This window comes from Hyperolius riggenbachi, chromosome 1, assembly GCF_040937935.1.
Source record: "Hyperolius riggenbachi isolate aHypRig1 chromosome 1, aHypRig1.pri, whole genome shotgun sequence".
Lineage (NCBI taxonomy): Eukaryota > Metazoa > Chordata > Amphibia > Anura > Hyperoliidae > Hyperolius > Hyperolius riggenbachi.
The window spans coordinates 609915984-610023483 of NC_090646.1; the positions used below are offsets into that span (position 1 = coordinate 609915984).

General features: G+C 47.2%; 1 protein-coding gene and 3 pseudogenes across 1 annotated transcript; all 4 read right to left on the bottom strand.

The window, feature by feature from the left end:
* Positions 1-28103: 28103 nt before the first annotated feature.
* CD180 (CD180 molecule) lies at positions 28104-63753 on the bottom strand. Its single transcript, XM_068271791.1, has 3 exons — positions 63676-63753; positions 38423-38589; positions 28104-30481 (listed from the first exon to the last, which is right to left on the bottom strand). Exons 1-3 carry the CDS (start codon positions 63742-63744, stop codon positions 28744-28746), a joined length of 1974 nt encoding a protein of 657 aa, XP_068127892.1. The 5' UTR covers positions 63745-63753; the 3' UTR covers positions 28104-28743.
* Positions 63754-68179: 4426 nt separating this feature from the next.
* LOC137533124 (5S ribosomal RNA) lies at positions 68180-68299 on the bottom strand (annotated as a pseudogene).
* Positions 68300-79029: 10730 nt separating this feature from the next.
* LOC137533017 (5S ribosomal RNA) lies at positions 79030-79148 on the bottom strand (annotated as a pseudogene).
* Positions 79149-79913: 765 nt separating this feature from the next.
* Positions 79914-80032, bottom strand: LOC137533069 (5S ribosomal RNA; annotated as a pseudogene).
* Positions 80033-107500: the final 27468 nt, after the last annotated feature.

Here is a 107500-nt window from a genome sequence, read left to right on the forward strand (position 1 = left end):
TGTCCTGGCATTTTGGGGGGTGCCTAATTGTAAGCACCCCTGTAAAGCCTAAAGATGCTCATTGGACTTTTGGCCCCTTAGCGCAGTTAGGCTGCAAAAAAGTGCCACACATGTGGTATTGCCGTACTCAGGAGAAGTAGTATAATGTGTTTTGGGGTGTATTTTTACACATACCCATGCTGGGTGGGAGAAATATCTCCGTAAATGACAATTGTTTTATTTTTTTTTACACACAATTGTCTACTTATAGAGATATTTCTCCCACTCAGCATGGGTATGTGGAAAAATACACCCCAAAACACATTATACTACTTCTCCTGAGTACGGCGATACCACATGTGTGGCACTTTTTTGCACCCTAACTGCGCTAAGGGGCCCAAAGTTCAATGAGTACCTTTAGGATTTCACAGGTCATTTTGAGAAATTTCGTTTCAAGACTACTCCTCACGGTTTAGGGCCCCCCAAAATGCCAGGGCAGTATAGGAACCCCACAAATGACCCCATTTTAGAAAGAAGACACCCTAAGGTATTCTGTTAGGAGTATGGTGAGTTCATAGAAGATTTTTTTTTGTCACAAGTTAGCGAAAAATGACACTTTGTGAAAAAAAAAACAATACATATCAATTTCCGCTAACTTGTGACAAAAAATAAAATCTTCTATGAACTCATCATACACCTAACAGAATACCTTGGGGTGTCTTCTTTCTAAAATGGGGTCACTTGTGGGGTTCCTATACTGCCCTGGCATTTTAGGGGCCCTAAACCGTGAGGAGTAGTCTTGAACCCAAATGTCTCAAAATGACCTGTGAAATCCTAAAGGTACTCATTGGACTTTGGGCCCCTTAGCACAGTTAGGCTGCAAAAAAGTGTCACACATGTGGTATCGCCGTACTCAGAAGAAGTAGTATAATGTGTTTTGTGGTGTATTTTTACATATAACCATGCTGGGTGGGAGAAATATCTCTGTAAATGACACATTTTTGATTTTTTTTACACACAATTGTCCATTTACAGAGAGATTTCTCCCACCCAGCATGGGTATGTGTAAAAATACACCACAAAACACATTATACTACTTCTCCTGAGTATGGCGATACCACATGTGACACTTTTTTGCAGCCTAGGTGCGCTAAGGGGCCCAACGTCCTATTCACAGGTCATTTTGAGGCATTTGTTTTCTAGACTACTCCTCACGGTTTAGGGCCCCTAAAATGCCAGGGCAGTATAGGAACCCCACAAGTGACCCCATTTTAGAGGGAAGACACCCGTTAGGGGTATGGTGAGTTCATAGAAGATTTTATTTTTTGTCACAAGTTAGTGAAAAATGACACTTTGTGAAAAAAACAATAAAAATCCAATTTCCGCTAACTTTTGACAAAAAATAAAATCTTCTATGAACTCATCATACACCTAACAGAATACCTTGGGGTGTCTTCTTTCTAAAATGGGGTCACTTGTGGGGTTCCTATACTGCCCTGGCATTTTACGGGCCCGAAACTGTGAGTAGTCTGGAAACCAAATTTCTCAAAATGACTGTTCAGGGGTATAAGCATCTGCAAATTTTGATGACAGGTGGTCTATGAGGGGGCAAATTTTGTGGAACCGGTCATAAGCAGGGTGGCCTCTTAGATGACAGGATGTTTTGGGCCTGATCTGATGGATAGGAGTGCTAGGGGGGTGACAGGAGGTGATTGATGGGTGTCTCAGGGGGCGGTTAGAGGGGAAAATAGATGCAATCAATGCACTGGGGAGGTGATCGGAAGGGGGTCTGAGGGGGATCTGAGGGTTTGGCCGAGTGATCAGGAGCCCACACAGGGCAAATTAGGGCCTGATCTGATGGGTAGGTGTGCTAGGGGGTGACAGGAGGTGATTGATGGGTGTCTCAAGGTGTGATTAGAGGGGGGAAATAGATGCAAGCAATGCACTAGCGAGGTGATCAGGGCTGGGGTCTGAGGACGTTCTGAGGTGTGGGCGGGTGATTGGGTGCCCGCAAGGGGCAGATTAGGGTCTAATCTGATGGGTAACCGTGACAGGTGGTGATGGGGGGTGATTGATGGGTAATTAGTGGGTGTTTAGAGGAGAGAAGAGATGTAAACACTGCACTTGGGAGGTGATCTGATGTCGGATCTGCGGACGATCTATTGATGTGGGTGGGTGATCAGATTGCCCGCAAGGGGCAGGTTAGGGGCTGATTGATGGGTGGCAGTGACAGGGGGTGATTGATGAGTGGCAGTGACAGGGGGTGATTGATAGGTGATCAGTGGGTTATTACAGGGAATAACAGATGTAAATATTGCACTGGCGAATTGATAAGGGGGGGTCTGAGGGCAATCTGAGCGTGTGGGCGGGTGATTGGGTGCCCGCAAGGGGCAGATTAGGGTCTAATCTGATGGGTAACAGTGACAGGTGGTGATAGGGGGTGATTGATGGGTAATTAGTGGGTGTTTAGAGGAGAGAAGAGATGTAAACACTGCACTTGGGAGGTGATCTGATGTCGGATCTGCGGGCGATCTATTGGTGTGGGTGGGTGATCAGATTGCCCGCAAGGGGCAGGTTAGGGGCTGATTGATGGGTGGCAGTGACAGGGGGTGATTGATGGGTGGCAGTGACAGGGGGTGATTGATAGGTGATTGACAGGTGATCAGTGGGTTATTACAGGGAATAACAGATGTAAATATTGCACTGGCGAATTGATAAGGGGGGGTCTGAGGGCAATCTGAGCGTGTGGGCGGGTGATTGGGTGCCCGCAAGGGGCAGATTAGGGTCTAATCTGATGGGTAACAGTGACAGGTGGTGATAGGGGGTGATTGATGGGTAATTAGTGGGTGTTTAGAGGAGAGAAGAGATGTATACACTGCACTTGGGAGGTGATCTGATGTCGGATCTGCGGGCGATCTATTGGTGTGGGTGGGTGATCAGATTGCCCGCAAGGGGCATGTTAGGGGCTGATTGATTGGTGGAAGTGACAGGGGGTGATTGATGGGTGGCAGTGACAGGGGGTGATTGATAGGTGATTGACAGGTGATCAGTGGGTTATTACAGGGAATAACAGATGTAAATATTGCACTGGCGAATTGATAAGAGGGGGTCTGAGGGCAATCTGAGCGTGTGGGCGGGTGATTGGGTGCCCGCAAGGGGTAGATTAGGGTCTAATCTGATGGGTAACAGTGACAGGTGGTGATAGGGGGTGATTGATGGGTAATTAGTGGGTGTTTAGAGGAGAGAAGAGATGTAAACACTGCACTTGGGAGGTGATCTGATGTCGGATCTGCGGGCGATCTATTGGTGTGGGTGGGTGATCAGATTGCCCGCAAGGGGCAGGTTAGGGGCTGATTGATGGGCAGCAGTGACAGGGGGTGATTGACGGGTGATTGACAGGTGATCAGGGGGGATAGATGCATACAGTACACGGGGGGGGGGGGGTCTGGGGAGAATCTGAGGGGTGGGGGGGTGATCAGGAGGGGGCGGGGGGGGGATAAAAAAAAAATCGCGTTGACAGATAGTGACAGGGAGTGATTGATGGGTGATTAGGGGGGTGACTGGGTGCAAACAGTGGTCTGGGGGGTGGGCAGGGGGGGGGGTCTGAGGGGTGCTGTGGGCGATCAGGGGGCAGGGGGGGGGGAAATCAGTGTGTTTGGGTGCAGACTAGGGTGGCTGCAGCCTGCCCTGGTGGTCCCTCGGACACTGGGACCACCAGGGCAGGAGGCAGCCAGTATAATAGGCTTTGTATACATTACAAAGCCTATTATACATATGTGCAGTGGCGATCCGGGTGCTAGTAACCCGCCGGCGCTTCCGAACGGCCGGCGGGTTACTACGAGCGGTGGGCGGAGCGAGTCCCCGGCGGCTGATCGTGTCACGAATGACGCGATCGCCGCATAGCCACTCCCGCAGCCGCCCCCGCCGATGGGCGTATTGCGGTCGTTTGGGCCCGGACTTTGCCGCCGCCCATCGGCTGGGGGCGGTCCTCAAGTGGTTAAGCATGTAGAATGAAAGAAGCATATGATGGTGTATCTGCAATTATCTTGTCACTTGTGAATATCTGATTTTAAACAAAAAGTGTAACCTTATTAAAATTGCGGAAAAGTCTTGAATATCAGTGATGGCATTTATTAGCTGATGCAACACATTAAACATGGGCCATCTTTGGACTCCCATCCAGAAGACAAAAAAAACCCTTACATATATAAATACATTATATACACACACGCACCCCCCCCCCCCCCCCCACACACACACACACACACACACACCACCACCACCACCTTGCAGGGCTGTTTCAATGCACTGGTAGACCAGTGCCCAATACAAAAGGGCGCTATTTGTGGCAGTTAAAACTCCTGTGGCATGGCCCCTTTAAAGCTGCAGGAGCTAAGCCAGCACACCTGGCTGCCGCCTCTCTTACCTGCACAGCTGGGCAATAAATAATGTACCTATGTACTCACATGTACCCCTCTGCTCGATGAAGATGGAGAGTGGTGCTGGTTGGAGAAAGGATGAGGGCGGGAACCAGACACAATGCTTGTGTGATCCTGCAGCTGGCCCACTCCTCATGGGACAGAGTTCCTGCCTATCTACCCACCACCACCAGGGATTAGGTAAGAGTCTGCCTGCCACTTCTGTCCTCTTGTATCGTCTATCTGTCACTTTTCATCACTTGATCCTATTATCATCTGCAGTCACTTCTGGTTACCCACCAGATGTACTCCTAATCTATTTGTCATTATTCTTCACCCACAAGCTGTCACTTCTTATCACCTTCTGTCATTATTAATCACCCACCTGGCTGTCACTTTTTATTCTCTTCTGTAAATAAGTCACTTCTTGTCCACTGTCATCTCTCTAAATCCACATGTCCCTTATCTGGTATCTGTGACTTTCATCAGCTGCCACTTGTGGTCAGTCATCACCTGCTGTCTTTAACTGCAAATAACCCTCTTTCACTTCTCATCATCCCCTGTCTCTCACTACTTGTCACCTGCTATCTGTCACTATCTTCTGTCCGTCACTGCTCATCTCTCATGTGTGAAGAGAGATGACACAGGTTACCTTGTCTGGTGCTTCACATTGGTCATAAATGTCTCTAGCATCTTAGCAAATAATCCTGGTAGTTGTGGCTGAATCTTGGTTGGCCAGTGGAATCAGACCAGAGTCAAAGGATCAGAATGAGGCAGAGCTTCAGCACAGAAGTTGGGCAACTGGCATTGTATATCAGAGAATAAGGATAGCAGCCTCTGTATACCCAAATCCCCCCCCCCCCTCCCGACTTCCACTAAAGATCCAGCTTGCCATATCTCTAGTAACATCTGACACAATCAACCCAGAACATTATTTGCATACTGTCCCACTGGAAGCCCCTCTTTCATTCACTATGCATTGTCTCAACACCCCTTTTCATAACAACAGACGTGTCCCTAGCCTCTAGGCTACTGAAGCATATGTACAGGGTTTGGCCCCAAACTGGAGGCCTGCATGGATCCAATTTTTCGTACCCAACCTGCAGCCCTGCTACCCTCACCCTACCTGCAATCCGCTTTCAGGTGAATTTGATACTCGCAGCCCCGCTACCTGACACACAACTCGCTTTTTTCTTCTGAAGTACACATTTAAAGCAACAGTGGGGAGCTGTAAAGTAAATAAAATCTTTTTTTCATACACAAACCAAAGCCAAGGAAGTGTTAAAGATTTTTTTTTTCTTTTATTTAAAGGGGCACTACAGTGAAAAACTGGAGAAAATGTACTTATATGTATATGTTTGCACAGATTTAAAATTTTACAGAGTAAAATGAGCAATAAATTACTTTTCTCCTATGTTGCTGTCACTTACAGTAGGTGTTAGAAATCTCACAGAAGTGACAGGTTTTGGACTAGTCCATCTCTTCATAGGGGATTCTCAGCAAGGCTTTTATTCTTTATAAAGATATTCCCTAAAAGGATTTAAACAATGATGCTGTCCAGCTTCCCTGCTTCCTACACAGTTTTTTGGCAGTTGAACAGGCTATGGGTAGGGAATCTATGGCTCGGGAGCCAGAGGTGGCTCTTTTGATGGCTACATCTGGCTCACATACAAATCAATAGGAGTTGATGCACTAAGCTACACTTCTCAAGCAGCACAGATTAGTGTGGCAGCGCAAGTAAAATTTTCAAAGTAGAGCACGCTACTCCTGTAGCATGCACTACTAACTTACACGCACTACCCCAAAACTAATGGCTGCTCCAATTGTCCCACTTTGGACCCCGTCAGGTCCAGTGACTTTGTAGAACGAAATCCCTGCAGTTTGATTGGCCCAACAGGCTGTCTGTCACTTGACCAGGCATCCTATTGGGCCAAAGTGCGGGGATCTCATCCTACAAAGTGGATCAACCTCCAAGTCAGCTACCATAATTGTACAAGCTATTAGTCGTTATTTCTCCTGTCTGGCTCTCAGGTAAATCACTGATGTTGCTGAAGACATGTCTGACACTTCCGCTGCCCGGCGGATCAACTATATACTATATATACCATGGCAACAGGGATGTGAGCCCTACTGTCCCAGTTTGAAACGTATTGTATGGCTCTCAATGAATTATATTTTAAAATATGTGGCGTTTATAGCTCTCTCAGCCAAAAAGGTTCCTGACCCCTGCTGTAGGCTGCTTCCTATCTAAACTAAATCTACTGGAGGTGTCCCCCCCCCCCCCCCCCCCAGACACTGCAATGCACACTGGGAGACGTAGTACATTAATGTACCGTCCTCAAGTGGTTAAATAAGTAAAATACTAATTTGGTAGTGTTGATTATGTTGAATTTATTTGACTTATTTTCAAAAGCTCTAAATTTGCTATACGTAATCACCTTTATGAAGCCTGAGTACCCCCTGGACCCACCAGAAGTACCCCATGGGGTACGCATACCACACACTGGTGCTATAATAGTGGGGCAAAAGATGTGTAGAAGCCTCATTGAGAGCTGCAAAAATTGTTTGTTTACGGTTATTGCCCCTAAAGGTTGTACAAATAATAAATATACAGTATATACTGGGTTAAGAGTTCCATCATTTTTTTGTTTCACAATTTCATTATATAACATTTGAAAGATTCTATTGAATCAGAATTCTAAAACAAAGTCTGACTTTTGTCACTCAGCACTCTAACCCACTAGAATGTGTTATTTCCACTTCTCCAACTGGGTTCCCAGTTCCTCTTTTTCACCTTTGTGAATTACACATCACACTATTTGAAATAACCTTGCATCCGTGCCATGTCTGCAATTGTATCATCATTAGGGAACTTCTGACCTTTAACAGAAATCTCAACTCATGTTAAAATAGCTGTATCATAACGTTAAAGAGGAACCCCAGTGAAAATAATGTCATAAAAAAGTGCTTCATTTTTACAATACTTATATATAAATGATTAGTGTCTGTCCATTGTAAAATGTTTCCTCTTCTTGATTTACATTCTGACATTTATCACATGGTGACAGTTTTACTGTTGGCAGATGATGTCAGTAGAAGGAGATGCTGCTTGCTTTTTTTGGCAGTTGTAAGCAGCTGTTATTTCCCACAATGCAACAAGGCTTCCACAGTGTGATGTCATAAGCATGGTCCTGACATTACACTATGGGAGGGGGTTTCACAACAATATCAGCCATACAGAGCCCCCTGACGATCCGTTTGTGAGAAGGAAAAGATTTCTCATTGGAAAGTGGGTATCAGCAACTGATTGGGAAGAAGTTCAATTCTTGGTTACGGTTCCTTTTTAAAGCAGCAGGGACAGCCATACTATCCCAGGAAAAAAAATACTTGTTCTACTTACATGGTATGTATTATACTGTCCATGTTTTTTCAGTTAATTTAATATAGTAAATAAAGAGAAAATTGTTCCAGGCATTTTCCATATTTACTGCCTCTGACAGGAGCAAATCCTGATGTAATTTCCTCCCTTACTCTTTTTTTTGTTTTTCCCCCACCTAGAAACTGCACTGTTATATCTAGCGTGCTTTATAAACATATGTGAGCACAGAATAGATTGTATTTCAGCAGCTTCTGCAGAGGGGAAAGGTGCATTTCCCTTCTCGGCCTTATGTCACACTGAACTGCCCAGCGCCTATCAGTGAGGAGAAGGAATGTGGAAGGGGAGATAACAAGCAATAACAAACAATGTTGCCAGAAAGGAGTAAGGCTGACTTAGATAAGATTCATTACAACAGAAACAGTTATGATTATATTTGGAATGCCTGCAATGCAGGGTCAGGATGTAGACTACATAATAAACACAGAGCAGTGGGTAAAAGGAATTTGATTTTGTGGCTGACAGTCCCACTTTAAAGTGGATCTAAATTCAAAACCCCTGCTATAAAAGGTTAGCAACAGCATGATAACCTTTATGGGAATAAAATCCTTCATTACAATTTATGTAAATCCTAAAGAATACCTGAAGTTTTTACTTGGAATAACTTTCCAGGGAGCACAGGAAGGGTTAAGCTTCAATCGTTCCTGTAGCTGCAGAAAGCCACAGCCTTATTCACAGCTGCTAAGAGCTACTTTGACACAGCTGCAGCTAAACAAACACACACAGCAATGAATTTCTACAACAACTATATGTGTAATAAAGACTTTTCATTGTGCTGTACAAGAGTTTGGGTCCCCTTCACTCGGCTTTGTTGTCTTAAACTACCTTCTGCTTTAGATGCAGCCACTTATGATTTCCTAAAACCACATACAATTCAATTTATGCTGCCTTCCATGGAAAACATTAAGTGTATATAAACAGTATCAGGACCAACTAATCAGCTTCAGAAGCCAATAATGAGTTGATTAGGGTCCAACTGTGTGTAAGTAAAGTTTCACATGATGACAGTGTAAAAAGACCTGTCCACTATTCCAGGAACGTGAAGACCAAGGAACACTCAAGATGCAAAATTGTGTCGAAGTATAGATTAACCAGTTCCTGATTTCTGTCATGTATCTATGTGCCCCTGAAAACTTCACTTGCTGATCAGCACACCATATATTCCACCGTTGCGCACGTTCCCGTCGCTGTCCTGCTGAGAAATGATCAGTGAATGGGAACATGTGTTCCTAAAGCCAACCAAAGTGCCTGTAATGAATGAACATCGGCACCTGCAAGATGCCTGCGGTAATTCGTTAAGTGAAAGTAAAAAACACATACATGATGTGGTGACATCTAGTGGACATAAAGTAAAAAAAACCCTTACATTTCTCTAACATACAAAAAAAAAAAAATCTCCCATTAGTTATTAACCCCTTATACCCCCACCCCATTGTTACCTGTAATGAATAGCGGAGATGCCGCCGCGCGGTCTAGCGGCAGGGTGGTTGTCTCCGCATTCAGGCCGGCGGTTTCCGCGCAGCAACGTGTCTAGTTTGCCTGGGCCTTCTAGTGCACACAGATGGAGAGCAGAAGACAGGACCTTTATGCCAGCAGGAGGGGTATCAGCTGATCCCAGCTGGACTTCTGAGTGGCTGGGGTGGCACTGCAGGGCGCCGTAAGTATATATAGACCAAGGACCTCACACCCTAGTATAGGATACTGTGTTATACTTTAGACTAGTTCCCGGGTGTCCAGACCAAGGACCTCACACCTCAGACTAGGATTGTGCTTATTGATATTTGTTATGACCTCTGGCTCTGTTGACCTCTCTCTTGCTTTCTGATTCGGTACCTCCGCCCATCTGTCTACCAGTTGCCAGCCTTGCCTGTACCCGGTTACCGAATCAGCCTTCTGTCTCTGTACCTTTATCTGCTCGTGTGTTGCCGACCTGGCCTGTCTGACCCTTCTGGCTGTCACTCATCCCTCGAGTGATCTGTCTTACTATACTACTCGTGACACTAACCCTCCAGGTATCAATTAGCTGCAAGGGCTACCTGCTTCTCAGGAAGTCCTTCTTGCAGTTCAGTCAGGGGGCTCTACCCCATAGGAGTCCACTGTGCGCAGTACAGTCTGATTCCCAATCCATTAGGGAATCCTTGGCTGCAGTACAGTCTGATTCCCAATCCATCAAGGAATCCTTGGCTGCAGTACAGTCTGTCTCTCCTCCGCTTCAGGAGGTCAGCTTGAGTACAGCCAGTGGCCACCTGCACCTCAGGGGTCCACTGGCTGCAATAGAGTCTGTATCTCCCGCTCCTCGGGATATAACCTTTCTTACTGTTGCACCAAACACTTTACCACATTAGGTGTCCTGTGTGAAGCTATACTGGTATTATTTGTGATTCTGCAGATCACACATAATTGGGTATAGCGTCTGTATTATTGGTAATACTGCAGATCATCAATAATCAGAAATCCTCTGTGTGCTGACACCAATCGTTACAGAACGGCAGACCCAAAAAACAATATGGACGCACGCCGAATTGATGGACTAACCACCTCGGTGGAGAATTTCATCAGGGTGTTGGATGGCCAACAGACCCAGATCCATACAAGTCCTCCAAACGGCTGTGAATGCAGTGCGATCCCCTCCAGTTACAGACTTGCGAATGTCTGTACCCGAAAAGTTTTCTGGGCATAGATCTGACTTTCAGAACTTTAGAAATCGAGTATTGTCTTATTTTTGAGTTAAGACCTAATTTGTCGGGAACTGAGACACAGAGAATTACGTTTATAAAGACCCTTTTGTCAGGGGATTCGCAAACATGGGCATATAGTCTCCATGCATGGCATGAGGCTTTATCATCAGTTCAGGAATTTCTTAAGGCTATGGCCATAATATATGATGATCCGGACATTGCTTCCACCGCTGAGCGGAAGCTTAAGACTTTGCGTCAGGGTAAAGATCCGGTAGAAGTTTACGCAGCTGAATTCAGGAAGTGGGCTGTGTCAGCTAGGTGGGGAACATTTGCACTGTTAGACTGCTTTTTATCAGGTTTATCAGATGCAGTTTCTGATTTGATGTTGGGACATCCTGAACCTAAATCCATTGATGAGGCAATCTCCTTAGCAGTACGGGTCGATCACCGTTTACACTATCAAAAACAGACCCGGGGTAAGAATACTGTAAGATATGTCTCCTACGCCTCTTCCCCACCTGTGTCGCCTCCGCCTGAGCCAATGCAAATTGAACATTCAAGATTGACACAGGTGGAAAAGAATCGCAGGAAAACAGAAAAACTCTGTTTGTACTGTGCAGAGGAGGGTCACAAGGTACAGAATTGTCCTAAAAAGTCGGGAAACACTGCCGCCTAGGTGTAGTCAGGGGTAATACCCTAGGCGCGCAGTCATTACCTCTAAACGTTAATCGTCTGCTCCTACCCTGTTCTGTCACTTGGGGGGGGGGGGGTCAGACTGTTCCCACTGAAGCCTTTATAGACTCTGGTTCAGCGGCTAACTTTATAGATTACGAGTTTGCATAAAATTTGGGGATTCCCTTACTCCCGTTGGACCAATAGCTTTTGGTCACTGCAGTAGATGACTCTCCTCTGCAAAGTAGACAACCCCTTTCTCGGACCCCTGAGTTGGTGTGTAATGTTGGGGTGCTACACAAAGAGAGTTTACAATTTCTGGTCCTGCGTATGACAACCTCCACCATTATTCTTGGTATGCCATGGTTACAACTTCACTCCCCTCAGATTGACTGGGCTTCAGGTCAGCTAACGAGCTGGTCCACCCATTGTCATCATCACTGTTTGGCGAAAGTAACCGTAGAAAACACCAAGATTCAGGTTAAAGGTGTGCCAACTCAGTACGCAGAATTTGCTGAGGTGTTCTGTCCTAAATCGGCAGATAAACTCCCCCCTCAACGTACCTTCGATTGTCCCATTGATTTAAGATCTGGTTGTATGCCTCCAAGGGGTCATCTCTATAATCTATCTGGGCCTGAGAAAATAGCAATGCAGGAGTACATCAAAGAGAACTTGGCCAAGGGTTTCATCCGTCCCTCTCGTTCACCAGCAGGAGCAGGATTCTTTTTTTAAAAAAAAAAAGATGGAGGCCTTCGTCCCTGCATTGATTATCGAGGGTTGAACAAAATTACAGTGAAAAATCGTTATCCGTTGCCCTTGATTGACGATTTGTTCACTCAGGTTACCAACGCCAAGATTTTCTCTAAACTGGATTTAAGTGGCGCATACAACCTAGTTCGAATTAGAGATGGTGACGAATGGAAGACGGCCTTCAACACACCCGACGGGCACTACGAATATCTGGTGATGCCCTTTGGGTTGTGTAACGCTCCTGCCGTCTTCCAGGAGTTAATAAATGAGGTATTCAGGGAGGTGCTGGGGAAATTCATCTTAGTATATCTGGACGACATACTGATCTTCTCTTTCAATCTGTTGGAACATTGAAAACATGTCAAGTTTGTGTTAAAGAAATTAAGACAGAATTCGCTTTATGCTAAACTGGAAAAATGCCTCTTCGAGGTAACATCCGTTGCCTTCTTGGGGTATATTATCTCTACGTCCGGCCTCTCCATGGATCCATGAAAAGACTTTGCTGTATGGAGTGGCCTCAGCCTGTGGGATTGAAGGCACTCCAAAGATTTTTGGGCCTTGCCAACTACTACAGGAGATTTATCAAGGGGTACTTCTCAGTGGTCTCACCTCTCACCAGTCTCACCAAGAAGGGTGCTGATACTTACCACTGGTCAGCAGAGGCACATTCTGCTTTCTCTACTCTGAAAAAACTGTTCTGTTCTGCACCAATTTTAAGACATGTGGATGTCACCTTCCCCTTTATTGTGGAGGTCGATGCCTCGGAGGTTGGGGTGGGGGCTGTATTGTCTCAGCGCTCTGGTTTGCAGGGCAAACTTCACCCATGTGCTTACTTTTCCTGTAGGTTTTCACCCGCAGAGAAAAACTATGATATTGGCAACCGGGAGCTTTTGGCTATTAAATTAGCTTTTGAAGAGTGGCGACATTGGCTGGAAGGGGCAGAGCATACTATCACAGTTTATACAGATCATAAAAACCTGGAGTACATAGAGGGCGCCAAGAGACTTAGTCCTCGTCAGGCCCGGTGGTCTTTGTTCTTTTCAAGATTCAGGTTTGTTATAACGTATACCCCAGTAGTAAAAACATCAAAGCTGACGCCTTGTCCAGGTGTTTAGAGCCCGAGACAGTACAGCCCTCAGCCCCTGAGACCATTCTACCTCAGAGGGTAGTCCTGGCAGCTACTGAGACCTGGAAAGATTGGACGGTCACTCTGAGCCCTTACTAACAGGATGTTCCAGAGGGGAAGCCCAAGAGGGTGATGTTAGGTACCACTACCTTTTCGTCTGCAACTCTTACATCTGTTTCATTCCCAGGTCATCCTGGGGCCACCAGAACTCAGGATTTGTTGGACAGATGTGCTTGGTGGCCTACATTAGCAACAGATTGTAAGGAGTTTGTGAGGGAATGTGCTAGACGTAAGCCCTCTCGCCAGGCACCTGTGGGTACTTTACAATCTTTACCAGTGCCAAGTGAGCCATGGACTCATTTGTCCATGGATTTTGTAGGAGAACTCCCCAGGTCTGAGTACAAAACAGTCATTTGGGTGGTAGTGGATAGATTCAGTAAGATGGCCCATTTTGTGGGGAGGACTCCCCTCGGCCCAGGAGTTGGCTGATCTCTTCATCCAGCACGTTTTCCGGCTGCATTGCATTCCGGAGAATGTGGTGTCAGATCGGGGAGTCCAATTTGTATCAAAGTTTTGGAAAGCCTTTTGCCATCAGCTGGATATGGACCTTGCATTTTCATCAGGCTACCACCCACAGACCAATGGCCAAACCGAGAGAGTTAACCAGTCCCTGGATCAATTTCTCAGATGTTATGTCTCAGATGCTCAGTCCGATTGCGTAAAATTTTTACCATTTGCGGAATTTTCGCACAACAATCTGAAGAGTTCCTCTTCAGGATTTTCCCCATTTCAGGTATTTTTGGGAAGATCACCCAAGTTTGCCCCGTTGCCTGTGGCGTCTACACCATTCCCGGCCTTGGAGGATTGGCAGAGAGCATTGAGGGAGATTTGGGGAACTTGGGGAAAGCTTTTTAGACCCAGAAGAAACCGGCAGATAAAAGGCGGTCTGTAGAATGGAAGTTTTCTCCGGGAGACATGGTATGGGTATCCACTCGGCATTTGGCCTTGATGCAACCGTCACCCAAACTGGGACCTAGATTCATAGGACCACTCCCAGTGACCAGAAAGATTAATGTCACTTATGCGATTGATCTCCCAGCCAGTATGAGAGGTGTGAGATCATTCCATGTCTCTGTTGAATCCGGCAGTGCACGTGGATTCCTCCCCCCCCCCCCTGTGATGGTTGATGACCAACCTGAATATGAGATCGAAAAGATTCTGGACTCTCGCTTAGTGCAAAATTCTGTGCAGTATCTGGTCCACTGGAAAGGCTATGGTGTGGAGGAAAGAACTTGGGTGCCGGATTGTCGCATGCATGCAAAATAATTAAAGAAATAGTTTCATGACTCACATCCTGGGAAGCCGGGTGGGAAGTGTCCAGAGTCCACTCCTCAGGAGGGGGGGACCTGTAATGAATAGCGGAGATGCTGCCGCGCGGTCTAGAGGCAGGGCGGCTGTCTCTGCGTTCAGGCCGGCGGTTTCCACGCAGCAACATGTGTCTAGTTTGCCTGGGCCTTCTAGTGCACACAGATGGAGAGCTGCGCGTGCCAGAAGACAGGACCTTTATGCCAGATGGAGGGGTATCAGCTGATCAGGCCGATCAGCTGATCCCAGCTGGACTTCTGATTGGCGGAGTGGCTGGGGCGGCGCTGCGGAGCGCTGTAAGTATGTATAGTACTTGTTTGGCAGTTGCCGGTTGTCTGTCATTGCGAATACTAACGTGTGAGCACTCAGACCTCAGTCATATCCTACAGTGTGTTAGAACCAGTTGGAACTGGGAATTCACACTTAGCCAGATTCCGCTCTTGAAGTTTACTGTGTCATTACAGTGTTATACTTTAGACCAGTTCCAGGGTGTTGAGACCAAGGACCTCAAACCCAAGTATAGGATTACTGTGTCATTGCTGTGTTATACTTTAGACCAGTTCCCAGGTGTTGAGACCAAGGACCTCACACACTAGTATAGGATACTGTGTTATACTTTAGACTAGTTCCTGGGTGTCCAGACCAAGGACCTCACACCTCAGACTAGGATTGTGCTTATTGATATTTGTTATGACCTCTGGCTCTGTTGACCTTTCTCTTGCTTTCTGATTCGGTACCTCCGCCCATCTGTCTACCAGTTGCCAACCTTGCCTGTACCCGATTACTGAATCAGCCTTCTGTCTCTGTACCTTATCAGCTCGTGTGTTGCCGACCTGGCCTGTCTGACCCTTCTGGCTGTCACTCATCCCTCGAGTGATCAGTCTTACTGTACTACTCGTGACACTAACCCTCCAGGTGTCAATTAGCTGCAAGGGGTACCTGCTTCTCAGGAAGTCCTTCTTGTCCACTGTGTGCAATACAGTCTGATTCCCAATCCATTAGGGAATCCTTGGCTGCAGTACAGTCTGATTCCCAATGCATCAAGGAATCCTTGGCTGCAGTACAGTCTGTCTCTCCTCCGCTTCAGGAGGTCAGCTTGAGTACAGCCAGTGGCCACCTGCACCTCAGCGGTCCACTGGCTGCAATAGAGTCTGTATCTCCCTCTCCTCGGGAGGTAACCTTTCTTACTGTTGCACCAAACACTTTACCACATTAGGTGTCCTGTGTGAAGCTATACTGGTATTATTGGTGATTCTGCAGATCACCAATAATCAGAAATCCTCTGTGTGCTGACACCAATCGTTACATTACCAAAATAAAACACTTGTTTAAAAAAAAAAAGTCTTGTCTATCTGTAACAGGGGTGCCCATACTTTGTCGGCTCGTGAGCTACTTTTTAACCTGCAGAGTCCACGAGATCTACCTGCCCCCCTCCCCCCCCCCCCCCCCCCAAGCATTCATAAGGATTCTTGTCACACCCAAAGCCTAGCGAATAGTAGCAGCAGGAGCCTTCTCCCCTACATGTCCTGAACCTCCCCTCCTTATTCCAGAAGTACAATCCTCCCCCCTTCAAATGTAGCAGATAGCTTCAGAATCCTTCTGAAGCTATTTGTCCAGTGTTCTCACTTGCCTGGCAGCCTGGAGGGGAGGAGACCTGTCTCTTTATTTTCTCTTCTTAGCAGCGCAGTCAGCTGCTTTCCTGTATGCCAAAAGTTTCTGCTGTCTCCACTCAAGAAGATAAAATGTCAACAAAACACTTTTCAAGCCATGTGTCACTGACATCTGTACGGATTAGATTCGGCCGGGAAAGAGAACATACTGTGCACAGAATACACCGATCTCTACAGTGCTGTGAGCCCAGAGAACTGTCTACTACGTCTTTATGTTTTACATCGTAGGTGGCAGGGGAGATGAAACCGCAACAGCTTGGTGCACGTGGCTGAACTGTGTCATATAAATGATCTGATAATGTCCATGCCTTATAAACGTATCTTTGCATACCTTCTCAGTATTTGCAGCCTGAAGTGGAGGAGACGCTGTGTGAGTCACACTGCATGGAGGGGAGGAGACCTGTCTCCTTATTCGCTCCTCTCCCCTTTTTTTCCATGCCCCCCTTTAGCCGCACCTCTCACCTCTTCTACGTGAAACAGCTAAGGCAGCAAAATCTGACAGCCACGGCTGCGTGGCTTCAGATTATGACAGGACGCGGCCAAGCTGCCGCGATCTACTCAGCAGGTGGTCGACCTATTGGGCAGCCCTGATCTATAATATCTATTTATAATATCTATAAATATTGAATAATAATAATTTAATCACTATTAATATCTGTCATGAGGGTATAATAATGTTATTTTTGCTAACAAGGGCTTGTAATTATTGATATTATATAAAGAAACATAGCACCAAAAATACACCTTTATTTTTAAATAAGATATTGTTACCTAATAACAAAAAAAAAATCTTTCACCTTGCCAGCAGTACAGATGTGGGTGCGGGCATCACTGATGAATTTAAAATTCTAAATCGAGGAGAGGTGATATTTTACAATGGCCAAACATTAACCAGATAATGTATAAATTAATATTGTAAAAAAAGTAAGCAGTTTTATTAATTAAAGAGACTCTGTAACAAAAATGTCATCCTGTTTTCTACCATTCTACAAGTTCCTAAACCTATTCTAATGTGCTCTGGCTTACTGCAGTACTTTCTACTATCACCGTCTCTGTAATAAATCAGCTTATCTTTCCCTTGTCGGACTTGTCGCCCTGTGTCTGGAATGCTGCCAACTCTTCAGTGTTGATCTGCTATGCACGCCCCCCTCCAGGCCCCTCTATGCACACTCCTGCATGTGTGTGTTATTTACATTAGCCAGCTTTTCTCTGCTCTCTTATCTTTTACAAGCTGGATAAATCCTCTGTTGTGAAAGGAGTCACATGCTGAGGAATTACAGACACGGGCAGAGCTGTCTGCAGGAAGAAACAATCGGCCTGTAACTCTTCAGTGGGTGAGAGCTGCAGGGGGAAAGAAACACACAAATGATCTCTTGAGATTCAAAAGGAAAGCTGTATACAGCCTGCTTGAGTATGGATGTATTTTCTGTGTGGACATACTGTACATCAACCTACTTCCTGTTTTAGTGGTCATTTTGTTTGTTTATAAACAAACTTTTTAAAACTGTTTTTGACTACTTTTAATGCGGCGGGGAGCGGCGAAATTGTGACAGAGGGGAATAGGAGATGTCCCCTAACGCACTGGTATGTTTACTTTTGTGCGATTTTTAACAATACAGATTCTCTTTAAGTTGTATGTTACATGTTTTTTTTGGTTTAAAAAAAAAAGATATACGTCCATCAAGTTCAACCAGAAAATAAAGTACAACACCAGCCTGTACCCTCACATATCCCTTTTGATCCAGAGGAAGGCAAAAAACCCTACAAGGCATGGTGCAATTAGCCCCAAAAGGGAACTTTTTTTTTCCAGACTCCAGATGGCAATAGGATAAAATCCTTGGATCAACACCACTGGACATTACCTAGTAATTATAGCCATGAATGTCTTTCAATGCAAGGAAAGCATCTAAGCTCCCTTTAAACGCAGATATAGAATTTGACATAACTACTTTCTGGGGCAATGCATTCCACATTTTGGTGTATGGTGTTTCAAAAACAGGATGTGGTAGACTCCACAAACTTATTAACCACTTCGGGACCACAGTCTTTTCGCCCCTTAAGGACCAGAGCCTTTTTCTCCATTCAGACCACTGCAGCTTTCACGGTTTATTGCTCGGTCATAAAACCTACCACCTAAATGAATTTTACCTCCTTTTCTTGTCACTAATACAGCTTTCTTTTGATGCTATTTGATTGCTGCTGCGAGTTTTACTTTTTATTATATTCATCAAAAAAGACATGAATTTTGTCAAAAAAATGACTTTTTTAACTTTCTGTGCTGACATTTTTCAAATAAAGTAAAATTTCCTATACATTTGAGCGCGAAAGTTATTCTGCTACATGTCTTTGATAAAAAAAAAAACATTCAGTGTATATTTATTGGATTGGGTAAAAGTTATAGCGTTTACAAACTATGGTGCCAAAAGTGAATTTTCCCATTTTCAAGCATCTCTGACTTTTCTGCGCACCTGTCATGTTTCATGAGGGGCTAAAATTCCAGGATAGTACAAATACCCCCCAAATGACCCCATTTTGGAAAGAAGACATCCCAAAGTATTCAGTGAGAGGCATGGTGAGTTCATAGAAGATTTTATTTTTTGTCACAAGTTAGCGGAAAATGACAGTTTGTGACAAAAAAAAAAAAAAAAAAAAGTTTCCATTTCTTCTAACTTGCGACAAAAAAAAATGAAATCTGCCACGGACTCACTATGCTCCTCTCTGAATACCTTGAAGTGTCTACTTTCCAGAATGGGGTCATTTGTGGGGTGTGTTTACTGTCCTGGCATTTGGGGGGTGCCTAATTGTAAGCACCCCTGTAAAGCCTAAAGATGCTCATTGGACTTTGGGCCCCTTAGCGCAGTTAGGCCGCAAAAAAGTGCCACACATGTGGTATTGCCGTACTCAGGAAAAGTAGTATAATGTGTTTTGGGGTGTATTTTTACACATACACATGCTGGGTGGGAGAAATATCTCCGTAAATGACAATTTTTTTATTTTTTTTACACACAATTGTCTATTTATAGAGATATTTCTCCCACTCAGCATGGGTATGTGGAAAAATACACCCCAAAACACATTATACTACTTCTCCTGAGTACGGCGATACCACATGTGTGGCACTTTTTTGCACCCTAACTGCGCTAAGGGGCCCAAAGTCCAATGAGTACCTTTAGGATTTCACAGGTCATTTTGAGAAATTTCGTTTCAAGACTACTCCTCACGGTTTAGGGCCCCTAAAATGCCAGGACAGTATAGGAACCCCACAAATTACCCCATTTTAGAAAGAAGACACCCCAAGGTATTCCGTTAGATGTATGGTGAGTTCATAGAAGATTTTTTTTTTTTGTCACAAGTTAGCGGAAATTGATTGTAATTGTTTTTTTTCACAAAGTGTCATTTTCCGCTAACTTGTGACAAAAAATAAAATCTTCTATGAACTCGCCATTCTCCTAACGGAATACCTTGGGGTGTCTTCTTTCTAAAATGGAGTCATTTGTGGGGTTCCTATACTGCCCTGGCATTTTAGGGGCCCTAAACCGTGAGGAGTAGTCTTGAAACCAAATGTGGCAAAATGACCTGTGAAATCCTAAAGGTACTCATTGGACTTTGGGCCCCTTAGCGCACTTAGGGTGCAAAAAAGTGCCACACATGTGGTACCGCCGTACTCAGGAGAAGTAGTATAATGTGTTTTGGGGTGTATTTTTACACATACCCATGCTGGGTGGGAGAAATATCTCTGTAAATGACAATTATTTGATTTTTTTTACACACAATTGTCCATTTACAGAGAGATTTCTCCCACCCAGCATGGGTATGTATAAAAATACACCCCAAAACACATTATACTACTTCTTCTGAGTACGGCGATACCACATGTGTGACACTTTTTTGCAACCTAGGTGCGCTAAGGGGCCTAACGTCCTATTCACAGGTCATTTTGAGGCATTTGGATTCTAGACTACTCCTCACGGTTTAGGGCCCCTAAAATGCCAGGGCAGTATAGGAACCCCACAAGTGACCCCATTTTAGAAAGAAGACACCCCAAGGTATTCTGTTAGGAGTATGGTGAGTTCATAGAAGATTTTTTTTTTGTCACAAGTTAGCGGAAAATGACACTTTGTGAAAAAAAAAACAATACATATCAATTTCCGCTAACTTGTGACAAAAAATAAAATCTTCTATGAACTCATCATACACCTAAAAGAATACCTTGGGGTGTCTTCTTTCTAAAATGGGGTCACTTGTGGGGTTCCTATACTGCCCTGGCATTTTAGGGGCCCTAAACCGTGAGGAGTAGTCTTGAACCCAAATGTCTCAAAATGACCTGTGAAATCCTAAAGGTACTCATTGGACTTTGGGCCCCTTAGCACAGTTAGGCTGCAAAAAAGTGTCACACATGTGGTATCGCCGTACTCAGAAGAAGTAGTATAATGTGTTTTGTGGTGTATTTTTACATATAACCATGCTGGGTGGGAGAAATATCTCTGTAAATGACACATTTTTGATTTTTTTTACACACAATTGTCCATTTACAGAGAGATTTCTCCCACCCAGCATGGGTATGTGTAAAAATACACCACAAAACACATTATACTACTTCGCCTGAGTATGGCGATACCACATGTGTGACACTTTTTTGCAGCCTAGGTGCGCTAAGGGGCCCAACGTCCTATTCACAGGTCATTTTGAGGCATTTGTTTTCTAGACTACTCCTCACGGTTTAGGGCCCCTAAAATGCCAGGGCAGTATAGGAACCCCACAAGTGACCCCATTTTAGAAAGAAGACACCCCAAGGTATTCCGTTAGGGGTATGGTGAGTTCATAGAAGATTTTATTTTTTCTCACAAGTTAGTGAAAAATGACACTTTGTGAAAAAAACAATAACAATCCAATTTCCGCTAACTTTTGACAAAAAATAAAATATTCTATGAACTCATCATACACCTAACAGAATACCTTGGGGTGTCTTCTTTCTAAAATGGGGTCACTTGTGGGGTTCCTATACTGCCCTGGCATTTTACGGGCCCAAAACTGTGAGTAGTCTGGAAACCAAATTTCTCAAAATGACTGTTCAGGGGTATAAGCATCTGCAAATTTTGATGACAGGTGGTCTATGAGGGGGCAAATTTTGTGGAATCGGTCATAAGCAGGGTGGCCTCTTAGATGACAGGATGTATTGGGCCTGATCTGATGGATAGGAGTGCTAGGGGGGTGACAGGAGGTGATTGATGGGTGTCTCAGGGGGCGGTTAGAGGGGAAAATAGATGCAATCAATGCACTGGGGAGGTGATCGGAAGGGGGTCTGAGGGGGATCTGAGGGTTTGGCCGAGTGATCAGGAGCCCACACGGGGCAAATTAGGGCCTGATCTGATGGGTAGGTGTGCTAGGGGGTGACAGGAGGTGATTGATGGGTGTCTCAAGGTGTGATTAGAGGGGGGAAATAGATGCAAGCAATGCACTGGCGAGGTGATCAGGGCTGGGGTCTGAGGGCGTTCTGAGGTGTGGGCGGGTGATTGGGTGCCCGCAAGGGGCAGATTAGGGTCTAATCTGATGGGTAACAGTGACAGGTGGTGATAGGGGGTGATTGATGGGTAATTAGTGGGTGTTTAGAGGAGAGAATAGATGTAAACAATGGATTTGGGAGGTGATCTGATGTCGGATCTGCGGGCGATCTATTGGTGTGGGTGGGTGATCAGATTGCCCGCAAGGGGCAGGTTAGGGGCTGATTGATGGGTGGCAGTGACAGGGGGTGATTGATGGGTGGCAGTGACAGGGGGTGATTGATGGGTGATTGACAGGTAATCAGTGGGTTATTACAGGGGAGAACAGATGTAAATATTGCACGGGCGAATTGATAAGGGGGGGGTCTGAGGGCAATCTGAGCGTGTGGGCAGGTGATTGGGTGCCCGCAAGGGGCAGATTAGGGTCTAATCTGATGGGTAACAGTGACAGGTGGTGATAGGGGGTGATTGATGGGTAATTAGTGGGTGTTTAGAGGAGAGAATAGATGTAAACAATGGATTTGGGAGGTGATCTGATGTCGGATCTGCGGGCGATCTATTGGTGTGGGTGGGTGATCAGATTGCCCGCAAGGGGCAGGTTAGGGGCTGATTGATGGGTGGCAGTGACAGGGGGTGATTGATGGGTGGCAGTGACAGGGGGTGATTGATGGGTGATTGACAGGTAATCAGTGGGTTATTACAGGGGAGAACAGATGTAAATATTGCACGGGCGAATTGATAAGGGGGGGGTCTGAGGGCAATCTGAGCGTGTGGGCAGGTGATTGGGTGCCCGCAAGGGGCAGATTAGGGTCTAATCTGATGGGTAACAGTGACAGGTGGTGATAGGGGGTGATTGATGGGTAATTAGTGGGTGTTTAGAGGAGAGAATAGATGTAAACAATGGATTTGGGAGGTGATCTGATGTCGGATCTGCGGGCGATCTATTGGTGTGGGGGGGTGATCAGATTGCCCGCAAGGGGCAGATCAGGGGCTGATTGATGGGTGGCAGTGACAGGGGGTGATTGACGGGTGATTGACAGGTGATTGACAGGTGATTGACAGGTGATTGACAGGTGATCAGGGGGGATAGATGCATACAGTACACGGGGGGGGGGGGGTCTGGGGGGGGTCTGGGGAGAATCTGAGGGGTGGGGGGGTGATCAGGAGGGAGTAGGGGGCAGATTAGGGACTTAAAAAAAAAATAGCGTTGACAGATAGTGACAGGGAGTGATTGATGGGTGATTAGGAGGGTGACTGGGTGCAAACAGTGGTCTGGGGGGTGGGCAGGGGGGGGTCTGAGGGGTGCTGTGGGCGATCAGGGGGCAGGGGGGGGGGAAATCAGTGTGTTTGGTGCAGACTAGGGTGGCTGCAGCCTGCCCTGGTGGTCCCTCGGACACTGGGACCACCAGGGCAGGAGGCAGCCAGTATAATAGGCTTTGTATACATTACAAAGCCTATTATACACTGTTGCAGCGGCGATCCGGATGCCAGTAACCCGCCGGCGCTTCCGAACGGCCGGCGGGTTACGGCGAACGGGGGGCGGAGCCAGTCCCCGGCGGCTGATCGCGTCACGAATGACGCGATCGCCGCATAGCCACTCCCGCAGCCGCCCCCGCCGATGGGCGTATTGCGGTCGTTTGGGCCCAGACTTTGCCGCCGCCCATCGGCTGGGGGCGGTCGTTATGTGGTTAAAGAAGGTTCTTTGAGTATGTGATACAAAAACTAAACCTATGTGTGGTATAAACTCAAACTTCACATCACCCTGAGTAGGGTTGAGTTTGGGATCGGAACAGTTCCGAAGTTCCGCAACGGAATTCGGCCTTTTCGAGTAAAATCATGAAACTCGGAATTTACACTGTACTGTGTTATGTTCTAAAAATTGGCTTCAGAATTTTCAGCAAACAGCATTAACATGGTGAAAATTGGCTTCCAAAACAAGATTTATTTTTTTTTAGCCCATATTGATGTAAACAAAATTTGCCACCTGGGATTTCCTGGTCCCCGAAGGCCACACTAAAGTGGAAGAATGACCCTGGAAAGTACCCTGATCCATGTGCAAAACTGCTCGTTCTGCTACTCTGTGGCCTCCGGGGATTACCTGGCGGCCATTTTGTTGGTGTCAGCGTTTGCCAAAAATTATTGTTTCAGAAAACAATTTTCGTGTTGCCAGCAAAATGCCTTCGGAACACAATCGGGACTCGAAATTCAGAATTTGTCTGCGGAACACGGAATTCCAATGAAATCGGAATTTGGCTGTTCCAATCAACCTTAGGATATGTACGCTTGAGTGGTTTGAAAGTATACAGATAAATGCCTTAGAATGGTATATTCAAAGTCCAGACCACAATCTAGTTGAGAATCCGTGGCATGACTTGAAGATTGCGGTATACAAATACAACCCATGCACTTAAAGGGGTCGGTGCTTTTTCTCCTTTACGAGTGGGTGAAAAACAGTGTCTGTACGTGGTAAGCTAATAGAGAGATACCTCAAGAGACATGCATCTGCAATTACCACAAAATGTGGCTCTACAAAATATTGACTTCTGGGGTTGAATACTTGTGTACACACAATTTTTATTTATTTAGTTTTTTTGTAACTTTAAGAGGAACTGCAACAAAAAATCAAAACCTGGAGGGTATTTACCTCAGGAGGGGGAAACCCCTGGACATCCTCTAAGCCTTAGGGATCCAGCACTGGCAGCCCCCCGAAAAGTAGAACGGACCCGATCGGGCTCGGCTATTTCCATCAGAGCCCATCAGAAAGCCGGTAATGAGCCTGCGCTGGAGCCGGGGAGGTAAATATTTACATCGCCGCTGTTCGGGGGCTGATTGCGATGGATCCCGGAATGTAGAGAGGATGGGGGAATCAATAGGATCCAGAGGCTTCCACCTCCCAAGGTAAGTACCCTCCAGCGGAAGTTTTCTTTATTACAGATCCTCTTTAATTATTTTATGTGACACAGTGTAACACAATTTGCTCTCTCAAAGTGGGTAAGCATGTTATGTAAGTTAATTCTTGTTAGCCCCCTAAAGTCCATTTTCATCCTATACTGTAATGCAATGAAACAGAACACTTTTCACAGGCATGATAGGTTATTAAAACAGATGATGGTGACCATACAAATGGCTATGGAAGTACAGAAAGGCTTAACCATGTAGGGTTTGCTGGTCGTTTCGGCTGTAAACAAGTCTCCCGCTGATGCAAAATAGCTGTTAGCTGCTGCCTTCATCCTCGAGCACCTACCTCACTCTCACCCCACTTGTTGCATAAATCTCGTTTTGGATTGCTTGATGCACGTTTAATGTGAATCAAGCACATTAAACGTGCTATTATGTTCAGAATAGCTGTGTAGACAGTTGATCGGGTTAGGAGGACCACATACATAGTTAGGAAAGTTGAATGAACACATATAGGGCTGTAACTGAAGGTATGGCAGACAGGAGAGACTGTAGAGCACACTCTGAGAGGGGTAAAAAGATTGGGATGAGCCAGGTAGCGGGTGCTGTAGGACAGGAAAGCAATGTTTGAGGGGAGCACATGCTGGTGGTATATCAGGCATGAAGGAGTAGAAAACTGTGGGGCTTGTAGGAAACATAAGGTAAAGAACAAAGAATGTTGAGTGAGCTGGATGCGGTCTATGGAGCAGATAGGGGTATCTGTATTTATACGGTATGAAATTTAGTCTCAGTGGCATTGGTTGGTATCAGTACTATGATGCCTGTGCATGTCAAACTGGTGGGATAGTACAGTTGGTAGGACAGATTGCAGGCAAGCAACAATAAAAATGGATATTAGGTGAATATAGGTGAAAATCGATCAAAATTAAGATCAGACATGTTGGAAAAAATCGATCTGGCAGGTAAATCCAATGCTCCGTACACACGATACAACTTTCTGGCAGTGTAACAACAGAGAGAGAGAAAAGCCAGCACTGCAATTGGGGTTGTTGCTGGATGCGGTCTATGGAGCTGATAGGGGTATCTGTATTTATACGGTATGAAATTTAGTCTCAGTGGCATTGGTTGGTATCAGTACTATGATGCCTGTGCATGTCAAACTGGTGGGATAGTACGGTTGGTAGGACAGATTGCAGGCAAGCAACAATAAAAATGGATATTAGGTGAATATAGGTGTGTTTAAAATGACTTGATAGGAGAGGCATCTTCCATAGTGCCTTACAGAGTATATAATCTTGTCACTAACTGTCACTCAGAGGAGCTCACAATATAATCCCTACCTCAGTCATATGGTAGGCTACGGCCAAATTTTTGGGAAAGCCAACGAAAGCAACCAGAGCAGTGTTGTTGTTTTTTTTCTTAAAAAAAAAAAACGAACCTCCACATAAGAGAAGTTTGTAATAGTATCTGCCATTGAGGGTGTGAGGGTTGGGGAAGCTCCATTACTTACCTACCGGGTGCTGCCCCTCTGGTCCCGGGCTCGTATTACAAGTGCCTTCTTCTCTGCTGACCTCTGTCTTTGCCGGGACTTGAAGTTCCTGGTGGGTATCACATGTGCACGCAGTAATGTATGCCAGCAGAGGTGAGTACAGCACTGTACTTGCATCTCCTGGCGTACATCACACGGGAACATCAAATCCTGGAAGAAACTGCGGTCAGCTTGAGAAGATGGTGCATGCCGTATGGGCCGGGGGCCAGAAAGGCTGTACCCTGTAGGTAAATAATAGTGCACCCCCAATGGCACACCATCAGGAATCTTCCTTAATAAAAAGAGAAAAAAAACACTGCTAGGTAGCTTTAATTTATCTGTATGTTTTTGGGATGTGGGAGGAAACTGGAGTGCCCAGAGGATAGACATGGGGAGAACATACTATACATACTCTGTGCACATAGTGCCCAGGCTGGGATCCAAACCAGGGACCCAATGCAAATGCATTTTGTGTCAATTTTCATTGGCCCAATTCTACCCTTTGTCCGTTGCAGCTGTCAAATGAACAAAAAAAGGCTGTTTCTTTAAACCCCATCCCTCCCTCCCTCCCTCCCCACAGCCAGCCAATTACGGTGATCGGCTGTCATAGGCTTCTGCCTATGAGAGCTGATCGCTCTCTTGTCCCCAGTGCAGCGCTGCTGCTAATCGCAGCGCTGCACAGGCTAAATAGACGGCGACCACGCCGTCTAACAGTCTCCCGAGCGGCGATAGGCGCTTGGAGACTGAAGGCAGGGCGGAACTCTGCCCCCCAAGCAGGAGATGCGTGCGCAGCCTGCGCACGATCTCCTGCAAAACAGAGCCCCAGGACTTCACGCCAATCGGCGTTAGGCGGTCCTGGGGCTGCCGCCGCGGCCATGCCCATTGGCGTGATGCGGGCGGCAAGAGGTTAAGCACATAATTTCTGGAGTAAAGGTATTTTTTAGAATACCCAAGCACAACACCCTTTATGAAAGGAAAGTATGCATAAAGAAAGTCCGCACACTGCAGTTTCAGGAACCGTGCTTTATTGTTCCTTCAACAATCACCACATCATCGATGAAGGTTATGCCATAATAGTCAGACGATATGGTGATTGGTGAAGGAACAATAAATCTTTATGCATGCAAGGGTTACAGCTGGCTATGGGTCCTGCACTTGCCTCTGCATTCATCTATGGTGAGCTATCTTTACAACCTGATTCATGAATGCAACACGTTCTACCCCGCAGCAGCGGGAGAGAGCAGGTATAGCTCTACAACTCTCCTTCCTCAATCCCAGCCTCTAATTTCTTCCTGTCCTGGCATCTGTCGCATTGGTAAGAGCGCCCCCTGTGAGGACATGAGGTCATGTCATCACAGGGGGTCACTTTTACCAATGCGACAGGCGCAAGGACAGGAAGAAGATAGAGGCTGTGTGCAGGGATTGAGGAATGTGTGCACAATACCCGCTCTCCTCCGCCGCTGCACCCCTCTACCTCAGGGCAGTCGCACTGTCCGCACGGGCTTGGAATTGGGCCTAGTAAAAATCTGTGCCCTGCAGGGCCGTATTATTTCTGCTGTTGGGGAAGTGGCAGCGCAGGAAGCTGACATATTTACCTGTCTTGATCCACTTCACCTCTTCATCCACCCATGGCATTGCACTCCCGACATCCTCTTCTGTGTTCCCGATCACACGATAAGATGTGATCGTAACCCAGAGGGTGACGCCTGTTGCAGCTCTGCCATCACCCCACTTCCACCACCAGTCATTGCTGCAACAGTGACACCATCCCCCGGGTTACGATCCCGTCATAGCATGTGATCAGAACTCAGAAGAGCATGTCAGGATTTCAGCACCGCGGGTGGAAAAGAGGAGAAGCCGATCCAGCTGCCCAGAATAGGTAAACTAAAAAACACTCCCTGCGAGATCTGCATGGCTGTATTAGGCCGAAAAATGAAATGTCAGCTGAGTATGCCCTGGCATCCATTATCTTATAAAGGGATGTTAGTCTATTTTACTCTTAAACCACTATTTGAAGTATTTATGGAAGAGAGTCATAATACTTAAAAAACAAACAAAAAAAAACACTCCCCACAAATGGCATTGAATGTTTTTGGGGTTTTTTTTGGTAAGTTTTACATAACTAATACAAAATTAAATCAGTGTTTCACAACCTCATCATTGCAACATCAACTGACTCGAGAGGGATATGGAGGCTGCCATATTTATTTTCTTTGTAACAATACCAGTTTCCTGTCAGCCCTGCTGGTCTGTTTGGCTGCAGTAGTGTTTGAATAACGCCAGAAACAAGCATGCAGCCAATCTTGTCAGATCTGACAATGTCCGAAACGCCTGATCTGCTGCGAGCTTGTTCAGGGTCTATGTGGCTAGAAGTATTAGAGGCAGAAGATCAGCAGGACAGCCAGTCAACTGGTATTGCTTAAAAGCAAATAAATATGGCAGCCTCCTTATACCTCTAATTTCATTTAACAAGCACCACCACCAGCTTGCAAACTAACAGGATATAAGCCCGACGAAGGTTGCAAGGCCGAAAGCTTGCTTATTTTTATTCATTTTTAGTTAGCCAATAAATGGTATCATCCTGGTTTTAAACTTCTTGCTTTCATTTAACAAGCAACTCAATAATTACACACAAAGTGGTTTAAAAACATATCCTGAAGCTAAAAAAACAAACCGTTCTTATTCTGCAACTTATATGGAAAATAACCGCTACATCTAATCTCTAAATGGAAGAATAGAATCTTTTCCTGGAAAGTCTTGCAAAGACTATTATTAGAGTAATGGTTATCAATATACCGGCAATGATTACTACGATACGTAATGCAGAGCTTACACAGTATAAAGTCACCTTAGATAGCTCTGTACCTTCCAATGAAGATGGGGTTCCACACACTGTGTTTTGCCTGTCTAAAAACAACTGGGTATGAACTTTATACCAGGATAGAAAATCAATATTCGCGCAAGAACAGTCTATGGGGTTGTGACTTAAATCAATGATCATATCAGGTGGAATATGTTCCACCAATTCAATTGGTATGATTGTGATGGAATTATGGGCATAATTTAAGAATGCATATGTCAAGTTCACAAACAATCTTGGATTAAACACTGTTAGATTATTGAAACTTAGATCCACATGTTTCAGCTGTCTCAGCTGTTGAAATGACTGATCCTCTATGCCACTTAACTTGCTTTGAGATAGTATAAGGGTTTCAAGTTGTAATGTTTTTAGAAATAGGTTGTCGTTTTTGAGAATGCCATTTTCAAACGAACTACCTGCCATATTTAAGACTGAAAGATTCTCAAGACCTTCAAGAATTCCTGTATTGCTGGTATTCATGTAACTTCTAGACACGTTGAGAACTTTTAAAGCTACTAAATTGCTGAAAGGACTGAATGCTTCTCCAGTCTTTAAACGACCATGTGACAAGTCGAGTACCTCTATCTTGCTGTTGTGTGGAAATGCTGGGCTACTTAAAGTCAGGTCACTGCCATAGCTTAGGTTCAAGGAGACGAGACTGTTTAGTCCACTGAAATGAGAGCTACAGCATGTGGGCAGTACAAACAGATTGTGGCTTAGGTCCAGGTACTGAAGGTTAGATAGACTTTTTAAGCATCCATCTCCAAAATCTAACGGGTCACTGTTCCCAACAATATGAAGAAGAGTGACCAGCCGGTAAGTATCCACGCTTGGGCTGCAAAGCGTCTTCAACTTATTATGGCTTAATATGAGTTCCTTTAGCTTGTTTTCTGTGCCAAACTCGGGAAGACTATAAAGATCCGTAGAGGTGAAATCCAGTTTCTGTGTCTTACTCAGACAAGGAAATGATTTAGATGATTGATAATCAAACGCTCTGAACTGCAGACTCAGCTCATTGATTGAAATGTTACAAAGACAATCTATGGTTGAGGGGAATGTATCCATCTGAACATCCATATCAGCATAAGTGCCAATACCTAGAGTTTCAGTGGTTAGGCCATGCAGGCCTTTTAAGATGGATGATAGATCTGTTTCCCTGGCGCAACCAGTCAAATCTAAAGAGTAGAAGTTGCTTATGTTGAAAGAGTTTGGTTCAATGTACTCAATGTCGTTTCCTCTCAAAATTAGGGTTAAATTGTTGATCTGCTTGAGAACCTTGGCATCTTCTGCTGATATTCTTCTTATAGAATTTAATTCAAAATTCAAGGTCTTCAGTTTAGTGACAGCAATGTTATCAGGGAGTTCTATAGAGGAGATGAAGTTGCTTCCCAAATGCAAAGTTTCCAAATTAGACAAACTTTTCACAGGCAAAAGCCCTAAGTCGGAGACAGATGTTTCCTGCAAGTAAAGGTGGCGAAGGGACGTTGCTCCTAAAAATGCTGTTTCGTCAATGTACAGGATACTGTTTCCAGTAAGTATGACTGTATTTAGCTTGGAATGGTTACTGAAAGCATCACTGTATAGCCAGGCAATACCACACCTGTGGAAAAATGGGGAAACTGTTACTGTACAATGCAACATTATCTGCAAAAATTCTATCAACGGAACAGTCTCATGCTTCTGAGTGGTGGAAGTGCAAACAGAGCATCCTGTGATGTCTTTGTCTGCTATCTACAATAGGACAGGGGTGGGGCTAAAATCGCTAAAATACACAGAAATTACTCACAGATTGTGGTAAAGATATTTGATTATGGGGCCTTCTTAGTGTAAATGCCAAAGCCATATAAATAGTAATAACGATAACTTCTTCACTGAGAACAGGGCACATTGGCTGTAAAGATTTTGGTACAACCTCTACATGTGAGGCTAGTAGCATAGACCACAGGTACCACCTCCCAGCCTCTGTTGTGTCTCAGATGTCTGGGATTTCAGCAGGAGAAAAATGAGTTAAAAGGGTGCAATATTATGCTTTAGTCCTTAAAGGGACACTTAAGTCAAACAAAAAAAATGAGTTTTACTCACCTAGGGCTTCCAATAGCCCCCTGCAGCTGTCCGGTGCCCTCGCAGTCTCCCTCCGATCCTCCTGGCCCCGCCGGCAGCCACTTCCTGTTTCGGTGACAGGAGCTGACAGGCTGGGGACGTGAGTGATTCTTCGCGTTCCCAGACACATTAGCACCCTCTATGCTGCTATATGGTATATGATATATGCTATAGCAGCATAGATGGCGCTATTGTGGCCAGGAACGCGAAGAATCACTCGCGTCCCCAGCCTGTCAGCTCCTGTCACCGAAACAGGAAGTGGCTGCCGGCGGGGCCAAGAGGACCGGAGGGAGACGGCGAGGGCACCGGAGAGCTGAAGGGGGCTATTGGAAGCCCCAGGTGAGTAAAACTCATTTTTTTTTGTTTGACTTAAGTGTCCCTTTAAGCTGAGTTAAACTGGAAGTGAATAGGGAGAAGTGGGGCCCAGAGGAAAGAAAACACTTTAACTGTTGTTAAAATGTAAATTGGCAGGTGGCTTACCTCAAGGACAACATTGGTAAAAAAAACCAAAACATTTGTTTGCACTAGGCAATCAGTTTCATAAACTTGTATATAAGCTAACTTCATCATAACAGTGATGGTCTAAAGCTAGAGCCTGGCATTGAGTGCCTCTAATGCTAAGTACACACAATACAGTTTTCTGTTACATTTACCTGCCAGATCGATTTTTTTACATGATGTCCGATCTTAATTTCGTTCGATTTTCTGATCGATTTCCATAGAAATGAATGGAAGTCGATCTGAAAATCGATCAAAATTAAGATCGGACATGTTGGAAAAAAATCAATCTGCCAGGTAAATCTAATGTTCCGTACACACGATACAACTTTCTGGCAGACTTGCCTAACCAAATCGATTTTCTTCCAACATGTCCGATCTGAATTTTGATTGATTACCCGATTTCCGTTCACTTTTATGGAAATCGATTAGACGATTAATCAGAAAATTTATCAAATTTCAGATCGGACATGTTGGAAAAAATCGACCTGACAGGTAAATCTGCCAGGAAATTGTATTGTGTGTTACCTAGCTTAGAGCTAGCCGAGCACTTTGCTGAAAGCACTGAAGAACGAGGTTAACAATACCACTGATGTGTTCCTGTTAAGGACCAGAAATGCACAGTCATATTTATGCTCCTAGTAATAACAATAAGCTAAAAAAAATTAAATACACAATGTATGGCACACATATTTGGGATGCACATATGTTGATAAATCTACATATAAAAGTGATAGCTACCCACAATTAAACACACGTAAATCATTTTTAGGGAGGTTGTATTTTTACAAGCCCTACTACATAGAGCCAAATGAATCCATGCCATGCACTGATGAGGATCAAACAATCCGAAACAGTCTGTATGCATGTTGGATTATTCTGGCTCTGTACAAATTAACAAGCTGACACATCATTGCATTCCAGCGGTTCTGGAGGTGTGTTTAGCTTCTAAGGGTAACAATGGTTAATTTGCATATATTCAGCAGTGATGCACTGGGAGACATCTCAAGCTCACTCTAACCTGAATTATCGCAAATTCTTTCTGTTTAAAAAAGCAAACTTTTGTTTTCCTTAGTATTTTTATGATTAGGGCTCTTTCACACCAGAGCCCACTTCTGGCGTTTTAACGCAAAGTCTATACTTTGCGTTAACCAAGGTAAAAGGAAAGTCCTTTTACCTTTCACACCCGACGCTGCGTTTCGATACGTTGCGGTACGACGCGTCCCGGCGCATTTTATCGTCGGGAATCGCCGTTTCCCCTTCGGGGTAATTAACTACCACCGCCGCTACTCAGCGTCGCACCAGAGTTTCCCGACGACACGCCGCAACATGTGCAGGAGCCGTTCTCCTGCACGCTTTTGGTGTGTAACGAGCCTTAGGGAATTGGTTAAGATTTTAGTATTTGACCCTTTATTTACAGTTTGCCTAATCTTTGATTTTTAACCTCTTTGAAAAATGTGATGTTTGAAATCTAGACACATTTGCTATCATTTAACTCACCACAGTTTTCTCATTTAGGGGCTTTTGAAGATCACTCTGTGCCTGCGTCCAATCGTGAGTTTAGCATCTTTATTGGGAATATCATTTATCAAATACTTTTAACTTTTATAGATCCTCTATCTTTAATAAAAATATATTTTAGGAGGGGATTTTTTAGAAACTTTTAACAGTTTAATGTAAAAATTATTATACAGTAACCATATAGAAAATGCTGGTGTCAAGTGACATTTGTCAACCTTTAGGACTCTGGACTTTAGCGGTTTTAATCTGACATGAGGGTTTTGTTTGTTCAAACTTGACCTAACAGCTACGTTTTTCAAGCAAAGTAAGGGCAAGTTCCCGCTGGGCGCTTTGGTAGCGTTTTGCTGATTGCCGGCGATCAGCAAAAAGCTGTTTTTTCACTGTACAGGAGAGCGATTTAGGAGTAATTGCGTTTTGTGATTCTGTAACATTGAAATGCAGTCGCTCCAAAATCGCTGTATGCACCATCAGCAAATCGCTAATCACTGGCGATCGCTACAGTGTGACCATGGCATTAGCAGCATTATTTTGCTGATCGCCAGTGATCAGCAAATCGCTGAAATGTCGCCCTGTGTGAACTAGTCCTTATATACTGTAAGGAGCGATTTTTCTGAGCGTTTTGCAATCTGAAAAGCTCTTGCTAATGTAATGCTATAGGTGTGATCCCACTTGAGCTAAGTGATTTTATAAAAATCCCCCATAGCATTGCACTAGCAAGAGCTTTTTCAAATCACCTAGTTGTTGCTCCTAGTTGTTTTTTGGCCTAAATCTGCCCTAGCCCATTCTAGTTGGTTACTGAACTATCACTGCTATCCACTAACAATGCATGAATCGGGTAATTCTAACTCATTTGCAGCTTACCAGTGCCCCACTATCTTCTGTGTCCAGCCCTTATCTCATTGCATGGTAAGCTTGTATGAGAGGAGAACCCTCTCCTATTGTATCTTGGTATTGCTGTATTTGCTTACTGAATAATTTATATTTACTTTAAAAAAAAAAGTTACATAGTTACATAGTTATTTTGGTTGAAAAAAGACATACGTCCATCAAGTTCAACCAGTACAAAGTACAACTCTAGCCCGTCCCCCACATACCCCTGTTGATCCAGAGGAAGGCAAAAAAAACCCCACAAGGCATGGTCCAATTAGCCCCAAAAGGGAAAAATTCCTTCCTGACTCCAGATGGCAATCAGATAAAATCCCTGGATCAACATCATTAGGCATAACCTAGTAATTGTAGCCATGGATGTCTTTCAACGCAAGGAAAGCATCTAAGCCCCCTTTAAATGCAGGTATAGAGTTTGCCATAACGACTTCCTGTGGCAATGCATTCCACATCTTAATCACTCTTACTGTAAAGAACCCTTTCCTAAATAAATGGCTAAAACGTTTTTCCTCCATGCGCAGATCATGTCCTCTAGTCCTTTGAGAAGGCCTAGGGACAAAAACTCATCCGCCAAGCTATTATATTGCCCTCTGATGTATTTATACATGTTAATTAGATCTCCTCTAAGGCGTCTTTTCTCTAGACTAAATAAACCCAGTTTATCTAACCTTTCTTGGTAAGCTAGACCTTCCATCCCACGTATCAATTTTGTAGCTCGTCTCTGCACCTGCTCTAAAACTGCAATATCTTTTTTGTAATGTGGTGCCCAGAACTGAATTCCATATTCCAGATGTGGCCTTACTATAGAGTTAAACAAGGGCAATATTATGCTAGCATCTCGAGTTTTTATTTCCCTTTTAATGCATCCCAAAATTTTGTTCGCTTTAGCTGCAGTGGCTTGGCATTGAGTACGATTATTTAACTTGTTGTCGATGAGTACTCCAATGTCCTTCTCCAAGTTTGATGTCCCCAACTGTATCCCATTTATTTTGTATGGTGCTAGTCCATTGGTACGACCAAAATGCATGACTTTACATTTGTCAACATTGAACTTCATCTGCCATGTATGTGCCCATATAGCCATCCTATCCAGATCCTGTTGCAATATGACACTATCTTCCTGAGAGTTGATGATTCTGCACAATTTTGTATCATCTGCAAAAATAGCAACTTTGCTCACTACTGCATCTACTAGGTCATTAATAAATAAATTGAAGAGCACTGGACCCAGTACAGACCCCTGTGGGACCCCACTGCTAACAGTCTCCCATTTTGAGTACGAACCATTGACCACAACTCTTTGTTTTCTGTCCATTAGCCAGTTCCCTATCCATGCACACAAACTCTTCCCCAGTCCTTGCATCCTCAACTTTTGCACCAGACTTCTGTGGGGAACAGTGTCGAAGGCCTTTGCAAAGTCCAAGTATATCACATCTACAGCATTCCCATATTAGCATTCACTACCTCATAAAAGCTGAGCATGTTAGTCAAACAGGACCTGTCTTTAGTAAACCCATGTTGATGCTGAGAAATAAGATTATTTTCTACTATGAAGTCATGTATAGTATCTCTTAGTAACCCCTCAAATAGTTTGCATACAACTGATGTTAAGCTTACAGGTCTATAATTTCCTGGATCAGATTTTTTGCCCTTCTTAAATAATGGGAAAACGTGGGCTGTACGCCAATCCACTGGGACTCTGCCAGTTGCAAGAGAGTCACAAAAGATAAGATAAAGGGGCTTAGCTATAACTGAACTTAATTCCCTTAGGACCCGAGGATGCATGCCATCCGGGCCAGGTGCCTTGTCTATTTTTAATTTATTTAGTCTTGCCTTTTACTTCTTCCTGCGTTAAGTATTTAATATTACAGTTAGAAGATTGAGACTCTTCTGCCTCTGTAATTTGCAACAGTGCTGTTTCCTTTGTGAAGACAGAAGCAAAGAAAGCATTTAATAACTCTGCCTTACCTTGGTCATCCACCATTGAGTTCCCACCCTCATCCTTTAGGAGTCCTAAACAGTCAACCTTTCTTTTTTTTAGAGTTGATGTACTTGTAAAACTTTTTTGGGTTAGATTTGATATCCCTAGCGATTTTGATTTTCAGCTTCGATCTTTGCCAGCCTAATTTCTTTTTTACAATTTTTATTGCACTCCTTATAATTGCTTAGTGCAGCCTCGGTCCCCTCCTGTTTTAGGACCTTATAGGCATTCCTTTTCCTCTTCATTTTATCCCTAACCTTTCTATTCATCCATAGAGGCCTTTTTTTATTCCTAGACATTTTGTTTCCATATGGGATATACATACTACAATATTGATTGAGAATAAGTTTAAAAGCTTGCCATTTCCCTTCAGTGTCCTCCCCTTGTAGTACATTATCCCAGTTCACCAAACTTAGTGCCTGCCTAATTTGAATAAACTTTGCTTTTCTAAAATTCATAGTTTTAGTGGTCCCGCTGCCCCGTGGCCTATCAGTCACCAGATCAAACGTTATCATGTTGTGATCACTATTTCCCAAATGTTCTTGAACCTGCACATTTGATACATTATCTGGTCTATTAGAAATGATCATATCCAGTAACGCATTCCCCCTAGTTGGTTCCGTTACCATTTGAGTCAAGTAATTGTCCTGTAGTGCTGCCAGAAATCTACTGCTTTTACCAGAATGGGTAGCCTCAATACCCCAGTCAATGTCTGGAAAGTTGAAGTCGCCCATAATTATGACCTCATTTTTACTTGCAGCTTTTTCAATCTGCTGTAGTAATCGCAGTTCTGCAGCTTCATTAATAAGAGGTGGTCTGTAGCATACCCCAATAAGCAATTGGCAACTTTTATTTCCACCATGAATATTTACCCAAACGGACTCCACATCTTCGCAATCTTCCTCCATCTCATCGTTGAGGACAGCTGTAAAAGAATTCTTAACAAAGAGACAAACCCCTCCATCTTTTTTCCCTGTTCTATCCCTTCTAAACACATTGTATCCTTTTAAATTAGCTATCCAGTCATGGCTTTCATCCATCCATGTCTCGGTTATTCCCACAATGTCATAGCCTTTGTCATTCAGAATGAACTCGTTTTTCTATTTTATTTGCAAGGCTCCGAGCATTGGTTACCATGCACTTTATATTTTTACCAACACATTTACCAATTTTGTTTACACGAAATGGGCTACTTGAAGTTTTACCAACCTCCTTAATCTTTACACTGTCCCCACCCCCCTCTCCACCCCCATAATGTTAGGCTCCCACTGTCTTTTTACCTTATCTTGTCTACATATTAAGACTTTATCCTCCCGCCTCCCCCCAGATCCTAGTTTAAAATCTCCTCCAACCGTTTAGCCATCTTCTCCCCCAATGCAGCTGCACCCTCCCCATTAAGGTGCAGCCCCTCCCTGCTGTAGAACCTGTAGCCGACTGCAAAGTCTGCCCAGTTCTCCAGGAACCCAAACCCTTCCTTCCTACACCAATTTCTCAGCCACTTATTTAACTCCCTAAGCTCCCTCTGTCTCTCAGATGTAGCGTGTGGCACTGGCAGTATTTCAGAGAACACCACCTTGGAGGTCCTTGCTTTAAGTTTATCTCCAAGTACCTGAAAATTATTTTTGAGGACCTTCCATCTCCCACTAACTTTGTCATTGGTGCCAATGTGTACCATGACAGCTGGGTCTTCCCCAGTCCCACCCAATAATCTGTCAATTCTTTCCGCTACATGCCGAACCCGAGCACCCGGGAGGCAACAGACTGTACGGCATTCACGGTTTCTTCGACAGATTACCCTATCTGTGCGCCTAATAATTGAAGTGCTATAACAAAGCAGTGACAAGAGTGCCAGTGGCCGCCTGGTAAAAAATTGTGCTGTAAAATGTATTCGTTGTACATTTATCCCAGAGTACAATGCATTATCAATTCCCCTTTTCCTATGTAGCTGTGTCAGCAGCTGCTAAAAAATCTGACAAGTTTTGGATTTTGACTAGTCCATCTCTTCATGGGGGATTCTCAGTACTTTATTTCTTCTTTTCAAAAGCACTTCTTAGAAGGGACTTTTACAATGGGGCTTAAAAGCTAGTCTCCTCCTACGCACACTATTATGGCAGTTGGAGTGTACCACTGACATATGGGGTAGCACTTTTGAAAATAAAGGAATTCCTGAGAATTGCCTGTGATGAGATGGATCAGTACAAAATCTGTCAGATCTGTCACATTACTACTGCCTACTGTAAGTGACAGGAACATAAGAAAAACAAAATTATAGTGCATCTTACTCTGTGACGATGTACAACTAATACACGTGTAACACTCGCACTGGGGCCCTTGGCTCTGTAGCTATGCTGTGTAGTGGCTAAAAATGAGGCAGGGCTGGTTCTATTAACAATGGGGTCCCTGGGCAAAATTAGGAGGCCTTAACAGACACCTTGGGGGGCCCCTACAGGCTCTGGGGCCCCTTTTGCCTTTATGGTAGCGCCAGCCCAGAAATGAATCGCAGTGGAATAGTGACACATTTTGTCTGGTCAGGCACAGTAATACAGCTAGTCATACCTTGCTAGGTCTAAATATTCCAGTTTCTCGAGTCTGCTGAAAGTGAAGTGGTAAACTGCCAGCAGAAAGTTAAAGCTGAAGTCCAGAATCTCAGTGGTGTTGGGAACGCTGTCAGGAACTTCCTGTAGTCCCAGCCCCTCGCAGTCATAACTCCTGCTAACTGTCACCTGCAAATACAACACAGATATTAATACATACAACCGGCACAGCCTGCATCTTGCTCTTATCACAATTTACATTAGTTATTGGAAATATGCCACTTTTCCATTTGCAGCTTCACAATCCACATGCAGCCTCTCTTTTCATGACCAGGTACTCCCTTGGGCTGCAGCCACCCAATGCCCGGGCCTTTGTGACCTGTGATTTACCAGCGACCAATACAAACAACAGGTCTCTCCGAAATTGTAAATTGTAAACAATAAGTTCATTTGAATACAGCGTAGAAAGCAAACATGCGAACATTCTTTAGAACTATTTCCTTTAAATGACATTGTACACACATGGCCAACTGCATGATATCTGCCCAACAGTCATCGTCGTTGCAATCATTTGGCTACATTTTTTTTTTTTAAAGTTATAGACGAATGAATGGAAGGAGGTGAAAATTGCTCTGGTGCTCAAGGGGTAAAACCCCTCAGTGGTGAAGTGGTTAAAGGACATTGGAGGTGAAAATAAACAAATGAAATAAACAATTATATCTATCCTCATCCTCCTCAAAAATGACTTTTTAAGATATTTCACAGTTTTGTTTTGTATTTAAATCTACTTTTTTTAAAAGTTTTTTTGTTTTATTGTTTTTGCTCAATGACGCATTCGTTGAAGTATGCCAGAGCTAAAATCTATGAACAATTGACAATATTTATATCTTTCCTGCTCCCAGAGGCCATTTTCTCCTAGGAAAGTGTTTTATATTTGTAATCTCTTATCAGTGAGGGTCTCACTAAAGTCTGACCCAGTCCTGGCTCAGACAGGAACTGCCACTTACACACCTGATATTTAACTCTTTCAGGCAGAAAAATAAAAATAAAGGAACACAGCATAGTTATTTGTGTGCTTGGCACTGTACATACACATGTCTATCTCATCATGTCACATGTCACCTCGGGTATCCTTTAAATTACCTTGCATGACAGATAAAAGCAAATGTCTGTTACATTTTGGATGACCCTCATATTATCCATACTACTAGCCTGTATTCTGTTACTTGAAATACTTGCATTTATTCTCAGTTACAGAATGTTTTCCAGTGTCAACTTCTTATTGTAACATATTGAAAACGGAAGGACAGTGTAATCAAATGAGTCCAACCCAATTAATTCCTGTTTGCATCAGTGTTACAGAGAAAGCAGTATTAGACTTGATTATTAGAAACACAGCCTGCTATGTGTTATAAAGTACAATCTGTAAATTAGACAACTTAAAAAAAAAAAACCCTAATTAAAATGTACTTACAATGTTCTTTTAAAGTGAAGTGATAGTGTATTAGGATGTACAGTAATGGTAGCCATACATCTAGTCATGATGGGCAGATTTGGTCAAGAGACAAATCTCTCTCTTATCTGAATCTGATAGAGAGATCTGTCAGCTGCCCATACACCACAGGCCAATTCCAGATCAATTTGAGTGTCAAATCTCTTGGGAATCGGCCTTGTGCGTTGCATACGTCTGCCTCACCACCCCGATGCCGTCCCCTAATGTCAATGCCCCCCCCAGCGCCTGCAGGGCCGGTTTAAGCAACAATGGAGCCCCAGGGCAAAATAAACCTGGGGTGCCCCCCAACAAATACCCTGGAACAAAAATCGGCATTAAGGGACCTTTTTTGCAGCTGGTATAGTCAGGGTGTGAAGCCCCAATCGGTCGGAGCTCCACATTCTGGCTACCCCAGCCTGCATGGGGGACAAGGGGTTTAAAAGTTTCAGGAGGGGGGACCCCACATAATTTTTTTTAAAAATTCCCACACTCTAAACATAAAATAAAAATTGGGAAAATATGAAAAAATGCCAGGGATCTTCGTACAGCCATATTGCGGCTATATAGCGATCCCTGGCCAACGCTGCGGCTGCGTATGGACCCTCTGGAAACCCCGTCAGGAAAATTATTGCTCTTTCTTTTTGATGCATGCAAAATTACACTACCGTTAGGTTTGCTACTAAAAGTGACATTTACCGCATTTAAAAGTATATGTTTTTCCTTCGAAACTTTAAAATGGAACTTTTTGGCCAAAATGCAAAACGCTATGTGTGGCAGAAAACTAACACTGCACATCACTCTGAACACACCATCCCCACTGTCAAATATGGTGGTGGCAGCATCATGCTCGGGGGGTGCATCTCTTCAGCAGGGACAGGGAAGCTGGTCAGAGTTGATGGGAAGATGGATGGAGCCAAATACAGGGCCAACTTGGAAGAAAACCTCTTGGAGACTGCAAAAGACTTGAGACTGGGGCAGAGGTTCACCTTCCAGCAGGACAATGACCCTAAACATAAAGCCAGGGCAACAATGGAATGGTTTAAAACAAAACATATCTATGTGTTAGAATGGCCCAGTCAAAGTCCAGATCTAAATCCAATCGAGAATCTGTGGCAAGATCTGAAAACTGCTGTTCACAAACGCTGTCTATCTAATCTGACTGAGCTGGAGCTGTTTTGCAAAGAAGAATGGGCAAAGATTTCAGTCTCTAGATGTGCAAAGCTGGTAGAGACATACCCTAAAAGACTGGCAGCTGTAATTGCAGCAAAAGGTGGTTCCATAAAGTATTGACTCAGGGGGCTGAATAATTACGCACACCCCACTTTGCAGTTATTTATTTGTAAAAAATGTTTGGAATGATGTATGATTTTCGATCCACTTCTCACATGTACACCACTTTGTATTGGTCTTTCACGTGGAATTCCAATTAAATTGATGCATGTTTGTGGCAGTAATGTGACAAAATGTGGAAAACTTCAAGGGGGCCGAATACTTTTGCAACCCACTGTATAGATATATGTGTGTATATATATAATGGAAACAAAAATAGGTGATCACAAAAATTATAGGGCAATAAATCACTAAGAGTGTCAAAAATGTGAATATTTTTTTTTTAAAGGGACTCCGAAGAGTGCCCGTATTTTAAAGAAAACACTTACCTGGGGCTTCTTCCAGGTCACCTTAGGCGTCGAGGTCCCACGGCATCGTCCTGGCTCTTCTCGTTCAGCCTCCGCCGGCCCTCCGTTATCGGCAACACCTGGGCCTGCTGTCGGCCGGCTCTTCCTGGTTATTGACGCATTGCGTCATTATGGTGGCCGGCGTGACAGGTCTGCACATGCGCGGAAAACCCTAGCATGCGCAGACCTGTCACGCCTGCCGCCGTGATGACGCGAAGTGGCCTGCGTGATGACGCATTGCGTCAATAACCAGAAAGAGCCGGGTGACGCCGATAACGGGGGCCCGGCAGAGGCTGAACGAGAAGAGCCAGGAGGACGCCGTGGTACCTCGCCACCTACGGTGAGCTGGAAGAAGCCCCAAGTAAGTGCATTGTTTACATCTGTTCTCCCCTCTAATCACCCATCAATCACCCATCCATCACCCCCTGTCACTGCTACCCATCAGATCAGACCCTAATCTTCCCCTTGCGGGCACCCAATTACCCGCCTACCCCCTCAGATTGCCCTCAGACCCCCCCCCCCCACCCTGATCACCTTTCCAGTGCATTATTTACATCTGTTCTCCACTCTAATCACCCACTGATCACCCACCATTTACCCCCTGTCACCACCTGTCACTGCTACCCATCTTACCCATCAGATCAGACCCTCATCTGCCCCTTGCGGGCACCCAGTCACCCGCCCACACCCTCAGATCACCCTCAGACCCCTCCCCCCGATCACCTTGCCAGTGCATTGCTTGCATCTATTCTCCCCTCTAATCACACCCTGAGACACCCATCAATCACCCTGTCACCCCCTGTCACTGCTACCCATCAGATCAGACCCTAACCTGCCCCTTGTGGGCACCCAAACACCCGATCACCCCCCCCTCCCTGATCACCTCCCCAGTGCATTATTTACATCTGTTCTCCCCTCTAATCACCCACTTATCACCCATCAATCACCCCCTGTCCCCACCTGTCACTGCTACCCATCATATCCATCAGATCAGACCCTCATCTGCCCCTTGCGGGCACCCAATCACCCGCCCACACCCTCAGATCGCCCTCAGACCCCCTTCCGATCACCTCCCCAGTACATTGATTGCATCTATTCTCCCCTCTAATCACCCCCTGAGACACCCATCAATCACCTGTCACCACCTGTCACCCCCTAGCACTCCTATCCATCAGATCAGGCCCTAATCTGCCCCCTGTGGGCTTCTGATCACCCAGCCAAACCCTAACCCGCCCTACCACAGTGACAGAATTTTTTTTCTGATCGCTGCTGGTCTCTACGACTTAATTGTGGCTGAGACCAACCGTTATGACACACAATACGCAACCGCCAATCCAAGAAGCTACCATGCCCAGCCTTTTCGGTGGAAACCACTCCAAGTTTCCGAACGTAACATTCTTTGTAGCCTTCTCCTTAACATGAGTCTAGTCAAAAAGAATGTATTGCTGTCTTATTGGTCTACGCACCCAATACATCACGTGCCCATGTTCTCTGCTGCCATGTCCAGGTCACGATTTGAGAACATCCTGCGCTTCCTGCACTTCAGTGCCAATATAACCTGTCATCTAAGAGGCCATCCTGCTTATGACCGGTTCCACAAAATTCCTCCCCTCATAGACCACCTGTCATCAAACTTTGCAGATGCTTACAGGTCCTTCTAAAGAAATTAGCATATTGTGATTAAGTTCATTAATTTCTGTAATTTACTGATAAATATTAGACTTTCATATTGTCACAGGAGCCCTGGTGGTCAGATCGCGAAATGCCTTCCAAACGGTGGCAGCGCATGGACCGTGCGAACTCTGGTCGCAGTCAATGCGTAGGAACCGTTGGGAATTGGCCGCAGACAAACCAGAAGGGAGCCTGTGAGGTACGGTAATTACAACTTTACACACTATTTCAGGGTATAACTGCCACCACCTCTGTTTTCTGAGACAGAGGAACTCACTAACTGGTTTCTTGACCTGCAAATAAAAACGGTTAAACACACTCTATTCTGTCTAGAAATCAACAATAGTAACATCTCTTCATAAGTCTGGTTCAGTTGTGCGGCTGATAAGCAGGGTAGCGGAACAGTGAATGACTTTGATGAAGTCTTTCATTCACGGCAATATAAATAATTGATATATACAGAAAATTATTAAAATCAACAATTATTGAGACATGAGATAACACAGTAGGAAAATAAAGAAAGGGAGGAAAAATACTTAGTTTCTGGAAATATGTCCTTTAGTGGGAAGAATCATCAAGTCCTTGGTTTCAAGTTCCGCAAAGTTCTTTGTTCCAGAGCTAAATTCAAAGTTCAGCAAGATGGCCGCCAACCATGTGTCCTCTGGCTGGCAGTGTGCTTTCGTGAAGGTGGAATTTGGAGGACTGAGAGCCCGCCTGCCAGCCATGTGGTTTTGATGAAGCTGGTTTGGGGGTGTGGCAATGCTGGCCCCCTCTGAGTTACCCACCAATGACAGTTCATTCCGTCTGAGAGATTTTAGGTTTTGAACTTACAAACTGCCGTACCTCACAAACGATACACGTTATATTTAGGAGGATAACAGATTCATACTTGTCGGAAAATACAGATTAATATGACATCAGACATGGCTAGGGCAGCGGGTCCAGTTCTTGAGAAGGGTCATACCTCAATAACCGGACGGACTATCACAATGAATTTCATATCAGCACGATGGCCAGATTTTACCGAACAAGACGATAGGAATGTTATAGCTGTGCGAGGTATGGTTGCCATATAATCGTCAAGAAGCCATACCCCACATGCATTCATATCTGGCCTGGTCGGAGCCACTTCGGCTGGCTTTCTATGGCGCCCCTGTGGAGCCAGCTTCCTAGTTCTTTTCATGGGGACATCTGGCTGTAGGGGGAATGAGCTAGTCCCTGCAGGGAATCTGGCCACGTGCGACATTCCTGAGGGGTGAGGGGAACAGATCTCTGGATTAAAAATACCACAAAAGTGTTGTTTTCTAGGTTCACCTGCGTTTCTCACGGCTGTTCCGTGACACCTCCCTTTCCTGATGCTGTGAAGGGGGTTTTCAGCAAGACATCCTCCGTAGCAGCCATTGGCGCTGTTGGGTCTAGTTCCCCCTGACACCGGGACAGCCCATCGGCGTTTTGGTGTCGGCTGCCTGCTTTGTGTTGGATCGTAAAGTTGTACTGTTGCAATGACAGGCTCCACCGTAGAAGCTTGCCATTGGTCCCAGCCGTACGGTTTAGCCAACTGAGGGGGTTATGGTCGGTAATGATCGTGAAGGAGCGGCCGTACAGATACGATTGTAGTTTCTGTAGGGCCCACACAATCGCTAGGCACTCCTTTTCAGTTGTGGAGTAGGCTACCTCTCGGGGCAGGAGCTTCCGGCTCAGGTAGAGGATAGGGTGTTCATCTCCCCTTCCATCCACCTGGCTGAGGACTGCGCCGAGACCGTAGTCAGAGGCATCGGTTTGCACAACAAACCGACGACTGAAATCTGGGGATTGAAGCACAGGGGCGCTTGCAAGTGCCTGCTTCAAGGCTTGGAAGGCATTCTCACAAGCGGGGGTCCAACAACCTTGGGGTGTTTCTTGCTAGTGGCATCGGTCAGGGGCTTCGCTAGGGTACTATAGGCTGGAACAAATTTCCTATAGTAGCCGGCGGTCCCCAGGAACGCCTGGACCTGCTTTTTTGTGAAAGGCCGAGGCCATGCCAGGATGGCGTCCACCTTTCCCGTGTCAGGTTTCATGGTGTTACCCCCCACCCGGTGACCTAAGTACTGCACCTCGGTCATGCCAATCTGACACTTACTCGGCTTAACTGTCAGATTGGCTGCGGCCAGCCTCTCTAGTACCTGGGACAGGTGTTTGAGGTGTTCCTCCCAGGTGGGGCTGAACACCGCAATGTCATCCAAGTACGCTACAGCGAACCCTTGCAGTCCCTCCAGCAGGTCGTTTGCGGCCCGCTGAAACGTGGCAGGAGCGTTCTTCATCCCAAAGGGCATCATCGTGAACTCGAAGAGGCCAAAAGGGGTGATGAAGGCCGACTTTTGCCTCGCGTCAGGTGCAAGTGGTATCTGCCAGTACCCCCGGCTCAGATCCATGATTGATGGGTACCTGGCGGACGCCAGCGTATCCAACAACTCATCGATGCGAGGCATGGGGTAGGCATCTGTAGTGGTGATGGCACTCAACTTCCTGTAGTCTACGCAGAACCGAGTTGTCTGGTCCTTCTTGGGGACCAGGACAACAGGGGCTGCCCAGGCACTACAGGACTTTTGAACCACCCCTAGCTCCAGCATCTCCCTCACCTCTTTCTGCATGTCCGCTTGCACCTCTGGGGAGACGCGGTAAGCGGATTGCCTGATGGATGCCCGTATCTACCCTATGCACTGCCAGACTGGTCCGCCCCGGGACACCGGAAAAGGTGTGCTGGTACAGACCCAGCACCTCCTGCAACTGCTTTTGCTGGGACGAGGAGAGTTGTGGGTTGACGCTTAGGTCGCTGTCCACATCTCATATGTCAGCCAGCAGGTCTAACAGGGGGTCTGCCTCTCCCTGCTCTAACCGGCTGCACACTGGCAGCACATACTTGGTCCTGTCATGGTAGGCCTTCAGCATGTTGACATGAAAGCTTTTCGGTTTCCTGCCTCCCATGTTCACCAGATATGTCAGAGGGTTTAACCGTTGCACTATAGTGTAGGGTCCCTCCCAGGCCGCTTGCAGCTTGTACTGCCTCACTGGAAGAAGGGCATACACTTTGTCACCTACTTCAAATGACCTCTCTCCAGCAGTGCGGTCATACCAGAGTTTTTGTTTGGCCTGAGCCTGGGCCATGTTTTCCGTTACCATTTCCGTGAGGGACTCCATCTTGTCCCTGAACTTGAGAACATAATCAACTACAGAGACATCTGTGGGGTCCCCCTTGCCCTCCCACGTCTCCCGCATCAATTGTAGGGGTCCTTGGACATTCATATCATACAGGAGCTCGAACGGGGAGAACCCGGTAGATTCCTGCGGCACCTCCCTGTATGCAAACAGATGAGGCAGATATCGTTCCCAGTCCCCACCTTGCGACTCAACAAACGTGGTCAGCATTTGCTTCAGCAACCCGTTAAACCTTTCACGCAGTCCATTGGTCTGCGGGTGGTAGGGACTGGAGACAATGTGCGTCATCTGTATCTTTTTGCACAGGGCCTCCATGAGTCCGGACATAAACTGGGTTCCCTGATCAGAGAGCATCTCCGCAGGGAACCCGACTCGGGAGAAAATGTTAAGTAGCGCGTCGGCTACCTTGTCCGCCCTCAGGGAGGAAAGTGCCATGGCATCAGGATAGCGGGTGACGTAATCCACCACCGTCAGGATGTACCGTTTGCCACTGCTGCTGGGAGTGGGCAACGGTCCAATTATGTCGACTGCCACTCTGTGAAAGGGCTCACCTATGATTGGCAGTGGACACAAGGGAGCTTTGCGGGGATTTCCAGCCCTCTTTACCTTTTGGCAAACGGTACATGAGCGGCAGTAGTTCGTAACATCTATCCGCATTCGAGGCCAGTAGAAATGTCTCTGGATACGATCAAGCGTCCTGTGGATCCCCAAATGCCCGGCCAGGGGAATGTCATGTGCGGACTTCAGCACATGCCCCCGGAAGGCACTAGGTACCACAAGCAACTTGGTACCCATCCTCATTTCACCTTCGGTGGGGTGTACAGGCTCACTGTACAACTTCCCACCTTCCCAGTATACCTTGAATGTAGCCTTGTCTGTGAGAGGCTCAGAAGCCTGTCTTGTGAGGGCCTCAAGGCTAGGGTAAGTCTGGAGTGCTTGCACAAACGCAGCACTCTCACTCTCAGCCAGCTGGCCCATGGCATATGAGGTTAGTGGCTGGAGGGTACCATCCCTGTGGTCAGAGGAGGGGGAGGAGGCCGGCACCTCCTCCACCTGTTCTGAGCTCAGGTTCTGAGCAGTACGGCTGCAAATTACCGCTAGCACACGTATACCTTCAGAATGGCACATATTGGCATTACCTACATCATTGTTACAAGCATTAATAACAGTAACAGGAATATTTTCATCACAGACAGTTTGTACATCAAACACAGGTACCCTTGAACTGGGCATGTTCAACCCACCTCCTCCCTGTTCTTGCCCCTGGGTGCAAAGTACCTGGGTGTGAGCAGAGAGCCCATCTCCGTCCTTGCATTCCACAGGGCTTGGTGCAGGTTCATAGTACGACACCAGCGTGCCCAAGTCGGTCCCCAGCAAAACAGGGACCGGCAGTTGGTCCAGGATCCCAACAACCTTCTCTTAAACTCCCACCCCCCAGTCGATGGACACCCGAGCTTGGGGAATGTGAGAAAGAGTGCCCCCCACTCCAGTAAGGGTGAGGTACTTGTCAGGAATGATGGCCTCTGCGGGGACAAGGTGTGCACGCACCAGTGTGACATCTGCTCCGGTGTCACGGAAACCAGTGACAAGCTGGTCATTCACAGTAACCAGCTGGTGATTGCTTGTGATGAGGGAGTTCCCTGCCCCCTTGGCAAACATCATGTTGGATGCGGCTCCTGGTTGGGGTACACTGGCGGGTGATGTATACCGCGGGCGAGATGCAGGTGGTCCAGGTGTTGGGGTGGTCTGCCTCCGCTCCGGACAGGTGAACTTCATGTGTCCCGTCTTGTGGCAGTAGTGACAGGTGACCTCTCCAGGGGCTGCAGGCCTTGGTGCAGCAGCTGCGCTGGGTGGCCTTGGTGGCTGACGGCACACAGAGGCAGGAGAGTCTGCCGGGGTATTGGGCTGACCTCCTCTCCAGCTGGATGGGACAGTTCTGCGTGTATCAGACACCCGGGTAGTGGTAAAGTCTCAGCGAGGTCTGCAGCGACAGTTGCTGACGCAGGCTTGCGCTCTAGCACAAACTGTCGTACATCAGCAGGGCAAATGTTCAGAAATTGTTCTAGGACTATCAAGTCCTCCAGGACATCATAAGACCTTTTGGTGAGGCCTAGAGTCCACATCTCGATCAGAATCAGAAGACTTTTTCTGCCAGGCCCTGAACTGTTTGCGATAGGCTTCTGGCGTCAGCTGGTATTTGGTAATGATAGCGTCTTTTATAGCGGCATAATCATTATCTTTCTCCGCAGGCAACTCTGCGAAAGCATCAAGCGCTTTGTAGCGCAGCAAAGGTGTCAGATGTCTGGCCCACTGGTCTTGGGACAGACGATACTGACGACCTGCTTTTTCAAAAGATCGCAAAAACAAGTCAATGTCTGTGTCTTTTTCAATATTAGCAAATTTAAATTTTGCACTTACGAGTGATGCAGCTCCTTCAGCAGGGAGGCTGGGCGGCGAACTCCGGCTGGCCTGTTGAACTTTTGCCAGGTTCAGCCCATGCTGTCGTTGGAGCTCCCGCTCTGTAGCAGCCGCTCGCTGCTCCCGTTCCTCTCGTGCTTCTGCAGCCATGCGTTTGGCAGATTGGCGCTCCTCACGCATGTACAGCAGGTACTTGTCCAGGTCAGTCTCCATCAGCTGTCGTAATGCCTGCTGCATTAGCGGATCAGTACATACGGACAGTCCAGTACTGGCCGTTTCCGGGTGAGTACTTCCAGAAACTCTGGGATTGGGGACCACACTGACAGCCTCCTGTGTAACTGTTTTCGCATTGCCCGCAGGTTGCTCAACCTCTGTACGCCTAGGATCTTCAGTCTCTGGTTCCCCTCGATTTGAGTTAGATGGGCTGGTATCCACTTCAGCGGACACTCCCGACTCCCGCAGTTGCTGGGTATCCCATTGAAACAAGTCCGTTACCAGGTCCTGGTGTTTCTTGCGGCCGACTTCAATGCCTTTCGCTTGGCAAAGAGTTTGCAGGTCTGCCACGCACATTTGCTGGTAGTTCCCGGACATTTCCACGCCAAATAAAATAAAACTTTTGGGGAGGGGTACTGGCTACACAGTCTCTCTGTATATATAAAAAAATATATTGCCTTCCAGCCAGAGCCGGGACAAGGTCCTCCAGCACCCAAGGCTGAGACACCAAAGTGCGCCCCTCCATCCCTCCCACCCCAGCCGTCACACACTGATTGCTATTAGACTAAGAGGCGCCACAGGGCCCACAACCTCCCCAACACCTTAATATCTAGTTATATGGCTTGCAGTCACTGCCATGTATCCCCTTTTCTTATTTCTTTCTGCTTCAAACACAATTAGGAATGACAGCTGAATGAATTCTGCGCCCCCTCCTACACTGCGCCCTGAGGCTGGAGCCTCTCCAGCCTATGCCTCGGCCCGGCCCTGCTTCCAGCTACACCAATGAATTAGTTTGTTTCTGGATAGCGCTAGCGCTATCTTAGATACTTTCAGCACAACACAGGTCCCAACCGCTGACAACAATGTCACAGGAGCCCTGGTGGTCAGACCGCGAAATGCCTTCCAAACGGTGCCAGCACACGGATCATGCGAACTCTGGTCGCAGTCAATGCGTAGGAACCGTTGGGAATTGGCCACAGACAAACCAGAAGGGAGCTGTAATGATCCGCTCAGCTGGATGCACTGGCAGACAGCTGTTTGACCATTCCTCTAGTCTGTGGGCTGCAGGTCTCTGCAATAGAGACCTGTCTTTCCAATACAAGTTTCTGGTCTGTTCTGCTGCTGAGGAATTTGCTTACACTCGTTATGCAAATCCCCTACCTGCCTCCTTTGATGACTGGCAGTATAAAGAGCTGTGTTTCCCAGAGTCCTTTGGTGGTCATAAGGGTTAGTCCTGTGGAACACTCCCGGAGTGTCAACCTTGCTCATTGTTTGAAGATTATCTTAGAGTAATTCCTGGAACTGCACTAGGCAGTTTCCCTAGTGCAGTTAGGATTGCATATCTGTTTTGTTTGTCTGTTGCGATTGTTCTGTCCCAGCGGTGGTCGTCAGGAAGTCATTCTGATCTTTGTTCTTGGAGTATAGCTGGAGCAGCGGTTGCTACCAGCTATCTCCTCTAATTTGTCTCGCCTGGAACGCACTCGCTTTGCGCTAGTGCTGTGGATCCGTCTCTCTCACTTATTCCTGTTTTCGTGTATCTGTCTTGTCTGCTACGAACGCTTGCTGGAGGCCCAGTGAGGTAACCGTTAAGCAAGCGCTCGCGTCCTCTGTTTCATGTTTGTCTGTCAGTGGTTAGTTAGGCGTGCTTGTCTCTGTTGTGCTTAACACGCGGAGACCGTGCATAAACGCGTGCACTGTTGCGAATGAGTGCGGTGTTCGCGTTTAACTAGCGTTTGTTATTTTCCTTTTCTCATTGTATCATTTGCTGTGCTTTTGCTACTCTCGTGCTCTGCCTTGCTGTAGCCTTGTGTCACCTCGGGCAATCGCATCTCTCGCGATTGCGTTCCTACTTCATATCTTCTGTTGTGTATGCACCGTCGCGGGTTTGCGACTAGTTTGGTGCACACACATACAATACATACAATCTGTCCCTGTGCTCATTCTCTTTCGCAATCGCAATCTTGCGATTGCGTTCTCACTTGGTTTCCCTTGTTGTGTGTCCGCCGTCGCAGGGTGGCGGCTAGATTGGTGGACATACATACATTCCTCATCTGTGCTTGTTCGGTCTTGTGTCGCTGTTAGCAATCGCCATCTCTGGCGATTGCCTTCTCACTTTGTCTTCATGGTTGTGTGTTCATCGTCGCAGGGTGGCGACTAGTTTGGTGGACACACATACCCTCTGTCGCTTTGATCTCTCTCTTTCAGGGCTATCTTGGCCTGCGTTTCTTCCCCTCGTGCAATTCCTGTCTGGCGTGTGTGGCAGGGCAGAGGAGCTGTTCCTCTGCACTCCACAGCTCCACCTGTCGACAGGAATTTCCCTCTACTGGTGCATTGCTCCTTTTGCTGGGTTCCCTCAAATTACACGCTTGTGGAGGATTTCCGCAGTGTCAGCGCACGTCTTGTGCGCTGATCACGGAGAGAATTCCACAATCGTTACAGGAGCCTGTGAGGTATGGTAATTACAACTTTACACACTATTTCAGGGTATAACTGCCACCACCTCTGTTTTCTGAGACAGAGGAACTCACTAACTGGTTATTTCTCGACCTGCAAATAAAAACGGTTAAACACACTCTATTCTGTCTAGATATCAACAATAGTAGCGTCTCTTCAGAAGTCTGGTTCAGTTGTGCGGCTGATAAGCAGGGTAGTGGAACAGTGAATGACTTTGATGAAGTCTTTTATTCACGGCAATATAAATAATTAATATATACAGAAAATTATTAAAATCAACAATTATTGAGACATGAGATAACACAGTAAGAAAATAAAGAAAGGGAGAAAAAATACTTAGTTTCTGGAAAGATGTCCTTTAGTGGGAAGAATCATCAAGTCCTTGGTTTCAAGTTTCGCAAAGTTCTTTGTTCCAGAGCTAAATTCAAAGTTCAGCAAGATGGCCGCCAACCATGTGTCCTCTGGCTGGCAGTGTGCTTTCGTGAAGGTGGAATTTGGAGGACTGAGAGCCCGCCTGCCAGCCATGTGGTTTTGATGAAGCTGGTTTGGGGGTGTGGCAATGCCGGCCCCCTCTGAGTTACCCACCAGTGACAGTTCATTCCCTCTGAGAGATTTTAGGTTTTAAACTTACAAACTGTCGTACCTCACAAACGATACACGTTATATTTAGGGGGATAACAGATTCATATTTGTCAGAAAATACAGATTAATATGACATCAGACATGGCTAGGGCAGCGGGTCCAGTTCTTGAGAAGGGTCATACCTCAATAACCGGACGGACTATCACAATGAATTTCATATCAGCACGACAGCCAGATTTTCCTGAACAAGACGATATGAATTTTATAGCTGTGCGAGGCACGGTTGCCATATAATCGTCAAGAAACCATACCCTACATGCATTCATATCTGGCCTGGTCAGAGCCGCTTCGGCTGGCTTTCTATGGACCTCCTGTGGAGCCAGCTTCCTAGTTCTTATCATGGGGACATCTGGCTGTAGGGGGAATGAGCTAGTCCCTGCAGGGAATCTGGCCACGTGCGACATTCCTGAGGGGTGAAGGGAACAGATCTCTGGATTAAAAAAACACAAAAGTGTCGTTTTCTAGGTTCACCTGCGTTTCTCACGGCTGTGCCGTGACACATATATTTTAGATTTATTATACACAACTGAAGTAGTTTAAGCCTTTTATTGTTTTAATATTGATGATTTTGGCACACAGCTCATGAAAACCCAAAATTCCTATCTCAAAAAATTAGCATATTTCATCCGACCAATAAAAGAAAAGTGTTTTTAAAACAAAAAAAGTCAACCTTCAAATAATTATGTTCAGTTATGCACTCAATACTTGGTTGGGAATCCTTTTGCAGAAATGACTGCTTCAATGCGACGTGGCATGGAGGCAATCAGCCTGTGGCACTGCTCAGGTGTTATGGAGGCCCAGGATGCTTCGGTAGCGGCCTTAAGCTCATCCAGAGTGTTGGGTCTTTCATCTCTCAACTTTCTCTTCACAATATCCCACAGATTCTCTATGGGGTTCAGGTCAGGAGAGTTGGCAGACCAATTGAGCACAGTAATACCATGATCCGTAAACCATTTACCAGTGGTTTTGGCACTGTGAGCAGGTGCCAGGTCGTGCTGAAAAATGAAATCTTCATCTCCATAAAGCTTTTCAGCAGATGGAAGCATGAAGTGCTCCAAAATCTCCTGATAGCTAGCTGCATTGAACCTGCCCTTGATAAAACACAGTGGACCAACACCAGCAGCTGACATGGCACCCCAGACCATCACTGACTGTGGGTACTTGACACTGGACTTCAGGCATTTGGCATTTCCCTCTCCCCAGTATTCCTCCAGACTCTGGCACCTTGATTTCCGAATGACATGTAAAAGTTGCTTTCATCCGAAAAAAGTACTTTGGACCACTGAGCAACAGTCCAGAGCTGCTTCTCTGTAGCCCAGGTCAGGCGCTTCTGCCGCTGTTTCTGGTTCAAAAGTGGCTTGACCTGGGGAATGCAGCACCTGTAGCCCATTTCCTGCACACGCCTCTACACTGTGGCTCTGGATGTTTCTACTCCAGACTCAGTCCACTGCTTCTGCAGGTCCCCCAAGGTCTGGAATCGGTCCTTCTCCACAATCTTCCTCAGGGTCCGGTCACCTCTTCTCGTTATGCAGCGTTTTCTGACACACAGCACTCTGGGAACAGCCTATTCGTTCAGAAATTTCTTTCTGTGTCTTACCCTCTTGCTTGAGGGTGTCAATGATGACCTTCTGGACAGCAGTCAGATCGGCAGTCTTACCCATGATTGCGGTTTTGAGTAATGAACCAGGCTGAGAGTTTATAAAAGCCCCAGGAATCTTTTGCAGGTGTTTAGAGTTAATTAGTTGATTCAGATGATTAGGTTAATAACTCGTTTAGAGAACCTTTTCATAATATGTTAATTTTTTTGAGATAGGAATTTTGGGTTTTCATGAGCTGTATGCCAAAATCATCAATATTAAAACAATAAAAGAGCTTGAACTACTTCAGTTGTGTGTAATTAATCTAAAATATATGAAAGTCTAATGTTTATCAGTACATTACAGAAAATAATGAACTTTATCCCAATATGCTAATTTTTTTTAGAAGGACCTGTATACCCCTGAACAGTCATTTTGAGGCATTTGTGTAATACTCGGGGCAGCTGCGCCGCCACAGCCGCCCCCATTTGCGCATCCGTCGGTGCGGCGTCTTGGACGCCGAGAACGGAGCGTTCTTATGTGCAGGGGGTCGCTGTAGTGCGCGGGCGCGCGCACAGACGGGACCTTTATGCGGCGAGGAAGGCTGTCAGCTGACCTGCGGGTCGGCTGACGTCAGAGGAGACCTTAGCCGCTCCTCATTGGCTCAGAGGAGTGGGCGTGCCAGTGGGGTCTCCTCTGCTTCTTAAGCCTATGGGCTTCATTTTATGACTGTCTGTTGTCATGAATGCTTGCGTGTTAGCGCTCAGACCTTAGGCTAGTTCCCTGGTGTTGATGCTACTGATTTCACACCAAGACTAGGAGATTATCTGTTTATTGTTATTTGTTTAGACTAGTTCCCTGGTGTTGAGGCTACGGATTTCACACCAAGACTAGGATATTGCTTACTGTTTGATCTCCTGTGTATGACTCTTAGCTATTTCCTCTGACTCTGATCCTGTCTTCTGATCCTGTACCTTCGCCTATCTGCCGATCTGTTGCTGAACCCCTGCCTGATTACCGTTTACCCTCTTGTCTCACGATTCTGTACCGATACGTACCTTCCTGTTGCTGAACCTCTGTCTGTTTACCGTTTACTCTCTTGTCTCACGATTCTGTACCGATACTTAACCTTTCTGTTGCCGTACCTTGCCTGTCTGACTATTCTACTCGCCAGTGGGCCCTCGCCACTGGTGAGGTGTTACTGCGCTAGCTCTGCTGGTTCAGCAACTCTATTAGGCTATAGTTTAGCCTTAAGGACCTGCAGTATAGTCTGAATCACCCGCTCCTCGGGAGATTCAGCCTCTTCAGTTTTGTCTCTCCAGCTTGCTTGAGGTTATACGTTAGTACACGCTCAGTGTACTGTTTATACCTCACCAGCCCCTCTGGTGAGGTCTCATTACCATTAAAAGTTATGGTTGCACCCAAACACTTACACTTTATTAGGTGTCCAGAGGTTAGCCATACTTGTATTATTGGTGATTCTGCAGATCACTAATAATCAGGTATACATCTGTATTGTTGGCGATACTGCAGATCATCAATAATCAGATACTCTCTGTGTGCTGACACCAACCATTTCAGAACAACAGACCAGTAAAGTATAATGGAGGTACTCTGCCAACGGGTCGACGTGTTAACCACCACCGTTAATGAACTCATCAATACGGTGAACACTCAACAGACTCAGATTAACCAGCTAAGTGAGTCAGTTAACTGTTTATTGGACCCTAATACTCGAGTGTCTTCCCCTTCTGTGATTGAGCCAAGGGTGCCCCCACCTGAAAAATTCTCGGGGCATCGCTCGGATTTTAGTAATTTTAAGCATAGATGCTTGTCATATTTTGAATTACGACCCGTTTCTTCTGGTACAGAAGCTCAACGGGTCACATCCATTAAGACGCTATTGTCTGGAGACTCCCAGTCTTGGGCCTACAGTCTCCCTACGGGGCATGAGGCCTTGGTCTCAGTAGAGGAGTTCTTTAAAGCCATGGCCATAATTTATGACGACCCTGATTTGGCAGGAACTTCTGAAAGGAAGTTAAAGACCCTCAGGCAGGGTCAAAGTTCTGTCGAGGTTTATGCTGCCGAGTTTAGGAGGTGGGCAGTATCAGCCAGGTGGGAGCAATTCGAGCTTATGGACTGTTTTTTGACAGGTTTGTCTGACGCGGTGGCTAACCTTATGTTGGGTCATCCAGAACCCAAGACTCTGGGTGGGGCCATTTCCCTGGCCATTAAAATTCATAGGCGGATTTGTTATCAAGAACAAACTCGGCCTAGAGCATTAGCAGTTCCTACACCTTCCTCTTCCCCCACTGACAAGCCCATGCAAATTGGCCATACTGAGTTCTCAGAGGTCAAGGAAGACAGGAAGCAGATTGAGAATTCAGACTCTCTACAGCAGACTGATCAACTGTACCGCACTATGTTGGTTGGTAGCACCACGGTGGGGGATTCAGCCATTCCTGTAGCAGAGGACAGACTTCTATTGCCCTGTCTGATCGGTTGGCGAGACACAGTCCTGGACACTCAGGCATTTTTGGACTCAGGCTCAGCCGCCAACTTTATGAATTATGATTTTGCACTTCAGCTTGGGCTTCCTCTTTAACCTTTAGGTCAGCATTTGGTAATTACCGCAGTAGATAGCTCACCATTACAGAATAAACAATCTCCTTTACAGACCCCAGTACTATCATGTCAGATCGGGGCCCTCCATAAGGAGAATATCCAGTTCTATGTGATTAAGATGATCACCACCTCAGTGATCCTGGGGATGCCATGGATGGAGAAGCATTCTCCTCGGATTGACTAGGCTTCGGGGCAGTTGTTGAGTTGGTCCTCTTATTGTCAGGACCATTGTTTAACTAAAGTCACACTTGGTACCACCAAACTTCAAGTAGAAGGGTTACCCAGTCAATATTCTGAGTTTGCAGATGTATTTTGTCCTCGGGCAGCTGATAAACTGCCACCACATCGGAGCTTTGATTGCTCCACAGAATTAAGGTCAGGTTGTGTGCCCCCTAGAGGACATTTGTACAATTTGTCAAGACCAGAGAAACTGGCTATGAAGGAGTACATTGCGGATAATTTGGCTAAGGGCTTTATCAGGCCATCCAAGTACCCGGCCGGGGCTGGTTTCTTTTTTGTTAAAAAGGATGGGGGCCTTAGACCATGGGCTTGATTTACAAAAGCGTGCTGACTGTTAGCACGGGCGCTTTCGCGTGAATTTTCGCATTGCGCGCGATCGCGAATTTTCGCGCGACACGATAACGTTTTCGCGCAAAAATTCGCGTTTGCGCGCAAAAACGTTATAATTTAGCGCGAGAATTCGCAATGCGAAAATTCACGCGAAACCGGCCGTGCTAACAGTTAGCACTCTTTTGTGAATCAAGCCCCATGTATCGATTATAGGGGTTTGAATAAGATTACAGTGAAAAATCGTTATCCATTGCCCCTAATCGACGATTTGTTCTCTCAAATCACAGATGCGACTGTGTTCACCAAACTTGATCTTAGGGGGGCTTACAACCTAATACGTATAAGGGAAGGTGACGAGTGGATGACGGCGTTTAACACGCCTGACGGGCATTACGAATACCTCGTGATGCCCTTCGGGCTATGTAATGCCCCAGCCGTCTTCCAAGATCTGATCAACAAGGTTTTCAGAGAAGTGTTGGGGCAATTCGTCCTAGTTTACTTGGACGACATCCTCATTTTCTCCCGAACTTTGGCTGAGCATAGGGATCATGTAAAATTTGTTCTGAATAATTTACGGCAAAATTCTCTCTTTGCCAAGATTGAGAAATGCCTCTTTGAGCTTCCCCGGGTTCCTTTTCTTGGGTTCATAATCTCCACTGAAGGGTTAGAGATGGACCCCGATAAGCTATCTGCTGTTTTGGAGTGGCCTCGCCCTGTGGGGTTGAAGGCACTCCAATGATTTTTAGGCTTTGCCAATTACTATAGACGGTTTATAAAGGGGTTTTCCTCTGTAATCGCACCTCTTACAGATCTTACCAAAAGGGGGGAGGACACCCACAACTGGTCAACAGATGCACTGGCTGCATTCGCCTCACTCAAACAGTTGTTTTGTTCTACCCCCATCTTGAGGCATGTAGATGTGTCTTTTCCGTTCATAGTAGAGGTGGATGCCTCCGAGATTGGGGTGGGGGCTGTGCTGTCCCAGCGCTCTGGCCTACAGGGCAAATTGCACCCGTGTGCATATTTTTCTAAGAAGTTCTCCCCAGCTGAGAGAAACTATGATATAGGGAATCGGAAGCTATTGGCCATCAAACTTGCATTCGAGGAATGGCGCCACTGGCTTGAGGGGGCTCAGCACACTATCACGGTCTTCACTGATCATAAGAACTTACAGTATATCGAAGGTGCCAAGCGGCTCACACCAAGACAGGCCCGGTGGTCCCTATTTTTTGCCCGGTTTAATTTCATTATTACGTATAGACCAGGCAATAAGAATGTTAACCACTTGAGGACCTAGCCTCTACCCCCCCCCCCCCCCCCTTAAGGACCAGCGCTGTTTTTTCAGATCTGTGCTGGGTGGGCTCTACAGCCCCCAGCACAGATCAAATGACAGGCAGAGCGACCAGATCGCCCCCCTTTTTTCCCCACTAGGGGGATGATGTGCTGGGGGGGTCTGATCGCTCCTGCATGCTGTGGGTGGCAGGGGGGGGCACCTCAAAGCCCCCTCCACCACAAGATTCCCCCTCTCCCTCTTCTCCCTCCCTGCCCGAGAGATCGGAGGCTGCACAGGAACGGATCTGTCCTGTGCAGCCTCTAACAGGCTCCCCGCTGTCATGTGACAGCGATCCCCGGCCGCTGATTGGCCGGGGATCGCTGATCTACTACAACGCTGCTACTGTAGCAGCGTTGTAAACATGTAAACAAAGCGGATTATTTCCGCTTGTGTTTACATTTAGCCTACGAGCTGCGATCGGCAGCCCGCAGGCTATTCACGGAGCCCCCCGCCGTGAAATGACAGGAAACAGCCGCTCGCACGAGCGGCTGTTTCCTGATTAATTAGCCTGCAGCCGGCGACGCAGATCTGCGTCGCTGGTCCTGCAGCTACCACTTTGCCGACGCGCGTTATGAGTGCGCGGTCGGCAAGTGGTTAAAGCAGATGCTCTCTCGAGATGCTTTGAGCCAGAATCTATGCAGTCTCTTAACCCTGTCAGCATCCTCCCTGATAATATAGTCATTGCTACTTTGGGACTTCGGGGTGAGCAACTTACCCGTGCAGGAGTTCCAGGGGTGGATGGTAAAGTGCAGGAGATGGATTGGAAAGTTGTTCCAACAGACGGACTTTGGGCTCTCCCAATCAGGTCCAGGAGATTAAGATCTTTCTCGCAGGGATATTCCCCTCCCTCCCACCCTATGATGGCTGAGGGAAACAAGGTGATGGAGAAAATTCAGGAAGCATGTCCGGAGTCCACGCCTAGAGGGGGGGTACTGTAATACTCGAGGCAGCTGTGGTGAGCAGCTTCGCCGCCGCAGCCGCCCCCATGTGCGCTGCCGTCCGTGCGGCGTCTAGGACACCGAGGACGGAGCGTTCTTATGTGCAGGGGGTCACCGTAGTGCGCGGGCGCGCGCACAGACGGGACCTTTATGCGGCGAGGAAGGCTGTCAGCTGACCTGCGGGTCGGCTGACGTCAGAGGAGACCTCCTCATTGGCTCAGAGGAGTGGGCGTGCCAGTGGGGTCTCCTCTGCTTCTTAAGCCTGCGGATTTCATTTTATGACTGTCTGTTGTCGTGAATGCTTGCGAGTTAGCGCCCATACCTTAGGCTAGTTCCCTGGTGTTGATGCTACGGATTTCACACCAAGACTAGGAGATTATCTGTTTATTGTTATTTGTTTAGACTAGTTCCCTGGTGTTGATGCTATGGATTTCACACCAAGACTAGGATATTGCTTACTGTTTGATCTCCTGTGTATGACTCTTTTTATTTATTTATTTATTTATTGTATTTATAAAGCGCCAACATATTACACAGCGCTGAACATTAATTTAGGTTACAGACAATATTTAGGGGTGACATACAGCAATATGACAATACAGGAATAATAGAAAACCAGATCACACGGCACAGTATGAGTGCCAGGTAATGCTTAGTCATTGGATTGAGCATGTAGATTAGGCAAGTTAGGTTCACTCAGATGCATAGCATGGGTTCACAGTAATGGAGGTGCATGATCAGGTAGGACACAAAAGGAGGAGGACCCTGCCCAAAGGCTTACAATCTAGAGGGAGAGGTAAGGACACGAACGGTAGGGGACCAGAGTTCAGCTGTAGGTTTAGAGCACTTGTGAGGGGTATTAGGCCAGAGTGAAAAGGTGAGTTTTGAGGGCTTTCTTCAAGATGTTGAAGGAGGGGGCTGCCCTAATGGGTGGAGGTAGGGAGTTTCATAGTGTTGGAGCAGCTCTTGAGAAATCCTGGAGGCGTGCATGGGACTGGGTGATGCGGGGGACGGTTAGGCGAAGTTCATTGGAAGAGCGGAGTGAGCGGCTAGGTGTGTACCTCTGAGTAAGATCGGAAATGTAGGTTGGACAAGTTTTGTGGACAGATTTGTAGGTCAGACACAGTATCTTGAATCTGATTCTGGACTGGATAGGAAGCCAGTGGAGGGATTCTAGAAGGGGATCTGCCGTGGTGGAGCGATGGGAACAGTGGATAATTCTGGCTGCCGCATTCATGATGGACTGCAGTGGGGCTGGGTCATAGGGAGACCAGACAGCAGGGCATTGCAGTAGTCAAGGCGGGAAATTATGAGGGCATGGATGAGGAGTTTGGTGGTGGCAGAGGTCAGGAAAGGGCGAATCTTACAGATGTTACAAAGGTGGAAGTTGCAGGACTTTGTGAGGTTTTGGATGTGGGAAGTGAAGGAGAGTGCGGAGTCCAGGGTGACACCCGGACAACGGGCTTGGGAGGTATGGCGAATGGTAGTGTGGTTAACAGTGACATGCACATCTGGGAGGTTCGTGGATGGCCGGGGTGGGAAGATCATAAATTCTGTTTTGTCTAGATTTAGTTTCAGGAACCTAGCGGACATCCAAGAGGAGATGGCTGATAGGCAGGAGGAGACCTTGTCCATGGTAGTGGTGGATATGTCAGGGGTGTGGAGGTAGGGTGTCATCTGCATACAGACTCTTAGCTATTCCCTCTGACTCTGATCCTGTTTTCTGATCCTGTACCTTCGCCTATCTGCCTACCTGTTGCTGAACCCCTGCCTGATTACCATTTACTCTCTTGTCTCACGATTCTGTACTGATACGTACCTTCCTGTAGCTGAACCTCTGCCTGTTTACCGTTTACTCTCGTCTCACGATTCTGTACCGATACTTACCTCTCTGTTGCCGTACCTTGCCTGTCTGACCATTCTACTCGCCAGTGGGCCCTCGCCAGTCGCCACTGGTGAGGTGTTACTGCGCTAGCTCCGCTGGTTCAGCAACTCTATTAGGCTATAGTTTAGCCTTAATGACCTGCAGTATAGTCTGAATAACCCGCTCCTCGGAAGATTCAGCCTCTTCAGTTTTGTCTCTCCAGCTTGCTGGACGTTAGACGTTAGTACACGCTCAGTGTACTGTTTATACCTCACCAGCCCCTCTGGTGAGGTCTCATTACCATTAAAAATTACGGTTGCACCCAAACACTTACACTTTATTAGGTGTCCAGAGGTTAGCCATACTTGTATTATTGGTGATTCTGCAGATCACTAATAATCAGGTATACATCTGTATTGTTGGTGATACTGCAGATCATCAATAATCAGATACTCTCTGTGTGCTGACACCAACCATTACAATTTGGTTTCTAGACTACTCCTCACAGTTTTGGACCCCTAAAATGCCAGGGCAGTATAGGAACCTCACAAGTGACCCCATTTTAGAAAGAAGACACCCCAAGGTATTCCGTTAGGTGTATGATGAGTTCATAGAAGATTTTATTTTTTGTCACAAGTTAGTGGAAAATTACACTTTGTGAAAAAAAAACAATAAAAATCAATTTCCGCTAACTTGTGACAAACAATAAAATCTTCTATGAACTCACCATACTCCTAAAGGAATACCTTGGGGTGTCTTCTTTCTAAAATGGGGTCAATTGTGGGGTTCCTAAACTGACCTGGCATTTTAGGGGCCCTAAACCGTGAGGAGTAGTCTGGAAACCAAATGCCTCAAAATGACCTGTGAAATCCTAAAGGTACTCATAGGACTTTGGGCCCCTTAGCGCACCTAGGCTGCAAAAAAGTGTCACACATGTGGTATTGCCGTACTCAGGAGAAGTAGTATAATGTGTTTTGGGGTGTATTTTTACACATACCCATGCTGGGTGGGAGAAATATCTCTGTAAATGGACAAATGTGTGTAAAAAAATAAAAAAAAAGATATTTCTCCCACCCAGCATGGGTATGTGTAAAAATACAACCCCAAAACATATTATACTATTTCTCCTGAGTACGGCGATACCACGTGTGACATTTTTTTGCAGTCTAGGTGCGCTAAGGGGCCCAAAGTCCTGTGAGCACCTTTAGGTTTTACAGGGGTGCTTACAATTTAGCACCCCCCAAAATGCCAGGACAGTAAACACACCCCACAAATAACCCCATTTTGGAAAGTAGACACCCCAAAATATTCAGAGAGGGGCATGGTGAGTCCGTGGCAGATTTCATTATTTTGGTTACAAGTTAGCAAAAATGGAAGCTGCTTCTTTTTTTTTTTTTTTTTTTTTTTGTCACAAAGTGTCATTTTCCGCTAACTTGTGACAAAAAAATAAAATCTTCTATGAACTCACCATGCCTCTCAATGAATAATGTGGGATGTCTCCTTTCCAAAATAAGGGTCATTTGGGGGGTATTTATACTATCCTGGAATTTTAGCACCTCATGAAACATGACAGGTGCTCAGAAAAGTCAGAGATGCTTCAAAATGGGAAAATTCACTTTTTGGCACCATAATTTGTAAACACTATAACTTTTACCCAAACCTATAAATATACACTGATTGGATTTTTTGTTATCAAAGACATGTAGCACAATAAATTTGGACAAAAATGTATATAAAAATTTTACTTTAATTGAAAATATGTCAGCACAGAAAGTTAAAAAAAAATCTTTTTTTTGACAAAATTCATGTCTTTTTTGATGAATGTAATAAAAACTCAGTCACAGCAGCAATCAAATAGCACCAAAAGAAAGCTGTATTAGTGACAAGAAAAGGGAGGTAAATTTATTTAGAATAGTAGGTTGTATGACCGAGCAATAAACCGTTAAAGCTGCAGTGGTCTAAATGGAAAAAAGTGTCTGTTCCTTAAGGGGTTTTAAGACTGCAGTCCTTAAGTGGTTAAAATTGCCTGGTCCTTAAGGGGGTTAGGCAGCCGGTCCCCAAAGGGTTAAAGGATACCTGTGGTCAGAAAACAATTGTAGATACTTATCGTACCTCAGTAGGGGGAAGCCTCTGGATGGTCTTTCCGTACCCTGTTCCTCTCAGGCAACCCTTAATACAATATTCCATGTATTGCTGCACTGCGCCGGGGCAAAGTACAACCCGTGCCTCACACAACGCAGCTCATGCACAGCATTTTCCTCCATGCATGAGTTGATCCATGTTACTGCACTGGTGTGAACACTACTGGCACCTCTGCATAGCAGGAAATCTCACATAAGGGAGAGCGCGGCTGCAAAGATGAAGAGGGGACCGGCCGGCAGTGGAGGGGTTGTAAAGGATCAGGGAAGTGATAAGTATACAGTCTACAGTGGTAATCAGGGGCGTAGCTAGAAGAGAGCAGCCCCTGTAAACTCAGATGGGCGATGAGCTGTAACGGATTCCCAACTACTACGTCACTCCCTCTGATTTCAGGTTTGCTTCAAGAAATACCTGAAGCCTTGTAAAAGAAGTTATAGCTACCATAGCTTATAGAGAAAGTAATATTACCTCTATGCACGGAGTCCCTTCCGTGCCATGAAAGATCCGGCAGAGCAGAGGATATAACAGGAGCAGCATCGCAATGTGCGGAGCCATCAGTGGTGCACAGACTAGCACAGCTGCACACAGCCCGGCCACTCTCTGTAAGGGGAAGTGATAGTGCAGAACCGGTATACAGACTTTTCTTCTTCTTCTCTAAAGAACAGAATTGCAAAACAGTTCCTCGGAGCAGAATACTCAGAACACGCGAACTAGAGAAATCTCTGCTTCTACTGCTGTCTATGGCAACAGCTTATTTACAGTGGCAGTTTTACTGAGAATTAACACTTCCCCCCCCCCCCCCCCCAAAAAAAAAAAACCATGTATTGGAGTAAAGGCAAAAAAATGTCTTTAGCTTTGAGAGGTTATGGGTAGATCACTCGGGCTACAGCAGAGCAGGGTGATCCACCAGGCAACCTAGGCAGGTGCCTGGGGCCTAGTGGGTGTCAAGGGGCCCACCTGCCACGTTTGGTGACCTCTCCACTTCAGCTTACCAAAAGGACCATATGGGGCCCCCAAATCTACTGCCTTGCCTAGGGCCCCATTACATCTTAATCCATTTCTGAGCTACCGTATATGCCAAGCAGGCACTGCACTGAACCTGCAGGTTAAGAGAATAACAGTGAATCTGTCATTACAATGGCATCTGCTAAGGGGTGGAGTGTAATAGTTATTAGAGGTGATGTTTTGGAAGCAGGAACAATGGGCAAGTGTAAGGATCTCAAGTATTTGAACAAGTGTCCAATTGTGATGGCCGACTACTGAACTAGTGCAGCTAGGAAACCGGACTTGTTGGTTGTTTCTGGTGTGAAGTGGTTAGTAATGGCCAGTGAACTGGTGACGGGGTCATCGGGACCCAAGTCTCATGGATGCCCAAGGATAGCCAAGGTCAGCCAATCGGGTCTAATTCCACCGTCCTGCTTCTGTAGCACAAACTGCTGAACAACTTAGTGCTGGCTGTGAAAGAGAGCAGTGAGATTGTCCGTCTGCTGCCCGCTGGGCTGGCCGGGAGTTTGAGGAACCACGTGGGGAGGCGGGCATCATTTACTGGCAAGTCGCCCAGACTTAAGGGGCCCATACACTCAGCCGATTTTCTGGCCGATCGATCGATTGCAAATCGGTTGCCCAATCAATCGATCGACGCCCAAGTTCAATCGATTTTGATGGATTTCCATCGAACTGGCAGGGTGGAAAATTTAGGTCGATCTGTTGAGATTGCTTATCATTTTGCATTGGCCCTAATGGAAATCTGATGGCAAAAAAATGCCATCAGATCGTTTTTCAATAGATTTCAAACTGAAATCTATTGGAATTCTATTCTAGTAAAAAATGTTCCTTTTACACATCAGATAGATAAGAATTCCATCTGATGATCTATCTGCTGCTAATCTGACGAGTGAATGGGTACCTTTAGCCTGCCTGCGCCAGTGCGCCCAGAGCCTGATAGAGAGGGAATCGGGGATAAAGAGGAGAGGGATTCAAGCGGCACAGCACAGGTAGGTTGCAGGCAAAAAGGTCCTCCCCTGACCCCCACTCCTGTACTAAAGCAGCCAACCAGCATGGCTGCAGTAATGGTAGCCAGGCAGTCTCCGTGCTCCACACATCGGTGGAAAGGCTGAAAAAGCATGTGAACACCTGCTGCTTCCTAAAAGCCAACCTATGCTGCAGTGTCACAGTCTGCCGATAGCACCGCCACCGAGTTCCTAAAGCAGTAAGAGGAGGACAGACCAGCTCAGCTGCAGTGCCTGATGGGAGGTCACCAAGCAGCAGTAAAGCTACAACGTCAAGGTGACCCCTGTTCCTTATCCTCCTAATTTTCTGGTTTCTCTCCTCCTCCTCCTCCTGTTTCCCTGCTCTCTCCTCCTCCTCCTCCTGTTTCCCTGCTCTCTCCTCCTCATCCTCCTGTTTCCCTGCTCTCTCCTCCTCCTCCTCCTGTTTCCCTGCTCTCTCCTCCTCATCCTCCTGTTTCCCTGCTCTGTCCTCCCCACTCCCCATCCTCCTGTTTCCTTGCTCTGTCCTCCCCATCCTCCTGTTTCCCTGCTCTGTCCTCCCCATCCTCCTGTTTCCTTGCTCTCTCCTCCTCATCCTCCTGTTTCCCTGCTGTCTCCTCCCCATCCTCCTGTTTCCCTGCTCTGTCCTCCCCATCCTCCTGTTTCCCTGCTCTGTGTTCCTCATCCTCCTGTTTCCTTGCTCTGTCCTCCCCATCCTCCTGTTTCCCTGCTCTGTCCTCCCCATCCTCCTGCTTCCCTGCTCTGTCCTCCCCATCCTCCTGCTTCCCTGCTCTGCCCTCACCATCCTGCTGCTTCCCTGCTCTGTCCTCCCCATCCTCCCGCTTCCCTGCTCTGTCCTCCCCATCCTCCCGCTTCCCTGCTCTGTCCTCCCCATCCTCCCGCTTCCCTGCTCTGTCCTCCCCATCCTCCCGCTTCCCTGCTCTGTCCTCCCCATCCCCCCGCTTCCCTGCTCTGTCCTCCCCATCCTGCTTCCCTGCTCTGCCCTCACCATCCTTCTGCTTCCCTGCTCTGTCCTCCCCATCCTCCCGCTTCCCTGCTCTGTCCTCCCCATCCTCCCGTTTCCCTGCTCTGTCCTCCCCATCCTCCTGCTTCCCTGCTCTGTCCTCCCCATCCTCCTGCTTCCCTGCTCTGTCCTCCCCATCCTCCTGCTTCCCTGCTCTGCCCTCCCCATCCTCCTGCTTCCCTGCTCTGTCCTCCCCATCCTCCCGCTTCCCTGCTCTGTCCTCCCTATCCACCCGTTTCCCTGCTCTGTCCTCCCCGTCCTCCCGTTTCCCTGCTCTGTCCTCCCCATCCTCCCGTTTCCCTGCTCTGTCCTCCCCATCCTCCTGTTTCCCTGCTCTGTCCTCTTATTTCCCTGCTCTGTCCTTCCCATTCTCCTGCTTCCCTTCTCTGTCCTCCCCGTCCTCCTGTTTCCCTGCTCTGTCCTCCCAATCCTCCTGTTTTAATGGACTGTCTTCCAAATCCTCCTGTTTCACTGCTCTTTCCTCCCCATCCCCCAACTTCGCTGCTCTGTCCTCCCCACACCCCCAACTTTAATTTTCTTTCCTTCTCATCCCCAACGTCACTGGTCAGTCCTCATCCCCCAACTGCAATGCTCTGTCCTCCTCATCCCCCATCTTCACTGCTCTTTAATCTTCATCCTTCACTGCTCTGACCTCTGTCCCTGCCTCTCATCACTCTCATGATCTTACAGTCTAATCTCTGCCTAATATCACTGACCTCCAGCATTTTACACCCTAATCCTTAAAGAAAATATTCTAAACTCTAATCCCTGTGTCATGTCACTAACTGCCCTCAGGATCTTATACTCTAATCACTGGTTAATGGCATAATTAGTGACATGACACAGTGATTAGCGTGTAAAAACCTAAGGAAAGTTAGTGATGACGCAGGGATTAGAGTTTAGAATATTTTTACTTGGAGGTGTGGTCTGTGTTCAGGGGCAGGGTTTAGGGTGCCAAAGCAGCTGTAGCTACAGGCTCATCAGTGGTAAATCCGGCCCTGATTAGATGCCTCTGTATAGTGAGGCTTCCCATGTGCTCATAGCCATTGGAAAAAAAAAGCCTGCAGCACCTGGGGTTCACAGCCGGTCTCCCACGCAACTACTAACCAGGCCTTAAGCCAATTAGTTTCTGCGAATGACGAGAGCGGGTGCTTTCAGCTTAGTGTGGCCGCATGCAAAATCCAAAGCGCCGGTCCAGCATCTCGAAGGTGAGGCTACCCACGTGCTTATAGAATAAAAGAAAAAAAAAAAGGTTGCGGCACCTGGGGTTCACAGCCAGTCTCCCACGCAGCTACTAACCAGGCCTGAAGCCGCAAGGCGCTGGTCCGGCGTCTTGAAGGTGAGGCTTCCCACGTGCTCATAGCCATTGGGAGAAAAAAAATCCTGCAGCACCTGGGGTTCACAGGCGGTCTCCCAAGCAGCTGGTCTCTCCAATCGTGGCAACCTGCACAGTACGACGTTGGGGCATATTTAACATTTTTTAAATATGCCGCCTAATATGGCCTCCTCCTCCCCTACAGCCATGCAAATCCTCGCCAATTGTGGCAACCTGCAGAGTACCACACTGGGGCATATTTAAAATTTAAATATGCCGCCCAAGTATGGCCTCCTCCTCCCCTACAGCCATGCCAATCCTCGCCAATCATGGCAACCTGCAGTGTACCACGCCGGGGCATATTTAAAATGATTTAAATATGCCGCCTAAGTATGTCCTCCTCCCCCATGTGTTTTTTGCTTAGTGTGGCCGCAGGCAAAATCCAAAGCGTCGGTCCAGTGTCTTGAAGGTGAGGCTTCCCACGTGCTTATAGCCATAAAAAAAAAAAAAAAAAAAAAAAAAAGCCTGCAGCACCTGGGGTTCACAGTCTGTCTTCTACGCAGCTACTAACCAGGCCTGAAGCTGCAAGGCGCCGGTCAAGCGTCTTGAAGGTGAGGCTTCCCACGTGCTCATTGGAAAAAAAAAAGCCTGCAGCACCTGGGGTGCACTACCGGTCTCCCAACGCAGCTACTAACCAGGCCTTAAGGCGCTTAGCTTCCACGATCTGATGAGAGCGGGCACTTTCAGCTTAGTGTAGCTGCAGGCAAAATCCAAGGCACCGGTCCGGCATCTTGAAGGTGAGGTTTCCCAGGTGCTCATAGCCATTGGAAAAAAAAAAAAGCCTGCAGCACCTGGGGTTCACAGCCAGTCTCCCACGCAGCTACTAACCAGGCCTGAAGCTGCAAGGCGCCGGTCCAGCGTCTTGAAGGTGAGGCTTCCCACGTACTCGTAGCCATTGGAAATAAAAAAGCCTGCAGCACCTGGGGTTCACAGCCGGTCTCCCACCCAGCCGGTCTCTCCAATCGTGGCAGCCTGCACAGTACTACGTCGGGGCGTATTTAAATTTTTTTAAAATCTGCCACCTAATTATGGCCTCCTCCTCCCCTACAGCCATGTCAATCCTCGCCAATCATGGCAACCTGCAGTGTACCACGCCGGGGCATATTTAAAATGATTTAAATATGCCGCCCAAGTTATGTCCTCCTCCTCCTCCCCCATGTGCTTTTGGCTTAGTGTGGCCGCAGGCGATAGCCAAAGCGCTGGTCCAGCGTGTTGAAGGCGAGGCTTCCCAAGTGCTCATAGCCATTGAAAAAAAAAAACCCCTTCAGCACCTGGGGTTCACAGCCAGTCATCCACGCAGGTACTAACCAGGCCTGAAGCCAGAAAGCGCCGGTCCAGTATCTTGAAGGTGAGGCTTCCCACGTGCTCATAGCCATTGGAAAAGAGAAAAGCCTGCAGCACCTGCAGCCGGTCTCCCACGCAGCTACTAACCAGGCCTTAAAAAAAGGCGCCGGTCCAGCGTCTTAAAGGTGAGGCTTCCCACTTGCTCATGGCCATTGAAAAAAAAAGCGTGCAGCACCTGGGGTTCACAGCCGGTCTCTGACGCAGCTACTAACCAGGCCTGAAGCTGCAAGGCGCCGGTTCAGCGTCTTAAACTTGAGGCTTCCCACATGCTCATAGCCATTGAAAAAAAAAACCTGCAGCACCTGGGGTTCACAGCCAGTCTCCCATGCAGGTACTAACCAGGCCTGAAGCTGCAAGGCGCCGGTTCAGCATCTTGAAGGCAAGGCTTCCCACGTGCTCATAGCCATTGGAAAAAAAAACCTGCAGCACCTGGGGTTCACAGCCGGTCTCCGACACAGCTACTAACCAGGCCTCAAGCCGCAAGGCGCCAGAACAGCGTCTTGAAGGTGAGGCTTCCCACATGCTCATAGCCATTGAAAAAAAAAGCCTGCAGCACCTGGGGTTCACAGCCGGTCTCCCACACAGCTACTAACCAGGCCTGAAGCCGCAAGGCGCCAGAACAGCATCTTGAAGGTGAGGCTTCCCACATGCTCATAGCCATTGGAAAAAAAAAGCCTGCAGCACCTGGGGTTCACAGCCGGTCTCCCATGCAGCTACTAACCAGGCCTAAAGCCGCAAGGCGCTGGTTCAGCGGCTTGAAAGTGAGGCTTCCCACGTGTTCATAGCCATTGGAAAAAAAAAAAAGCCTTCAGCACCTGGGGTTCACAGCCGGTCTCCGACGCAGCTACTAACCAGGCCTGAAGCCGCAAGGCGCCAGAACAGCGTCTTGAAGGTGAGGCTTCCCACGTGCTCATAGCCATTGGAAAAAAAAAGCCTGCAGCACCTGGTGTTCACAGCCGGTCTCCCACGCAGCTACTAACCAGGCCTAAAAAAAAGGCACCGGTCCAGCGTCTTAAAGGTGAGGCTCCCCACTTGCTCATGGCCATTGAAAAAAAAAAAGCGTGCAGCACCTGGGGTTCACAGCCGGTCTCTGACGCAGCTACTAACCAGGCCTGAAGCTGCAAGGCGCCGGTTCAGCGTCTTGAACTTGAGGCTTCCCACATGCTCATAGCCATTGGAAAAAAAAGCCTGCAGCACCTGGGGTTCACAGCCGGTCTCCCACGCAGCTACTAACCAGGACTGAAGCCGCAAGGCGCTGGTCCAGCAGCTTAAACATGAGGCTTCCCACGTGCTCATAGCCATTAGAAAAAAAAAAAGCCTGCAGCACCTGGGGTTCACAGCCGGTCTCCGACGCAGCTACTAACCAGGCCTGAAGCCGCAAGGCGCCAGAAAAGTGTCTTGAAGGGGAGGCTTCCCACGTGCTCATCATAGCCATTGGAAAAAAAAAAGCCTGCAGCACCTGGGGTTCACAGCCGGTCTCCCATGCAGCTACTAACCAGGCCTAAAGCCGCAAGGCACCAGTCCAGCGTCTTGAAGGTGAGGCTTCCCACCTGCTCATAGCCATTGGAAAAAAAAATCCTGCAGCACCTGGGGTTCACAGCCGGTCTCCCATGCAGCTACTAACCAGGCCTAAAGCCGCAAGGCGCTGGTTCAGCGGCTTGAAAGTGAGGCTTCCCACGTGTTCATAGCCATTGGAAAAAAAAAGCCTTCAGCACCTGGGGTTCACAGCCGGTCTCCGACGCAGCTACTAACCAGGACTGAAGCCGCAAGGCGCCAGAACAGCGTCTTGAAGGTGAGGCTTCCCACATGCTCATAGCCATTGAAAAAAAAAAAAAGCCTGCAGCACCTGGGGTTCACAGCCGGTCTCCCACACAGCTACTAACCAGGCCTGAAGCCGCAAGGCGCCAGAACAGCATCTTGAAGGTGAGGCTTCCCACATGCTCATAGCCATTGGAAAAAAAAAGCCTGCAGCACCTGGGGTTCACAGCCGGTCTCCCACGCAGCTACTAACCAGGACTGAAGCAGCAAGGCGCCGGTCCAGCGTCTTGAAGGTGAGGCTTCCCACGTGCTCATAGCCATTGGAAAAGAAAAAAGCCTGCAGCACCTGGTGTTCACAGCCGGTCTCCCACGCAGCTACTAACCAGGCCTGAAGCCACAAGGCGCCAGAACAGCATCTTGAAGGTGAGGCTTCCCACATGCTCATAGCCATTGGAAAAAATAAGCCTGCAGCACCTGGGGTTCACAGCCGGTCTCCCATGCAGCTACTAACCAGGCCTAAAGCCGCAAGGCGCTGGTTCAGCAGCTTGAAAGTGAGGCTTCCCACGTGTTCATAGCCATTGGAAAAAAAAAAAGCCTTCAGCACCTGGGGTTCACAGCCAGTCTCTGACGCAGCTACTAACCAGGCCTAAAGCCGCAAGGCGCCAAAACAGCGTCTTGAAGGTGAGGCTTCCCACATGCTCATAGCCATTGGAAAAAAAAAGCCTGCAGCACCTGGGGTTCACAGCCGGTCTCCCACGCAGCTACTAACCAGGCCTAAAAAAAAGGCGCCGGTCCAGCGTCTTAAAGGTGAGGCTCCCCACTTGCTCATGGCCATTGAAAAAAAAAAAGCGTGCAGCACCTGGGGTTCACAGCCGGTCTCTGACGCAGCTACTAACCAGGCCTGAAGCTGCAAGGCGCCGGTTCAGCGTCTTGAACTTGAGGCTTCCCACATGCTCATAGCCATTGGAAATAAAAAGCCTGCAGCACCTGGGGTTCACAGCCGGTCTCCCACGCAGCTACTAACCAGGACTGAAGCCGCAAAGCGCCGGTCCAGCGTCTTGAAGGTGAGGCTTCCCACGTGCTCATAGCCATTGGAAAAGAAAAAAGCCTGCAGCACCTGGTGTTCACAGCCGGTCTCCCACACAGCTACTAACCAGGCCTAAAAAAAGGTGCCGGTCCAGCGTTTTAAAGGTGAGGCTTCCGACTTGCTCATGGCCATTGAAAAAAAAAAGCGTGCAGCACCTGGGGTTCACAGCCGGTCTCAGACGCAGCTACTAACCAGGCCTGAAGCTGCAAGGCGCCGGTTCAGCATCTTGAACTTGAGGCTTCCCACATGCTCATAGCCATTGAAAAAAAAAAAACCTGCAGCACCTGGGGTTCAGAGCCGGTCTCCCATGCAGCTACTAACCAGGCCTGAAGCTGCAAGGCGCCGGTTCAGCGTCTTGAAGGCGAGGCTTCCCACGTGCTCATAGCCATTCGAAAAAAAACCTGCAGCACCTGGGGTTCACAGCCGGTCTCCGACGCAGCTACTAACCAGGCCTGAAGCCGCAAGGCGCCAGAACAGCGTCTTGAAGGTGAGGCTTTCCACATGCTCATAGCCATTGGAAAAAAAAAAGCCTGCAGCACCTGGGGTTCACAGCCGGTCTCCCACGCAGCTACTAACCAGGCCTGACGACCCAAGGCGCCGGTCTAGCGTCTTTAAGGGGAGGCTTCCCACGTGCTCATAGCCATTGGAAAAAAAAAGCCAGCAGCACTAGAGATGTCCCGAACGGTTCCAGGCGAACTTTGGGTGGTTCGCGGTCGCCTTTGTAGCCAATCAGGTTACACTCAGTCCTGGAGCCACTCCCCCCCCCCTTATATTAGGCAGGCTCCGCCGGCCATTACACTCACTCCTGTGCCAGCAATAATTAATGAAGGGACAGCTGCATCAGTCTCTCTCATAGGGAAAGATTAGTTAGGCTCTTTGCTTGTTAGCTTGCTCCTGGCTGATTGTTATTGCTAAAATAGCACCCCTTAACAGATCTTTTGAGAGCTAATGTTCTCCTGATGTGTTTTTTTTTTTTTTTTTGTGTTGCTCACTGACACTGACATTATACAGCCCTATCAGTTGCAGCTGGACCTTGGTAATTGTTATTATTGTGCCAGCCAGGCCCTGCCTATTTATCTATACTGGGGCACCTACCTATGCCTAGCTAACTACTGAGGCACCTACCTATGCCTTTCTACCTATACTGGGATACCTACCTATGCCTACCTACCTATACTGGGACACCTACTTATGCCTACCTATACTGGGAAACCTACCTATGCCTACCTACCTATACTGGGTCCCCTACCTATGCCTAGCTAACTACAGAGGCATCTACCTATGCCTATCTACCTATACTGGGACACCTACCTATGCCTACCTACCTATACTGGGACACCTACCTATGCCTACCTACCTATACTGGGTCTCCTACCTATGCCTAGATAACTACTGAGGCACCTACCTATGCCTATCTACCTATACTGGGACACCTACCTATGCCTACCTACCTATACTGGGACACCTACCTATGCCTACCTACCTATACTGGGACATCTACCTATGGCTACCTACCTATACTGGGTCTCCTACCTATGCCTAGCTAACTACTGAGGTACCTACCTATGCCTATCTACCTATACTGGGACACCTACCTATGCCTACCTACCTATACTGGGACACCTACCTACCTATACTGGGACTCCTACCTATGCTTACCTACATACAAGAAGATAATAAGGTCATTGCTTCATTGTGGACAGAGCAAATTTGTTAAGCTGGACAGCCACTGTTGTTATATCATTGTGCTACCACAGCCCTGCGACCATATGGGCTGGAAAACCGCCACGGCCTGCACTCTGGCCATGTTGCGCACCAGTCCAGCACTGCCGTCACTACGCAAACAGCTGTTTGCGGTGCATTACACAGTGAGTTTGGTGTGTCAGTGTGAAGCAGTACTCCAATTACACTCCCTGATTGATGTATACACATGCAAGATGTTTGAAAGCACTTTAGGCCTGCAATTTAGCATTCAATGTGATTTCTGCCATTAAAAAGCTGCTTTGCGTCAAATCCAGAGTTTTCCCTGGGACTTTTGGTGTCTATCCCACTCCGCCACCTGGGGGTCCAGGTGTTAGACCCCTTGAAACATGTTTTCCATCACTTTTCTGGCCAGCATAAGTGTTTCTACTTTTCAAAGTTCGTCTCCCCATTGAAGTCTATTGCGGTTCGCGGACTTTTGCGCGAACCGAACCTTCTGCGGAAGTTCACGAACCGAAAATCGGAGGTTTGCAACATCTCTATGCAGCACCTGGGATTCACTGTAAAGTCCAAGAGTTTTGCCGCTGATTACCTCGAACTGCAGCCCGTGTGCTGGCTCACGCACACCACTTATCAGCTTGATAAGCTTTCCAGTCCGCATCTACTCCGCTTGTTTCGCTGTGGAATTTCTTGAGAACTTCGGCCCCTGGCCCTTGTCTGCCTGTTTCATTAGACAGTGAAGGGTTTAACGGCACCACTGTTATAAATCACCTTTTTGCTTCGACACCAGCAACTTCTTAGAGTTGCACCTCACAGACTGTGAGATAACTTGACTCTCAACACAGCAAGCATTATTGAAGATAGACCGTTCTCAGGCATCTTCAAAGTACATGGAGTTTATTCAGTAAACAGATATACACATACAGTTCGTCATATCTTAGCAAAGCCGATTCTTGCGTTGCGTTACAGCTTCGTGATTACCTTCCTGTTGAAGGTAATCAAGTCATCTTTGTGAGAAAACGCGGAAAAGCCGCCGGGTGTGCTCAGAACAAGGCGGCTGATTCCGCATCCAACGCGGCGGTTTGCATGCGTAGGCCTACATCTGCCAGTATGGCTGAACGCGGAGAAACCGCCGCATGCCTTGATAGCGGTGCGGCTGGCTCTGCGTCCAGCGCGGCGGGTGGTACGCAAGACATGTCTGGTGTGGCTGGGACTGATAGTCCACACACGTTTAGAAGAACGGCAGACCAAAAAATGCAAATGGACGCACTCACCAGCCGTCTGGGCACACTTACCACTTCTGTGGAAAACATCAATATAGTGCTGGGCAGCCACCAGACGGTAATGGACGCTTTGTCTGGATCTTTACAAACCCTCCAGACGGCTGTGAAGGATGTGCAATCCCCTTTTAGCACAGACATACGTATGCCTGTACCTGAAAAATTTTCTGGTCACAGATCTGACTTCCGTAATTTTAGAAGTAGAGTGTTATCATACTTTGAGTTAAGACCTAATTCTTCAGGAACTGTGGCCCAAAGGGTTACCTTTATTAAAACCTTGTTATCTGGCGATTCTCAGACCTGGGCGTATAGCCTTCCCTCCAGTCACCAGGCCCTAACCTCTGTAGAGGAATTTTTTAAAGCTATGGCTATAATTTCCAACGATCCAGACATTGCCTCGACTTCTGAGCGGAAGCTCAAACTTTTACGTCAAGGCAAGAGTCCGGTAGAAGATTATGCTGCTGAATTTAGGAGATGGTCAGTATCGGCCAGGTGGGACACATTTGCCCTATTAGATTGTTTTTTATCAGGGTTGTCAGACGAGGTTTCCGATCTTATGTTAAGTCAGCCGGAACCTAAGTCCATCGATGAAGCCATTTCATCGGCCATCAGGATAGATCGCCGGCTGCGATATCAGAGACAGACCCGGGGTAAAAGCCATGTGAGAATGGTGTCCCACGCTGCACCCCCAGTGACTCCACTTCCACCCGCTTCACCTCCACCGGAGCCAATGCAGATTGGTCGGTCAAAGTTGTCTCAAGTGGAGCGGAAACGCAGAATCTCAGAGCGTCTCTGTCTTTATTGTGCAGAGGGGGGTCATAGAGTACAGAATTGCCCTAAAAAGTCGGGAAACGCTACTGCCTAGGTGTAGTCGGGGGTAATACCCTAGGCATGCAATTTTTACCCCTAGATGATAAACGTTTGCTTCTTCCCTGTACTATTTCATGGGAGGATAGGTCTGAAGTCACTGAAGCCTTCATTGACTCGGGCTCAGCGGCTAATTTTATGGATTTTGAATTTGCAAAAAAATTGGGTATTCCGGTCACCCCGGTAAAACCACAGATACAGGTTACTGCAGTAGATGATTCCCCTCTCTGTAAGGGGAAGTGATAGTGCAGAACCGGTATACAGACTTTTCTTCTTCTCTAAAGAACGGAATTGCAAAACAGTTCCTCGGAGCTGAACACTCAGAACACGCGAACTAGAGAAATCTCTGCTTCTACTGCTGTCTATGGCAACATCTTATTTACAGTGGCAGTTTTACTGAGAATTAACATTCCCCCCCCCCCCCAAAAAAAAAAACATGTATTGGAGTAAAGGCAAAAAAATGTCTTTAGCTTTGAGAGGTTATGGGTAGATCACTCGGGCTACAGCAGAGCAGGGTGATCCACCAGGCAACCTAGGCAGGTGCCTGGGGCCTAGTGGGTGTCAAGGGGCCCACCTGCCACCTTTGGTGACCTCTCCACTTCAGCTTACCAAAAGGACCATATGGGGGCCCCAAATCTACTGCCTTGCCTAGGGCCCCATTACATATTAATCCATTTCTGAGCTACCGTATATGCCAAGCAGGCACTGCACTGAGAATAACCGTGAATCTGTCATTACAATGGCATCTGCTAAGGGGTGGAGTGTAATAGTTATTAGAGGTGATGTTTTGGAAGCAGGAACAATGGGCAAGTGTAAGGATCTCAAGTATTTGAACAAGTGTCCAATTGTGATGGCCGACTACTGAACTAGTGCAACTAGGAAACCGAACTTGTTGTTTTTTACTGGTGTGAAGTGGTTAGTAATGGCCAGTGAACTGGTGACGGGGTCATCGGGACCCAAGGCTCATGGATGCCCAAGGGTAGCCAAGGTCAGCCAATCGGGTCTAATTCCACCGTCCTGCTTCTGTAGCACAAACTGCTGAACAACTTAGTGCTGGCTGTGAAAGAGAGCAGTGAGATTGTCCGTCTGCTGCCCGCTGGGCTGGCCGGGAGTTTGAGGAACCACGTGGGGAGGCGGGCATCATTTACTGGCAAGTCGCACAGACTTAAGGGGCCCATACACTCAGCCGATTTTCTGGCCGTTCGATTGCAAATTGGCCCTAATGGAAATCTGATGGCAAAAAAATGCCATCAGATCTTTTTTTAATAGATTTCAAACTGAAATCTATTGGAATTCTATTCTAGTAAAAAATGACCCTTTTACACATCAGATAGATAAGAATTCCATCTGATGATCTATCTGCTGCTAATCTGACGAGTGTATGGGTACCTTTAGCCTGCCTGCGCCAGTGCGCCCAGAGCCTGATAGAGAGGGAATCGGGGATAAAGAGGAGAGGGATTCAAGCGGCACAGCACAGGTAGGCTGCAGGCAAAAAGGTCCTCCCTGCCCCCCACTCCTGTACTAAAGCAGCCAACCAGCATGGCTGCAGTAATGGTAGCCAGGCAGTCTCCGTGCTCCACACATCGGTGGAAAGGCTGAAAAAGCATGTGAACACCTGCTGCTTCCTAAAAGCCAACCTATGCTGCAGTGTCACAGTCTGCCGATAGCACCGCCGCCGAGTTCCTAAAGCAGTAAGAGGAGGACAGACCAGCTCAGCTGCAGTGCCTGATGGGAGGTCACCAAGCAGCAGTAAAGCTACAACGTCAAGGTGACCCCTGTTCCTCATCCTCCTACTTTTCTGGTTTCTCTCCTCCTCCTCCTCCTGTTTCCCTGCTCTCTCCTCCTCCTCCTCCTGTTTCCCTGCTCTGTCCTCCCCATCCTCCTGTTTCCTTTCTCTGTCCTCCCCATCCTCCTGTTTCCTTGCTCTCTCCTCCTCATCCTTCTGTTTCCCTGCTCTCTCCTCCCCATCCTCCTGTTTCCCTGCTCTGTCCTCCCCATCCTCCTGATTCCCTGCTCTGTGTTCCTCATCCTCCTGTTTCCTTGCTCTGTCCTCCCCATCCTCCTGTTTCCCTGCTCTGTCCTCCCCATCCTCCTGCTTCCCTGCTCTGCCCTCACCATCCTGCTGCTTCCCTGCTCTGTCCACCCCATCCTCCCGCTTCCCTGCTCTGTCCTCCCCATCCTCCTGCTTCCCTGCTCTGTCCTCCCCATCCTCCTGCTTCCCTGCTCTGTCCTCCCTATCCTCCTGCTTCCCTGATCTGCCCTCACCATCCTCCTGCCTCCCTGCTCTGTCCTCCCCATCCTCCCGCTTCCCTGCTCTGTCCTCCCCATCCTCCCGTTTACCTGCTCTGTCCTCCTCATCCTCCTGCTTCCCTGCTCTGTCCTCCCCATCCTCCTGCTTCCCTGCTCTGCCCTCCCCATCCTCCTGTTTCCCTGCTCTGTCCTCCCCATCCACCCGTTTCCCTGCTCTGTCCTCCCCATCCACCCGTTTCCCTGCTCTGTCCTCCCCGTCCTCCCGTTTCCCTGCTCTGTACTCCCCATCCTCCCGTTTCCCTGCTCTGTCCTCCCATTTCCCTGCTCTGTCCTTCCCATTCTCCTGCTTCCCTGCTCTGCCCTCCCCATCCTCCTGCTTTCCTGCTCTGTCCTCCCCATCCTCCCGCTTCCCTGCTCTGTCCTCCCTATCCACCCGTTTCCCTGCTCTGTCCTCCCTATCCACCCGTTTCCCTGCTCTGTCCTCCCCATCCACCCGTTTCCCTGCTCTGTCCTCCCAATCCTCCTGTTTTAATGGACTGTCTTCCAAATCCTCCTGTTTCACTGCTCTTTCCTCCCCATCCCCCAACTTCGCTGCTCTGTCCTCCCCACACCCCCAACTTTACTTTTCTTTCCTTCTCATCCCCAACGTCACTGGTCAGTCCTCATCCCCCAACTTCAATGCTCTGTCCTCCTCATTCCCCATCTTCACTGCTCTTTAATCTTCATCCTTCACTGCTCTGACCTCTGTCCTTGCCTCTCATCACTCTCATGATCTTACAGTCTAATCCCTGCCTAATATTACTGACCTCCAGCATTTTACACCCTAATCCTTAAAGAAAATATTCTAAACTCTAATCCCTGTGTCATGTCACTAACTGCCCTTAGGATCTTACACTCTAATCACTGGTTAATGGCATAATTAGTGACATGACACAGTGATTAGCGTGTAAAAACCTAAGGAAAGTTAGTGATGACGCAGGGATTAGAGTTTAGAATATTTTTACTTGGAGGTGTGGTCTGTGTTCAGGGGCGGGGTTTAGGGTGCCAAAGCACCTGTGGCTACAGGCTCATCAGTGGTAAATCCGGCCCTGATTAGATGCCTCTGTATAGTGAGGCTTCCCACGTGCTCATAGCCATTGGAAAAAAAAAGCCTGCAGCACCTGGGGTTCACAGCCGGTCTCCCACGCAACTACTAACCAGGCCTTAAGCCAATTAGTTTCCGCGATCTGACGAGAGTGGGTGCTTTCAGCTTAGTGTGGCCGCATGCAAAATCCAAAGCGCCGGTCCAGCGTCTCGAAGGTGAGGCTACCCACGTGCTTATAGAATAATAAAAAAAAAAAGCCTGCAGCACCTGGGGTTCACAGCCCCCACGCAGCTACTAACCAGGCCTAAAGCCGCAAGGCGCTTGTCCGGTGTCTTGAAGGTGAGGCTTCCCACGTGCTCATAGCCATTGGGAGAAAAAAAATCCTGCAGCACCCGGGGTTCACAGGCTCCCAAGCAGCCGGTCTCTCCAATCGTGGCAACCTGCACAGTACGACGTTGGGGCATATTTAACATTTTTTAAATATGCCGCCTAATATGGCCTCCTCCTCCCCTACAGCCATGCAAATCCTCGCCAATTGTGGCAACCTGCAGAGTACCACGCTGGGGCATATTTAAAATTTAAATATGCCGCCCAAGTATGGCCTCCTCCTCCCCTACAGCAATGCCAATCCTCGCCAATCATGGCAACCTGCAGTGTACCACGCCGGGGCATATTTAAAATGATTTAAATATGCCGCCTAAGTATGTCCTCCTCCCCCATGTGTTTTTTGCTTAGTGTGGCCGCAGGCAAAATCCAAAGCGTCGGTCCAGTGTCTTGAAGGTGAGGCTTCCCACGTGCTTATAGCCATTAAGAAAAAAAAAAAAAAGCCTGCAGCACCTGGGGTTCACAGTCTGTCTCCCACGCAGCTACTAACCAGGCCTGAAGCCGCAAGGCGCCGGTCCAACGTCTTGAAGGTGAGGCTTCCCACGTGCTCATTGGAAAAAAAAAAGGCTGCAGCACCTGGGGTGCACTACCGGTCTCCCACGCAGCTACTAACCAGGCCTTAAGCCGCTTAGCTTCCACGATCTGACGAGAGCGGGCACTTTCAGCTTAGTGTAGCTGCAGGCAAAATCCAAGGCACCGGTCCGGCATCTTGAAGGTGAGGTTTCCCAGGTGCTTATAGCCATTGGAAGTAAAAAAAAAGCCTGCAGCACCTGGGGTTCACAGCCAGTCTCCCACGCAGCTACTAACCAGGCCTGAAGCTGCAAGGCGCCGGTCCAGCATCTTGAAGGTGAGGCTTCCCACGTACTCGTAGCCATTGGAAATAAAAAAGCCTGCAGCACCTGGGGTTCACAGCCGGTTTCCCACCCAGCCGGTCTCTCCAATCGTGGCAGCCTGCACAGTACTACGTCGGGGCGTATTTAAATTTTTTTAAAATATGCCGCCTAATATGGTCTCCTCCTCCCCTACAGCCATGTCAATCCTCGCCAATCATGGCAACCTGCAGTGTACCACGCCGGGGCATATTTAAAATGATTTAAATATGCCGCCTAAGTTATGTCCTCCTCCTCCCCCATGTGCTTTTGGCTTAGTGTGGCCGCAGGCGATAGCCAAAGCGCTGGTCCAGCGTGTTGAAGGTGAGGCTTCCCAAGTGCTCATAGCCATTGGAAAAAAAAAAACCTTCAGCACCTGGGGTTCACAGCCAGTCATCCACGCAGCTACTAACCAGGCCTGAAGCCGCAAGGCACCGGTCCAGCATCTTAAACATGAGGCTTACCACGTGCTCATAGCCATTAGAAAAAAAAAAGCCTGCAGCACCTGGGGTTCACAGCCGGTCTCCCACGCAGGTACTAACTAGGCCTGAAGCCAGAAAGCGCCGGTCCAGTATCTTGAAGGTGAGGCTTCCCACCTGCTCATAGCCATTGGAAAAAAAAAGCCTGCAGCACCTGGGGTTCACAGCCGGTCTTCCACGCAACTACTAACCAGGACTGAAGCCGCAAGACACCAGGACAGCGTCTTGAAGGTGAGTCTTCCCACGTGCTCATAGCCATTGGAAAAAAAACCTGAAGCACCTGGGGTTCACAGCCGGTCTCCGACGCAGCTACTAACCAGGCCTGAAGCCGCAAGGCGCCAGAACAGCGTCTTGAAGGTGAGGCTTCCCACATGCTCATAGCCATTGGTAAAAAAAAAGCCTTCAGCACCTGGGGTTCACAGCCGGTCTCCCACGCAGCTACTAACCAGGCCTGACGACAAGGCGCTGGTCCAGCGTCTTAAAGGATAGGCTACCCACAGGCTCATAGCCATTGGAAAAAAAAATGCCTGCAGCACCTGGGGTTCACAGCCGGTCTCCGACGCAGCTACTAACCAGGCCTGAAGCCGCAAGGCGCCAGAACAGTGTCTTGAAGCTGAGGCTTCCCACATGCTTATAGCCATTGGAAAAAAAAAAGCCTGCAGCACCTGGGGTTCACAGCCGGTCTCTGACGCAGCTACTAACCAGGCCTGAAGCTGCAAGGCGCCGGTTCAGCGTCTTGAACTTGAGGCTTCCCACATGCTCATAGCCATTTGAAAAAAAAAACCTGCAGCACCTGGGGTTCACAGCCGGTCTCCCATGCAGCTACTAAAGAGGCCTGAAGCTGCAAGGCGCCGGTTCAGCGTCTTGAAGGCGAGGCTTCCCACGTGCTCATAGCCATTGGAAAAAAAAAAGCCTGCAGCACCTGGGGTTCACAGCCGGTCTCCGACGCAGCTACTAACCAGGCCTGAAGCCGCAAGGCGCCAGAACAGCGTTTTGAAGGTGAGGCTTCCCACATGCTCATAGCCATTGGAAAAAAAAAAGCCTGCAGCACCTGGGGTTCACAGCCGGTCTCCCACGCAGCTACTAACCAGGCCTAAAGCTGCAAGGCGCTGGTCCAGTGGCTTGAAAGTGAGGCTTCCCACGTGTTCATAGCCATTGGAAAAAAAAAAAGCCTTCAGCACCTGGGGTTCACAGCCGGTCTCCCACGCAGCTACTAACCAGGACTGAAGCCGCAAGGCGCCGGTCCAGCAGCTTAAACATGAGGCTTCCCACGTGCTCATAGCCATTAGAAAAAAAAAAGCCTGCAGCACCTGGGGTTCACAGCCGGTCTCCGACGCAGCTACTAACCAGGCCTGAAGCCGCAAGGCGCCAGAACAGTGTCTTGACGGTGAGGTTTCCCACATGCTCATAGCCATTGGAAAAAAAAAAGCCTGCAGCACCTGGGGTTCACAGCTGGTCTCCCATGCAGCTACTAAGCAGGCCTAAAGCCGCAAGGCGCTGGTTCAGCGGCTTGAAAGTGAGGCTTCCCACGTGTTCATAGCCATTGGAAAAAAAAAAGCCTTCAGCACCTGGGATTCACAGCCGGTCTCCCACGCAGCTACTAACCGAGCCTAAAGCCGCAAGGCACCAGTCCAGCGTCTTGAAGGCGAGGCTTCCCACGTGCTCATAGCCATTGGAAAAGAAAAAAGCCTGCAGCACCTGGTGTTCACAGCCGGTCTCCCACGCAGCTACTAACCAGGCCTGAAGCCGCAAGGCGCCTGTCCAACGTCTTGAAGGTGAGGCTTCCCACGTGCTCATTGGAAAAAAAAAAGCCTTCAGCACCTGGGGTTCACAGCCGGTCTCCCACGCAGCTACTAACCGAGCCTAAAGCCGCAAGGCACCAGTCCAGCGTCTTGAAGGTGAGGCTTCCCACGTGCTCATAGCCATTGGAAAAGAAAAAAGCCTGCAGCACCTGGTGTTCACAGCCGGTCTCCCACGCAGCTACTAACCAGGCCTAAAAAAAAGGCGCCGGTCCAGCGGCTTGAAAGTGAGACTTCCCACGTGTTCTTAGCCATTGGAAAAAAAAAAAGCCTTCAGCACCTGGGGTTCACAGCCGGTCTCTCACGCAGCTACTAACCAGGACTGAAGCCGCAAGGCACCAGTCCAGCGTCTTGAAGGGGAGGCTTCCCACGTGCTCATAGCCATTGGAAAAAAAAAAGCCTGCAACACCTGGGGTTCACAGCCGGTCTCCCACGCAGCTACTAACCGGGCCTAAAGCCGCAAGGCACCGGTCCAGCGTCTTAAAGGTGAGGCTTCCCACTTGCTCATGGCCATTGAAAAAAAAAAAGCGTGCAGCACTTGGGGTTCACAGCCGGTCTCTGACGCAGCTACTAACCAGGCCTGAAGCTGCAAGGCGCCGGTTCAGCGTCTTGAACTTGAGGCTTCCCACATGCTCATAGCCATTGAAAAAAAAAACCTGCAGCACCTGGGGTTCACAGCCGGTCTCCCATGCAGCTACTAACCAGGCCTGAAGCTGCAAGGCGCCGGTTCAGCGTCTTGAAGGCGAGGCTTCCCACCTGCTCATAGCCATTGGAAAAAAAAACCTGCAGCACCTGGGGTTCACAGCCGGTCTCCGACGCAGCTACTAACCAGGCCTGAAGCCGCAAGGCGCCAGAACAGCGTCTTGAAGGTGAGGCTTCCCACATGCTCATAGCCATTGGAAAAAAAAAAGCCTGCAGCACCTGGGGTTCACAGCCGGTCTCCTACGCAGCTACTAACCAGGCCTGACGACACAAGGCGCCGGTCTAGCGTCTTAAAGGTGAGGCTTCCCAAATGCTCATAGCCATTGGAAAAAAAAAAGCCGGCAGCACTAGAGATGTCCCGAACAGTTCCAGGCGAACTTTGGGTGGTTCGCGGTCGCCTTTGTAGCCAATCAGGCTACACTCCATCCTGGAGCCACTCCCCCCCCCCCTTATATTAGGCAGGCTCTGGCGGCCATTACACTCACTCCTGTGCCAGCAATAATTAATGAAGGGACCGCTGCATCAGACTCTCTCATAGGGAAAGATTAGTTAGGCTCTTGGCTTGTTAGCTTGCTCCTGGCTGATTGTTATTGCTAAAATAGCACCCCTTAAAAGATCTTTTGAGAGCTAATGTTCTCCTGATGTGTTTTTTGTTTTGTTTTTTGTGTTGCTCACTGACACTGACATTATACAGCCCTATCAGTTGCAGCTGGACCTTGGTAATTGTTATTACTGTGCCAGCCAGGCCCTGCCTATTTATCTATACTGGGACACCTACCTATGCCTAGCTAGCTACTGAGGCACCTACCTATGCCTTTCTACCTATACTGGGATACCTACCTATGCCTACCTACCTATACTGGGACACCTACCTATACTGGGACACCTACCTATGCCTACCTACCTATACTGGGTCCCCTACCTATGCCTAGCTAACTACTGAGGCTTCTACCTATGCTGGGACACCTACCCAGGGCCGGATTTAGAGCTTAGGAGCCTATAGGCACATAAGTTCTTGCACTCTAAGCTCTGCCCCTCAGCACAGGCCACACCTCCAAGACCCCCTCTTTTAGCTATGAAAAAAAAACCATGCAATGTAATGCATATTGATAATACTGCCATCGAAATGGCGGTATTATTGGGAAATTTGGGAGCCTGTGGAGCCCGATAAATAGTGGGGGGGAGGGGGGGTTGGTGGCTGTTATGGTTAGGCATCTGGTAGGTTGTTTGTGTGAGGGAAGACTGTTAGGGTAAGCATCAAATAGGTTGTTTGGGGGAAGGAGGGCTGTTAAAGTTAAGCCTCTGGGGCAGGGTTCTGTTCAGAGTAGGGTTAGGTTGAGCTATAGTAAAATAATGGTATTTAACCAATATTTACCGTCCTTCTTTACATTTTAAAAGTAAAACACTGGTAAACATACCAATATTCTACTATTGGCTTTCCTGGGCACCCAAATTTCCAGACGCCCTTTTATTACTTACGCCACGCACACATACACAAAGGTCGCACCCACAGATCTCTCTTGTTCTCACAAACGCACAGATCACACAGACAGACACACGGATCACACAGACAGACACACGGATCACACAGACACACGGATCACGCAGGTGGACACACGGATCACGCAGGCGGACACACGGATCACGCAGGCGGACACGCGGATCACGCAGGCAGACACACGGATCACACACACATAGGTCACAGACACACACACTCTCCCCATCCCCACACAAAACAAAACCCTCACTCTCCCTCCCCCAGTCAAACAGCTAGCTAACTTTCACTGCAGAAAGTACCATCCACCACAGCTTTGAAGTTCCCTTACCACGTGACACTTTTTGTCAGGCTAGAGCAGGAGGAATCCATCTCGGGAGAAGGCAGCAGGAGCTAAAGCTGCTCTGCCCTCTCAGCAACCTCCCGACCCCGAACTGAGTGTGCCCCGGTCTGACCACTACTCCCTGACAGTCACAGGAGATGGCTGGATGAAGAGGGAGAGGAGGGGGGTGGGAGCGGGCAGACAACGCAGACATCAGTCAGGAGAGTGAAAACCTACAAGCCACATTGCACATTATTGACACTGAACTCCCCGCCTGTCACACACACGCTGGCTCCTGATCTGAACAGGACGAGAGAGGGGGCGGAGCTTTTTGCCTACCTTCGCTGTACTTATCTCTCTCCCTCTCATTCAGGGCTCTGGGCACAGGTAGGCTTAATTCACTGGCAGGTAAGCGATACCTGCCAGACGCCCACATGGTTTCTCCCATCCCAGCGGCAGCAGAGCGATGCCTTGCACGCAGCTGCTGCTCTAGGCTTGTCAATTGCAGCGCTGCGTGCAGGCCAGGCATGAATACGGCAGTGGGCGGAGAGAGCTGTGCTTGCAAGAGTCGCTCTCAGCCTGTCAGTCACTGTGTGTGTGGGGAGAGTGAGGCGGCCGCCCGATTAAGACGAAAGTGGGCGGGGCGAGCGACGCGGTCATGGAGGATCGCACTTTAAGGTTTTTAAACTTGAAAGGGGCAATTAAAACACCGCCCTTGCCCAATCAGGCGCCTGTAGGCACGTGCCTAGTGTGCCTTATGGTAAATCCGGCCCTGCACCTACCTATGCCTACCTACCTATACTGGGTCACCTACCTATGGCTACCTACCTATACTGGGTCTCCTACCTATGCCTAGATAACTACTGAGGCACCTACCTATGCCTATCTACCTATACTGGGACACCTACCTATGCCTATCTACCTATACTGGGACACCTACCTATGCCTACCTACCTATACTGGGACACCTACCTATGCCTACCTATACTGGGACACCTACCTATGCCTACCTACCTATACTGGGTCCCCTACCTATGCCTAGCTAACTACTGAGGCATCTACCTATGCCTATCTACCTATACTGGGACACCTACCTATGCCTACCTACCTATACTGGGACACCTACCTATGGCTACCTACCTATACTGGGTCTCCTACCTATGCCTACCTACCTATACTGGGACACCTACCTATGGCTACCTACCTATACTGGGTCTCCTACCTATGCCTAGCTAACTACTGGGACACCTACCTATGCCTACCTACCTATACTGGGACACCTACCTATGCCTACCTACCTATACTGGGACACCTACCTATGCTTACCTACCTATACTGGGACTCCTACCTATGCCTACCTACATACAAGAAGATAATAAGGTCATTGCTTTATTGTGGACAGAGCAAATTTGTTAAGCTGGACTGTCACTTTTGTTCTATCATTGTGCTACCCCAGCCCAGCGACCATATGGGCTGGAAAACCGCCACGGCCTGCACTCTGGCCATGTTGCGCACCAGTCCAGCACTGCCGTCACTACGCAAACAGCTGTTTGCGGTGCGTTACACAGTGAGTTTGGTGTGTCAGTATGAAGCAGTACTCCAATTACACTCCCTGATTGATGTATACACATGCAAGATGTTTGAAAGCACTTTAGGCCTGCAATTTAGCATTCAATGTGATTTCTGCCATTAAAAAGCTGCTTTGCGTCAAATCCAGAGTTTTCCCTGGGACTTTTAGTGTCTATCCCACTCCGCCACCTGGAGGTCCAGGTGTTAGACCCCTTGAAACATGTTTTCCATCACATTTCTGGCCAGCATAAGTGTTTCTACTTTTCAAAGTTCGTCTCCCCATTGAAGTCTATTGCGGTTCGCGGACTTTTGCGCGAACCGCACCTTCTCCGGAAGTTCGCGAACCGAAAATCGGAGGTTCGCGACATCTCTATGCAGCACCTGGGATTCACTGTAAAGTCCAAGAGTTTTGCCGCTGATTACCTCGAACTGCAGCCCGTGTGTTGGCTCACGCACACCACTTATCAGCTTGATAAGCTTTCCAGTCTACTCCGCTTGTTTCGCTGTGGAATTTCTTGAGAACTTCGGCCCCTGGCCCTTGTCTGCCTTTTTCACTAGACAGTGAAGGGTTTAACGGCACCACTGTTATAAATCACCTTTTTGCTTCGACACCAGCAACTTCTTATAGTTGCACCTCACAGACTGTGAGATAACTTGACTCTCAACACAGCAAGCATTATTGAAGATAGACCGTTCTCAGGCATCTTCAAAGTACAAGGAGTTTATTCAGTAAACAGATATACACATACAGTTCGTCACATCTTAGCAAAGCCGATTCTTGAGTTGCGTTACAGCTTCGTGATTACCTTCCTGTTGAAGGTAATCAAGTCATCTTTGTGAGAAAACGCGGAAAAGCCGCCGGGTGTGCTCAGAACAAGGCGGCTGATTCCGCATCCAACAAGGCGGTTTTCATGCGTAGGCCTACATCTGCCAGTATGGCTGAACGCGGAGAAACCGCCGCATGCCTTGATAGCGGTGCGGCTGACTCCGTGTCCAGCGCGGCGGGTGGTACGCAAGACATGTCTGGTGTGGCTGGGACTGATAGTCCACACAGGTTTAGAAGAACGGCAGACCAAAAAATGCAAATGGACGCACTCACCAGCCAACTGGGCACACTTACCACTTCTGTGGAAAACATCAATATAGTGCTGGGCAGCCACCAGACGGTAATGGACGCTTTGTCTGGATCTTTACAAACCCTCCAGATGGCTGTGAAGGATGTGCAATCCCCTCTTAGCACAGACATACGCATGCCTGTACCTGAAAAATTTTCTGGTCACAGATCTGACTTCCGTAATTTTAGAAGTAGAGTGTTATCATACTTTGAGTTAAGACCTAATTCTTCAGGAACTGTGGCCCAAAGGGTTACCTTTATTAAAACCTTGTTATCTGGTGATTCTTAGACCTGGGCGTATAGCCTTCCCACCAGTCACCAGGCCCTAACCTCTGTAGAGGAATTTTTTAAAGCTATGGCTATAATTTCCGACGATCCAGACATTGCCTCGACTTCTGAGCGGAAGCTCAAACTTTTACGTCAAGGCAAGAGTCCGGTAGAAGATTATGCTGCTGAATTTAGGAGATGGTCAGTATCGGCCAGGTGGGACACATTTGTCCTATTAGATTGTTTTTTATCAGGGTTGTCAGACGAGGTTTTCGATCTTATGTTAAGTCAGCCGGAACCTAAGTCCATCGATGAAGCCATTTCATCGGCCATCAGGATAGATCGCCAGCTGCGATATCAGAGACAGACCCGGGGTAAAAGCCATGTGAGAATGGTGTCCCACGCTGCACCCCCAGTGACTCCACTTCCACCCGCTTCACCTCCACCGGGGCCAATGCAGATTGGTCGGTCAAAGTTGTCTCAAGTGGAGCGGAAACGCAGAATCTCAGAGCGTCTCTGTCTTTATTGTGCAGAGGGGGGTCATAGAGTACAGAATTGCCCTAAAAAGTCGGGTAACGCTACTGCTTAGGTGTAGTCGGGGGTAATACCCTAGGCATGCAATTTTTACCCCTAGATGATAAACGTTTGCTTCTTCCCTGTACTATTTCATGGGAGGATAGGTCTGAAGTCACTGAAGCCTTCATTGACTCGGGCTCAGCGGCTAATTTTATGGATTTTGAATTTGCAAAAAAATTGGGTATTCCGGTCACCCCGGTAAAACCACAGATACAGGTTACTGCAGTAGATGATTCCCCTCTGCAGGGTAACAGTCCTCTGTCACAGACTCCAGAAGTGGGGGTCACTATCGGGGTGTTGCATAGGGAACATTTTTTTTTTTTGTATGACGACCTCCACGATCATTCTTGGCATGCCTTGGTTACAACTTCACTCACCTCAGATTAACTGGGCCACGGGTCAGCTAACGAGCTGGTCTTCCCAGTGTTTTCATCATTGTTTAGCGAAGGTAACCTTGGGTGAGACCAAGATTCATGTGGAAGGATTGCCAGATCAGTATTCTGAGTTTGCAGACGTGTTTTGTCCTAAATCGGCCGATAAACTTCCTCCACACTGCCCTTTCGATTGTCCTATTGATCTCCGGTCTGGTTGTATGCCCCCAAGAGGTCATCTCTACAATTTATCTGGGCCCGAAAAATTGGCAATGCAGGAATACATCTGTGAAAATCTAGCTAAAGGGTTCATTCACCCTTCCCGGTCGCCTGCTGGTGCAGGTTTCTTTTTTGTAAAGAAAAAAGACGGAGGCCTTCGGCCGTGCATTGATTATCGGGGCCTGAATAAAATCACAGTAAAAAATCGCTATCCATTGCCTTTGATAGACGATTTATTTACTCAGGTCACCAATGCTAAGATCTTCTCAAAATTGGATTTGCGGGGTGCATACAACCTGGTACGGATCAGAGAGGGCGATGAATGGAAGACGGCCTTTAACACACCCGATGGGCACTACGAGTACCTTGTGATGCCCTTCCGGTTGTGTAACGCCCCGGCCGTCTTTCAGGAGCTCACTAATGAGGTGTTCAGAGAGGTTTTAGGCAAATTTGTCCTGGTATATTTGGATGATATACTAATCTTCTCAGCCAACCTCTCAGAGCATAGGGATCATGTCAGATTTGTGTTGCACAAGCTAAGACAAAACATGTTATATGCCAAATTGGAGAAATGCATTTTTGAGGTAACATCTGTCACCTTTCTGGGGTACATGATTTCTACCTCGGGCCTTTCTATGGACCCTGCCAAGGTCTCTGCTGTTCTGGAGTGGCCTCAGCCAGTGGGTCTGAAGGCTTTGCAGAGATTCTTGGGGTTCGCTAACTACTATAGAAGGTTCATAAAGGGGTACTCCACAGTCATCGCACCCCTTACCAGTCTCACAAAGAAAGGGGCAGATACTAACCACTGGTCCTCCGAAGCTCTTGCTGTTTTCTCCACCCTGAAGGAATTGTGTTGTACTGCACCCATTTTAAGACACGTTGACATTTCCTATCCCTTTATTGTGGATGTAGATGCCTCAGAGGTTGGGGTAGGGGCTCTGCTGTCTCAGCGTTCTGGGTTGCAGGGAAGGTTACACCAGTGTACCTATTTCTCTCGTAGATTTTCACCCGCAGAGAAAAATTACGATATAGGCAACAGGGAGCTCCTAGCCATTAAATTGGCCTTTGAAGAATGGCGTCATTGGCTAGAGGGAGCAGAACATACGATTACAGTTTACACTGATCACAAAAATTTGGAATACATCGAGGGGGCTAAGAGATTGAGTCCCCGACAGGCTCGGTGGTCACTGTTCTTCTCGAGATTCAGATTTATAATCACGTATACCCCGGGTAGTAAAAACATCCAGATGTTTCGAGCCAGAAACAGCACAGCCCTCAGACCCAGAGACTATTCTCCCACAGAAAGTGGTGTTGGCAGCCACAGAGACCTGTAGGAACTGGACTGAAACTTTAGGTCCTTTCCAACAGGATGTCCCTGAGGGAAAGCCTGAAGGGGTAATGTTTGTACTGTTGCCATTCCGCCTACAGATTTTGCAGATGTTCCACTCCCACAAAAATGCTGGACATCCTGGTGCCACCAGAAAGCAGGATCTTGTTGCTAGGTGTGCATGGTGGCCTTCATTGGCAACTGACTGCAAGGAGTATGTGAGAGAATGTGCAGCATGTGCAAGAAGTAAACCCTCCCGTCAGGCACCTGTGGTAACATTGCAGCCTTTACCCACCCCGAGTGAACCATGGACCCATTTGTCCATGGATTTTGTGGGCGAACTCCCGAAGTCTGAGGGCATGTCGGTCATTTGGGTGGTAGTCGACAGATTCAGTAAAATAGCCCATTTCGTGCCCTTGAAAGGACTCCCCTCGGCCCAGGAGTTGGCTGATCTTTTTATCTTGCATATCTTCCGGCTACACGGTATTCCGGAAAATATAGTGTCAGATCGGGGAGTCCAATTTGTTTCTAAATTTTGGAGGGCATTCTGTCATCAGTTGGGCATGGAACTTTCGTTTTCATCGGGCTACCACCCACAGACCAATGGTCAGACCGAGAGAATTAATCAATCTCAGTTCTTAAGGTGTTATGTGGCAGCTGCACAGACTGATTGGGTCAAGTTCTTGCCGTTTGCAGAATTTGCACACAATAATTTGAAAATGTGAGAAAACGCGGAAAAGCCGCCGCGAGTGTTCAGAGCAAGGCGGCTGATTCCGCGTCCAACGTGGCAGGTTGCGCGCATGGGCCTGCATCTGCTGGCATGACTGCACGCGGAAAAACCGCCGCATGTCCTGAGAACAAGGCGGCGGATTTCGCGTCCGACACGGCAGTTTGCACGCATAGGCCTACATCTGACAGTATGGCGGAACGCGGAGGAACCGCCGCATGCTCTGATAACGGTGCGGCTGGTTCCGCGCCCAGCACAGCGGATGATTTACAGCACAGGTCTGGTGTGGCTGGGACTGATAGTCCACACAGGTTTAGAAGGACGCGCGCGCGCGCTGAGAGGCAGAGCTTTTATGACGGCCAGAAGGGAGTCAGCTGACCAAGCCGGTCAGCTGACAATTCCACCACTTCCCATTGGTCCAGCACTTAGGGGAGGCGCTGGAGAGCGCCTTGCTATATATACTGGATGCTGGTCATTCTCTGGTTGTCTGCTGTTGCGATCACTACGTGGAAGCACTCAGACCTTTTGTCAGAATTTGTGTTATTCTCTAGATCAGTTCCAGAGTGTTGATGATCACGGACCTCACACCCCAGATTAGGAATTCTGTATATTATCTGTGTTATTACTTTAGACTAGTTCCAGGGTGTTGATGACTAAGGAGCTCACACCCAAGACTAGGAATTTTTTTTTCCATCCTGTTATTACTTCAGACTAGTTCCAGGGTGTTGATGATCAAGGAGCTCACACCTTTAGACTAGACAATTGTTGATGATTTGTTATGACCTTCTGCTTTCCTGACCTCTCTTCTGATCTCTGATTTGGTACTTCGCTATATCTGATACTCCGTTGCCAAACCTTGCTTGCCTTAGGATTCCGTATCTGTCTCTTTCCTCTGTATCTGATCTGTCTGTCTCTTGCCGACCTGGCTTGTCCGACCTCGAGAACTATTTCCTCTGTTTAGAGATAGTTCACAGATCTGTCAGTGACACTCCACCATTGGTGTCACTCACACTCTGGTCCTTCCCACTCTCAGCCTGACTCCTCCCCTTGGGGAGCCTCAGGCCATTGGAAGGAGCCTGCTCTCTGGGCAGTATCTCTTACTGCTTTGCACCCTCTATACGGGGGCTCTCCTCAAAGTATTACTGTTGCACCAAACACTCATATTTACTCAGGTGTCCAGAGGTTAGAGATATATCTGATTATCGGTGATACTGCAGATCATCAATAATCGGGTATATATCTGTATTCTCGGTGATACTGCAGATCACCGGTAATCAGACCCTCTCTGTGTTACACTGATCGTTACAGAACGGCAGACCCAAAAAATGCAAATGGACGCTCTCACCTGTCGTCTGGGCACACTTACCACTTCGGTGGATAACATCAACCAAGTGCTGGGTAGTCACCGGACGTTAATTGACGCATTGTCCGGGTCTATACAAACCCTCCAGACGGCAACGGCAACAACAGAAAAACCCCAGACTTATCCGTCACAGAAAATTCTGGAACATTTTCAAGACATATCCCCCACAGAGTAGGCACACTCATCCCCCCACGCCAACCCCCCCTCCCCTGCAACCAATCAAAATGTAGCTATATTCTTATCACTGCCACTTATACAGTTTTGAAGCTACAGTCACCAAACTTGGACCAAATATTTTGGCAGTTAAATTAAATTAAAATGTGAATTTTGGAGTGTGTGGAGAAAACCCATACAGACAAGGGGAAACACACAGATCTCCTGCATGTAGTGCCCTGGCTGGGATTCCAACCAAAGACCTAGAGCTGCCAGGCCAGAACTTACCTGAGCATCAGCCTTGTGCTGCCTCATCCTGTCACTGCTGGCTGCACTGTGTCACATGTTACAAGCACCACATTTACTTATAGTGTGAAGAGTACTATGACATCAGAAGGGGCAGTACTATGACATCAGAGGGGGCGTGGAAAACTTAGCCAGACAACAACAACGGAAAAACTCCAGACTTATCCCCCACAGAAAATTCTGGAACATTTTCAAGACATATCCCCACAGAGCAGGCACACACACATCCCCCCCACCCCAACCCCCCTCCCCTGCAGCCAATCAAAAAGTAGCTATATTATTATCACTGCCACTTATACCGTTTTGAAGCTATAGTCACAAAAATCTTGAACCAAATATTTCAGGAAACAACCAATGACCTAGAGCTGCCAAGCCAGAACTTACCTGAGCATCAGCCTTGTGCTGGATCATCCTGCCACTGCTGGCTGCACTGTGTCAAATGTTACAAGTACCTCATTTACTTGTAGTGTAAAGAGTACTATGACATCATTGTGGGCGTGGCCAATGTTACCAGACAACCACAACAGAAAAACCCCAGACTTATCCGTCACAGAAAATTCTGGAACATTTTCAAGACATATCCCCCACAGAGTAGGCACACTCATCCCCCCACGCCAACCTCCCCTCCCCTGCAACCAATCAAAATGTAGCTATATTCTTATCACTGCCACTTATACAGTTTTGAAGCTACAGTCACCAAACTTGGACCAAATATTTTGGCAGTTAAATTAAATTAAAATGTGAATTTTGGAGTGTGTGGAGAAAACCCATACAGACAAGGGGAAAACACACAGATCTCCTGCATGTAGTGCCCTGGCTGGGATTCCAACCAAAGACCTAGAGCTGCCAGGCCAGAACTTAACTGAGCATCAGCCTTGTGCTGCCTCATCCTGCCACTGCTGGCTGCACTGTGTCACATGGGCTTCCAACCAAAGTCCTAGAGCTGCCAGGCCAGAACTTAACTGAGCATCAGCCTTGTGCTGCCTCATGCTGCCACTGCACTGGCTGCACTGTGTCACATGTTACAATCACCTCATTTACTTATAGTGTAAAGAGTACAATGACATCAGAGTGGGCGTGGCCAACTTTACCAGACCACAACATCGGAAAAACCCCAGACTTACCCCCCACAGAAAATTTTAGAACAGTCCCCAGACATGCCCCCACAAAACAAGCACGCACATCCCTCTATCCCAAACCCCCCCTCCCCCGCAGACAATCAAAATGTAGCTATATTCTTATCACTGCCACTTGTTAAGTTTTGAAGCTACAGTCACCAAACTTGGACCAAATATTTTGGGAGTCAACCTGAATTCAAATGTAAATTTGGTGGGTTTACCCCGAAGTAGTGGGTGGAGCCTTAAACAGCCAATCAAAACTGAGCTATTTTCCAATCACTGACCCTCATACAATTTTGAAGCTACAGTCACCAAACATGGGCCAAATATTTTGAGAGTCAACCTTAAATAAAATGTAAAATTGAGGGGGTTAACCCAAAGTGGGTGGAGCCTAAAACAATCAATCACAAATGAGTTGTTTTCCAATTACTGCCAGTTTTGAAGCTACAGTCACCAAACTTGGACCAAATATTCTGGGAGTCAAACACAATTAAAATGTGAATTTTGGGGGCTTATCCAAAAATGGGTGAGGCCAAAAACAGCCAATCAAAAATGAGCCACTTTCCAATCTCTGACCCTCATACAGTGTTGAAGCTACAATCACAAAAAACTTGGGCCAAATATTTTGGAAGACAACCCCAAATAAAATGTTAATTTGTTTTTTTACCCCAAAATGGGTGGAGTCAAAGACAGTCAATCAAAAATAAGCTATTTTCCAGCCACTGCCACTCAGAGTTTTGAAGAGTACTATGACATCAGCAGGGGCAGTACTATGACATCAGAGGGGGCGTGGAAAACTTAGCCAGACAACAACAACGGAAAAACCCCAGACTTATCCCCCACAGAAAATTCTGGAACATTTCCAAGACATATCCCCCACAGAGCAGGCACCCCCCCCCCAACCCCCCCTCCCCTGCAAGCAATCAAAATGTAGCTATATTCTTATCACTGCCACTTATACAGTTTTAAAGCTACAGTCGCCAAACTTGGACCAAATATTTTGGCAGTTAAATTAAAATAAAATGTGAATTTTGGAGGGTGCGGAGAAAACCCATACAGACAAGGGGAAAACACACAAATCTCCTGCATATAGTGCCCTGGCTGGGATTCCAATCAAATACCTAGAGCTGCCAGAACTTAACTGAGCATCAGCCTTGTGCTGCCTCATGCTGCCACTGCTGGCTGCACTGTGTCACATGTTACAATCATTTCATTTATTTATAGTGTGAAGAGTACTATGATATCAGCAGGGGCAGTACTATGACAGAGGGGGCGTGGCCAACTTTACCAGACAACAGCATCTGAAAAAACCCAGACTTATCCCCCACAGAAAATTCTGGAACATTTCCAAGACATGCCGCCACAAAACAAGCACGCACATCCCCCCACACAAACAAGGGGAAAACACACAAATCTCCTGCATAGTGCCCTGGCTGGGATTCCAACCAAAGACCTAGAGCTGCCAGGCCAGAACTTACCTGAGCATCAGCCTCGTGCTGCCTCATCCTGCCACTGCTGGCTGCACTGTGTCAAATGTTACAAGTACCTCATTTACTTATAGTGTAAAGAGTACTATGACATCAGAGTGGGCGTGGCCTACATTATCAGACAACAACGAAAAATCCCCAGAAAATTCTGGAACAGTCCCCAGACATGCCCCCACAAAACAAGCATGCACATCCCCCTATCCCAAACCCCCTCTCCCCCTGCAGCCAATCAAAATGTAGCTATATTCTTAACACTGCCACTTATGTTTTGAAGCTACAGTCACCAAACTTGGACCAAATATTTTGGGAATCCACCTGAATTCAAATGTAAATTTGGTGAGTTTAACCCGAAGTGGGTGGAGCCTTAAAAAGCCAATCAAAACTGAGCTATTTTCCAATCACTGACCCTCATACAATTTTAAAGCTACAGTCACCAAACTTGGGCCAAATATTTTGAGAGTCAACCTTAATTAACATGTAAAATTGAGGGGGGAGGGGGGTTACCCCAAAGTGGGTGGAGCCTAAAACAACCAATCAAAAATGTGCTATTTTCCAATTAGTTTCCAATTACTGCCAGTTTTCAAGCTACAGTCAGTAAACTTGGAGCAAATATTCTGTGAGTCAAATACAATTAAAATGTGAATTTTGGGGGGTTATCCCAAAATGGGTGGGGCCAAAGACAGCCAATCAAAAATGAGCTATTTTCCAATCACTGACCCTCATACAGTTTTGAAGCTACAGTCACCAAACTTTGGCCAAATACTTTGAGAATCAACCTTAACCTATTTGGGTTCCTGGACATAGAAACTACGTCCAGGAACCATGCGCGCTCCCGTGGCCGGCCCGCGGTTCGGGCTATGGTGCTCGATCACTGATTCATCTCCCCCGCTGAAAAAGCGGCAGCTTCTCTCAGAAACTTAGTTTTTTCTGGCTGTTGCGTCCCCCATGCGTCTCTCTAAGCGTATGTTACGCTTAGAGTGATGTCATGTAAACAAACTCATGGCCGCCATCTTGTGGCCAAAAAGTAAAACTACAACTAAAAGTAGAAAAAATAAAACTCAACACACATTTACATTATAAAACTATTGTTTACATCCCACTACCCCAAAAATAACCAAATAAAATGTTTAATATAAAAAAAAACATTACAATAAAAAAAACAACATGTAAATATTTACCTAAGGGTCTAAACTTTTTAAATATCAATGTAAAGATGAAATATTTTTATATTTTTTTTATTTTAAACTTTTAAATAGTGATAGATGCAAAATGGAAAAAATGCACCTTTATTTCCAAATATTGTCGCCATACATTGTGATAGGGACATAATTTTAACGGTGTAATAACCAGGACATATGGGCAAATACAATACGTGAGTTTTAATTATGGAGGCATGTATTATTTTAAAACTATAATGGCTGAAAACTGAGAAATAATTATTTTTTTCCGTTTTTTTCTTATTCTTCCTGTTAAAATGCATTTACAGTAAAGTGGATCTTAGCAAAATGTACCCCCAAAGAAAGCCTAATTGGTGGCGGAAAAAGCAAGATATAGATCAGTTCATTGTGATAAGTAGTGATAAAGTTATAGGCTAATGAATGGGAGGTGAACATTGCTCAAGTGAAAAACGACGGAACGCGAATGGGTTAATTAAAATGTAAATTACCCCAAAGTGGGTGGAGGGGTTACCCCAAAGTGGGTGGAGCCTAAAACAACCAATCACAAATGAGCTATTTTCCTATCACTGCCACTTATACAGTTTTGAAGCTACAGTCACATAAACTCAAATATTTTGGTTAACAACTCAAATTAAAATGTAGGGAGGCTTTACCCCAAAATGGGTGGAGCCTAAAACAGCCAATGAAAACAGAGCTATTTTCCAGTCACTGCCACTCATACAGTTTTGAAGCTTCAGTCACAAAAAACTTGAACCAAATAGTTTGGGAGTCAACCTGAATTCAAATGTTAATTTGGGGGTGAGCCCCAAGATGGGTGGAGCCTAAAACAGCCAATAAAAAGGAGCTATTTCTCAATCACTGCCACTTATACAGTTTTGAAGCTACAGTCACCAAACTTAGACTAAATATTTTGGCAGTTAAACCAAATTAAAATGTGAATTTTGGAGTGTGCGGAGAACCCCCACACAAACAAGGAGAAAACACACAAATCTCCTGCATATACTGCCCTGGTTGGGCTTCCAACCAAAGTCCTAGAGCTGCCAGGCCAGAACTTAACTGAGCATCAGCCTTGTGCTGCCTCATGCTGCCACTGCTGGCTGCACTGTGTCACATGTTACAATCACCTTATTTACTTATAGTATTGTAACGATTGGTGTCAGCAACATAGATTTTCTGATTATTGGTGATCTGCAGTATCACCAATAATACAGATGCTATACCCGATTATATGTTGATCTGCAGAATCACCAATAATACCAGTATAGCTAGACACAGGACACCCAATGATATGTAGTGTTTTGTGCAACAGTAATAGGATAGGATATCTCCCGTGAAGCTGGAGCAACAGACACTATTGCAGCCAAGGATTCCCTGAGGTGCAGGGAATCAGACTGTACTGCAGCCAGTGGCACCTGGGGAGCAGGGACCACTGTCTGGAGTGGAGTAGTGAAGATTGGACTGCAGCTGGGGATTCCCTGAGGAACAGGGAGTCAGACTGTACTGCAGCCAAGGATTCCCGGAGAGGCAGGGAATCAGACTGTACTGCAGCCAGTGGACCTTAGAGGGGTAGAGGTCCACTAACTGTGCTGCACGATGATCTCCAGAGGAGCTGGAGACCATAGGCCAGATATAGCAGCTAGTAACCACCTAAAGAGCAGGTGTCACAGGAGTACAGAAAGGCTGCTTCACCAAAACGCTAGGTGAGAGCCAGGAAGGTCAGACAGGCCAGGTCAGCAACACACGGACAGACAAAGTACAGAAGAGTAAGGCCGATTCGGTATCCAGGTACAGGCAAGGTTGGCAACAGGTAGACAGATGAGCGGAAGTACCGAATCAGAGAACAGGAGAGTAATCAGAAAAGCCAAAGGTCATAACGGGTAGGCAGTAATATAACACAATCCTAGTCTTAGGTGTGAGGTCCTTGGTCTCAACACCTGGGATCTAGTCTAACAGATGATAATCACAATATAACAATATCTAGTCTTAGGTGTGAGGACTTGGTCTCAACACCTGGGAACTAGTCTGATAAACAGTAGTAAGCAATAGTACTTAACCACTTCACCACTGAGGGGTTTTACCCCGTGAGCACCAGAGCAATTTTCACCTTTCAGCGCTCCTTCCATTCATTCGTCTATAACTTTATCATTGCTTATCGCAATGAAATGAACTATATCTTGTTTTTTCCCCCACCAATTAGGCTTTCTTTAGGTGGGACATTATGCCAAGAATTATTTTTTTCTAAATGTGTTCTAATGGGAAAATAGGAAAAATGTGGGGGAAAAAAAAAATTATTTTTCAGTTTTCGGCCATTATAGTTTTTAAATAATGCATGCTACTGTAATTAAAACCCATGAAACGTATTTGCCCTTTTGTCCCGGTTATAAAACCATTTAAATTATGTCCCTATCACAATGTTTGGCGCCAATATTTTATTTGGAAATAAAGGTGCATTTTTTTTCATTTTTGCGTCCATCCCTAATTACAAGCCCATAGTTTATAAAGTAACAGTGTTATACCCTCTTGACATAAATATTTAAAAAGTTCAGTCCCTAAGGTAACTATTTATGTATTTTTTTTAATTGTAAATTTTTTAATTTTTTTTTAATTACAAAAAAAAAAAAAAATGGGGAGTGTGGGAGGTAATGAGTTAATTTTATATGTAAAAGTCATTTATTTGTATGTGAAAAATGTGTAGGGTGTAGTTTACTATTTGGCCACAAGCTTGGAGGAAGTATAAGGAAGTATAAGGAGGCTGGACACGTGAGTTTTTTCTCACAATGATCGCGCTGCCCATAGGAGAGCAGCTGATCATTGCGGGGCTTAGATCAACGAACGGGAATGGATTTTCCCGTTCATTGATCTCTGGGCGAGCGGGCGGCGGCGTGTTTACTAGCGGCGGGCGGCGTGTTTACGAGCGGGAGCGCGGGCAGCGTCGGGAACGCGGAAAGTACGTGTTTCTCCGTCCCTGGTTGTTAAAGGATGGAAAAAGGGGCGGAGAAATACGTACGCGCGGGGGTAAAGTGGTTAAAGGGACACTTAAGTCAAACAAAAAAATGAGTTTTACTCACCTGGGGCTTCCAATAGCCTGCTGCAGCTGTCCGGTGCCCTCGCCATCTCCCTCCGATCCTCTTGGCCCCGCCGGCAGCCACTTCCTGTTTCGGTGACAGAAGCTGACAGGCTGGGGACGTGAGTGATTCTTCGCGTTCCTGGCCACAATAGCGCCATCTATGCTGCTATAGCATATATCATATACCATATAGCAGCATAGAGGGTGCTAATGTGTCTGGGAACGCGAAGAATCACTCGCGTCCCCAGCCTGTGAGCTCCAGTCCCCGAAACAGGAAGTGGCTGCAGGCGGGGCCAGGAGGATCGGAGGGAGACGGCGAGGGCACTGGACAGCTGCAGGGGGCTATTGGAAGCCCTAGGCGAGTCAAACTCATTTTTTTTGTTTGACTTAAGTGTCCCTCTAAGGCTATCACAAGAATCGGACTCAGTGTGAATTCCCAGCTCCAGCTGGTTCTAACACACTGTGGGATCTGACTCAGGTCTGAGCGCTCACACGCATGTTTTCGCAACAGCAGACAACTTGCAAGTGACCAGCAAGTCCTATATATACTAACAGCGCTGACCAGCGCCGCCCCAGACACTCAGCCAATCCGAATCATGGCTGGAGTCAGCTGATCGGCATGATCAGCTGACTCCCTTTCTAGCAGCATAAAGGTACTGTCGCCTGGCACGCGCGCGCAGATCTCCATCTGTGTGCACTAGAAGGACCAGGCAAGACAACCCCATGCTGCTGCGCGGCAGCAGCCGCCGGCTGAGACGCGGAGATAGCCGCCATGCCGCTTGTCCATGAGGCAGTATCTCCGCTAACCCTTACAAGTATGAAGAGTACTATAAGTTCAGCAGGGGCAGTACTATGACAACAGAAAAACCCCAGACTTATCCCCCCACAGAAAATTCTGGAACATTTCCAAGACATATCCCCCACAGAGCAAGCACACACATGCCCCCAACCCCCCTCCTCCGCAGCCAATCAAACTGTAGCTATATTTTTATCACTGCCATTTATACAGTTTTGAATCCACAGTCCCCAAATGTGGACCAAATATTTTGAGAGTCAACTTAAATTAAAATGTAAATTTGGTGGGTTTACCCCAAAGTGGGTGGAGCCTAAAACAGGCAATCAAAATGAGCTATTTTCCAGTCACTCATACAGTTTTGAAGCTACAGTCACCAAACTTGGACCGACTATTTTGAGAGTCAATCTTAATTAAAATGTAAACTTTGGGGGTTACCCCAAAGTGGGTGAAGCCTAAAACAACCAATCACAACTGAGCTATTTTCCAATCACTGCCACTCATACAGTTTTGAAGCTACAGTCACAAAAAACTTGAACTACATTTTTGGGGGTCAATCAGAATTAAAATGTAAATTTTGGGGGTAAACCCAAGGTGGGTGGAGCCTAAAACACCCAATCAATAATGAGCTATTTTCAAATCACTGCCACTTATACAGTTTTGAAGCTACCGTCACTAAATGTGGACCAAATATTTTGGGAGTTAAACCAAAATAAAATGTGAATTTTGGAGATTTAACCCAAACTGGGTGGAGCTAAAAGCAGCCAATAAAAAATGTGTTATTTTCCAAACACTGCCACTCATACGTTTTTGAAGCTACAGTCACAAAAAAACTTGAACCAAATATATTGGGAATCAACCGGAATTAAAATGTACATTTTTGGGGCTTACCCCAAAGTGGATGGAACCTAAAACGGCCAATCAAAAATGAGCTACTTTCCAATCACTGACCCTCATACAGTTTTCAAGCTGCAGTCACAAAACTTGGGCCAAATACTTTGGTATTCAATTCATTGGGACTCGACATAAAAAAAAGTGTTAGATACCGTATTTTTCGGACTATAAGACGCTCCGGACTATAAGACGCATGTAGGTTTAGAGGGCAAGAACCTGGGAGGGCTAACATCATCCTGTGTCATACTGAGTGCACGCAGCCCTGTAGTCAACAAGCCTGTAGCCCTGGAAGGGGTAATGTCATCCCATGCACCTCTCAGTGCACGCAGCCCTGAGGTCAAAAAGCCTGCAGTTCTGGGAGGGGTAACGTCATCCCTTGTGACCCTCAGTGCATTCAGCCCTGCGGTCAACAAGCCTGCAGCCCTGGGAGGGTGACATCATACTGTGTGCCACTCAGTGAAAGCAGCCCTGCGGTCAACAAGTCTGCAGCCCTGGGAGGGGTGACGAAGATCACAAATTGTGGCAACCTGCAGAGCTGAACTCGGGTATATTTAAAATTATTTAAATCAGGGGTGCCCAATAGGTTGATCGCGATCTACCGGTAGATCGCGACGGCCTATTTGGTAAATTTTGCGGCTGTCAGCTGTCAGATTCTGCTGCCGGCCGCTGGCCAATTGGAAGAGACAGAGAGGAGAGAGGCGGTACAGCGGGAGAGGAGGATGCCGCTGGCTGTCCCCTCCTGACTGTTGGCGGTGATTGGCTGTCATAGGCTGAAGCCTATGACAGCTGATCACATGGATTGGCCAACGTGGGGAGGGAGGGAGAGTGGAATATAAACAAATAAAAAAAGAGAATTTATTAAAAAAACGAATATTAAGTGAAAAATAAACAAACAAATAAACATCCGGGGGGCTATCTGACCCCACCAACAGAGAGCCCTGTTGGTGGGGAGAAAAGGAGGGGGAAATCACTTGTGTGCTGTGTTGTGCGGCCCTGCAGCTTGGCCTTAAAGGTGCAGTGGCCATTTTCACAAAAATTAGCCTGGTCTTTAGGGAGGTTTACCACTGTGGTCCTCAAGTGGTTAAAACCAAAAGTTGAAATGCTAAACTTGCAGCTATAGAGACACAATTTAACATTCAACTACAAACGGTTGCAACCTGCAGAGTAAAAATCAGAGGCATATTTAAAATTATTTAAATAAACCCCTAAGCTTTACATATGGCCTTCACCTCCCCTACAGCCAAACCTCTTCTCACCAAACTGATACTAAGAAATTTAAATATGGTTGCCAACTGTTCAGAAGAATTTTTTTTTACCATCAATATGTCTGTTACATGTATGCATTTACAATATAGAAATAACTGGATCAGTCGGAGTCTGACGCGACTGAACCAGTTACTGGGCTGATTGCGGCTGAACGGAAGACTGCGGGAGGACGGAAAGGGACTTAGACGCATTTATGTCTGTTACATAAATGCATTTACAATATAGAAATACTTTCAGACACCCCAACAATAAAATATTTAAAATAACTGGCAAGATTTTACAGTAGTACAGTAACATAGCATTTTAAACTTTTTTTTGTCTTTTTGTGCATTCTGATTGGCCAAATACTTCCAAGTTGACTCTGCATTCTCTGATTGATTCAGTGGTTCTGAGTCCTGTGATCGGGCTAAAATTACCGAGTTGTGGTACTGCAGTATTACCACAGAAATTCAATTTCCGAGTTCCAATGTACGATTTCATAGTAGTAGTGTTTATTTGGACATTTTTTGCATTCTAATTGGCCAAATACTTTTTAGTTGACTCGGCATTCTCTGATCGGTCGTCTGCTTCACAGTTCTGTGATTGGGGTAAAATTACATAGTTATGATAATGCAATTTTTGTACAGAAAACCTATTTCATGGTTCTTTTTTCTGATTTCCTCGTAGTGTTTTTTGGTCATTTTGGCCTCCTCCCCTTAAACAGGTACAAAGCATAAAAATCGCAAACCAATCAAAAATGCTGCAGGCCAATTGTGATTTGGTAAAATATGAATTGCACTAGTAAAAAAAACAGCACTGCGATCTACATGTTCATTGTGGTGCTGTTGCAATTGACAGAACAAAATGATACGCATCCCGTGTGCCCCTTAGTGCACGCAGCTTTGCGGTCAACAAGCCTGCAGCCGTTGGAGGGGTGACATCATACTGTGTACCCCTCAGTTCATGCATACCTGCATTCAACAAGCCTGCAGACCTGGGAGGATGACATCATATCGTGTGCTCCTCAGTGCACGCAGCCCTGTGGTCAACAAGTCTGCAGCCCTGGGAGGGGTAACAGCATTCCTTGTGACCCTCAGTGTATGCAGCCCTGCAGTCAACATCATATCGTGTGCCCCTTAGGGCTGTTTCACACCAGGACGTTGCGTTTTAGGGGATGTTATGGTTGCATAACGTGCTCCTAACGCAACGCCTGGTGGTGTTGGAGCAGGACGCTACCAAGAGCCGCGTTACAAGCAGCTCTTGGTGCGCCTGCTCTGTCGGAGGCACTGCGGAGACCACGTGAGCGGAGGTCTCCGCATCACGTGGTCCCGCCAGCCAATCCGCGGCCGCTCCAGGATGTAAACACTGCAAGTGCAGTGAATAATAAGTAGCCATGTGCCTGGCTACGTAGCGGCCTCTCCCCGCCTCCTCTCCGCCCATAAAATGAAAAAAAAAACCCTACTGAGCATGTGCAAACTGTCTAACGCGGTTTAGCCGCGTGTACAGTACTGCATGCAGTACGTTATGTAGACATGTGAACAGCCCATTGATTTTTCATTGCTGTGCGTTGGGGTGCGTTACAGGCTGCTCTAACGTGCGCCTGTAACGTCCCACTGTGAAACCAGCCTTAGTGCATGAAGCACTGCAGTCAACAAGCCTGCAGCCCTGGGAGGATGTCATCATACTGTGTGCTCCTCAGTGCACACAGCACTCCGGTCAACAACCCTGCAGCCCTGGAACGGTGACATCATACCATGTGCCCCTCAGTGAAAGCAGCCCTGCGGTCAACAAGCCTGCAGCCCTGGGAGGATTGACATAGATCACAAATTGTGGCAACCTGCAGAGTTGAACTCTGACTTGGGTATATTTAAAATGATTTAAATATACCCCTAAATATGGCCTCCTCCTCCTCTACAGCCACACCAATCCTCGTCAAACTGGTACAAAGCATAAAAATCGCAAAGCAAACAAAAACGCTGCAGGCCGACAATTGTGATTTGGAAAAATATGAATTGCACTAGTAATACACCAGCACCACGATCTACATGTGTATCGTGGTGCTGTTGCGACTGGCAGAACGGCATGTTTTGTGTCCCTTGTGCCCCTCAGTGCACGCAGCTCTGCTGTCAACAAGCCTGCAGCCATTGGAGGGATGCCGTTGTCCCTTGTGCCCCTCAGTGCATGCAACCCTGCGGTCAACAAGCCTGCAGCCCTGGGTGGGTGACATCATACTGTTTGCCCCTCAGTGCACAAAACTCTTCAGTCAGCAAGCCTTGGAAGGGGTGACATAGATCACAAATTGTGGCAACCTGCATAGTAGAACTCTGGGGTATATTTGAAATGGTTCAAATTTGTCGTCCAAGTATGGGCTCCTCCTCCCCTATAGCCATGCCAATCCTCGCCTATCGTGGCAACCTGCAGAGTACCACTCTAGAGCACAGGGCTGGTTCTGGACTTTTTGCCTTCTGAGGCAAACATGTGAGGATGCCCCCCCCAAAAAAAAAAATAATAATAATTAGCTCTGCAATTAAATGCTGCACAGAACCTTGAAACTGTCTGGCCCTGGACTGAGCCATAGAATACATATACAGCTTACATGTCCTTACGCCAAGCGTGTGGCTCCTGCTTCTTTCTGCCAACCGCTCCTTCACCAGGCACTGCTACAGGATCCTCCAAACTTCTGCCAGCCGCTCCATCACCAGGCACCGCTACAGGATCCTCCAATCTTCTGCCAGCCGCTCCATCATCAGGCACCGCTACAGGACCCTCCAATCATCTGCTGGCTGCTCAATCGCAAGGCATCGCTGCAGCACACTCCATTCTTCTGCTGGCTTCTACATTACAAGCACGGCTGCAGGACCCCTCCAGCTCCGATCTTCTGCTATCCCTGCTCTGGTTCCCGGCTCCTGCTGCTACATCCTGCTTCCTGCCACTGCTCCTGCATAGCTGCTCCCAGGATGTTCTTCTGGTCCCCCTCAGCCGCTCTGACAATCCTCTCCGATCTCCTCCTGGTTCCCACCGCAACTTCATAGCCAGACACCGCTGTCGGACCTCTGATATCTGTCGGCCGCTATATCACCAGGCACTGCTACAGGACTCTCCGATCTTCTGCCATCTCCGCTGTCATGTCCAGGTGGCCATGATGTCCAGGTGATATCCGCTGTCATGTCCAGGTGGCATGATAGTGCCCAGTATAGCTACAGTGGTGTGAAAAACTATTTGCCCCCTTCCTGATTTCTTATTCTTTTGCATGTTTGTCAAACTTAAATGTTTCTGCTCATCAAAAACCGTTAACTTTTAGTCAAAGATAACATAATTGAACACAAAATGCTGTTTTAAATGATGGTTTTTATTATTTAGTGAGAAAAAAAACTCAAAACCTACATGGCCCTGTGTGAAAAAGAAATTGCCCCCTGAACCTAATAACTGGTTGGGCCACCCTTAGCAGCAATAACTGCAATCAAGCATTTGCGATAACTTGCAACGAGTCTTTTACAGTGCTCTGGAGGAATTTTGGCCCACTCATCTTTGCAGAATTGTTGTAATTCAGCTGTATTTGAGGGTTTTCTAGCATGAACCGCCTTTTTAAGGTCATGCCACAACATCTCAATAGGATTCAGGTCAGGACTTTGACTAGGCCACTCCAAAGTCTTCATTTTGTTTTTCTTCAGCCAATCAGAGGTGTATTTGCTGGTGTGTTTTGGGTCATTGTCCTGCTGCAGCACCCAAGATTGCTTCAGCTTGAGTTGACGAACAGATGGCCGGACATTCTCCTTCAGGATTTTTTGGTAGACAGTAGAATTCATGGTTTTATCTATCATAGAAAGCCTTCCAGGTCCTGAAGCAGCAAAACAACCACAGACCATCACACTACCACCACCATATTTTACTGTTGGTATGACGTTCTTTTTCAGAAATGATGTGTTACTTCTACACCAGATGTAACGGGACACGCATCTTCCAAAAAGTTCAACTTTTGTCTCGTCGGTCCACAAGGTATTTTCCCAAAAGTCTTGGCAATCATTGAGATGGGTTTTTTTAGCAAAATTGAGACGAGCCTTAATGTTCTTTTTGCTTAAAAGTTGTTTGCGCCTTGGATATCTGCCATGCAGGCTGTTTTTGCCCAGTCTCTTTCTTATGGTGGAGTCATGAACACTGACCTTAATTGAGGCAAGTGGGGCCTGCAGTTATTTAGATGTTGTCCTGGGGTCTTTTGTGGCCTCTCAGATGAGTTTTCTCTGCGCTCTTGGGTAATTTTGGTCAGCCGGCCACTCCTGGAAAGGTTCATCACTGTTCCATGTTTTTGCCAATTGTGGATAATGGCTCTCACTGTGGTTCGCTGGAGTCCTAAAGCTTTAGAAATGGCTTTATAACCTTTACCAGACTGATAGATCTCAATTACAGTACTTTTGTTCTCATTTGTTCCTGAATTTCTTTGGATCTCGGCATGTCGTCTAGCTTTTGAGGTGCTTTTGGTCTACTTCTCTGTGTCAGATAGCTTCTATTTAAGTGATTTCTTGATTGAAACAGGTGTGGCAGTAATCAGGCCTGGGGGTGACTACAGAAATTGAACTCAGGTGTGATAAACCACAGTTAAAGTTATTTTTTAACAAGGGGGGCAATCACTTTTTCACACAGGGCCATGTAGATTTGGAGTTTTTTTTCTCACTAAATAATAACCATCATTTAAAACTGCATTTTGTGTTCAATT

Excerpts from the sequence above, each read along its gene's own strand:
- CD180 (XM_068271791.1), bottom strand. The coding sequence starts at position 63,744 with ATGCTGCTCCTGTTATATCCTCTGCTCTGCCGGATCTTTCATGGCACG. Across the intron at positions 38,590-63,675 it reads AAGGGACTCCGTGCATAGAG|GTGACAGTTAGCAGGAGTTA; the intron begins GTAATATTACTT and ends TTGTATTTGCAG. Across the intron at positions 30,482-38,422 it reads GAATATTTAGACCTAGCAAG|GTGTGGTATTGCCTGGCTAT; the intron begins GTATGACTAGCT and ends ATTTTTCCACAG.